Source organism: Zingiber officinale, chromosome 4A, assembly GCF_018446385.1.
Source record: "Zingiber officinale cultivar Zhangliang chromosome 4A, Zo_v1.1, whole genome shotgun sequence".
In the NCBI taxonomy this organism is placed as follows: domain Eukaryota; kingdom Viridiplantae; phylum Streptophyta; class Magnoliopsida; order Zingiberales; family Zingiberaceae; genus Zingiber; species Zingiber officinale.
The window spans coordinates 68074276-68218454 of NC_055992.1; the positions used below are offsets into that span (position 1 = coordinate 68074276).

Consider the following 144179-nt stretch of genomic DNA (forward strand, 5'->3'; position numbering starts at 1 on the left):
CGATGGGGAAACCTAGGTCGATATCATTCTCCAAATGCTGCCCAAGAGTATTGAGCAGTTTTGCCTGAACTACAACATGAATAAAAGGGTTTATTTGATGGCGGAACTTCTGACAGAACTCCAAGTGGCATAAGGGCTATTTCGTCAAAGTTCTCAAGTTCACATTACTGAAAACATTTCTGCCTCTAAGCCGAAAGGAGAAAAGAAGAAGAAGAAACAAGTTGGTTCGGCAAAGAAAGTGATTCGACCTTAAGGGACTGGGCCGTAGGCAGGTGTGAAGAAGCTGAAAGGCAAGTGCTTCACATGCAAGCAGTCTGGACATTGGAAGGTGGATTGTCCTCACAGAAAGGAAAATAATAAAGGTATATCCTATTCATTAATTGTTGAAACATGTTTAGTAGTGTTATCTACCGGTACCTGGTATGTAGATACGGGAGCCACTGATCATGTCTGCAATTCATTGCAGGGGTTCTAGGAAACCAGATGACTACATGAAGGGGAGATATTTATTTATCTTTTGATAGGAATGCTACGAGAGTGGCGGTTGTTGTAGTGGGAGATATTTATTTATCTTTTGATAGGAATAAAACTTTGATTTTGAAAAATTATCTTTACGTACCATGTTTTAGAAAGAACTTGATTTCAGTTTCTAAATTATTAATGGATGGATATTTTGTTTCTTTTGATGACAAAGTGGCTGTCAAGAAAAATAGGGTGGTTATCTGTTCTGGTGCGTTGGTTGACAATTTGTATACTCTTAATCCAAGAACTCCCACGATGCAACAAATAGAAATTAATAACATATCTTCTAATTCTAATAAGAGAAAGCAATCTTCGGAAATGAACCAAACATATCTTTGGCATCTAAGGTTGGGTCATATTAACTTGAGTAGGATTCAAAGGTTAATAGTCATGGACCTTTGGGTTCATTGGTAGTGGAAAACTTTCCGACCTGCGAGTCTTGCTTGGAAGGAAAAATGACCAAGATGCCTTTTAAGGTAAAGAGGTATAGAGCCAAAGAAGTGTTGGAATTGGTTCATTCTGATTTGTGTGGGCCTATGACTATCCAAGAAAGAGGTGGTTTTGAATTTTTGTCTCTTTTATAGATGACTATTCGAGGTATGGGTACATTTACTTGATGCCACAAGTCTGAGTGCTTTGATAAGTTCAAAGAGTACAAGGCTGATGTGGAGAAACGTCATGGTAAAAGTATCAAGACAGTATGGTTTGATCATGGTGGAGAGTACCTCTTAGGAGAGTTTAGGAGTTACTTATCAGAGGTCGAGATTCAATCCCAATTGTCTGCACCTAGTACACCCCAACAGAATGGTGTGGCGGAACGAAGGAATAGGACTCTTATGGAAATAGTTAGATCAATGATGAGTTATTCGGAATTACCAAATTCGTTTTAGGGATATGCTCTGGAAACAGCGGCGTACATTCTAAACTTGGTACCTTCTAAGTCAATACCCTCTACTCTCACAGAATTGTGGAATGGGTGTAAGCCTAGTTTGAAACACATTCAGATTTGGAGTAGTCCAGCACATGTGCTGAAGGGAGACGCTGATAAGTTGGAATCACGTACAGAAGTTCGCTTTTTCGTGGGATATTCTAGAGGAATGAAAGCTGATTTGTTTTATAGTTCTAAAGATCAAAAGGTCATTATTAGCACCAATGCCCAATTTTTTGAAGATAACTATATAATGAATCACAAGCCCATGAGTAAAATTATTCTTGAGGAAATAAGAGAGGACATTTCTACTTTAGTACCAACGGTACAAGATGAGATACCTACCACAAGTAACTGCAACACGTGTCACAAATGATGCACAAGTAGTGCCTCGTTATAGTGGTAGGGTTATTAGACAACCTGATAGATTCATGTTTTTGGGAGAGTCTTCGGACTTGATCCCTTGTGAACATGAAGCTGATCCCTGGACATATGAAGAAGCACTCCAAGATAAAGATGCAGCATCTTGGCAAAGTACAATGAACTCTGAAATAGAATCTATGCATTCTAATCAGGTCTGGGAGCTTGTAGAACCACCAAATGGTATAAAAACCATTGGATGTAAATGGGTCTACAAAAGGAAAAGATGAACAGACGCGAAGGTTTAAAACGAGACTTGTTGCGAAGGGGTATACTCAGAAAGAGAGAATCAATTATGAGGAAACTTTTTCGCTGCTAGCCATGCTTAAGTCTATCTGAATTCTTTTATCTATTACTGCTCATATGGATTATGAGGTTTGGTAAATGGATGTCAAGACAGCTTTCCTTAACGGGAGTCTTGAAAAAAACATCTATATAAAGCAACCAGAGGGATTCATTGCGAAGGGCAAAGAACATCTTGTACGTAAGCTCAATCGGTCCATTATGGACTGAAGCAAGCTACGAGATCTTGGAACATCCAGTTTGATGAAGTCATCTAGTCTCATGGATTCATTCAGTGTCCGGATGAGTCTTGTGTATACAAGAAAAGTGACAAAAACATGGTGGTATCTCTTGTACTATACGTAGATGACATTTTGCTCATTGGCAACAATATCAAAGTGTTATTGACGTAAGGGTATGGATGTCCAAGCAGTTTGATATAAAGGACTTGGGAGAATGTGGGCATATTCTTGGGATCAAAGTAATAAAGAATCACAAGAAAAGGATGTTGTGTTTATCCCAAGCTTCATACATCGATATTATCCTAGCTCGTTTTAGCATGCAAAACTCCAAGAAAGGTTTTCTACCTTTTCGGTATGGAGTACCTTTATCTAAAGAAATGTGTCCTAAGACACCAAAGGAGATAGAGGAGATGAAGGCAGTTCCTTATGCTTCGGTTGTAGGAAGCCTAATGTATGCGATGCTATGTACGAGACCAGATATCTGTTTTGCCATGGGCATGGTTAGCAGAAATCAAAGTAACCCAGGACCGGGACATTGGACTGCCTTAAAACATATATTAAAGTACCTGAAAAGGACTAGAGATTATATGCTGGTTTACCAGGCAGATGATTTGCTCCCTGTGGGTTACATAGATTTGAACTTCCAATCAGATAGAGACAGTAGTAAATCAACCTCGGGGTATGTGTTTACGTTGGGAGGTCGAGCCATAGCATGGAGGAGTATTAAGCATAAATGCGTTTTAGACTCCACCATGGAAGCTGAGTGTGTGGCAGCCTCTGAGGCAGCCAAAGAAGTTGTATGGCTCAAAAACTTCTTGATGGACTTAGATGTGATTCCTGGTTTGCCTAAAGTTATCACAATTTATTGTGATAATAGTGGTGCAGTAGCAAACTCGAAGGAACCACGAGCCCATAAGGCAAGTAAACACATTGAGTCCAAGTACCACCTGATACGAGACATTGTAAAACAAGGAGAGGTTGTTGTCGCCAAGATTACATCAGCAGATAACACGGCAGATCCTTTCACTAAGGTCTTTCTGGCGAGAGCTTTTGATTGGCATGTTGAGGGGATGGGAATCAGATGTATGGCAACATTTATGGTAGCATAGTCTTTTAGTATAAGTGGGAGATTATTGGGATGTATACTATAAGCCTAGCTTTTGTATGAACATCTATTTTGAAATATTTTGAAATAAGAATTACTTTGGTCAAATGTTTGCATTTTATATATATATATATGCTAATGCAGTTGTCCATTTAATTTATATTGAAGATAACATGATGTGTGGTGCCACACAAAAGATCATATTATCGGTTCCTTATAAATTATAAAAGCTCACAACCAAGATGGATTGGGACAAACCATTGCAACGGTTGTAGTGTAATTTGGTATTAGTCTGTCTTGACTATAAAATTACACTAGTACACTATGTGTGTATTGAGCAGGACCGTTTGAGGTTGTTTGATTTGTACTGACTACATAATAGAACAAAACCTCTATTATTATGGATGTGCGTCCTCTTAATCCCTATAAAATAACACGCACGTATACTTAGTATTTATTTCTTTAACTTATCAATGGGTGAGATTTATTCGTTAAATCAATAGGCCCGATGAGTTGGAAAATAGTACTGTTTATATGGTGTGTTGTTGATTATAGAAGAAATCTGTGTCCTAATTATTTAGGCTGATAATGTCCCCTTGAGGAGGTCATAAGGATTATTATGTAAACCCTATAGGTGGACTTAGTCCGGCATGATAATAAAGTTGAGTGGTACTACTCTTGGAATCATATGTTAATTAATTGAGTTGTTAGTAACTCATTTAATTAACAAACATATGATATCTTAAACACAGGAAGATTAACACACTCATTAAAAGAATGAGCTCATATTTTAATATGGGATTGGTGCGGTTGTTCAATAATAACCCTTTAGTGGTATGGGTTATTATTGATGGGCTTGAGTTGAGTGTTCGGGCCGAACACAGGAAGCCCAAGCCCATCAAAAGGCCTAAACCAATTCCTCCTCTAGGTCCCTATTGTAGCCTCTATATAAAGCCTCGTATCCACCCATCCACAACTTGGTTTTGGTTTTTTCTTACTTTCCTAGGGCTGGCGGCAAGGGTTATAAAAGGGAGTAGGTGGTGCCTCTTAAAACCTAATTTTCCACAATTCTCTTCTCCTCCTTGTAGCCTGCACCTCCTTCCTTGCAAGGGTCGGCGCTCCTCCTCCTTGCTAGGGCCGGCGCTCCTCGTCCTTACTAGGGTCGGCGCCCCTCCTTGCTAGGGTCGACCCCCCTCCTTGCTAGGATCTCTTGGTGGCCGACGGATTGGAGAAGAGGAAGAAGAAGAGAAGGAGCCCCATCCTAAAGCTTCACTTGGTGGCCGGTGGTTTGGATCCAAAGAGGGGAAGGGTGTTTGTTGTCTTGGTAGATCGTCGCCCACACGACGTCCAAGAAGAGGAGAGGAATACGGTAGAAGATCAAGAGGTCTTTGGGTACAAAAGAAAGGTACAACTAGTTCTTTGATTTCGCTGAGTAATTAGTTTAGTTTTTCTTTGTATCGATTTTGAATACCAACACAATAGGCCAGCGATCTTGTACTTCGATCAAGGTGTGCTTTGATCCGTCAAGAACTTGCTTGATTGATCAAACACATGTCTAATCGAACATGTGGATTGCTAGGAAAAGTTCTATACTTGTACAATTTTTTGTATAGGGAAATTGAAATAGAACAAAATTCTAGCACCTTCATATGGGCCATTAGTTAGAAAGTCTGGAGTTATCTCACTCCGGCAAGATTATAATTTAAGTGATCTAAATAAGGGGTAGAGTTAATGACCTTAAACAAGTGCTTCTTAGGAGGCAACCCAAGTTCTCTCTTATCTTCATTTATGTTTTAAGTTCTTTCTAGTTTCATTTCTTTCTTCCTAATAAACTCAAAACCTCTACTTAATTTTTCTTGTCTATCTTCGTTTATATGATTCAAAGATTAGGAGAAGTGTGACTACTAGATGGGGAAGTTAATGATGCACTATTTGATACGCATCATTTGGTAACTTCTCTTACTTTAAATCTCCTCCATATTATTCTAGTTTTCATTGGGACAATAAAAAGTTTGAGTATAGGGGAATGTGTTGGGTTTGGTTTAGTTTTTGCATATTTCTTTTTTATAATAAAATTTTTCTATTTGCATCTATATATATATATATATATATATATATATAAAGGGATAAAAAAATAATTATCATGAGTGGAAACTAGTAATTCACCCCTTGAGATCGAGTTAGGTTACACTAGGGAAATGAATATTATGTTTCTCTTGATACTAAGTATTCCTTTGAGAACTTGTGTAGATAGTGCATAGTATTTTTTTTTTTTTGTGCGGGGCGAACCTTGTGTGTGCCAAGTAAGTGTCTATCGTTGGAAATATGAGGAACATAGTTAAATGAAAAATTAACTAGGCTTAGAGATTGACACTTGAGAAAGTTAAGCCACTCATCACACTGAGCACAGAGAACTTCTACTTAGGTCACACGCAAATAATTTTTGTATCATGCTCATCAATGAAACTATATAGTAGGTTTATATTAATTCACTAGGTATTATTACATGCTATCTATGCACATAAATCTATATTGCAATTTTTCTTAAGGACAAGTAAAGGTTATGTCAGGAGGTTTGATGTGTATAGATTACATATGTCTTTAGGCATTGGTTGACACATATCTACTTGTATATCATACATATAATCTATATTTATTGCACGTTATTTTATTATAATGTCGTACTTCCATTTTATATTATTTAAAAATCTATACTTTGCATGTTTTAATTGACAGAATGTATATCGGAGCAAAAATAGAGTAAAAAGTCTTAAAACGTGAAGCCAAAGAAAGGAGCATGCTCACACAAAATATATATGAAGGAAAAGGCTTTCAAAAGACCTTAAAATTGGAGATATATGTGAAGGAATATGCTCTAGCTATGTTCCTTGACATGTATATGTTCCTACAGAAGAAAATCTATGTTTTAATTTATAGCTAGAGCATATTCCTTCAAGGGAACGCCTTTAAGGACACCACGCATCAAGGATAAGCATTCTCTTCTCTCAATCTATGTTTTATATTTATTATCTCTTGGTTATATCTCTCTTTCAATAGAGTAGATCTCTAGATCTAGGATGTAGGAAGTAGTTATGTTGTGATGTTGATGTATGAACTTGTATTTGGACATTTTCCTATGTAATGATATGCTTACCACTTGTTCTATGTGTTATGCCTTTTATGTGTTTGATGAAATGTGTGAATGGTATAAACATATAGAAGTGAGAGGTGTGTCTCTATGTTAAAGTTGCTACTAGACTGGATAACCGGGGGATTCTTAGTGATAAAGGATACCCATTCAACCAAATATATTATGCCCTTAGTGATAGAGGGCATCAATACTTACCCGGTTTCTAGAGTCAGAAAATCTTAACATAAGGACTAATATGTAAAGGGATGGTCACCATGTAGGGGAGGTGTCATGGATTGTAACATCATGGGACCTGGTGACAGGGGGTATCCCCTACTTTCCACGGTATTCCCTTGAAATGGGGATCGATCCTCTACTAGGTTTTTCAATTAGAGTTTAGGAGTTTTCCCCAAGTTAATATTAGGAAGTGGCTGTGCAATCTAGGAACGTATGACCAGGGGGTCCTAGTGATAGAGATTTCCTCTTTGTAACGCCCGCCCTCCCTGCTATCAACAAGGGACGGGGCTACGATACTCTACGTACGTATTATAGCGGAAGACTTAAAATTATTTTTCTTAACTTAATTAAAACCGAACTACACTAACATGGTTTCATAACATGATAACAAAATAAATAAAAACTTAACATCAAGTCACCCATATTGTATTACATTTCACAAAAATAAAGCATAGTTCATAAAGGTTTTAAAGCAGGTTCTTAATTAGTTGCCTAGCCACCGCCACACACATCTTCGTTGCCCCTCCTGCTGCTCCTTTAACTCATCCAGCTTTTTCCTTTATCTGTGGTACAAGGAAGGTAAGCTATGAGCACTCATGGCTCAGTAAGTTCCTTTCCTACTCACTAAAACCAACAATCAGCACATAATCAAATAATGTCTCAACTTAACATAATCTCTACTAGTCATGGCATAACATATCATACTCTTTAAGCATATCATGCAACATAACAAACATTATAACTAGTCATGGCATATCACCTCTTAAAGCATAGCATGAACATAACATAATCATATCATGGCATATCATCTCTTAAAACATAGCATGAAACATAACATAATCATATCATGGCATATCATCTCTTAAAACATAGCATGAAACATATCATGGCATATCTTAAATCATAGCCTCAACATAACATAATCATAGATTATATGCATCATGATTTTAAAAACATGTATCCGGAAAACATGTGTATGTCTCATGATCTTTTAAACCCATTTTCTTCTTACATATATATACTTGAACATAATATCAACATATTTAGGGCCCCGGCTTGTACCATACATACATAACATAGATGCGCGCGTCCTAAGTATATCCAAGGTAGCAAGTCCTGAATCATACTAGGAACTAGGTCAAGATCACAAAGCATGGCCTAGGGGCGTATTTGAAGAGTCCATCCCTTATTAGCCTAGATCACAAAGCAAGGCTTGGCCTAGATCACAAAGCAAGGCCTAGGGGTGTACTAAGGAGCCCATCCCTTATTAGCCTAGATCACAAAGCAAGGCTTAGCCTAGATCACAAAGCAAGGCTTAGGGACTGATTAGGAGTCCACCCTTGGTACAAGCCTTACAAAGTAAAATAGCATGTATAAAAATGCATCATTTAGTCACATAGCATAGCATAAAAGTATGCATCACTTAGGCATACATTATGTCATAAAAGTATGCATCACTTAGGCATACATCATATCATAAAAAGTATGCATCACTTAGGCATACATCATGTCATAAGAAAGTATGCATCACTTAGGCATACATCATATCATAAAAAGTATGCATCACTTAGGCATACATCATGTCATAAGAAAAAGTAGGCATATTTTAAACACATAGCACATCATAAAAACATGCATATTCTAAGTACATAGCATATCATTAAAGCATGCATATTTCTACTCACATAGCATGTCATAAAAGCATGCATATTCTAAGAACATAGCATATTATTAAAACATGCATATCCCTATCCACATATCATATCATAAAAAGGTATAAATCACAAGCATACATGGTTAAGCATAAGGGTATATCATGTGATTATACTATCATAAGAAACATGGTAACATAGTTAACTTGGGTTCTAAGCTTCCTAAACCCTTGGGTTCCTATCATGGCCGAACCCCCTTAGGTCTCAATTTAGGTAAAAACAACCTCCAAGCATGTGAACCCTAAATCATCATCACATAAATTTCATAGGAAGCATTATAAGCATGATTAACTTGGTTTCTAAGTTCTCCAAGTCCTTAAACTCATGTGGCCGAACCCTATCAGTATATAAACAAGGTCCCAAATGTCATGAAAGCATGGAAACCTTAAACCATATTTATAGCATTTTTTTCCAAATAGCATAGTAAGCATATTGAGCTAGTTCCTAAGTTCTTCAAGCCCTTAACGTATGTCTTGGTCAAACTTTTAACAAGTGTTCATTAGGGCTAAAAACAAACATACAAGCATGTGAACTTGAACTAACATCATGTATAAATTCATAACAAGACATCATAAAATAGGTATGGCCGAAACTTACCCTAGCCTCATTTGGGTCACTAAACAACATATAGTATGAGAACTTTGGTTTTCTACTTATCATATTTCATGTAGAGTGACATAAGCATATTTAATTTTTGTTCTAGGGTTTCTAGGGCATTTATCCCTTCATGGCCGAAACACGCAATGATCCATTTAGGTCATGGAAAAATTATACAAATATGTGACACAATCAACACCTTATCATATTTTCATAAGAAGCACTTTTAACACATATGGTTTCATTTCTAAGGCCTCTAGGTCTTTTAAACCCTACTTGGCCGAAACTCACAGAATATAAACTTGCTTCAAATAGCCTAAAAGCATGAGAAATTATACAAGTTTCATAGCATGTATAAAGACAAGCATATTAAACATACATGTGAATTGTGTCTTAGGCTTCCTAGGTTTCTTTCCCTTTTTATTTTATTTTTCCTTATGGCTGAAACCTACCAATCTCTAAACTAGGTTTTAAGTGGCCTAAATCATGGAAAACCTAAGTAAGTTTCATAGCAAAAATTACTAAGAACATCATATACAAAGTTGGTTCATAAACAAGCTAGGACCCTTGTGATCTTACATGTCATATATCATGTAACTAATTTTCTATACTCAATTTAAACATAAGAGCATTAAACAACTTTCATATCATAATATCACAGAGGTCTTGAGCATATTAGAATTTTGTTCAAGTTTTTCTAAACTATCCATCTTATCATGGCCGAAAATCTAAAATAAGAGTTCATGAATTTCTAGCAATGTACAACATGCAATTCTTTAAGATAACTCTATATTCTATCATACAAACATGGTTATTTAAATTAAAAGATCTTCCTAACCCTAAGCCCTTTTCTTGGCCAAACCATATAAATGGATTTCTTTGGTTCTAAGTAACTTTCAAGCAAGAAAACCAATAAAAAACCCTTAGTAGTTCTTGGGAGAAATTTTGTACTAGTTTAGTTAAACAATATTTTTCCCTAACCTCCTTAACATATTTTTGGCCGAAATTCTAGGGTTAGGTACTCCTCTGATCAAGCATCATTTAAGTATAAAAACATGGTGAAAATCCTTCCTACATAGCATAGAAAGAATATCATGAAATAAGGACTTGTTTAAACCATCCTAGATTTGAAAACCCTTTCTTTAGCCGAATTTTCTTAAATTCTTTTCTAGGTTTTCTAATCCTTATAGAATCCAAAAATCACATAAAAGCCTTGTACCACTGGTGAGGGGAAGCTTACATCCTTTTCGCTTGTGGATCAAAGGTATGGTGAAGAAGAAGTAGCCTCTTCTTCTAGTTCCTTTTCCTTTGATTCCTTTGCTAAGTCCTCCTTGTATCTTAGGCTTTCTTAGGGAAAAAACTTGGCTTTGGGGCTGAAGATGGAGGAGAGGGGACTGTGGTGTTCTCGGTGAGGGAGAGGATGAATGAGAGAAAATGAGAGAAAAATAGTTTTCTCTTTTCTTGCTCCCTTTTATGTTAAGGGGAAAGAAGTAGCAAAATTGATTTTTGCTTTCCTTCTCCCTTAACCCATTTTCTATTTTTCTTACATTTATTTTATTTTCTATTTATTCTCACCATTCATGATAAAATAAGGGGGAATGAATCCCCTTAATTCCTCTTTAAGTTTTCGGCAAAAATCAAAGAGGAAGAGGGAGAGAAAGGGAGGAAGGCAAGTTGCCTTTCTCTTGTTCTTTTCTTGCTTTCTCTTCTTAGATCTTTACTCCTATCTTTATCATGCATTCCCTTTCCTTGCTATCAATATCTTCTCTCTATCCCAATTGGTTTCTACTAGTTAATTCTATGAATTATCATATAAGAGGTTCAAGGTTCAATCCTTGACTTCCTCTTCTTTTTATTTCATTTTATTTCTTTTTGCTTCAACTCACTTCTTATTATTTTTCTAAGGCAAAAATCTCATATTCATATATTTATCTTACAATCTTAGTGGGTATTACACTCTTAACCAGACTTCCTAGGTTACCTCTCTATTTAACGGTGTTAGAACTAGGGTAGACTCTCCGGTGCAACCTATACAAGGGTTGTGCTAGGCTTTAGTTAGAATCCCTACACGAGTGTAAGCATGGACTTAGGTAAATGAACAATGCATAAGGATATTAACCAGCATTGTAACGAAACCAAAATCTTAGCATCTATCATCTATCCCCTTCCATGGCCAAACAACCTTTCCTTAATCTTATTCCTTCTCTCTCTCCTTCTCCTTAATCTTTCTCTCACTCTCTCTTTTCCAAACAACCTTTCGTTTGTCTAGGGAATTCATTATGTGAAGTCAACTAGTGCATAATCAATAGTTCATGTGGAATCGATATTTTTATTACTGACGATGTAGTAGTGCACATGCGACTTCGTAACAACTGGGTGCAAACTAGATAGAAGAAGTACAAGTGAAAGCTGCCAGCTTCTTGATGTGCGTAGATTATATACACTTTTATTCATATTTTGATGCATATTCACATACTTTACTCATACTTTATCTATGCATTTTATACCCCCTATCTTACATTTTACTCTTCTTTGTTCAAAGATCTGCTCTTTGGGTATTTTCTATTGACAGGAGTCAAATTCGAAGAGAAAATGACATTCATGGTTGATCCGGATAGCAAACGAAGGTAAACGACACTGGCCGTGTGACTCTACACGGTCGCGTCAAAGAAGTAAGGAGGAGGATGACTTTAGTCATGTGAAGCCACACGACCATGTGGCTTCACCAGAGAAGGAGCAAGTCATGGCTGTGTGAACCCACACGGCCATGTCACCCCACCAGCAACAACCAGGGCATGGCCGTGTGGATCCACACGGTCGTGCAACATTTCCAGAGAGCAAAAAGACTTCGACTAAGTGACCCACACGGCCGTGTGAATCCACACGGCCGTGTCACCCAGGCCGAGAGCAAGAAGAAGGAGGTCGTGTGGAGACCACATGACCATGCCACGGGTCGTGCGGTGCCCGTGCCCTACTCTATAAAAGGGGGTTTCTTCCCCTTTCTAAGGGAGGAAGGCACTCCCTTTGGGGAGATCCATCTTTGTGTTGATCCTCACCTTCTCTGACCTTCATCCGATGATCCGAGGCTATCTCCATCTCCGTATCGACTCCGGAAGCTCAGGATTGGATACCAAGATCACTCAATGCTATTGGATAAACATTCCTCTTCTCTTCAATTAGGGATTTGAATGCTGTGATCTTTATGTCTTTGGATCTCTATCTTAGTACCATGTAGTAGATCCTTTGTTCTAGGATTAAGGGAGTAGTTGTCGTGTGATTTAATATAAGAACACATAGATATGTCAATTTCCTATCTAAATGATGTTAGCATGTTTTGTATCTATTTGAGCGTATGTGAATTCATGTTATTAGACTCAATTATCATATTTGATTGAATGTTTATGTGTGCTTGTGGATCTTGTAGACGGATACCCTAGATCATATGGCCGAGGGATGCTAGTGAGAGGCAGATCCCACTAACAGACGTCTAGAGTGTCATCTTGAAAGGTGAAGCAAGTCTCTACAAGGAAATGAGATAGTTAAATGCAATTATCACCTTCATCTCTATGTACATTGAGTAGTGCATGTGTTTCTGTGTTGTATGACCAAGGGACGCTAGTGACAGGTATATCCCGCTAACGGACTTCATAGGAATCATACCTATTTGATTGCTCGTGATGTTGATCTAAGTCCCTTGTCGGTTGTCCTCTGTAGGGGAGAACCGGCTACTTCCTACAAATGCATGTGAATTGATTATGTGAATTGGTAAACCATGTTATATTGATGAATATCACAATGAAACCGAGCTCATAGAACACTCACAAAAACCAAGTTCCTCATTTACTTTTCTTATTCTAAGTCTTGTTTCTTTATTTAGTACCCTTCTTATCTTAGCCAATCGTTTTTCTAATTCTTCATGAGACATCATTAGTGCTTATAACCAGTCCCTGTGTATTTGATATCTTTTATTACTAATGATGAAACCGTGCACTTGCGGTATCGTAATAAGTTTTTAGCACCGTTACCGGGGGTTGCGCTTATAACATTAGCGATAATCATTTGAGTTCTAGTGTTGTTCAATCCTACCTGCATATCTAGCTTGGTCAAATAAATATGGTGCTATTTACTGTATTTTTTTTGTTACTTCTACATGTCTATCTTGTTCTGACTATAATCATTTAAATTGACATGTTTAAATTGAACACTAGATTGAAAGAGTTATTTCATAAGTTTGACTAAATTTCTGTGTTGAACTCTAATACTCTTTTCTATGAGATTTGTTGCGCAACTAGCCATATATATGATAATTGTCCAACATTATTTGACCATACATATAGAACGCATGTTGAAAGAAGGGGTGTTTTCTCTAACTTTAATTAAAGGTCAGAGCAAAATTTTTATAAATCTTACAAAGAAATAGGTCATTCAATTGAAAGTTGATACAAGCTACATAATTTGGGAACATCAATAGATGAACTCAATAGAAAATTAGACGAAATGGCCTTGTCAAATTCACACACATATGACTCCGACTCGAAAGACCCCCAATTTTCTTTTAGCTTCAATAAGAGGCAAGGCAACTATGTAGATGCTATGGAAGCTCAATCATTGTCTATAGTGGATAGAATTTTGAAAGGTTTAGAGGAGCTTCAAGCTCTTCAAGCTGAATCCCGCAAGGGCATCAAGAAAATGAATGATACGCTTGAGAGTATAGACTCAACAAATAATAGAACTTTAGCTAATCTCTTAGCTTGGCAAGAGTCTATAATGAGAAAATACTGTGATGAGCTTGAGGATCATGAATTTGAGACTTTGATAAAGGAATGCACCACTTTAATTCCATTACCTCCTAATATCAAAGATCCAGAAGAACCTTCCCTTCCTACATCTGAACTAATTTACAGTCACATTGTGGAGGGATGTGTAGGGATGACTCAAGAATCACTCCCCTTAGTTGCACAACCATTAGTCACTTTAGATGATGTAGGACATGAACTAGTTGATATTAAGAGTGTAGGGACTTGTGCAATAGAAGCAAAGTCTCAAGAATCACCTCTTTTAGTAAGACCACCACTTGAGCCAAAACCTTCCTTATCTAAATATCAAACCATGTTCAATGATTTACTTACATTAGTGATTGGTAAAAGTCAAATTTTAATTAATTTATCTACTCTTACTAATCAATTCTTTTTTGAGCATGGTGGTGGCAGGACATACGTTGCACAGGAATCACAAGGACAAGATAGTGTTGAACCTTTGAAGGAGGGGATATTTGCTGAAAAGCTGAGAGCCCTTGGTAAGAGGGTTCTAAAATATCTTACCCCTCCAAGAGCAAGATTTCGATAAATTTAATGAGGTGGTCGAGCTAATGACTTTAAACAAGCACTTCTTGGGAGACAACCCAAGTTCATTTTCCTTATTTTCATTTATGTCTTTAGCTCTTTCTAGTTTCATTTCTTTCTTTATAATAAACCTGTATCATCTACTTAATTTTTGTTGTATATTTTCTTTTATAGGACTCAAAGATTATAAAGAGTGCAACTACATGATGGAGAAGTTAATGACATGGGCATTTGGCATGCATCATTTGATAACTTCTCTTACTTTAAATCTCCTCCACATTGTTTCTAGTTTTCATTGGGACAATGAAAAGTTTAAGTCTAGGGGGTGTTTGCACAATCTGAATTTTATACTTCTCTTTTATATTTTTAGCACTTTACTTTTAGCATTTTCATTTGTTTGGTTTGTTCTACATTTTGTTTTGCTTTGCTTGCTTTCAGTTTCTGCTTATGCCTTTGTTTTGTTTGCTAGACTTGTTTTTGATCGTCACTTGATTGTCTTTTGAAATTTTTTGTGGTATATCGAGAACATCATTCCTTGCCACTACTGACTTGTCCAATAGCAAAATTGTTTGCACGTTCATTTCTTGATTCATGTTGTTGTGGACATAATGCTAGTATGTTTACTATACCTCTTTACTCTATCTCAAATAACATGAAATGAGCTAAGTCTTGTGCAGAAACAAATTTGAATTTTGACTTAATGTTAAGAATCTTATTTTCATTTTAGTTAAACTTGAATGGTTGAAATCATTGAAATAGTCATGATTCATCTTATTTGTTTAGTACTTTAGTTCCCATGGCGATTTCTCAAACTACATTTTGATTACTAGATGATGCTTGAATCATGTGCTCATTTGAAAAAAATCAAATATCCCAACATTTGTATGTATGTGCATTTGTGCTTTAAAGCATTGTACCTTGCAATCACCTAAAAAAATGATGAATAAATAAGAGATATAAAAAATAGTTGTTGTGAGTGGAGACTAGCAAATTACCCCTTTGAGACCAATTTAGCTACTGGGGAAATAACTGCTATGTTTCTCTTGATATCGAATATGCCTTTGAGACCTTGGGTGGATTGAGGAATATGAACCAAGAGTGTGGCAGGTAAGTGTCTATCACCGGGAACATTTGAAACTCGATTAGATGATAACTTAACTAAGAAAAAGATTGAAACTTGAAGAGTTTGGGTCACTCATTGCACTGTGCACAAGAAACTTATGCTTAGGCCATACTTGAGTTATCTCTGTGATCATGCTCACCAATGAAACTTGTGGGTAGAGTTAGGAAAGTGCACTAGGGATTATGATGTATTATAGAGCACATGAGTTTAGATTGTGGCATTTTACTTGAGGACAAGAAAAGGTGTAAGTCTGATGGTGTGATATGCGTAGATTATATAACTTTTATGCATATTTTGACGCACATTCACATACTTTACGCATGCTTTATCTATGCATTTTTATATCTCTTATCTTACTTTCAATATAATTACTCTTCTTTGTTCGGAAATCTTCTCTTTGTATATTTTTTGTTGACAGGAGTCAAATTCAAAGAGAAAATGACGTTCGTTGTCGATCTGGATAACAAACGAAGGGAAATGACAATAGTCATGTGACTCTACACGGCCGTGTCAAAGAAGCAAGAAGGAGGATGACTCTGGTCGTGTAAAGCCACACAGCCCATAAGACACGACTGTGTCACCCCACCAACAATAACCAGGGCATGGTCGTGTGGATCCACATGGTCGTACAACATTTCCAGAGAGCAAGAAGACTTCGGCTGTGTGACCCACATGGTCGTGTAGCCCATCCAGACCTAATGTAGAACACGGTCGTGTGAATCCACACGGTTGTGTCACCCTGGCTGAGAGCAAGAAGAAGGAGGTCATGTGGAGGCTACACGGTCGTGCCATGGGTCGTGCGGTGCATGTGCCCTACTCTATAAAAGGGGGGGTCTTCCCCTTTCTAAGGGAGGAAGGCACTCCCTTTAGGGAGATCCATCTTGGCGCCAATATTCACCTTCTCCAACCTTCATCTAACAATCTGAGGCCATCTCCATCTCTGCATCGACTCCGGAAGCTCAGGATTGGATCCCAAGATCACTCAACGTCATTGGATAAGCATTTCTTTTCTCTTCTATTCAATTAAGGATTTGAATGCTTGTGATCTTTATATCTTTGGATCTCTATCTTAGTTCCATGGAGTAGATCCTTTGTTCTATGATTAAGGGAGTACTTGTGGTATGATCTGATGTAAGAATTCATGAATATGCCAATTTCCTATCTAAATGATGTTAGCACATTTTGTATCTATTTGATCTTATGTGAATTCATTTGTTTGGACTCAATTATCATGTTTGATTGAATGTTTGTGTGTTCTTATAGATCCCATAAAGGGATTCCCTAGATCGTATGACCAAGGGACACTAGTGATAGGCAAATCCCGCTAACGAACGTCTAGGGTGTCATCTTGAAAGGTGAAGCAAGTCTTTATAATGAAGTGGGATGTTTAAATGCAATTATCACCTTCATCTCTATATACATTGAGTAGTGCATGTGTTTTTTTGTTGTATGACCGAGGGACGCTAGTGATAGGCATATCCCACTAATTGACTTCATAGGAATCATACCTATTTGATTGCTAGTGATGTTGATCTAAGTCCCTTGCCGGTTGTCCTCTGTAGAGGAGAACCAACTATTTCCTACAAATGCATGTGAATTAAGGATGTGAATTGGTGAACCATGTTACATTGATGAATATCACAATGAAACCGAGCTCCTAGAACACTCACAAAAACCAAGTTCCTCATTTACTTTTCTTATTCTAAGTCTTGTTTCTTTACTTAGTACCCTTCTTATTTTAGTCAATCATTTTACTAATTCTTTGTGAGACATCGTTAGTGCTTATAACCAATCCCTGTGAGTCTGATATCTTTTATTACTGATGATGAAACCGTGTACTTGCGGTATCGTAACACTTCTAGGTCAGTGTCTAGTAAGCTAGTTCAATAGAAAACAACACTGTGTCACTTTATCCACTACTAAAGCAGAGTACATATTGTTGGTCCCTTGCAGCCGGCAAGAGGGGGTGAATTGCCCTACAAAAAAAACAAAATATCTTTCTCAACTCGATCGAGCTTTAAAATAATTACACACTTAAAGAAATATTACAAATTAAAAGAGAAGTATAGGATAATCAATTTAATTGGTTGGCAATCAGATGATTGCTTTTCCAAGGTAAATGAGCTCACAATGAAGATCTCATTCTTGAACGAAACGCCGAAGGCGGAGAAGCCTCGTACACGTTAATCTCATAAACGAAAAATAGAAAGAAAATTGAAGTACAAAGTGTGTTGTTCTAAAAGGAGAAGACCAGGACTCTATTTATAGCTCATAGGTCAAAAATGACCGTTTGCTAATGTTGCATGGTCCAAGCACCCGGACCCTCTCAGGGTGCCCCTAGTGGCAAATCTTATCTCCTTACAAATGACTATGCAATGAGCAAAAGATAATATTTTATCTGGTCCAAATGCTTAGAACAACTCCGAGCGCCCGAACCGCCTTCGAACAAGGATGCCCTGATGAGGCACCCCCTCCTAAACCAAAGTAGTCTGGGCACCTAGAGTAGCCCCAGGTGCCCGGACTTGGGGCCTGGAGTAGCTCCAAGCGCTCGAACTCTTAGCGCCCGAACTCCAATCAACTCAGTGTTAACTTTCTATCCAAGAATTTCACTTTGGCTTCACTCGCTTGAGTGATCTTAACCATCCGGAAAAGGGCTCACCTGAACCTATTTTCTAGCTTTCTCGAGCAATCTTCCGCTCTGGCTTCTTATCTCTCGAAAACTCCACACGCTTTCTTCTTGTCTGCCAGCATACTCTTATGCAGCAACTCGTCCCTCGGATGCACAGAGCCCGTTGACTCCCTCCTGTGTCGTCCTTCTCGCTAGCTGCATCTTTTGGTTGACTTCCTATGCTCCTAAGTTCCTGCATACTTAGATACAAGGCATCAAAAGACAACAAGACCTAACTTGACTTGGTTAATTACATCAAAATTATCACGGGATACTTACACATAGCCATGGGGGAATGTGTATCTCAACTATTATAGATGATGTACACTTTAAAAGATTATCAATTAGAATACAAAAAAAACAAAAATTTTAATTGATAACATAAGTTCAATCAATTTAATCAAAAATTCAATACACCACTTAAGGACCAAATACATAGAGGTTAAGCATAAGGGATTATATAGCTAGGGGTGATATTGTATTTGCCTATATTGAGTCCTAATCAAACTAGCATATATTTTCACAAAGTCCTTACCTGAACTCGAGTTTAGTACACTTAGAAGGCAATTAGGTATGTTCTCAGTATAATAGATTCTAAACTTTTCAAAATCATTCTTTTTATTGTTTTGCCTTTTCAAAATCTTTGGTTATTTTTCAAAAACCTTATAAACTTAAAAAATAAATCAGCTTAGTTTCAAAATTCTAGGATAAATTATTTTATTTTCTTTAAAATTTTTAATTTTACTAGTACTTCCAAAGATTGGACTTAGCCTAGGTTTTTCTCCTAAAAAGTATGTACCCATAGGTTTCAGTTAGAGCATCTCACAAATACACTAGGAATGCTTTGCTTATGTATAAAAAATACTTAGAATGGTGTAAGATGCATAGGGTACTGCCTGGACTTTAGAATGCTTATATTTATGCATCAAATAAGTCTAGGCTATAAATACCAATTCAAATTGATCAAGAACTAGATCAATTACTTAACTTGACTAATCAAGTGAACGTTACTATCTTACGGTAAACAACTAGTAGCTAAAGATTAGATATTTATTCTAAAAAATGTGGATGTTTGTTTTTAGTTTTAAAAAAATTCTCTTTACTTTGATCCTTACATACTTGGACTCAAGGAAAAAATCATCGATTTTCCTCTCAAACTTATTGCACTTACTTAAAAAGTTTTTAAGACATTAATCAAGGAAAAGATTAAAAAGTTTTTTAATAAATAGTTTCTTTTCTCCACTTAGTAGTTTTTGATATGTCAAAGGGGGAGTAAACTAAGTTAAGTTAAATTATTTTTAAATATTAAAGTGTTAAGTTAAATATTTTTTTCAAAGTTAGAAGTTAATATTTTTAAATTTTTAAAGTTAAAGTATTTTTTAAATAGTATTTTTTATAATTTTCAAAGTTAAAGTATTTTTAAATTTTTAAAGTTAAAGTATTTTTTAAATTTTTAAAGCTAAATATTTTTTCAAAGTTTAAGTATTTTTCAAAATATTTTTTAAAGTTAAAGTATTTTTCAACTTTTTAAAGTTAAAGAATTTTTCAAAAAAAAAGTGAGTACTTTTCAAAAAGCAAGTTAAATTTTTGAAGTACTTTAAAGTTAAGTTTTTTTTGTTAAGTACTCTTCAAAAAGGGAAGTTAAGTATTCAAAAAGAACAAGTTCAACTATCCTTAAAAAAAAATAGAGTTTAAACAAAGTATTTTTAGCTAAGTATATTTAGCTAAGTGTTTACCTAAGGATTTTTAAAAGACAACTAAGTTTTTTGCTAAAAAAGTGCTATATTTCAAGGGGAGCTTATGAACTCTTAAGAATTCTTAGTTGTATTTCAAAACTTAAAAACTTAGTTTTTGGAAAGATTCTTTTTTCTTACTTATGAAAATACTTACTCATTCTTACTTGTTATCTATGTACTTAACATAACTATGAATTGTGTTGTCATAATAAAAAAAAGGGGAGATTATTGGGGTAGGGAGCACCAGACAATCGAACCTAAGTTTTGATAATGGCAAAGGGTTTTAAGTTAAGTGTTATTTTTTTCCTAACAAGTTAAACTAAATGTGTTGGAAAGTCCTAAGTGATCTTAGGCAAAGGGAAAGTCTTAGCTACGATTAGGTAACAAAGTCTTGGTCTAAGGTACTGGCAAAGTTTTGACAGGCCAAAGATGTTGGGCAAAATCCTAGAGTCAAGAATGCTAGGTGAAAGTCTTAGGGGTTGTGGACACTAAGCAGAAGACTAGACAGGTTGGGGATTAGACATCTAGCATAAAGTCCTAATGTATCGGATGTTGAGCAAAAGTCTAGACAATCTAGAGGACCAGTCTAACAAAAGGTAATCTCTCTTGAGAGGAGTAGCTAAGGACACATTCCCCAAAGAGAGAACAGTAGGCATCAGTCTGACCTAGAGTTTTAGTGAAACTCAAAGTCATGACCAAACAGTCTAGAGATTGTCAAATTTAAACTTTATATTATTTATTGCCTAGAACTAACTCTTTTTTCTAGAAAGTGAAGTGTTGGAAAAACACAATCTAAGCACTCAGAGGGGATCCTGGCACCTGGAGCCTGGTGGCTGGGCAAGTTTCGACGAAGAAGTAGCCCACGCGGGCGCTTGGCCAAGTACCTTGGTGTCCGGGCGTCCGGAGGTGCTCTAGGCGCCCGTACGGCCAAAATTTGATCAACATTCTGAGTTAGAGTGCGATGATTGGCTGACCCACGTTAGCAGTCCAGACACCCAAAGGGGATCCGAGCGCCCGAACATGGATAAACTTCAAGGATGAAGTTTCAAAGAGAGTTTGCCACATCAGCAGATATAAAAGGAGGCTTTGACCTGCAGCTTCAACACATCATTCCAATCATCTTCCACTCATGTGCACTTCTCAGAAAATGCTTCTATGATTCCCAAATGCTACTTCGATGACCGAAAGCTCGATTCTTCAAATATGTAGATTGTCGATATATTTAAATTATTTCAGTTCTTCAAAAGTTATAAATCTCTACTTCTACTATTTTGAACTGATAGTGATTACCCATTAAAAGCACTGAATGAGTACAGACCTTGGAGTAGGAGTCGTCACAGGCTCCGAAATAAGTAAATCTTGACCTTGTTAGCATTGCGTTTTCTTTTCTTTATTTTATTGTTGCTTATCTCTTGAAAGTTTTTAAATTAATGTAAAAGTCATGAGCGTTATTCATCCCCCCTAGTGTAACGATCCTTCAATGCCTTAGAGGCACGATCGGGGCGTGTTGCTCTTGGTGCTAGAATGGGGGTTGGACAAGGTTGTGCCCAAGAGGCATGGCCTGGGAGTGTCTAGCTCGGTTGTTGCATTAAGGCCAGACATTGTTGTGCCTGGGAGGTATGGCCCAGGCATGTCTAGCCAAATGATAGAGGCACGGCCGTGCTTAAGAGGCACGATCTTTCCTAAGAGGCATGGCCAGGCCATGTTCAGTTTTGTGATGAGTCTGGGCTAGATACGACCGTGCTTAGCAAGCATGGCCAAGGCGTGTCCATCTCGGTAGAAGGAGACAAGGCTGCTGGAGACTCCGGGTGAGGCATGGCCAGGGTGTGTTGAGCGCTAGAAGCTCCATTTCCGCTCCGTTCTTTGGTTATTTCATCCAGAGGAGCATGCCCGTATCATGGGACACAGTCAAAGTGTATTTATTGTTGTAACTTCTTGTTCTAAGGCCTAAATGACTCTATTTTTGCTCTAAAAATTCATCATTTCAATGAAAACAAGCAAAGAACAGTCTTTCGAACTAAAAGAGTAAAATAAACAAAAAGGAAGATACAAATATGTTAATGAAATACCACAAAGTGGATGTTAAACAATGTTAAAATGCACATAACAAACACACACGTCACCCTAAAAATAGGTATCATATTTGGATAGGTACGTCGGTATAATTCCAAAAGTTTATACTAGTTACTTCGGGACAGACCACCTACATGTACATAAATATTAAAGTAAGAGAGAGAATAGTATTTAGGGCTTCAGTAGTCATCATGGCAAAATCAAAATCCTAAAATTACTCCCCAAGATCTAATCTTCCAATACTTTTCAAGTTTTATCGATTTATTTCCTTTCTTTCTCAACTCTAGTGATTTTTGATTCTCTAGATAATCTATTTCATGATTCTAACTAGTACTTGGTTTTACAATCCTTGTGAGAACAATATCTTTTACTACTTGACGACAGTCTCGCACTTACGATTTTCTCCCATCATAATTGGAAATAGTAGAAAATGGAGTATGAGGGACTCAACTCAAGTCAATCCCTACGTAGGTTAGGTGTCAAAATGATGTCATGACCTCCAGCCTGTGAAGTATAAATCAAATCATATATCTTCACCAAGTTGTATGTTTACTACTTGATTGTAGTAAAGGAGGGTAGATAGACCATAGTGTTGGCACTACTCAGAATTCCATTCTGTTTCCCCTATACAAAAATTTGTACAAGCACAGAACTTTTCCTAGCAACCCATGTGCTTTTCAGAAATTAAACTTGGACTGTAAACGAAACTTAACATTATTATTCCAAGTTCAACCCATGTGTTCATCAGAAGTTAAACCATATTACAGAAGTTGATTAAATATCTATTTCAAGGATTGGCTTCCAGGTCGTTGGTGAGGCACTTGGCCTTCTTGGGTATGGGATCATCCACCACTTCCTAGTCAAAGCCTTTCAAAGAAATTGAATATTTAAACTCCTTACAGTAAACCCAAGGTTAAACTACAGAGACCTCAATAAAAGCACAAGATCACTAGCCTCTTGTGTTGGTACTTCAGGATTCATACAAAGGAAAAATAAACTAGTACATAGCAGAAACAATTAACTAGTTATACCTGTTGGTTGCTACTCGGAAAACCTAGAGGTTCCACTGTACAAAAATTTTGTACAAAGGTCTGAACCTTTCCCTAGCTACCATGTGTTCTTTTAAATTAAATTTTGGATCGCCTGCGGAACTTAACACGTTTGATCCAAAACTTAATCTATTTGTTCTTTAAGGTTTAGACTTGGATCTCCTGCGGAACTTAACACGTTTGATCCAAATCACCTAAGTTATTAATTCCATTAAATATTAATTTCCATAATTGGTTCCCAGTACTGACGTGGCGAGGCACATGGCCTTCTTGGATATGGGAACAACCATCACCGACTAGACAAAACCTTTTATGGAAAGCTAATATTTAATTTCCTAAAATAATTTTAGGCCAACCAAAAAGAACAATCAAATCACAAGGAAAAGAAAAATAAAAGAACGCAACTTCGAAAAACATATTCGAAATACTAGAATCGTAAGCCTCTTGTATTTGGTATTATTTCCATAAATAACTAGCATGATGCGGAAAGGAAAAATTACTAGTTATACCTTCTAAAAACACCTCTTGATCTTCTACCGTATTCCTCTTCTAACCTCGGACGTTGTGTGGGCAACGATCTTCCGAGATGAGAACCACCAAGCACCTTCTTCTTCCTTGCAAGTTTCGACCACCACAATTCTCCAAGAGAAGTAGAGGTCCGGCCACCACCACCAAGCTCCAAGGGATGCAAGAAACAAAATCACCTTTCTCTCCTTCTTCTCCTAGCTAGAACCGGCCACCATCAAGAGCTCCAAGAGAGGTTGCCGCCGGCCATAAGAAGAAGAGAAGAGGAAGAAGCTAGGGCCGGCCACCAAGGAGGAAAAGAGAGGAGAAGAATAATAGAGTTGATCACCCGTGAAGGCACCTCTACCCCCTCTTTTATAATCCTTGGTCTTGACAAATAAGGAAATTTTAATAAAAAATTCCTTAATTCTTTTGTCTTAAAAAATAAAAATTATTTTAATTAAAAAACAATTTTCTTCTTTTAATAATAATGGTCGGCCACTTCTAGTTCCCCAAAACAAGGAAAATTTAATTCACACAAGAATTAAAACTTCCTAATTTGTTTCTAGAAATTTATAAAAATTTCTCCAATAATTTTTATCCCTTCATGATTGGTTAATAAAAAGGAAATTTTATAAATTAAAATTATTCTTCTAAACATGTGGATAATTTCCAAAAGAAAAGTTATCTCTAAAAATTAAAATCTCTTTTCAATCTACAAATAAGGAAAGATATCAAATCTTTTCTTAATCTTTTGTAGAAACTAATAAAAGAGAATATTTAATTTTTAAACTTCTCTTTTAAATTATTATCATGGTCAAAAAGGAAAGTTTTTTTTAAAAAATAAAATCTCCTTTCAATCTACAAATAAGGAAAGATTTCAAATCTTTTCTTAATCTTTTAGAAAGCTTTAAAAGGAAAGATTTAATTTTAAACTCTCTTTAAAACTATGATATCCACATAAGAAATAATTTTAATAAAAATCCTTTTAATATGATGTGGCCACCTAAACTTGGGCTCCAAGCTATTGGCCACCTTAAGGCCAACCTTTAGGCTTGGCTGGCCCTAAGCTTGAGCTTCAAGCTTAGCTTGGCCCCTATTGGTTGGGTAAGAAGGTGGGTATGTGGTGGGTATAAATCTCTATATACAAGAGGCTATGATAGGGACCGAGAGGAGGAATTGGTTTGGTCACCCGATGAAATTAAGTTCGTCCCGAACACACAACTTAATTCCATCAATAATAATTCATTCCACTAAAGAACTATTATTGAACTACCGCACCAATCCCAAATTACATTTTGGGCTCCTTCTTATTATGAGTGTGTTAGTCTCCCTATGTTTAAGATGTCAAATGTCCACTAATTAAGCGAGTTACTGACAACTCATTTAATTAATATCTTAGTCCAAGAGTAGTACCACTCAACCTTATCGTCATGTCGGACTAAGTCCACCTGCAGGGTTTAACATGACAATCCTTATGAGCTCCTCTTGAGGACATTCTCAACTTAGATCACTAGGACACAGTTTCCTTCTATAATCAACAATGCACACTATAAGTGATATCATTTCCCAACTTATCGGGCTTATTGATTCATCGAACTAAATCTCACCCATTGATAAATTAAAGAAATAAATATCAAATATATGTGCTTGTTATTATATTAGGATTAAGAGCACACACTTCCATAATAACTGAGGTCTTTGTTCCTTCATGAAGTCAGTATAAAAGGAACGACCTCAAATGGTCCTACTCAATACACTCTAAGTGTACTAGTGTAATTATATAGTTAAGATAAACTAATACCTAATTACACTACGACCTTCCAATGGTTTGTTCCTTTCCATCTTGGTCGTGAGCTACTGTTTATAATTTATAAGGAACCAATAACATGATCTTCTGTGTGTGACACCACACACCATGTTATCTATAATATAAATTAATTAAGCAACTACATTTATCATAAATGTAGACATTTGACCAATGTGATTCTTATTTCTAGATAAATATTTATACCAAAAGCTAGGCTTTTAGTATACACTCTAACAATACCTTTCTTTGTAGCTTAAAGACCTCTTGATCTTCTGCTATATTCCTCTCTTCCTCTTGGATGTCATGTGGGCAACGATCTACCAAGATGCAAAAACCACCCAAGTCCTTCTTTCTTCCAAGACTTTCAGTCACCAAGGGATCAAAGCTAGGAACACCACCTCTTCTTCTTCTTTCTTCCTTGCAACCCGCCGGCCACAAGATGGTTCAAGCCTCTTGATGCCACCGGCCTTAGGTGAGAAAGCAAGGGGAGAATAAGAATATGAGGGGGTCGGGCACAAGGAGAATAGAAGAGGAATAGAAATAGTGTAGATGATTATTTCCTCTAAGGCACCATCTATCCTCTTTTATAATTCTTGGTAATGGCTAAAAAGGAAAGATTTTAACAACAATTAAAATCTCTCTTTTAAATTTTCTATTGTGGATGGCTACAAAAGGAAAGTTTTAAAATTAAAAAACCCCATTTTAAACATTGTAGATGGCTATAAAAAGGAAATTTTTTAAAATTAAAACTTTTCTTTAAATCATGGTTACAAAAAAGGAAAGTTTTATCAAAAATAAAATCTCTCTTTTAAACCATTGTAGATGGCTACAAAAGAAAAGATTTTTTAAATTTAAAACTCTCTTTTAAAACCATGTGGATGGCTTCAAAAAAGAAAAGTTTTTAAAATTTAAAATTTCTCTTTTAAAACATTGTAGATGACTACAAAAAGAAAGATTTAAAAAATTAAAAACTCACTTTTAAACTCATTTTTGGTCAGCCCCTTGCTTGGGCACCAAGCAAGGGGTGGTCGGCCCCTTGCTTTGGCACCAAGCAAGGATGTGGCCGGTTATAAGGATGACTTGGGTGGATGCAAGGCTTTATACATAGAGGCTACAACATAGACCTAGTGGAGGAATTGATTTTGGCCTTCTGATGAGCTTGAGCTTCCTGTATTTAACCCGAACACCCAACTCAAGTTCATCAATAATAACTCATACCACTAAAGAGTTATTATTGAACTATCGCACCAATCCCATATTACATTATGGGCTCATTTTTATCATGAGTGCGTTAATCTCCGTGTGTTTAAGATATTGAATATCCATTAATTAAATGAGTTATTGACAACTCACTTAATTAACATCTAGCTCCAGGAGTAGTACCACTCAACTTCATTATCATGTCGGAACTAAGTCCACCTACAAGGTTTACATGACAATCCTTATGAGCTCCTCAAGGGGCATCATCATCCTAATAAATAGGACACAGTTTCCTTCTATAATCAACAACATACCATATAAATAATATTATTTCCCAACTTATCAGGCCTATTAATTTAACGAATAAATCTCACCCTTTGATAAATTAAAGAAATAAATACTAAGTACATGTGCTTTTTATTATATCGGGATTAAGAGTACGCACATCCATAATAATAGAGGTTATGTTCTTTTATGCAGTCAGTATAAAAGGAACAACCTCAAATGGTCTTGCTCTATACACACATAGTGTACTAGTGTAATTTTATAGTCAAGATAAATTAGTACCAAATTACATTACAACCATTCCAACGGTTTGTCCCAATCAATCTTGGTTGTAAGCTTGTATTTATAATTTATAAGGAACTGATAACATGATCTTCTGTATGACACCACACACCACATTATCTACAATATAAATTAAATGGACAACTGCATTTAACTAAATGCAGACATTTGACCAATGTGATTCTCATTTCAAAATAAATGTTTATACAAAAAGGTAGGCTTTTAGTATACATTCTAACAATCTCCCACTTATACTAAAAGACTATGCTGCCATACATCTAATCCCTATCCCCTCAATATGTCCATCAAAAGCTCTCGCCGGAAGGGCCTTAGTGAAAGGATCTGCCAGGTTATCTTCTGATGCAATCTTGATGACAACAACTTCTCCTCGCTTTATGATGTCCTGTATCAGGTGGTACTTGCGCTCAATGTGTTTACTTGCCTTATGGGCTCATGGTTCTTTCGAGTTTGCTACTACACCACTATTATTACAATAAATTGTGATAATTTTGGGCAACCCAGGAATCACATCTAAGTCCATCAAGAAGTTTTTGAGCCATACAGCTTCTTTGGCTGTCTCAGGGGCTGCCACATACTAAGTTTTCATGGTGGAATCCGAAATGCATTTCTGCTTAACACTCCTCCATGCTATGGCTCCACCTCCTAAAGTAAACACATACCCTGAGGTCGACTTACTATTGTCCGTATCTGATTTGAAGTCCAAATCCGTATAACCCATAGGGAGCAAATCATATGCCTGGTAAACTAGTATATAATCTCTAGTCTTTTTCAGGTACTTCAATATATGCTTTACGACAGTCCAATTTCCTTATCCTAGGTTACTTTGATATCTGCTAACCATGCCCATGGTAAAATAAATATCCGGTCTCGTACATAGCATCGCATAAATTAGGCTTCCTACAGGCGAAGTATAAGGAACTGCCTTCATGTCCTCTATTTCCTTTGATGTTTTAGGAGGCATCTCTTTAGATAAAGGTACTCCATACCAAAAAGGTAGAAAACCTTTCATGGAGTTTTGCATGCTAAAACGAGCTAGAATAGTATCGATGTATGAAGCTTGGGATAAGCACAACATTTTTTTCTTGCGGTCCCTTATTACTTTGATCCCAAGAATATGTCCACATTCTCCCAAATCCTTCATATCAAATTGCTTGGGCAACCATACCCTTACGTCTGACAACACTTTGACATTGTTGCCAATGAGCAAAATTCATCTACGTACAAGAAATACCACCACGTTTCCGTCACTCTTCTTGTATACACAAGACTCATCCGGACACTGAATAAATCCATAAGACTGGATCACTTCATTAAATCGGATGTTCCAAGATCTCGAAGCTTGCTTCAGTCCATAGATGGACCGATTGAGCTTACATACAAGATGCTCTTTGCCCTTCGCAAGAATCCCTCTTGTTACTTCATATGGATATTTTTTTCAAGACTTCCATTAAGAAAAGCTGTCTTAACATCCATTTGCCAAATCTCATAATCCATATGAGCGGCAATAGATAAAAGAATCCGGATAGACTTAAGTATGACTACCGGCGAAAAGGTTTCCTCATAATTGATTCCCTCTTTCTGAGTATATCCTTTTGCAACAAGCCTTGCTTTGAAGGTTTCCACCTTCCCATCTGTCCCTCTTTTTCTTTTGTAGACCCATTTACATCCAATGGCTTTTACACCATTTGGTGGTTCTACAAGCTCCCAGACCTTATTAGAGTACATAAATTCTATTTCAGAGTTCATTGCACTTTGCCAAGATGTTGCATCTTTATCTTGGAGTGCTTCATCATATGTTCAGGGATCAGGTTCATGTTCACCAGGGATCAAGTATAAAGATTCTCCCAAAAACATGAATCATCAGGTTGCCTAACAACCCTCCCACTACGACAAAACACTACTTGTAACTGTGCATCATTTGTGACACGTGTTGCAGTTTCTTGTGGTATCTCATCTTGTACCGTTGGTACTAAAGTAGACGTGTCTTCTCTTATTGCCTCAAGAATAATTTTACTCATGAGCTTGTGGTTCATTACATAGTCCTCTTCTAAAAACCGAGCATTGGTACTAACAATGACCTTCTGATCTTTAGGACTATAAAATAAACCACCTTTCGTTCCTTTAGGATAACACACAAACAAGCGAACTTCTTGTTGGTCGCTACTCGGAAAACCTAGAGGTTCCACTGTACAAAAATTTTGTACAAAGGTCTGAACCTTTTCCTAGCTACCATGTGTTCTTTTAAATTAAATTTTGGATCGCCTGCGGAACTTAACACGTTTGATCCAAAACTTAATCTATTTGTTCTTTTAGGTTTTGACTTGGATCTCCTACGGAACTTAACACGTTCGACCCAAATCACCTTAAGTTATTAATTCCATTAAATATTAATTTCCATAATTGGTTCCCAGTACTGACGTGGCGAGGCACACGGCCTTCCTAGATATGGGAGCAACCACCACCGACTAGACAAAACCTTTTATAGAAAGCTAATATTTAATTTCCTAAAATAACTTTAGGTTAACCAAAAAGAACAATCAAATCACAAGGAAAAGAAAAAACAAAAACAAAAGAACACAACATTGAAAAACATATTCGAAATTCTAGAATCGTAAGCCTCTTGTATTTGGTATTATTTCCATAAATAACTAGTATGATGCGGAAAGAAAAATTACTAGTTATACCTTGTAGAAAAACCTCTTGATCTTCTACCGTATTCCTCTTCTAACCTCGGACGTTGTGTGGGCAACGATCTTCCGAGATGAGAACCACCTAGCACCTTCTTCTTCCTTACAAGTTTCGGCCATCAAAAATTCTCCTAGGATGAAGAGGTTCGGCCACCACCACCATGCTCCAAGGGATGCTAGAAACAAAGCTTTCTTTCTCTCCTTCTTCTTCTTCTTCTCTAAACTTGATCCGGCCACCATATGAGTCTCCACAAGAAGGATGAGGTTCGCCCATCAAAGAGAAGAAAGTAGGAGAGGATGCCCGTCCACACCAAGGAAGAAAAAGAGAGAGGAAAAATAATAGAGTTGTTAGTCATGAAGGCACCTCTACCCTCTCTTTTATAATCCTTGGCCTTTAAATAAAAATTTCCTTAATTCTTTTGCCATTGATAAGGAAAATTTATTTAATTAAAAATAATTTGTTCTCATCAACAATGTGGCCAGCCACTTTAAACCAAGCAAAGGAAATTTAATTCAATCAAGAATTAAAACTTTCCTAATTTATTTCCGGAAATTTTATAAAAAATTTCTCTAATAATTTTTCCCTTCATGATGGTCAATAAAAAGGAAATTTTATAAATTAAAATATTTCTTTTAAACATGTGGATAAAAAGAAAGTTATCTTTAAAAATTAAAATCTCTTCTAATCTACAAATAAGGAAAGATATCTAATCTTTTCTTAATCTTTGTAGAAGCTTTATAAAAGAGATATTTAATTTTTAAACTCTCTTTTAAATTATGAACATGATTAAAAGGAAAGTTTTTACCAAAATTAAAATCAACCTTTTAATCTACAAATAAGGAAAGAAATTTAACTCTTCTCTTAATCTTTTGTAGAATCTTATAAAAGGAAAGATTTAAATTTTTAAACTCTCTTTTAAATCATGTTATCTATATAAGAAAAATTTTAAAAATAAAATTCCTTTTTATTTTAATAGGGTCGGCCACCTAAGCTTGAGTTCAAGCTAGGGCCGGCCACATGAATTCACCCATGAACCAAAACATGGCCGACCCTAGCTTGGTCTCCAAGCTAGCTTGGCCGGCCCCCTATAGGATGGGTAAGAAGGTGGGTATAGGTGGGTATAGTACTCTATAATTAAGAGGCTACGATAGGGACCGAGAGAAGGAATTGGTTTTGGTCTCCCGATAAAATTAAGCATCCCGTGTTCGCCCCGAACACACAACTTAATTTTATCAATAATAATTCATTCCACTAGAGAATTATTATTGAACTACCGCACCAATCCCAAATTACATTTTTGGGCTCCTTCTTATTATGAGTGTGTTAGTCTCCCTGTGTTTAAGATAACAAATGTCCACTAATTAAGTAAGTTACTGACAACTCACTTAATTAATATCTAGCTCCAAGAGTAGTACCACTCAACTTCATCGTCATGTCGGACTAAGTCCACCTGCAGGGTTTAACATGACAATCCTTCTAAGCTCCTCTTGGGGGCATTCTCAACCTAGTATCTCTAGGACACAGTTTCCTTCTATAATCAACAACACACACTATAAGTGATACAATTTCCCAACTTATCGGGCTTATTGATTCATCGAACTAAATCTCACCCATTGATAAATTAAAGAAATAAATATCAAATATATGTGCTTGTTATTATATCAGGATTAAGAGCACACACTTCCATAATAATCGAGGTCTTTGTTTCTTTATAAAATCAGTATAAAAGAAACGACCTCAAATGGTCCTACTCAATACACTCTAAGTGTACTAGTGTAATTATACAGTCAAGATAAACTGATACCTAATTACACTACGACCTTCTAATGGTTTGTTCCTTTCCATTTTGGTCGTGAGCTATTGTTTATAATTTATAAGGTACTGATAACATCATCTTCTGCATGTGGCACCACATACTATGTTATCTACAGTATAAATTAATTGAACAACTACAACTAAATGTAGACAATTTGACCAAATGTAATTCTTTATTCATAATGAATGTTTACAAAGCTTAGACTTTCAGTATACACTCCAACAATCTCTCACTTATACTAAAAGACTAAGCTGCCATATCTGCTGCCATACATCTGATTCTCAACCCTTCAACATGCCCATCAAAAGCTCTTGCCTTAAGGACCTTAGTGAAAGGATCTATAGGTCATTACCTGATGCAATCTAGGCGGCAACAACTTCTCCTCGTTTATACAATTTCTCATATTGGGTGGTACTTGCGCTCTATTGTATTTACTTGCCTTATAGACTTATGGTTTCTTTGAGTTTGCTACTGCACCAACATTATTACAATAAATTGTAATAATCTTTGGACAAACCAGAAATCATATCTAAGTCTATCTTGAGGTTATTGAGTCATTCAGCTTTTATGGCTACCTCAGTGGCTTGCCATATACTAAGCTTCTATGGTGGATTCCAGAAAAACACCTATGCTTATCACTTTTCCATAGTTATGACTTTACCTCCTAAAGTAAACACAAAACCCCGAGGTTGACTTATTATTGTCCTTATCCGATTGGAAGTCAAAATCCGTGTAACCCACAGGGACCAAATTAACTGCCTTGTAAGCTAGCATATAATCTCTAGCCCCTCTAAGGTACTTTAATATATGCTTTACTGCAGTCCAATGTCCTTGTCTAGGGTACTGATCTCGTGCATAGCATACATTAGGTTGTCTAACTGCCGAAGCATAAAGAATTGCCTACATGTCCTCAATCTCCTTTGATGTCATCGGAGACATCTCTTTAGATAAAGACACTCCATGCTTAAAAAGTAAGAAACCTGTCGAGGAGTTTTGCATGCTTAAAACGAGCAAGGATTTTCCGATGTATCAAGCTTGGGATAAGTAAAATATATTTTTTCTTTCGATCCCTTATTACTTTGATCTCAAAAATATATACATGCTCCCAAGTCCTTTATATCGAATTATTTGGACAATCATACCCTAACTTCTGACAACATTTTGATATTGTTTCCAACTACCAAAAATGTTATCTACGTATGGTACAAGAAATACCACCACGTTTCCATCACACCTTTTGTATACACAAAACTTATCCGTTTACTCAATAAATCCATAGGTCTGGATTACTTTAATAAACTGGATGTTCCAAGACCTTGAAGCTTTGCCTCAGTCCATAGACTGATTGAGCCTGCACACAAGATGCTCTTAGCCCTTTGCAATGAACTCTTCTGGTTGCTTTATATGGATGCTTTCATCAAGACTTCCATTAAGGAATGCTGTCTTGACATCCACTTGCCAAATAGATAAAAGAATCTGGATAGACTTAAGCATGGCTACCAGTGAAAAAGTTTCCTTTTTCATCAAGCCTTGCTTTGAAAGTTACTACCTTCCTTTCTATCCCTCTTTTCCTATTATTGACCTTTTTACACCCAAAGGCTTTTACACCATTTGGTGGTTCTACAAGCTTCCAGATTTTATTAGAATACATATATTCTAATTCTATTATTCATTACTCTTTGCCAAGATGCTTGCATCTTTATCTTGGAGTACTTTATCATATGACCGGAGATCAGGTTCATGTCCTCCAGGGATCGAATCCAAAACCTCTCCCAAAACATGAACCTATTTAGGTTGCCTAACAACCCTCGCACTACGACAAGGCACTTTATGCAATTGTGTATCATTTGTGATACGTGTTGCAATTTTCTTGTGGTATCTCATCTTGTACAGTTGGTACTAGGTTAGACATGTCCTTTATTATTTCCTTAAGAACAAATTTACTTATGAGCACGTGGTTCATTATATAGTCCTTTTCTAAAAATCAGTCATTGATGCTAACAATGACCTTCTGATTTTTAAGACTATAAACCTACTTTTGTTTATCTAGGATAACTTACAAACAAGTGAACTCCTATCCAACTTATCATTGTCTCTCTATAACATATGTGCTGGATTTCCTGAATCCGAATATGCTTCAAAATAGGTTTTCACCTATTCAGCAATTCTATATGAGTAGAGAGTTCTAACTTGGAAGGTACTATGTTCACTTTCGTTTTCAGAGTTTATCCTTAAAACAAATTTGATAATTTTCTGAATAACTCATCATCTATCTAATTATTCCATAAGAGTCTTTTACCTTCTTTCTACTACACCATTCTGTTGGGGTGTACCAGATGCAGTTAGTTGGGATTGAAATCCAACTACTGATAAGTGACTCCTAAAATCTCTCAAGAGGTACTTGCCACTACGATCTTCCATAGTGACTTTTTACTTTAACATTTCTCCGCATCAACCTTGTACTCTTTGAACTAATCAAAGTACTTAGTCTTGCGGTACATTAAGTAAATTTATTTGTATCTTGAATAGTTGTCTATAAAATAGACAAAATATTCAATACTACCTCTTGTCTGGATAGTCATAGGATCACACAAATCAGAATGAACCGTTTTCAACATATCTTTGACTCCATACCCCTCGGACTTAAAAGCTTCTTGGTTATTTTCCTTCCAAGTAAGACTCGCAGGTTAGAAAGATTTTCACTACTAATGAACCCAAAAGTTCATCAGCTACCAATGAATCCTACTCAAGTATAACCTAGCTTTAGATGCCAAAGATATAATTGGTTCATTTCTAAAGGTTGCTTTCTCTTAAAATTAGAAGATGTGTTACTAATTTCCATTTGTTGCATCGTGGGAGTTATTGGATTATAAATTGTCAACCATCATACCAGAATAGATAACTTCCCTATTTTTCTTGATAACAACTTTGTTATCAAAATAGACACAATATCTATAATAGTTTAGAAACTGAAATCAGGTCCTTTCTAAACTTGGTACGTAAAGACAATTACTTAAAATCCATATTTTATTCTTATCAAAAGATAAACATCTCCCACAGCAACAGCTACCACTTTTATAGTAGTGCTCATGTGGACGGTGATTTACCTTTCATTTAGTTGTCGGGTTTCCTGGAACCCTGCAATGAATTGCAGACATGATTAATGGCATCTTGTATCTACACTCCAGGTTCTGGTAGATAACACCACTAGACATGTTTCAACTAATGAATTAAATACACCTAAATTGTTCTTAGTTCTAAGAAGACAGTCTACCTTAATGTCCAAGTCCTATTTCCAATCATTACAATTGGGACTACTAAGTCTTTTTCTATAGTATGACTACTAGGGATTGACAAACATCCTAAGAATCATAAAAATATTTGGTCAAGATCAACTCCTTAAAATCTCCATGAATTTTGTGTATACAAAATCGAAGAGAAGATTTTATTCATTAATTTTATTATCTCGTCAACTTTACTTTATGACGAATAAAATTAATAGTTGATCTGTCTTTGATCAAATATTTGGTCAAAACTCTTTGAATTTAAAATAACATTGATTCCTCAAACAATATTATTTAAATTCACCAACACCTCAAACACCGTGAATTTTGCATGCCACGTTAGTGTGGACGTATACAAATTCATCATTTGTAAGAGGAGGGTTTTACCCATTGACTATCTTGTCAATATAACTTTTTGACAAATAAAATTACCTCAACACCATGAATCTTGTATGCCACGTTAGTGTGGACGTATACAAATTCAAACATTTGTAAGAGGGGTTTATTAATTTTATTATATTGCCAATCTAGTTTTATGACAAATCAATAGTTGGTTTCCCTTTGGTCACACAAGTGATAGTAGTGACTCCGTTGGGGATGATACTATTAAATGTATCTAAGTGTATATCATTACTTGACACTAAGTCCATTAATAAGATTATGCCCCTTCCGTTGGGGAAGATCACACGCTCTTAATTAACTTCCTATAGTCATCCAAAATTGGAAGTCTGTTCTAGTGATCCACAAACAAGCTGATCCGTTATGGAGGAAGGCACTCAGAGCCAACGCGCAAGCTTGTTTGCATCACTTACAAACCAGTAATGGAGACCATGAGATTTACTTAAAAATCCCTCTCCCACTTAGTTATTTATAAATGAGGAATTTTAACTATGCTAGCCTACTAAATATATAAACCAACATGCACACACAGCACAATATAAAAGCAATAAATAGAAAAATCTAATTTTCAACTATTATGGCTTTTATCTCTAGTTGTCCTCCGTGTGTTGTCATCCCAAGCTGCTACCATATTTGGCCACCGCCACCGGGTCTAGCTGTCGCATCCATCATACTCCTAGTTTCGCTACGCCTCTGGTCCTTAGAAGGTTCCACGCTTTGCAAGATTCGATCCGCGACATAAATAGAATTTTACATTTTTGATCCTATATTCCATAAAAGGAATGTACATGTATCTAGATCAAAAATAAAATCCTAATAAAAATAAATACAGCTCCTGCTGTATTTTATAATACAATCATGCACACACATATAAATGCCCTTGACATATCCAAGAGTCCAATCACACACATAATAACTAAAAGCCATAATAGTTGGATCCTGCATCCACAAAGTTAGCACATCCTACTATTATACTGCCTAAATTATGTATGACATGTGCATAATTAAACTAATACGAAATACACAGAGGCAAAACCCTAGCTCTGATACCAATTGTTGGTTGCTACTCGGAAAACCTAGAGGTTCCACTGTATAAAAATTTTGTACAAAGGTCTGAACCTTTTCCTAGCTACCATGTGTTCTTTTAAATTAAATTTTGGATCGCCTGCGGAACTTAACACATTTGATCCAAAACTTAATCTATTTGTTCTTTTAGGTTTTGACTTGGATCTCCTGCGGAACTTAACACGTTCGACCCAAATCACCTTAAGTTATTAATTCCATTAAATATTAATTTCCATAATTGGTTCCCAGTACTGACGTGGCGAGGCACACGTTCTTCTTGGATATGGGAGCAACCACCACCGACTAGACAAAACCTTTTATAGAAAGCTAATATTTAATTTCCTAAAATAACTTTAGGTTAACCAAAAAGAACAATCAAATCACAAGGAAAAGAAAAAATAAAACCAAAAAACACAACATCGAAAAACATATTCGAAATTCTAGAATCGTAAGCCTCTTGTATTTGGTATTATTTCCATAAATAACTAGTATGATGCGGAAATAAAAATTACTAGTTATACCTTGTAGAAAAACCTCTTGATCTTCTACCGTATTCCTCTTCTAACCTCGGACGTTGTGTGGGCAACGATCTTCCGAGATGAGAACCACCTAGCACCTTCTTCTTCCTTACAAGTTTCGGTCATCAAAACTTCTCCTAAGATGAAGAGGTTCGGCCACCACCACCATGCTCCAAGGGATGCTAGAAACAAAGCTTTCTTTCTCTCCTTCTTCTTCTTCTTCTCTAAACTTGATCCGGCCACCATATGAGTCTCCACAAGAAGGATGAGGTTCGGCCATCAAAGAGAAGAAAGGAGGAGAGGATGGCCAGCCACACCAAGGAAGAAAAAGAGAGAGGAAAAATAATAGAGTTGTTGGCCATGAAGGCACCTCTACCCTCTCTTTTATAATCCTTGGCCTTTAAATAAAAATTTCCTTAATTCTTTTGCCATTGATAAGGAAAATTTATTTAATTAAAAATAATTTGTTCTCATCAACAATGTGGCCGGCCACTTTAAACCAAGCAAAGGAAATTTAATTCAATCAAGAATTAAAACTTTCCTAATTTGTTTCCGGAAATTTTATAAAAAATTTCTCTAATAATTTTTCCCTTCATGATGGTCAATAAAAAGGAAATTTTATAAATTAAAATATTTCTTTTAAACATGTGGATAAAAAGAAAGTTATCTTTAAAAATTAAAATCTCTTCCAATCAACAAATAAGGAAAGATATCTAATCTTTTCTTAATCTTTGTAGAAGCTTTATAAAAGAGATATTTAATTTTTAAACTCTCTTTTAAATTATGAACATGATTAAAAGAAAAGTTTTTACCAAAATTAAAATCAACCTTTTAATCTACAAATAAGGAAAGAAATTTAACTCTTATCTTAATCTTTTGTAGAATCTTATAAAAGGAAAGATTTAAAATTTTAAACTCTCTTTTAAATCATGTTATCCACATAAGAAAATTTTAAAAAATAAAATTCCTTTTTATTTTAATAGGGCCGGCCACCTAAGCTTGAGTTCAAGCTAGGGCCGGCCACATGAATTCACCCATGAACCAAAACATGGCCGGCCCTAGCTTGGTCTCCAAGCTAGCTTGGCCGGCCCCCTATAGGATGGGTAAGAAGGTGGGTATAGGTGGGTATAGTACTCTATAATTAAGAGGCTCCGATAGGGACCGAGAGGAGGAATTGGTTTTGGTCTCCCGATAAAATTAAGCATCCCGTGTTCGCCCCGAACACACAACTTAATTTTATCAATAATAATTCATTCCACTAGAGAATTATTATTGAACTACCGCACCAATCCCAAATTACATTTTTGGGCTCCTTCTTATTATGAGTGTGTTAGTCTCCCTGTGTTTAAGATAACAAATGTCCACTAATTAAGTAAGTTACTGACAACTCACTTAATTAATATCTAGCTCCAAGAGTAGTACCACTCAACTTCATCGTCATGTCGGACTAAGTCCACCTGCAGGGTTTAACATGACAATCCTTCTGAGCTCCTCTTGGGGGCATTCTCAACCTAGTATCTCTAGGACACAGTTTCCTTCTATAATCAACAACACACACTATAAATGATACCATTTCCCAACTTATTGGGCTTATTGATTCATCGAACTAAATCTCACCCATTGATAAATTAAAGAAATAAATATCAAATATATGTGCTTGTTATTATATCAGGATTAAGAGCACACACTTCCATTATAACCGAGGTCTTTGTTTCTTTATAAAATCAGTATAAAAGAAACGACCTCAAATGGTCCTACTCAATACACTCTAAGTGTACTAGTGTAATTATACAGTCAAGATAAACTGATACCTAATTACACTACGACCTTCTAATGGTTTGTTCCTTTCCATTTTGGTCGTGAGCTACTGTTTATAATTTATAAGGTACTGATAACATCATCTTCTGCATGTGGCACCACATACTATGTTATCTACAGTATAAATTAATTGAACAACTACAACTAAATGTAGACAATTTGACCAAATGTGATTCTTTATTCATAATGAATGTTTACAAAGCTTAGGCTTTCAGTATACACTCCAACACTTCTATACGTGATTCCAACTTATCAACATCTCCCTTCAGCACATGTGCTGGACTATTCCAAATTTGAATATGTTTCGGACTAGGCTTACGCCCATTCCACAATTCTGTGGGAGTAGAGGTTACTAACTTAGAAGGTACCAAGTTCAGAATGTACACTGTCGTTTCCAGAGTATATCCCCAAAATAAATTTGGTAATTCTGAATAACTCATCATTGATCTAACCATTTCCATAAGAGTCTTATTCCTTCGTTCTGTCACACCATTCTATTGGGGTGTAGCAGGTGCAGATAGTTGGGATTGAATCCTGGTCTTTGATAAGTAACTCCTAAACTCTCCTAAGAGGTACTCGCCACCACGATCAGATCGTAGTGTCTTGATACCTTTACCATGACGTTTCTCCACATCAGTCTTATATTCTTTAAACTTATCAAAGCACTCAGACTTGCGGCGCATCAAGTAAATGTACCCGTATCTCGAATAGTCGTCTATAAAAGAGATAAAATATTCGAAACCACCTCTTGACTGGATAGTCATAGGTCCACACAAATCAAAATGAACCAATTCCAACACATCTTTGGCTTTATACCCCTTGGCCTTAAAAGGTCTCTTGGTCATTTTTCCTTCCAAGCAAGATTCGCAGGTTATAAAATTTTCCACCACTAATGAACCCAAAGGTCCATCGACTATTAGCCTTTGAATCCTACTTAAGTTAATATGACCAAGCCTCAGATGCCAAAGATATGTTTGGTTTATTTCCGAATGTTGCTTTCTCTTATTAGAATTAGAAGATGTGTTATTAATTTCCATTTGTTGTATCATGGGAGTTATTAGATTTAGAGTATACAACTTGACAACCAACGTACCAGAACAGATAACTACCCTATTTTTCTTGACAACTACTTTGTCATCAAAAGAAACAGAATATCCATCCATAAATAGTTTAGACACTGAAATCAAGTTCTTTCTAAAACATGGTACATAAAGATAATTTCTCAAAATCAATGTTTTATTTCTATCAAAAGATAAATAAACATCTCCGACTGCAATAACCGCCACTTTTGTAGCATTGCCCATGTAGACGGTAATCTCCCCTTCATGTAGTCGTCTAGTTTCCTGGAGCCCCTGCAATGAATTGCAGACATGATCAGTGGCTCTCGTATCTACATACCATGTACCGATAGATAACACCACTAAACATGTTTCAACCACTAGAGAATAAGATATACCTTTATTGTTCTCCTTTCTGCGAGAACGGCCCACTTTCCAATGTCCAGACTATTTGCATCTGAAGCACTTGCCCTTCGGCTTCTTCACACCTGCATGTGACCTAGTCCCTAGAGATCGATTCACTTTCTTTGCTGAACCAACTTGTTTCTTTTTCTTCTTTCTGTCTTTTGGCTTAAAAGCAGAAACATTTTCAGCAATGTGAATTTGAGAACTTTGACGAAATATCCCTTCTGCTGCTTAAAGTTCTGTCAGAAGTTCCACCAACAAATAAACCCTTTTGTTCATATTGTAGTTCAGGCGGAACTGCTCAAAACTTTTAGGCAGCGTTTGGAGAGTGATATCGACCTCGGTTTCCCCATTGATTTATGCTCCAAGGACTTCCATCTCATTCAAAAGAGCCATCATTTTGAGGATATGATCCCTTACGGGTGTCCCCTCAATCATGGTGGTCGTCATCAAGTTTCTCATAGCCTCTTACCTAGCAGCCCGATTCTAGTGTCCGAAGAGTTCCTTGAGATTGTGCATCATGTCATAAGCGGTAGGCATGGCCTGATGTTGATGTTGCAGCACATTTGACATGGAAGCCAAAATGTAACACCATGCCATCTCATCTGCCCTAACCCATTTCTTATGATACTCAATCTCCTCTTCACTAGAATCGCTTTTAGGCAGGCTTGGACAAATCTCAAAAAGTACAAACTTGTAACCTTCAGCAGTTAAGACAATGTCCAAGTTTTGTTTCCAATCAATGTAATTGGGACCAGTAAGTTTGTTTTCTTTCAATATAACAGTAAGAGGATTGAAAGCCATTTGAAATCCTAAGAATCACAAAATATTTGATCAAAACTTTAGAATTTAAAATAATATTGATTCCTTAAATAATATAATTTAAATTCACCAACACCTCAAAACATCGTGAAGTTCGTATGTCACGATAGTGTAGACGTATACTAATTCAAACATTTGTAAGAGGAGGTTTTACCCATTAATTTTACTATCTTGTCAACCTAACTTTATAACAAATAAAATTAATAGTTGGTTCATCTTTGATCACACAAATAATAGCAGTGACTCCGATGGGGAATATACTATTAAATGTGCCTAAGTGTATATCATTACTTGATACTTAGTTCATTAAATAGGATTGTGCCCCTTTAGATGGAGAAGATCACACAAACCTAAATAATTTTCTATAATCATCCATAAAGGGAGTTTGATCTAGTGATTCGCAAACAAACTCATCCGATATAGAGGAAGGCACTCAAAGTCAACACGCAAGTTTGAATGCATCACTTACAAACCAGTAATAGAGACCGTAGAATTTAAATAATTCATCTCCCATTTAGTTATGTAAAACGAGGAATTTTAACTTGCACACACATAGCACATATAAACAGTATAAAAGGCAATAAATATGAAAAATAATTTTCCAACTATTATGGCTTCATCCATAGCTGCCCTCCGTGTGTCACTAATCCTATCCGCCGCCAACGAGTCATGTCGTCGCGTCTATCTTGCTTCCTTTTCCGCTGCGCCTCTGGTCCTCAAATAGCACCACGCCTCGCAAGGATACGATCCGTGGCAAAAATAAAATTTTACATTTATCAATCCTATATTCCACAAGGGAATGGGCATGTAATCTCGATCGAATAGAATGTAAAATCCTAAAACTAATACAACTCCTGCTGTATTTAATAATTACAATCATGCACGCACATAAAATGCCCTTGACATGCCCGAGCGTCCAAATCACACACAAACACAATAGGGCCATAATTGTTGGAACTAGGATGCCTACAACCACAGAATTAATCTATTTGCACATCATACTATTATCCTACCTAAATTTATGTATGAAAAGTGCATAATTTAACTGAATACCAAACACACACAGGCAGAAAACTAGCTCTGATACTAATTGTTGTGCTACTCGGAATTCCATTCTGTTTCCCCTATACAAAAATTTGTACAAGCACAGAATTTTTCCTAGCAATCCACGTGCTTTTCAGAAGTTAAACTTGGATTACAAACCAAACTTAACATTATTAATCCAAGTTCAACTCATGTGTTCATCAGAAGTTAAACCATATTACAGAAGTTGATTGAATATCTATTTCAAGGATTGACTTCCAGGTCGTTGGTGAGGCACTCGGCCTTCTTGGATATGAGATCATCCACCACTTCCTAGTCAAAGCCTTTCAAAGAAATTGAATATTTAAACTTCTTACAGTAAACCCTAGGTTAAACTACAGAGACCTCAATCAAAGCACAAGATCGCTAGCCTCTTGTGTTGGTACTTCAGGATCCATACAAAGGAAAAATAAACTAGTACACAGCAGAAACAATTAACTAGTTATACCTTTCTTTGTAGCTTAAAGACCTCTTGATCTTCTACTGTATTCCTCTCTTCCTCTTGGGCGTCGTGTGGGCGACGATCTACCAAAACGCAAAAACCACCCAAGTCCTTCTTTCTTCCAAGAGTTTCACCCACCAAGGGATCAAAGCTAGGAACACCACCTCTTGTTCTTCTTTCTTCCTTGCAACCCACCGGCCACAAGATGATTGAAGCCTCTTGATGCCGCCAGCCTTAGGTGAGAAAGCAAGGGGAGAATAAGAATATGAGGGGGTCGGCCACAAGGAGAAAAGAAGAGGAATAAAAATAGTCTAGATGATTATTTCCTCTAAGGCACCATCTATCCTCTTTTATAATCCTTGGTAATGGCTAAAAAGGAAAGATTTTAACAACAATTAAAATCTCTCTTTTAAATTTTCTATTGTGGATGACTACAAAAGGAAAGTTTTAAAATTAAAAATCCCCTTTTTAAACATTGTAGATGGCTACAAAAAGGAAAGATTTTTAAAATTAAAATCTTTCTTTTAAATCATGGCTATAAAAAAGGAAAGTTTTAACAAAAATAAAATTTCTCTTTTAAACCATTGTAGATGGCTACAAAAGGAAAGATTTTTTAAATTTAAAACTCTCTTTAAAACCCATATGGTGACTTCAAAAAAGAAAAGTTTTTAAAATTTAAAATCTCTCTTTTAAAACATTGTAGATGGCTACAGAAAGAAAGATTAAAAATATTAAAAACTCACTTTTAAACCCATCTTTGGTCGGCCCCTTGCTTGGGCACCAAGCAAGGGGTGGTCGACCCCTTGCTTGGGCACCAAGCAAGGATGTGGCCGGCCATAAGGATGACTTGGGTGGATGCGAGGTTTTATACATAGAGGCTACAACAGGGACCTAAAGGAGGAATTGGTCTTGGCCTCCTGGATAGCTTAAACTTCCTGTGTTCGACCCGAACACCCAACTCAAATTCATCAATAATAACTCATACCACTAAAGAGTTATTATTGAACTACCGCATCAATCCCATATTACATTATGGGCTCCTTCTTATCATGGTGCGCTAATCTCCTTGTGTTTAAAATATTAAATGTCATTAATTAAATGAGTTACTGACAACTCACTTAATTAACATCTAGCTCCATGAGTAACCACTCAATTTCATTGTCATGTCGGAACTAAGTCCACCTGCAAGGTTTATATGACAATTCTTATGAGCTCCTCAAGGGGGCATCATCATCCTAATAAATAGGACAGTTTCCTTTTACAATCAACAACACACCATATAAATAATATTATTTCCCAACTTATCGGGCATATTGATTTAACGAATAAATCTCATCCTTTGATAAATTAGAGAAATAAATACTAAGTACATGTGATTGTTATTATATCGGGATTAAGAGTACGCATATCCATAATAACAAAGGTTTTGTTCTTTTGTACAGTTAGTATAAAAGAAACAACCTCAAATGGCCTTGCTCTATTCAGACATAGTGTACTAGTATAATTTTATAGTCAAGATAAATTAGTACCAAATTACACTACAACCATTCCAATGGTTTGTCCCAATCCATCTTGGTTGTAAACTTCTATTTATAATTTATAAAGAACTGATAACATGATCTTCTGTGTAACATCACATACCATGTTATCTACAATATAAATTAAATGGATAACTGTATTTAACTAAATGCAGACATTTGACAATGTGATTATCATTTCAAAATAAATATTTATACAAAAAGTTAGAATTTTAATATACATTCTTTCACATAGTAGGTTATAATCTCAATGAAATTCATGCGATGATTAGGGAAAAATAATATTATCTAAATACCTAGTGGGCATAGGAATAAAGGTATATTGTGCATGCCTAATCTTAAGTGTCTCATAAGGAAACCTAGGGTCTAGACTCATTTGTTAGGAGGTGTCAGCCTCAGTGGCTTTACGCTTAGGTCTAAAAATATTTAAATGAATAACCAACAGTTAATACTAAAATGAAACCAATAACTTGAAATAGATCAAGTTAGAGTAGTTACCTAGGCATCGTATCCAAAAAGAGGCTAAGGACTCAAAACTTTTGGTCGGAAACGACTTAGTCACGACTCAAATCAATTTTAGAGGAGGTTTAGAGAGTGGAAGGCATGAAGGGTGACTGTAGCTTTGGTCGATCGCACAGAGCTAAGGTTGATTGGGAATGTCTAATCAAGATCACCCGTAACTGGTCAGTCAAGCAACCTTAGTCAACTACCAAGCAGCCGATAGCACAGTTTTCACTGTCGAATTAAAGATCATTAATTCTTGTACTGTTTGAACCTAAGCAATCGGACGTGGTCTGGTCGACCCCAGTTTGGTGTTTCACCTACCAAATCAAACGAGTTTGCCGTCTTTCAGGATCAGGATCTAAGCGCCTAAAATGTCTTTGGGCAAATGGAAGGTCAAGGGTTGACTGCATAACTTAAATCTAATTAAATAAAAATTATCCTAACTTAAGGTTTTAATCAATTAAGTTCAATCAGATTACGGAAACACTAAAAAAAAAGATATTTTTGAAATATTTTTATAGAGAAAATAAAGTTTGAAAATATTTTTTAAGGTTTAACTTTTTGTTTCCAGCTTGCCTATCATAAGATAGAAGCTTTCAAATAGTTGGTCAAATCTAGTAAGAATTTTCAACTGAATATTTATGAAATATTAGCAACCAACATTGGAACTTAACTTGATCCATTTAGAGTTTTTAGCCCCGATTCATCCAGATGCACTAACATAAGTATTTAAAATCAAGGCTTGGACCTAAGTATCTCATGTCGATATACGTGGAGTGTTTATGAGATGAGTTGGCTATCTAAATCTATAGGTGCATGCAGTATATAGAAAGAGCAAGGCTAAGTCCATGTTTGCATAAAAGGAAAGGAAAAAAAATTGACTTTAAGAAAATTAGTAACTAAACATAATTTTTAGCAAGGAAGTTAGTTTGATACAAATTTTCAACCTAGTCTTAATAAACATGCAATTGTTTTGAACTCCCACTAAGTGGGAGATTTATTTCGATCAACAATTGACTTTAATTTTCAGCATGCGTATAAACTAGAGTTAGAATAATGTAAGTTAACATAGTGAATGTCTTGTTTAGGAATCCAAAATGTGTTATTTTCTATTTGATTAATCAAACAAGATTTAAGAACCCATGATAACTTACGTTTAACATTCTTGTTTATATTCAACAAAGATGATAAGAAATGTTGCTATGACATGAGTTAAACCCAAGTCCAGTTTCATTGTATGCGGCTCGTTGAGATCTAAACATCATGTCTAAATACTTGGATCCATATGTGAATTTGCTCAACATTGATTTTAACTCAACAATGATTTTTTAAGTTAGAATTCACTTCCTCAAACTTTAACACTTGAGTTAAGGTTCCAGTTTGAAAAATCCTAATTGTTAAGTCAAAATTGGTCTTTTCCTAAGGTATTTAACCTACTTAAGTAAAGACTTGACTTGAGACTTGTACTTCGCTAAAGTCCCAGTTAAGTAAGAAATAGTAAAGTCTTTTCAGTGATTAGTTTTGTTGCCTCATCAGTTAACTCGTCTGAATTGTTGATTTGACTTAACTCAAAGACAGACTCAAACTCTGATTTGGATTTAAACTTGGACATTTCTTCTGTTGCCATCAAAGATAGTAGGTTGACTTGATCTAAATTTGAGTCAGATTTTAAAGAGGACTCATCCCAAGTCTTTTTAAGTGTCTTCTTCTTCTTGTTGTTGTCAGCTTCCTTTTCTTTATCCTTTAGAAGTGGACACTCTGATTTGAAGTCTCCTTTCTTATTGCATTTGAAACACCAGGAAGTGGCCTGATCTTTTCTTGAGAACTCCCTTTTTATGAACTTAGAGAACCTATTTCTTCGAATCATCCTCTTGACTAGATTGGCAACTTCTAAAGATAGATCATCTTCATAACCATATTCATTGGTTATGCTCCGAAATCAAATTCCGACTCTTTGAGATGTTTTTTTTATTTATTTATAAATTTGATAAAAATTATATTAATAAACATCATTCACAAGTTTTATTCTTGATCATTATTCATGAACATGATTTGTAAATAGTTCATAATTTTTGTTCGCAAATATTAACGAACTAAACATAAATACTTATGGTCATAATCCTCTTGAGGCGGTGCGGTAGTTGAGGCACGAGGTCTTGGGGTCGAAACTCGGCGCGTCCGAGCATACCCTCCCCCATGCCTTGGCCACTTACACTAATGATTAGTAGTCACCCATGATTTATCTCCTCCATGTTGACCTAGGAACGGATTAGCAGGGACACTAGAGACAAGCAAATCACCTTTATACCATATAAATACTTATGATCATTTATTTAATTTAATAAATTATTCAAACATATTCATTTAGTTACCAAATCAAATATTAAATTTGCTCATGAATTTTTAATTCATTAAAACGTTAGTCAGTACAATCTAAAGCTATTTTGAGTAGCAAAACTGGACCAATTAGATCAAACACAACGCAACTTAATTAGCCTATTTAAGTGATGTGTCGAATCATGTTTGATATGAACCATAATGATTCGTGTTAAGCACAACCTGTTACTTCACGGGTCTTCACCGACACAAGCACAAACTTTAGGATCTAAATTAAGTATGCAGCAGAATCACATGGACTCCCAGATAACCCTTTGAAGTTGAACATATTCGATGAAGGACCAAGAGATTGTGACGGCAAAAGTAGTACGTACCTTGTTCTCGCACGAACAAAGTTTAAGAAATATGACAATCATTCAAAGTTAAGTGTATTTGATCAAGGCCTATTAATAGAGGAAGAAGGCACAACTTCCTCAATCCATGCGCTCCATATTGAGACTAACAGGGGTTAAGCTTATGATCTAAAATAGACGTTTCTTGGGACGTAACCTATTTTGTATTTTAATTTTTCAATTTTTTATTGTTTTGAAATTTGATGTTTTGATTTAATTTTTTGGTATGTTCAAGACGCTCAAGAGTATAAGGCCTAATTTTTCGAAGGAACCGAGAACAACCACAATGTGTTTGTGGTAGCCACCACAACCGTCGTTCATATGAGAGTGAAAAGTTGGAAATTTTATGGAGACAACATCAAACACGGCCTATCCATGGCAGGCACCATGACCATAGCCCCTTTGTGCATTGAAGAGCGAACATTTATCTCTAGGTGATTTCTATCCACCTTCATAAGTCGAAGAGTTTGGTTAGCTTAGTATTTTGTTTACTTAGTTTTAGCTTTTCCTTAACATCATGTCATTTTTTTTATTTGTTTGTTTCTGATAGCACGACATTAACATGTTAAAATTTAATATCTTTGTGAACATATGTTCATATCTTTAGTGATTTATTTTTTTAGCATTATTGAGTATTTGGCAAAAATAGAATTGTGTATGTAATTTAGTAATTTTAAAACTTATCTATATGATTTGAATATTCAGCAACTTCAATAATTTACCGTAAAATCAATGTCTCCATATTTAAATGTCTATTTCCCAATTATATTGATGTGAAGATCGTATAGGGATGAGCCAATCAACTTTGCACTCATCAAAATTTAACAAACACCCTTCAAATTAGAATATCCCAAAAGTTCAACCAAATGGACTCACTTCTTATCATCCAAATTCAACCATTATCGTCTACGGTAAACTTCAGTCAATTGACTTGGTACACCCAAGTCAAAATTATTAAAATGCTCCTTTGATATATTTTTTTAAAACTTAATGTCAAAATGCTCTGAAATCAAGCTCCAAAGCCACCCATACATTCTAATTGTTCACGTCATGTTGGATTTTTTTTATATATAAGAAGCCCGAAGCAACCATGGCTCCGTGCGAGATAGCGAGAGGCACCCCAGGTTATGGCATACAATCTCTTAAATATGACTCAACAGTACACTGATACAATCTCTTAAATATGATTCGATTTTCAACTACACTACATTAACGGGATGACATATTTAAAATGTTGGATTGTTGAATCACACATTGCAAGTACTTTTAGATTTCTCGTGGTTGATCAGAAATTTTTATGAGACCCCGAACCAATCCAAATGACTAGATCCAACTAAAAAAAGCTAGAAGCGGAGAAAAAAAATAAGAAAAGCCTTAGCAACCTCCTGTCCAAGCCAACCGAAGCCTCCAATTTTCAATTAAAATTACATACGAAAGAGTTTCCATTAAAATCCCCATTCAACACCCTAAGAACCAATACGAGTTGCAAATTGGAGGACAAATTGAACCATTGACCAAGTTGCATGTTGGGCATTAAACATGAAAATAAACTAATCGAGTCTAGAGATGGGAAAATAAAGGTGATAGAAGTTGTTACTTTTTTCCCAGTAAAAGCGCCTCTACAATAACATCACTCATGCCATCCGCCAACGGAAACATGTGGCCTGCATCTGGAACTTCATGAAACTGAATCCACGATAGCTTTTGGCTGATATAACGTGAAAGGCTGAATGGCACAATGGTATCCTCTGTGCCATGCCACAGATGAACGGATCCTTCATTGTTGGGAAATGGGTTGTCAAGTTCTAACGGACTGAACTCCCAGTTACCGAACCCAATGATCATGTCACGATGAAGCGACAGGTATTCTCCTTGTTGCCTTACTTGTGCCTAAAATTCGCAGGCATAAAGTTAAATCAGAGAAGTATTGCCTCATTATGACTACTTGTTAGGTTTTTCAAAAAAAAAAAAAAAAAACTCCAAATTTCTATGGCACCATGGCAAATAAAAAAATTGGCATAGCATTGGTTTCTCTATGTAAAAATGATTTAATTGGTATTGAACGTATAGGTGACAAACACATCTTCATGTTGATTGCTTTCTCTACATAAAATAAAGAAACACATTAACAAAGACAGTTTAGTGAAACACAATCAGAAACAAGTATTCATTTTCAGCTGAAATTTGCTAATTTAATAGGGAAATGTAAATGATAACGACTTTGAGAAAAGATATTTGCAAGTACAAGAACTACTGTCAATATAAACAAATTCTCCCCCTCCAAACTATAGGATGCTGTTTTCTTTTATTTTCTAACATGTTGAATCAACCAGATTCACATTTGTGCACAATTATCTTTGATTTTGTAATATTCAGATTTAACGACTTGTGCAAAAGTGATAATTTTCTCAATAGAACTCAGATATAATATTCAAACGTAGTAATCAATACCAAAAGCTGAAACCAATAAATTAATATTTGCAATTTCACTAGCAATTCATAAATGAGAAGTAGCTAGTGCTAATAGCTATACAGGCAAAAGGACAGATGCAAGACTGTCTTACCGCATATTGCTCTCTGAGCGCAAGCTTTGGGAAGACCTTGAGGTCTGCAGATGAAAAACCATCAGCACGTTTATATATAACACTTCAACCAGGAAACAATTTCTGAGTTCCACCAGTATGTCAACCAAGGAGCATAATGAGCTACTCCAACTGCCCATTTATCTTGCAGGAACTGCAGATTATAAGCTTCCTTAGATAAATTAGAAGGAAAACCACGCCACCAATAATTGGAAACAGGGGCAACAATAGCAGCTCCAGCAAGCCTGTTCCAACCCAATATCAAATGACAATGTCAAAAGAAGTTAATGTCCCAATAAAAGTAAACAAAATATATTTGTTACCATCAGACAGACACCTCTCCACTGATAAAATTGCAATAGTTCTCACTGTAGGTAGAGTTCTTTTGACAACAACCATCAAGCTTTTATTCCAGTAAGTAGGGTTGGTTATATGGATCCTCCTATGCTATTAGGCTTCATCCCTTATAGTTATCACCATAGGTAGAGATTAACCCATGCATATAATTAAACCATGAAAATATTCCAAAATAGGTATTGATATTACTAGTATTTATAAATTAGAGTCATAATATTCAGCCTCAGGTTGATTCAAATATATTAGAGATATTCAGCTTGTTAACAACATCCCCAATATGGAAGTTCCTAAGAGTTTAGTCAAGAAGTTTCTTAGTTGATTATTGGGGCTAACAAATGAGGTGACAATTTCATTAGACCTCACTCTCTCCGATGAAGTAGCAATCAATCTTGATGATCTTTGTTCTCTCATTAAACACTAGGTTAGAGGTTGTGCAAAGAAGTTTAGTTGTTGTAGCTTAACTTCATTGGTTCTATAAGAGGATATCCCAACATAGTTATTGATACGGGTTGTAACGAGCGAACCCAAAAGATGACGTGGCGGTCAAGGCAAGGGGATGTGACAGTCAAAGTCAAGGTGACATGACAGTCAAAGCTAAGGGAAGAGAGCATTCCCCACCTAGCTTCGTTGTTCGCCTAACGTTAAGGCTCTTAGGTCTAGTCCGACAGGATTACAAGTCGGGCGGGAGAAAGCTGATCGGATTTTAAGCCGGTCGAACATAAGAGGTTTGGTGCTTTACTCTTGAACTGAAAAAATAACATGTCTAGTCATTCAATAGCCGACCAGGTTTAAAGACGGCTAGCATTATAGGTCGGCCGGAATGTCTAACCCACCTCACAATCGACCAATAATATGTATGGTCAGAATAAGTGTCATCCTCCCCGAGGTTCATAAATATCTTTGCATGCCCTGCCAGATAAAAGCCTGGCCGGGATTAAGGCACTTATTCTCACAAATCTCTTTATGCATACTCGGCCAGATAAAAGGCCGACCGAGCATAAGGCACTTAGTTTCATATTGATTCCCAAATGGATTTCCAGCACACACAATTCGTCATATGGTTTTTTGAATAGATTTCCAGTATGCCCAATGCATCATATTATTTTCCGAACGGATCGGTAATATTATGCAAAACATAACTGAGTAGCTTAATGCAAAGACAGGCATAAAGATGGCCGACCTTATGGGCCGGCCAAGATATACTCAGCACAATACATAACAAAGCAGCTCAATGCAAGGACAAGTATAACGACGATCGGCCTTATGGGCCGGCCAAGATATACTTAGCCGACAACAAGAGCAGCGAATCCTAACAACATGTTAGAATAACAACCACATGTCAAAGAATATTCTGCTAGAACCTTGTTCAAGGATTATTTATTTCTCATCAGCCGACCACTTATAACACCATATTCCTTCAATAGCCTTAACAATAGCATAAGTTATAAACAACAAAAGAGATATATATATGGGTAAATGAAAGATTCCTCGAAGAATTATTGCACATTGCCTAGGTTGTACACGTTTCATTACCCAACAACCTCTAACATTCTTAGCCACCTCATGATTACAGAGGTTATGAGAGGTGATACATAAGGGGTCCTCTCTGTTGGCAAGGTACATTCTCTGAACATCTAAAACTTACTCTCGTGCGTACGTTCTTTACTGTTCTTCATTCACTCGACCAGAATTGTACTAACTTGAACGTCGGAGGGCCTTCGCCAGGTACTCCCCCTTAGTTTTTGGATACTTATGTTTTGTTTGCTCGTCTGAGTGTGCGCAGGATCAAAAGGAAGCCTCTCAATGGAGTGAAAAGTCTTCTCTCAGTCAACAACCAAGCCACCGTGCCAAGCGTCATCTCTGTAGTTTTCAGACATGATTAAATTTGGAACCGTCTGTGGGAACTTTCGCCTGAATCTAAAGATCAAAGATGGAAGAAGTTGGACGACTCACCACCGTCACTTTAACGCAAGAAGAGCTAGAGATGCTTATCAACGGCCGAGCACAAAAACTAGCGTAGCAGCAACAATAAGCAACTACCAGTGGTAATTTGCCACCTAATCCTGTAGCATCGACAACAACCCATCAAAGGGAAAGAGGGGCTCGGGAGGAAGGCCCCGCCCATCTACCTACCTCTCGCGCCTCATTCACCTATCCCACGTCATCAAGCGCTCTTTCGTACGTCGCCCGAGTACATAGGCCAAGGACTACACCAAGAATCTTCTAGAGAAGCACCTGTCCGAGACGGGCGGAAAGGAAAAGCCCTCGCAACTTGCAGCTCTCCCGAGTAGATTAGTACCTCGTTCTCTCAGGAGTGCTAGAATGTTAGTATTAACCCTAGTACCAATTATGAGATGATTGATAAAGGCAATTTTGTATCATATTTCATTAATTAATAAAGGCAAAATTGGTTATTATATTTACTTTAGTTTAGTGCCGAATGAATAAGTATAATAATGTACTAAGATAGTAGGTTCTATTCTACAACATATTAATTGGTTGAATTAATTATGTGATATTGTAGATATATAGAACGCTACTCTAAACTATTACTAGTCAAGCATTAACATACAAGGACAATATTAATGTGTTGAGACTAACATGTAAGTCAACGGATGACTTAATCTCACAAGTCATGGATATGAGATATTAGGTTGACACATAGATATATATTAGAGATTATGTACTGAATAACCCGCCATAAAAATGTTTCATGGATCGTTATATGAGTGTCATAAGCATTCTCATAGTGACTATTAGTATGAATAGTCCTTAGACCTGAAGTCACTACAATTCCCTACATAAGGAGTTATATACTTTGTTATCGACAAACGTCACATGTAACAAAGTAGACTATAAAGGCGATCACTGGGTATACAATACGTTATGCGAAAGGATGTGAGTGATGTAGATGAGATCTATCCCTTCTATATGACGGAAACGATATGTGTGAGCCCCTTAATTAATAGGACAAAAATGCATGGTCATGCTCAAATGAGTCAATATGCGATATTGAGCTTATTTGATTGAGCGTGTCTACTTAGAGATGAAGAAACACGAAGATTGATAAGAGGATGACACAGTCTATGCCTCATTGATCAATCTAGATATCAAGGATAGAATGATTGAGTCATAAAAGACAATAGACACGAAAATGTTAGGTCAGATCTCGACATTTTCATCACTTGACTAGTAACGATGCATTGCTAGATGTCACTCATTGCTTATGTATCTAAAATAATTTTAGATACATTGCCAACGTTACGAGAGTCTATTGGGTCACATACAAAGAATATGTTTATTTGGAGATGGATTATAGGATTAAGTCTAATCCGAATTATACGCATTGAATTAGACTCGAATGAATTCGAATTAGACTGATTAAGTAATGGGTTAGATTCATTGGTTTATTAGGTTAATGGTTAATCCAATATACTAAATCCAACCCATTAAGATTAATGAATTTTAATAGAGGTTAATACATCATTAATCAAAAGGAAGATCAAGAGGCACACTTTTGGTATTCATTGGATGAGTATAAAAGTCATTTGTAAAAGTAACCTTTAGGTGAAGTAACATTTTTGGTGAAGTAACCTTTTTGGTAAAGTAACCTTTTGGTGAAGTAACTCTTTTAGTAAAGTAACCCTTTTGTGAACTAACCTTTTGGGTGATGGGATCTTCTTGGTTTTTACTCTTCTTCCTCTTCTTCTCTTGGCCAAAAATAACCTTGTGTAGTTACTAGCACAACAAAAATTATTTCTTCCCAAGTCATGAGTTTGTGAGACAGACAGAGAATGTGTTCGTGTGGATACTGTAGAGGCGCGGACGTGCTGATCACGCTAAGATCTGCATCCGAATCAAAGTTGTTGTCGGAAGTACCAATTCACGCAACAAAGGTAACTATTCTACCTGATAGAATAGGAAAACGTAGTATACAATATTCGTAAGGATCTCTGGACGGATCCTTTTTTTGTTGCGTTACGTGTTGTTTTATTTATAAGATCCCTACATAGAAGATAAGCTACCAAAACATTATCAGCTCCTGACGATAGGTGAATACTCAGGGTCAAGTGACCCTGAAGATCACCTCCTCAAATTTGAGAATGTCACCCTCCTGCATCAATATACGGACGGTGTAAAGTGTCGTGTGTTCCTTACCACACTCACTGACTCGGCACAAAAATGATTCAAGCGATTGTCGACAGACTCCATTCACTGTTTCAAGGATTTCCGTAAGATTTTCCTTTATCATTTCGCCATAAGTCAGCGCTACCAGAAGACCCTCTAGCCTTTTCTTTCTCAAACAGGGGTCATCAAGTGGCCATGGATGTCCCCACAGCCACCACTGAAATTCTGGTGTGCCTTCTCCCAAGGCCTTATATTTCGCTCCTTAATCAAAAGACCTCCAAGGAACTTCGACCACTTACTTGACCGTGCGACCGAGTTTATTAATATCAAGAAGGCGCAGACCGCCCAAAAGAAGGAAGTCACCACACCAAATGCAGTTCTAGCGCCTGAGCGCCAAGCATTACCCGCTCCGCCACATAGAGAACCACGAATGGGTCTTCACCTTCATCGTCAAGAACCATGACCACCCTAGGCTGTGCAACATGTTGAGGCCGAGCGAGAAAGGTATCTCGAGCCCCCTTGGGGAACCTCGCGGCGGTGATGCGCATATCACCGGTTAGCCACTCATGACACCCAAGATTGCTATAATCTGGCAAATAGTCAGACTAACAATCAAAGATTCCACCGACGCACTCCGTCACCTAACCATCGCCCTTATCACCGGCCGAGCGATTCACCCAGAAGAGACCAGCGAGAGGTCGAGCAGCGCCAAAGAACACCCCCACCACCACTATACTGGGCACCGACTCCGACTCGAGTTCAACAAGAGCCCCTGACAAGGCAAAAGAGAATCGCAATAATGCCACCTGGGACAATATCAGCATGATAGCCAAGGGACCCACCGATTGAGACTTCAACTAAACAAGAAAATCACATGCTTGCCGATTGAAAATCCACGCGATCGGCTATAGTACAGAGTAAGTAGCCGGGCCTGAAATCAACTTCGGGCCTAAAGATTTGGAGAGGTGGAAATACCCCATGATGATGTTTAATAATTAAAGTTGTTATAGACAATTATAACATTTACTATACTTTTGTTGACACCGGCAGCTCAGTCAAAATCATCTTCAAATAAGCATTTGAGTAGCTGGAAATAGACCCGAGCGAACTTCAACCCATGGTGACTCCTTTGTATAGGTTCATAGGCAATGAGGTCCAGTCGCTCGGCCAAATAAAGTTAGTCATATCCTTAGGGGAGAACCCCTAATGAGGATACGCTGATCGACCTTCATAGTCGTAGACGCACCAGCCTACAACGTCATTTTGGGCCAACCGACCCTAAATGAATTTCGGCCAATAGTCTCAGCCTTCTACCATAAAATAAAATTCTCCGTAGATGATAAAGTCGGGGAAGTCAAAGGAGATCAACCAGTGGCACGCAAGTGCCATGTTGATATAATGAAAACTGAAGCCAGTTCGCTCGGAAGATGCAATGGATGGAAGTTAACACCATCTGGGAAGCACCACCTGCCCTAGTCTATAAAAAGAAGGAAGAGGTATAAATTCAACCAAGCCGACCAGAAGCCACTAACCAAGTAGCTGTTGACCTACCTCTGGGACTTAAAGAAGAGCTTGTTGCATGTTTAACGCGTAACAATGATGTTTTCACTTGGGAACCCAAGGAGATCACAAGCGTCTCTCCCACGGTCATGGAGCATGTACTTCATGTCTTCCCTGAAGCCCGGTCGGTCAAGCAGAGAAAGAGAGATTTTGGGGCAGACCAGAATAAGATCATCCATACAGAAGTAGACAAGCTATTGGAGGTCGGCTACATCCGAGAAGTGCAGTTCCGGAGCTGGTTAGCCAACGTGGTCCTGGTGTCCAAGGCGGAAAACAAATGGAGGATCTGCATCGACTTTCGGGACCTCAACAAAGCATGCCCCAAGGATTACTACCCCTGGCTGAGAATTGACCAAATAGTAGATTCAACTTCTGGCTGTCAGTTAATTTGCATGTTGGACGCTTATCAGGGATACCATTAAGTACCGCTCACCAAGGACGACCAGGAGAAGGTTAGTTGTACAACCATTGAAGGCACTTACTGTTATAATGTTATGTCGTTCGGACTAAAGAATGCAGGTGCTACCTATCAACGACTTATGAACAAAGTGTTCCGAAAGTAGATTGGGCGAAATATGGAGGTTTATGTGGACGACATCCTTATCAAATCCCTTAGGGCGATTGATCCTGTCTGAGAAGCTGACCGTGAAGGAGATCCGGAAGAAGGAAACCCACCGTACTGATGAAGAATAATACCGGTAGAACCTCGACCCGAGAAACCCAAAGCGGATCGGAAGAAAACCAGAGTCACCGAAGGAAATCTGATAAGTAGGAAGAAATCCCCGTCCAGATAGGAGAAAGTCGAACTCCCAAGCTCCCGAGGCTCCCTGCGCACAAGAGACCAACCAACGCTATCGTCAGTGACCTAAGTCCGGGGTGGGAATCCCTGGCTAGGCCCTCCGACGCTCAAGTTAGTGATCTCTCTTGATGTCAAGGAAGGAAGAAGAAAGAAGATGAACTGTAGCCAGAAAATTAGGGTTGTGAAAGTACACAATGATGTGAACTTACCTAGCCAACGGAGAGGATTCCCCCTTTTATACCACTTCATATAACCTCCGCAGTCATGAAGTGGACCCCGGTTTGTTAGAGTTCGTTATGACATCAGCTGCGTACTTGGGGAAAATGATTTTTAAGGAATCTTTTTTGTACCCCAGATGTACCTTCGTTGTCGTTTAGCACCTACAAGACAATCTGAAAGCATATTTCCCGCCAAAATATATATTCTCTATCATGAATTATTTTATTCGATATATTCATGCATGACTCTTCTTCCTGCGACTTTTGTCTTGTCCAAAAAATAATATTTTATTCAACATGTTTCTAAGGTATTTATTGAAGGAACTGTGTGGGTTCTTTGCTCGAAAGAACCCTCTTGACCGATATTGGCCTATCTTTGCTCTGAAGGTATGTCCCGACCGATATTGGCTTACTTTCATACGGCAGGCATGTATCGACCGATATTGGCTTACCTTCATACGGCAGGCATGTATCGACCGATATTGGTCTATCTTTGCTCTGAAGGTATGTCCCGACCGATATTGGCTTACCTTCATACGGCAGGCATGTATCGACCGATATTGGTCTATCTTTGCTCCGAAGGTATGTCCCGACCGATATTGGCTTACCTTCGTACGGCCGGCATGTATCGACCGATATTGGCCCACCTTCATTCGGCAGACATGTATCGACCGATATTGGCTTACCTTCTTTGATTCTTTCTTCCTTTTCTTTCCTTATCTGGAAACCCATAAAACCTAACCCATATCACTAGCCTTCCCCTTAAGTCTAGTCGAAGGAGGTGTAGACGATTGACTAGACATAAGTATGGTCTTGTCTTTTCCTACCCGTGACTCTGCTCCAGATTTTGAAATGACCTCACAGATTTAATAAATTAAGTATAGCAATCCTGTGAGCCTTTTTCTTCTTTAAATAGGGCTACAACCTTCTCTTCACCCACAACCCCTCTCAGTTCCTTTTCTTCCTTGCCACTTTTTGTTGCTAAGGCCATGGTCGTGGATCCTCCTTTTTGGAGGCAACTTTTGTTGGACCAGGTGAGATCTATATATGAGTTTATTGGGATTTTTGCTCCGGCTACTCCAGGGGTTCAAGGGATCGTCTTAAGAGATGAAGCTTCACAGTCCAGATCTTTTATCCAAAGATGCAGGTGCTCTGAAGGACCCGAGAATCTTCAGAGAAATTTTTACTACTTATAGGGGGGCAGCCAAATGACCCATGGGTGTTGTGTGAAGGGCACAGCACATGTTACCTTTGGGCTAAACTTGATTGCTCCACTCGCTGAGCTCACACGGCTTGAGAGGGGAAGTGGTTTTTACATTTACTTTTCCATCATGGAATGAATCAATGTTCCCCTGTCTCGTTGCCCTTGAGCATTTTTGTTTTTTGTTGCTTTCTTCGTCCAGGGCAAAATATTGCCTCTTATGTGCCTTGGCAAGCTCGGACGAAGTGGGCTATTTCCATCTCCGCTCCATGGTAAGTTTGAATCCAGTGGTGATTGAAATTTTCTGAGTGCTATAAGAGTTTATGCTTGTAATATTTGTTTTCTATTTGAGGTTTGCTGTTCCTGAGGAAATGTGACGCTACGTATTTGATCAGATTCTAAGTGTAAAGACAAATTTTTGTATCTAATCAAAGGCTTTTACTGAATCCCTATATTATTTACAATGTGGTGTTGTGTTCATCATTTCTTCATGTATCCTATGTATCATTTATTCTATCTGAGGTTATCTTATAGTTTGATATTATAACCAATGTTATATCAACTGGTGTTATCTTATTGACTGACGTCAATATCATACTTATCTAATATAACCACCATTGCCCTCGTTAATATAAAAAATATTTTCAATAAATACTAAGTCATATTCTACAAGGACAGAGATTCCTAAGGAATATAGAATCATAATCCCAACACCGAATGATCGACCTCATCATCCTCCTGATAACTGCGTGACTTTTTTCAGGGATCAGTTGATAGGGGGTTTAAGGTTCCCTATCCCCTCTTTCTTGATTAAAATAAGTCAATATTTCGACATTCCCCTGCACCAATTTGCACCTAATGCTTTTCGTTATCTATGTGGCACTTACATGCTTTTCCATTTACGAGACATTCCTCCTACTCCTTAGAATTTCTTCATGTTTTCCTACCCCAAACTCTCTGAGCCTGGTGTTTTCTTGTTCCAGTCGCGAACTAAAATGGTTCTTTTTGGTGATATGCCATCGTCTCTCAAGGCCTGGAAATCCCGTTTTTTCTTCCTAAAGTTTCCCGGACCCATCCCTTGGTATCATGCTTGGAAATCCTTCTTACCTCCTCTGCCCGATGTTAGAGAGCTTCATCTGCTTTCCTCTTTTCCCGTTTATTGTGAGAAGCTACTAGGTCATCGGCTCTCTATTTCAAAATGGTTGAAAGTTGAACTTCTGTATCTATTTGGCTTAAGCCCCGTCAAACCTGATACCCCCATTTCCTTAGGTAACATCTTGCCCCTTCTTTACTGCTTTTAATTACCTAAACCGTTTCTTCTTTTCATACAGTGGAGAACTTCTATGATGCTTTGATCAATGACGAACTACGCGTGGAGGAGGACCTACTTCGTGCTAAGGAGGCTGAATTCCTAGCTGCTCTGGCCCCTCCCCCTGTAAGTGAAGGGCCAACTATTTTAGCCGAAGTGCCTAGCTCGTCGGGGCTTCATGAGGCTCCAGGAGGTTCTTCTAGGGATCTTGCTGCGCAGATCCTCCCTGATCCTGCTTCCACTATTCCGTCTCCCGCAGCTGTTGCTGTCTCCTCATCTGCCTCTATTCCTCTTATTGAGCTTACATCCCCTGGTAGCTCTGATAAACCCATAACTGAAATTTCTACGGGCAAACGTCCGGGACGCAAGCTAACCAGGGCTCCTCCTCCAAAAAGGAGGCTCATTCTTTCTGCCGATGAGCTAGCTTCAGAAGATTTTGTGTCAACTGGTCTTCTTTCCGATGAGCCCACATTAGCAGAACTTTATCCTTCCTTGAATTTTCCTACCTCTCCTTTTCCTAAAACTAGTACTTCTGGTGACGTTTCTTTTACTTTTCCTTTGTCTATTCCGACTTCAGGATCTTTACCCTCTTCGCCTTCTTCTTACTTGGTTTTTGCTCCACCATCTATCCCTACTTCTTCCTTCTCAGCTGGCTCTTCTACCATTCCTGTCCTCCCCATATTACTGGGGGGTTCTTTTGCTAATTCTTAGGATGAGATTCGTCCCCTTTTTGAGGGGCTTTCCATCCCTGAAGTGATTGACCGCTTTTCTCATAAAGAGAATAAGGTATGATTATATACTCCTGTTTTCTGTTTCTGAAATACTATCTCACAGTTTTGAATATGCTCCCAGCGGTGGCTAGAGAACATGGGTTTCTCCCGACTATTACACATCTTATACACTGAGAACGGAAAATTGAAATCGGAGAACAAAAGGCTGCAACAGCAAGTTACCGAACTGTCTTCTGCCGAATTTTCTGCTGCCGCCAAGAAGCAACTTGTAACTCAAATTGAGAGTCTTGAAGCCCAATTCAAATTAGTTACGGACCTCAATCAAGAGTTGACCTCAAAACTTGGCGAGTTAAAAGATAATTATGAAGCCGAGTTGAGTGAGAAGTTGAAGGTCTTGCAATTGAAAGAAAACGAGGTGGCATCTCTAAACAGTTCCCTTGATTTAACCAAAGCCGAGGTTGCTGCTAGGGAAAATGAATTGAAAACCTCTCAGATGGCGTTAGTGGTCTATAAGGAGCATGAAGATGTTTGTTACAAAGAACGAGCTACTGCCATGATTGAGTCTAATGAATTCAACCGACCGATTGTGAGATCCATCTTGTCTGCTTTTACTGCAGGGGCCAAAGGAGCAATTCGACAATTGGAAGAGGAGGGCTACTTAGCGCGCGTTCCTCCTCTCAATTTCCTGAACTGTCGCAGACTCATTGAAGAAAGGCCTCCTGATTTGTACCCAAAACTAACTCTAACTTAATTTCCGGTTATTGTAAAAAAGGGGGATCGAGACTTTGCCATGATCCTCCAACAAACTTATGTGGTTCTGAACGGTATCTCTGGATTGCTAATCTTACTTTATCTTTAGATAATTTGTCGGTTTCATGTAAATGTACCAAATGTCACTTGGCTTATCCATGCTCAATCTTTCCCTACGACTAATTCTCCAATAACCCGGCCGATATATAAGTACCGCCCGATATTTCGATGAGACTTCCGATATCGGTCGATTTATCTTAATCGACCGATTTACCTCCTTGTCAGGTATTATGGGTATTAACATTACACATCCTATGCGATGGCTTATACTGAGTCTTTAGTCAACGGATCTGGGTTACTTTTTGTCCCAGTCGATTTATCAGGATGGTTCGATTTAACCTAGTTTCATCTATTGATCAATATCCGATGCTCAACTTATATTATACTACACCCATGCTTTGAGCCTATGTTTATAATACTAATTTTGGCTTTGTCTTTATGAAGTCTCTTCAAAAATTACTTCTAAGGAAACTTTACATCTTTTCCGAGGAAGTTTATTTGACTTCATCTCTTTCCCTTGATTTTATTCTCTGATATTATTACCTATTTATGACGATTGACATTCTAAGCACCTTTTATTCTCCTTTTCCCTTTCGTCTCTTCTGTTTAGAGGTTTTAGCACAGGACTAGAAGAGGGACAAGGGTTTACGGAGTCTTCTTCTGCTTCCTTCTGTTCATCTTTTCACTTCTCAATTCCTTTTCTTTTAACCCCTTCTCTCTATGGCGGTTTCTTCTCCGGCGTGGTTCCTCTCGTGTTCTTCCAACCTCATAGATACAGAAAAGTGGACTTACAGGCAACTTATGGTTTTCCCTCTTACATTATCCATCCTGCTCCTCATGAGGGTCCTCACCTTCCTCCCTTAGGATGCATCTCCATCTTCAGGTACCAAGTCTTGCAAGGTTTCAGATTTCCCCTTCACCCTTTCTTTTGTGAGGTTAGCCGTTATTTTGCTATCCCGCTCAATCAGTTCGTCCCTCAATCCTTTTCCATTCTAATAGGCTTCGTTGGAGTATCCAAACTGTTAGATTTCCCGCTGTCTCCTCGTCTTTTCCATCACTTCTTCATCCCTCATCGGGTAGATGTTGGTGTTTTTAAGTTTCAGTCTCGTCCCAAGGCCATTCTATTTAATCGCATTCCCCCTCAAGGTGAATGGTATAAAAAAAATTTTTATATGCGTCTTCCCTCTCCTCCTCCATTTCCTATTCAATGGATACATGACCTACCCCCGCTTCCTGACACTCATGGTCTTCTCAATGATCCCTCTGTCGCGTCTGCTCTACCTAAACTGCGAGGGGCAAAGTTCAGTTTGCCGCATCTGATCGAAGAGGGTTTGATGTTTCCTTTCGGGATAGGCCACATTGACACTCCCTTGGACAGTTCCTTTGGTAGGTATAATTATTTTGTCTTGCCTATACTAATTAGCGTATCCTTTTTGATAATGGTGTTTGCTATCTATATTGCAGCTGATGCTCTTTTTCCAGCCTTCATGTATAAAAATTCTGCTATGACTAAGTCTTTTATCAATAGCCTTGGGGAAGAATGGTTACAAACCCGCCGATCCGATCCTAATCCCTCTACTCTGGGATTGCTTTCAGAGGAAGAACGACGGGCAGAGGCTGCCTCACTTGCCGAAGAGGAAGAAAAAGAGCCTTTTGTTACTTTAGTTCAGAAGCCAAATCTTACTAAGACTTCTCCTTTTAGCGACTTCTTTGGTACTTTTGTGCAAACTCCTCTTATCCCAGAACCCATCTCTCTTGAGAGTGGTAAGGCCCCGACAGCTCCCACTAATCTTATCTCTAATCCTGCTCTTAGGATGATGAGACCTGGCCTGCTTATCCCTTCTTCTTCTATTGTTTCAGTTTCCCCGATTTCTGCTCCTGAGAAGGATGATATTCCTCCTGCGTTTTCTGCTCCTTTGGCATTGGCCTTGCCCCCCTTGGCCTCTAAGTCTCGAGCTAAACGGACGACTTGTCGGAGATCTTCTCCAAATATTAGTCCTTCAGCTGTTGAATCCCCCTCCCCTGTCTTACCATCGATTCCATCTACTTCTTTTTCTGCTCCTCTTGTTTCTGCTTTTCCTCCTATTGCGTCTTCTTCTTCTTCTCTACCTCCTGTGTCCTCCATTCCCCGACCTTTGTTCAGACAAGCTTTGGGTCTTCCTTCTCAATTGGGACGACCCTCTGAACCGTCTAGCTATGGCTCGTTACAACTGTTAGTTAGAGCCCTAGAGCCAATCATTTGATGATTGTACGGACTCAATGTATCATATTCTTGTATATTAATAAAGGCATTTGTTTGGTTATTATACTTATTTGTATTAGTGCCAAATAGACTAAGTATAATAGCGTCCTTGAGTAGAAGGTTCATACCTATATCAATCGATTAGTTGAATCGATAGTGAGATGATATAGGGAACACTACTCTAAATCATTCCTAGTCGAGTATTAACATTCAGGACAATGTTAATGCAATAAGACTAACATGTAGGTCAGCTCGATGACTTGATCTCACAAATCATGGATATAGAGATATCAAGCTGACACATGGGTATACATTGGAGAATATATACTGAATGACCCGCCATGAGAAAGTATCATGGATCGTTATATGAGTGTCATATACTTTCTCATGTGGCTATTAGTATGACTATTAGTCCTTAGACCTGAAGTCACCATGGATCCCTACATAAGGAGTTTATGTACTTTGGTTTCGTCAAACGTCACCCGTAACTGGGTGGACTATAAAGGCGATTACTGGGTATATAACGAATTATGCAGAGGGATGTGAGTGATGTAGATGGGATCTATCCCTCCCATATGACGGGAGTGACATCGGTATTCTTGATAGAGTGAGACAACGAAATGCATGGCCAAGCCCAAATGAGTCAATATAGGATATTGAGCTCATTTGATTTAGTGTGTCTACTTGGAGTTCAAGATTTAGATTGATTAGAAGATGATACGGTCTATGCCTCATATTGATCAATCTAGATGTCTAGGATAGAAGGACACTTGTCATATATTGTGAGGAGTCACAATTAGTAGTCACAAGGTGATGTTGGATCTCGACATTCTTGTAACTTGGGTAGTGATGATGTGTTGCTAGATACCGCTCATTACTTATGCTCCTAAATGGGTTTAGGGCATTGCCAACGTTACAAGAACCTATAGGGTCACACACTTAGGACAATTAGATGGAGATTAGGTTTATATGATGAACCAAGAGGATTAGATTCATTTGATTAATCAAATTGGATTAAGAGTAATCCTAATTGGGCTAACTTGAGTTCGACTCAAGTTGATTCATGTGTTCAATGAGTCTAATTTAGATTTTGACTCATTGAATCAATTTAATTAAATGAATTAGATTCATTATATTAAGTTGGCTTGAATCAAATGGTTGGATTCGATCAACCATGGAAGAGATTTGGTCAAGTTTGACTTGACTTGAGAGGAAGATTAAAAGTCAAATTTGACTTGACTTTATGCCACCTCATTGGTGAGTTGGCATTGATGTGGACCAATGATGATGCACCACATCATCATGGTTGCCACCTCATGGGAGTTACTAGTGAGTGCCACCTCATGGAGGTTACATTCCCTCTTTGATGACAACTTAATGCATTAATGAGGGGGTTACATTTGGGAAATGTGGCCGGCCACTTTTGGTTTGAATGTGAATTCATTTTTCATTCAAGTGAGTATCTTCTTCCTCCATCCTCTCAAGCTCTCCCTCTCCCTCTCCTCCTTGCTTGGCCGAATCTTACCAAGGTGCTAGCACACCTTTGTGTGAGGTTTTCTCCACCTACGTGTCCGTGTGGATACTTCTAGAGGACCGACGCTTGACGGTCTAGAGATCCGGCAATTCCTTGGACAAGCGGGAACGCGAAAGGGCACGCTTCAAGGTATACTTCTTAACACATAGATCTAGGAGTAGATCTAGATATTTAAAAACTCGTACTCGTAATTTTCGTTCGGTTTTCCTTGCACGGATCTACGGCTTTGGGTGATTCGGGGTTTCCGCGACGCGAAAAGCGGTTTTCGCGGCCCGAAAAACCCAACAGTGGTATCAGAGCCACGTGCAAGGCTTGTACGAGTTTAATTTTTTGGTTTTATGAAAACTAAACCTTCTGTGATTTTCTGTAAAATTTAGTTTTTTTTATGTTTTTATGGGTAATTTTTCCGTAGAAGCGAAGCACAAGTATCTCGGCACTTGTAGGCTTCGGCTACCGGGAAGTTTTTCCTTAAACGGCTTCGTTTTGCCCCAAATCCGTTTGGGACAGCGGGCTTGGGTGCCATTAGATCGCAAAGGAGCAACTCACGATGGTTAGATCGTGGATAGGGGTACTGCCCCTAACCCCGCAAAGGGATTTGCTCCGCGATTGCACCCGAAATCGCTAAAAACGAACCTGCCGGGAAGATTTTTCCGAAACGGTAATGTCTCGACCCAAATCATTTTGGGACAGCGAGTTTAGGCGCTGTTGGATCGCAAAGGAACCCTCGCAATGGTTAGATCGCGGGTAGGGGCGCTGCCCCTGGCCCCGCAAGGGGATCCGTTCCGCGATTGCGCCCGAAACTGCTAAACGGGACCGCCGGGAAATTTTACTCGTAAAAAATTAATTTTAAAATTATAGAAAATTATGAAAATATATAATTTTGAATTATATATTAATTTTGTGATAGTCATGGCCCAAAAACCCAATATGATTGGATTGTGTTGTAATTCATAATACGGTCTGCGTGTCGTTATGTGTTTGCGCGTGTTGTATGTTTCTATTTTTCCGCGACCTGCGCGTCGTGCCTTTCTCATATATTCTGGTTGTAAATTAGATTTAGACTCGAATGTAACTCGAGTTTCAAATTGTAATGTACAAATTGAAGCGGTGGAGGGTCCACACGAGACGGAGTTCCGAGGCGGGCACGAGCAACACAAGGTGGTCCAAGGGAGGAGCTTGGAGAAGCTGTTGACCCTAGGTTGACCATTCGATCTTCTCATTGGCTTGAGAAGATCATAGTGGGGCCGTGACTAAAACACAAATAGATTAATTAGTTAATTGCTTATGTATATGATGCATGTTTAATAAGTAATTAATTAATTAGTGCCTTACGATTAGATTAGATCTAAGTCGTGCACATGATGCACCCTTGCGATTAGATTAGATCTAAGTCGTGCACAAGATGCATCCTTTTCGATTAGATTAGATCTCGATCGAACCAACTCTAAATGCCTAACCGTGCCGTGATACCTATCACTACCTCGATCACATGTATTGTTGAATCTGCCAAAGCAGAGCAATACATATTATCTTGGTAGGGTACGGAGGGACAATCTTGGTCCCGCCTATCAACGCATGGGTAAATACAAACTCAATTAGATTGAGTATTCCTAGTTGCTCGGTTAGATCGAGTCAACTATAGGCATTCTTCCAACGGTTGGAAAAGATAGGTCAAAATCACATCTATATTAACTCTCGGGCGTATTAGCCAAAGCTAACTCGAGTTTTAATATAAATGCGGATATTGATTTTATAAACAAGAGTTGCATAGAGATGTAATTGGTAATCGTTACCTACCGATCATACTAAGCCTTGGGCGTATTAGCCAAAGCTAACTCAAGGGTTAGTATGATATGGATCTTGTCCCACAAGAATTATAGAATTCAGTGGGAGCATCATTTAATTAAAGGCCTAATTAAATGATTTTAAAAGAATATGATATTTATTTCTGCAAATTTTACGTTGTAGATAACCATGACGTCGAATACGAACTTTTTCTCCATGCGTTACGTCCTTGAGAAGGACAAGCTCACAGAGCAAATTTCTGGGTGATGCAGGAACACGAGAATAGTTCTCACTCGGGGCGTGGCAAGCTGCGTTGGGCGGCCCATTCGGAGGCTCACCGCCCTTTGCCACGCGGTGGCCGGGATGCTTACAAGAAGCATCAAGATGGCGCATTAGATGTGTCTGTCTAATGCTCGCAACTATGAACTCCGAGCTGAAGCAACATGAGTTGATGTGTGCTTACGATATGGTTGAACATCTTCGTCAACTATATCAAGGACAAGCAGGGCACTGGAAGAGGAACTTCACAGGATACCTGGAAGATCTTAACAAGAAGAGAAATAAGATTTCTACTTCAGGTATAAATATTATAGAAGTCAACCTCTCTATTTCTTCGTCGTGGGTATTAGATACCGGATGTGCTTCGCACATTTGTACTAATGTACAAGCACTGAGAAATAGCAGAGCATTGACAAAGGGCGAGATAGACCTACGAGTAGGCAATGGAGCACGGATTGCTGCTGTTGCTGTAGGGACTTATTTTCTATCTCTGCCCTCTGGGCTTATACTAGAGTTAGACGATTGTTGTTATGTGCCTGCATTGACTAAGAACATTATATCAGTTTCTTGTTTGGACAAGAAAGGATTCTCGTTTATAATAAAGAACAAATGTTGTTCTGTCTATTTAAACGATATGTTCTATTGTAGTGCACCTCTGATGAACGGACTCTATATTCTAGACCTTGAGAGCTCTATCTATAACGTTAGTACCAAGAGGTTCAAATCGAACGATATGAACCACACCTATCTCTGGCACTGTCGCTTAGGTCATATAAATGACAAGCGTTTATCCCAGCTCTATAAGGGTGGTTTGCTGGACTCATTTGATTTAGAATCATATGAGATATACGAGTCATGCCTACGAGGCAAGATGACCAAGACTCCCTTTAGTGGGCACAGCGAGAGAGCGACTGATTTGTTAGGACTCATACATAGTGATGTATGTGGCCCTTTCAATATCGCTGCTAGAGGCGGTTATAGATACTTCATCACATTTACTGATGACTTCAGTAGATATGGTTATGTGTACTGACACATAAGTCCGAATCCTTTGAAAAGTTCAAAGAATTCAAGAATGAAGTATAGAACCAGCTTGGCAAGAGTATTAAGATACTTCGATCAGATCGAGGTGGAGAATACCTTAGCCATGAGTTTCGTGACTACCTAGCTGAGTGTGGGATTCTATCCCAACTCACTCCTCCTAGAACACCACAGTGGAATGGTGTATCCGAAAGGAGGAATCGTACCCTATTAGATATGGTACGATCTATGATGAGTCACACAGATCTTCCGACATATCTATGGGGATATGCTCTAGACACGGCAGCTTTCATTCTCAACCGAGTTCCATCCAAGGCCGTGATAAAGACACCATATAGGATATGGACTGGGAGAGATGCCCATGTGTCTTTCATGAGGATTTGGGGCTGTGAGGCTTACGTACGACATCAAGTCTCAGACAAATTAGGACCCAAATCCGACAAGTGTTATTTCATCGGATATCCCAAGAAAACTAAGGGATATTACTTCTACATTCCCAGTCAGCACAAGGTAGTTGTGGCAAAGACTGGGGTCTTTCTAGAAAAGGACTTTGTTTCTAGAAAGACTAGTCGGAGCGCGTTCGATTTTGAAGAAGTTCAAGATGCGAACAATAGCACTGATGCCTCGATGGAAATTGAACTGGAACCACAAAGTGTTGTGGATGATGTTGTTCCACAAGGAGTTGAGGAACAACAACCGGTTCAAGTAGACATACCTCTTCGCAGGTCTGATAGGGTACGTCGTCAGCCTGAGAGATACTCATTTCTCTTGTCTGACCATGATGACGTTATGCTCATAGAGGATGAGCCTACCACCTATCAGGAAGCTGTGATGAGACCAGATTCCGAGAAATGGCTAGAGGCCATGAGATCCGAAATGGAATCCATGTACACCAACCAAGTATGGACTTTGGTTGATCCACCTGAAGGGGTAAAACCCATTGGGTGTAAGTGGGTCTTTAAGAGAAAGACTGACATGGATGGACTTATCTATAAGGGTCGCTTGGTAGCTAAAGGTTTCAAGCAGATTCATGGTATTGACTATGATGAAACTTTTTCTCCAGTAGCGATATTTAAGTCCATTCGGATCATGCTTGCTATTGCAGCCTACCATGAATATGAGATATGGCAGATGGATGTCAAAACCGCGTTTCTGAATGGAAACCTGCTCGAGGATGTGTACATGACACAACCTGAGGGTTTTGTAGATCCACGACATACTATGTAAGCTGCATAGGTCCATTTATGAACTAAAGCAAGCTTCTCGGAGCTGGAATCTTCGATTCGATGATGCAATCAAACAGTTTGGTTTCATCAAGAACGAAGATGAGCCTTGTGTCTACAAGAAGGTTGTAGGGGATATAGTTGTCTTCCTCATATTGTATGTGGATGACATACTACTCATTGGGAAGGACATCCCTATGCTTCAGTCTATCAAGACACGGTTGGGAGTTGCTTCTCAATGAAGGACTTAGGTGAGGCATCCGCATTCTAGGGATACGGATCTATAGAGATAGATCTAAGAGATTGCTTGGCCTAAGTCAGTACATATATTGATAAGGTACTCCTTCGGTTTGCCATGGAGAACTCCAAGAAGGGATTTCATCGATGTCACATGGCGTGAGTCTTCGAAGACTCAAGGTCCCTCTTCTAGAGAGGAGAGACCGCATGGATCGGATCCCTTATGCCTCAGCCACGGGATCGATCATATACGCCATGCTATGTACTCGACCGATGTCTCGTATGCTTTGAGCATGACGAGCAGATACCAGATCGGTGAAAGTCACTGGATAGCGGTCAAAATATTCTTAAGTACTTAAGAAGGACTAAAGAATATTTCTTGATATATGGAGGCAATGATGAGCTAGGTGTAAAGGTTACGGTGATGCTAGCTTCCAGACCGACCGGGATGACTAAAGATCGCAATCGGGGTTCGTATTTTGCATTAATGGTGGTCTTTGCCCGGTGGAAGAGTTGAGCGGGATCGATGGTGATTCTACAAGTATATTCTTGCATTAGAGGCGAAGGAGGCGGTTTGGATCCATGAGTTCATCCTTGAACTTGGGGTGGTTCTAACATCGACCAGTTGAGCTCTATTGTGACAACAATGGAGCTATATGACGAAGGAACCTCGCTCACACCAGCGGACCAAGCACATACTACGGCGCTTCCATCTCATTCGAGAGATTATCGATAGAGGAGATGTGAAGATTTGCAGAGTACCTACAGAGGGTAACATCGCAGATCCCTTGACCAAGGCTTTGGCACAGAGAAAGCATGATGGTCACACTAGGTCATTAGGCTTTAGAGCCTATACTGATTGGCACTAGTGCTAGTGGGAGATTGTTAGTTAGAGCCCTGGAGCCAATCATTTGATGATTGTATGGACTCATTGTATCATATTCTTGTATATTAATAAAGGCATTTGTTTGGTTATTATACTTATTTATATTAGTGCCAAATAGACTAAGTATAATAGCGTCCTTGAGTAGAAGGTTCATACCTATATCAATCGATTAATTGAATCGATAGTGAGATGATATAGGGAACACTACACTAAATCATTCCTAGTCGAGTATTAACATTCAGGGACAATGTTAATGCAATAAGACTAGCATGTAGGTCAGCTCGATGACTTGATCTCACAAGTCATGGATATAGAGATATCAAGCTGACACATGAGTATACATTGGAGAATGTATACTGAATGACCCGCCATGAGAAAGTATCATGGATCGTTATATGAGTGTCATATACTTTCTCATATGGCTATTAGTATGACTATTAGTTCTTAGACCTGAAGTCACCATGGATCCCTACATAAGGAGTTTATGTACTTTGGTTTCGTCAAACGTCACCCGTAACTGGGTGGACTATAAAGGCGATTACTGGGTATATAACGAATTATGCAGAGGGATGTGAGTGATGTAGATGGGATCTATCCCTCCCATATGACGGGAGTGACATCGGTATTCTTGATAGAGTGAGACCACGAAGTGCCTGGTCATGCCCAAATGAGTCAATATAGGATATTGAGCTCATTTGATTTAGTGTGTCTACTTGGAGTTCAAGATTTAGATTGATTAGAGGATGGCACGGTCTATGCCTCATATTGATCAATCTAGATGTCTAGGATAGAAGGACACTTGTCATATATTGTGAGGAGTCACAATTAGTAGTCACAAGGTGATGTTGGATCTCGACATTTTTGTAACTTGGGTAGTGATGATGTGTTGCAAGATACCGCTCATTACTTATGCTCCTAAATGGGTTTAGGGCATTGCCAACGTTACAAGAACCTATAGGATCACACACTTAGGACAATTAGATGGAGATTATGTTCATATGATGAACCAAGAGGATTAGATTCATTTGATAAATCAAATTGAATTAAGAGTAATCCTAATTGGGCTAACTTGAGTTCGACTCAAGTTGATTCATGTGTTCAATGAGTCTAATTTAGATTTTGACTCATTGAATCAATTTAATTAAATGAATTAGATTCATTATATTAAGTTGGCTTGAATCAAATGGTTGGATTCGATCAACCATGGAAGAGATTTGGTCAAGTTTGACTTGACTTGAGAGGGAGATTAAAAGTCAAGTTTGACTTGACTTTATGCCACCTCATTGGTGAGTTGGCATTGATGTGGACCAATGATGATGCACCACATCATCATGGTTGCCACCTCATGGGAGTTACTAGTGAGTGCCACCTCATGGAGATTACATTCCCTCTTTGATGACAACTTAATGCATTAATGAGGGGGTTACATTTGGGAAATGTGGCCGGCCACTTTTGGTTTGAATGTGAATTCATTTTTCATTCAAGTGAGTATCTTCTTCCTCCTTCCTCTCAAGCTCTCCCTCTCCCTCTCCTCCTTGCTTGGCCGAATCATACCAAGGTGCTAGCACACCTTTGTGTGAGGTTTTCTCCACCTACGTGTCCGTGTGGATACTTCTAGAGGACCGACGCTTGACGGTCTAGAGATCCGGCAATTCCTTGGACGAGCGGGAACGCGAAAGGGCACGCTTCAAGGTATACTTCTTAACATATAGATCTAGGAGTAGATCTAGGAGTAGATCTAGATATTTAAAAACTCGTACTCGTAATTTTCGTTCGGTTTTCCTTGCACGGATCTACGGCTTTGGGTGATTCGGGGTTTCCGCGACGCGAAAAGCGATTTTCGCGGCCCGAAAAACCCAACAACTACAGGGCTTATTAGCTGAATCTTAGTCACAAGGTCAAGAGCAGCTAAGGGGCCTCAGTCTTCCTCATCGAGCTGATCGTCACAGTCGCCAGGCAATAGCGGTAAGCATTTCTGGTTACACGCTATCAATTTTGTCTACTGATTCCTAATTACCTTGCCTTTTTGTTTAGTTACTTGCCTCAAGTTTACAAATTGACCAGCTACTCGTAACTAAAGATCAGGAGAACCAGAAGTTAAAAACTCAATTGGAAACATTGAGGGTCGCGCCTCCTTCTTCTACTAGTGACCTGCCTTAATTACAAGAGAAGGTGGCCTTAGAGGATCAACAGTTGGGGATCCTAAAACAAGAGTTGGAAGAATGCCAGCAACTATTAAAAGACAAAGAGCTGGCTAGAAAAACCTTAGAATTACAGGTGGATCGACTGCATTCCGGTCCTCGATTGGAGATCGCTCTAAAAGAGAAAGCTCTCTTAGATGCTTCTCAGAAAAGTCTTATCTTAGAGAAAGTAGAGAAGCTTCATAATGCCTGTCTTTCTGACCAAGCTCAGGACCTGGATTCTCATGATTTCACTATTCTACAGGAACAAGAGCTGAGGAAAGCTCAAGATAACGAATTATCACTGCTCCAGAAGGAATTGGAACAGCTAAGATCGGAGAAGGATGTTTTAAAAGAACAAAACACAAAGCTGCAAGCTGATTTCCAGAATTATAAGGAGCAGGAAAAGAGTCGGTGGGAAGAATGGCGGCAAGCTTACTTACAGTCCCCAGCATTTGCCCGGGAATTTGTTCGCAGGATAGTGGATGCGCTAAATCATTCCGTATCGGGAGTTCTCCAACAGCTAAAAGAGGGTGGATATCTACCCAGGGAACCTCCCCTTTCTTTCATAAATCGCCGCAGGCTTAATGAAGAACTACCCTCAGATTTAAAAGACCCTTTTCCAAATGTTTAAGGAAATTATTCATAAAAACTTGTAAAGTAAGAACTGACAGTGGGAAAAAGTGCAGTTGATACTGAGTAATTAAGTACTTGCAAGGTGTAAGAAAACTTTAACACTTACTTGCTTCTCCTTTATGCTAGTTTAAGAATACCCCTTCCTGACATGCTTTTAATTGCTAAATATAAACTTTATTAGAAAATCCCTTGTTCATCTTTCAGAGATAAGCCTTGTCTTGATGGATTCTTCCTTAAGTAACATCCGGTATGCTTTATATCTCCCCGAGGATGAATGATCTTAGTTGAGACTGGATACGGAATTGTATAAAATTATTGATCTTCAGGCTGAGTATAATATCCCAGCCGGATTTTGAATAAAGACTTTCATATATCTGGGCTCCCGTATAGAATCCCTTCTCAATTCCTGCTTAATTAGGCTTCGAAGCCAGGAGATTCCCTGATTAATTATGCCTTGCGCTAGTTTGAAATCTCTGATTTCTTCTGTGAAAACCTGCCTGATGTATTTCATAGAATTTTCCGATCGGCTCTGGTTTATAGTCTCCGGTTCCTCCTATGAAGACCCGACCGAATTACTTCATAGAATTTCCCGATCGACTTTGGTTTATAGTCTCCGGTTCCTCCTATGAAGACCCGACCGAATTACTTCATAGAATTTCCCGATCGACTTTGCTCTGAAATAGTTTAGAGTCTCCGATTCCTCCTATGAAGACCCGACCGAATTACTTCATAAAATTTCCCGATCGACTTTTTCTCTGGAATAGTTTAGAGTCTCCGGTTCTTCCTATGAAGGCCTGTCCGGGTTACTTCATAGAATTTCCCGATCGACTTTGGTTTATACTGGTTTATAGTCTCCGGTTTCTCCTATGAAGTTCCGTCCGGGTTACTTCATAGAGTGTTCCCGATCAACTTTGCTCTGAAATAGTTTAGAGTCTCCAGTTCCTCCTATGAAGACCCGACCGGATTACTTCATAGAATTTCCCGATCGACTTTGCTCTGAAATAGTTTAGAGTCTCCGATTCCTCCTATGAAGACCCGACCGAATTACTTCATAGAATTTCCCGATCGATCGACTTTGGTCTGAAATAGTTTAGAGTCTCCGGTTCCTCCTATGAAGACCTGACCGAATTACTTCATAGAATTTCCCGATCGACTTTTGCTTCATCTTGGTTTATAGTCTCCGGTTTCTCCTATGAAGACCCGTCCGAGTTACTTCATAGGGGTTTTCCGATCGACTTTTTCTCTGGAATAGTTTAAAGTCTCCGGTTCTTCCTATGAAGACCCATCCGGGTTACTTCATAGAATTTCCCGATCGACTTTGGTTTATATGAAAGTATAATATTTGGGCTAACCTCATGTTGGCTCGTAATTCCTTGAGGGGAGTTGAATAGGCCTTTAGGATTTCCCCTTATTTTACTGCTTGAAAAATAGAAAGGAGGCTTCTCTTGATACTTATCAATTTGTATAAACCACATTTATTTCCTGTGTCAATATTTATCTTGCTTGGCTTTCATCAAAAGAAACAAAGTACATAAACTGCAAGTATCTCAATTCACCACTGTGAACATATTTAAAGCAATAGGATCAAATCAGGCTCGATAGGGTTGCAAATGATTAGCGCTCCAAGGGCGTTCCAACATTCTTCCTTCGGCATCTTGGAGATAGTATGAGCCTAACGCGAGCTTTTCTATCACTTTATAAGGCCCTCCCCATTGTGGTGCCAACTTACTGACATCTCCCACAGGCTTAACTCGTTTCCAAACCAAATCCCCTACTTGGAAGAATCTGGGGATGACTCTTTTGTTATAATTCTGTCTCATCCACTGTCGATAAGATATAAGAAGAGTAGCAGCTTTATCTCTTATTTCCTCGATCAGGTCCAGCTCCATAAGTCGTCGATCTCTATTATCCTCATCATACAATTGTCTTCTGTCAGACTCTACTCCTACCTCAATGGGGATTACTGCTTCTCCTCCATAGACTAACTGGAAAGGAGTGATTCCTGTAGCTTCATGAGGTGTAGTACGATATGCCCAGAGAACACTGGGTAACTCGTCTACCCAGCTACCTCCGACATGATCTAGCTTAGTTTTCAGTCCTCTAATAATCTCCCTATTAGTTACTTCTGCTTGACCATTGCTCTGCGGGTAAGCTATAGAGGTGAAGGCCTGGGTAATCCCATAACTTTGACACCAGTCTAGGATTCTATCGCCTTGAAACTGCCTTCCATTATCAGAGACCAACTTATGAGGAATGCCGAACCTGCAGATTATATTTTTCCATAAGAATTTAATGACCGCGTCTTCTGTAATCCTAGCAAGTGGTTCTGCCTCCACCCATTTAGAGAAATAATCCACAGCCACCGACAAGAACCTCCTCTGTGCAGCAGCCATAGGAAATGGATCCACTATGTCCATACCCCACTGATCAAAGGGACACGAGACTATAGAGGTTCTCAATAACTGGGTAGGGTGATGTAATATATTCTGATGCTTTTGACAAGAAATACAAGTTCTTACCAGTTTAGCGGCATCTTCATGTAGAGTAGGCTAGAAATATCCCGCTAAGAGGATTTTACGAGCCAAAGATCTTCCTCCTATATGACTACCACAAGAACCTTGATGCACCTCCTGTAAAACAAATTGTGTATCTTCTGTGCCCACACACTTGAGCAAGGGTCTGGAAAAAGCCCTTTTATATAATTGCTCCCACACCATAGTATATTGAGCAGCTCGTTTCTTGAATACCCTGGCTTGCTCTGTATCTTTCGGAAGAAGACCTTGCTGTAAATATAATATGATTTGAGTTCGCCAATCACCCTGAATTTCTATATCGGTTTGTCTCTCAATACAGGAAATTAACAGAGTCTATTCCACTGGTTGATCAAGACTCCATGGCACTACAGCAGAGGCTAGTTTAGCTAATTCATCTGCCACCTGATTCTCAGATCGAGGAATTTTTTGTATGTTTACGTCTTGGAATTGAGACTTCAACTTATCAAATGCTTCAGCATATAACTTAAGCCTGTCATTATTGATTTCAAAATTACCTGATAATTGTTGAGCTGCTAGCTGAGAATCAGAATATATAAGGACTCGAGCTGCCCCTACATGCCGAGCAGCTTGTAAGCCAGCTATTAAAGCTTCATATTCTGCCTCATTGTTGGTAGCTCTATAGTTCAACCTGATGGAAAGTTGGAGTCTATCTTCTTTCGGGGATATAAGGAGAATACTAATTCCACTGCCCTGTCTAGTTGCAGAGCCATCCACATAAACCTTCCAGGTATCTTCTTCTTCTGGGCCTTGAACCTCTATGATGAAATCTGCTAGAGCTTGCGCCTTGATGGCTGAGCGGGGTTGATATTGAATGTCATATTCTCCAAGCTCGGTTGTCCATTTAATTAAGCGTCCCGACGCCTCAGGGTTGAGTAATACCCGTCCAAGAGTGCTATTGGTTAAGACAATAATCTCATGTGCTAAGAAATATGGGCGCAACCTCCGAGCAGTCAATATTAGAGCATAAGCTAATTTTTCTAGTGTAGTGTATCTACACTCAGCTCCCTTTAATAAATGACTAGAAAAATATACAGGTTGTTGCTCTTTTCCTTCCTGCCTGACTAATACAAAACCCACGGCGTTTTCATTAGCTGACAAATACACCCACAGAGTTTCTCCTGCTATAGGCCAATACAGGGAGGGTAGCCAAATAATCTTTCAATTCTTGGAAAGCCTTATCACATTCTTCATTCCATTGAAACTTATTAGCCTTTCTGAGTATTTTAAAGAAATGGAAACTACAATCGGCTGATCTAGAAATAAATCTAGACAAGGCTGTGATTCGGCCTGTCAATCTTTGAGCTTCCCTCATGTTGCGAGGTGGCTCCATGTTCTGTAGTGCCTTGACTTTGCTCGGGTTAGCTTCTATCCCCTTCTCGGACACCATATATCCCAAGAATTTTCCTCCCTTCGCGCCGAACAAGTATTTGTTTGGATTTAATTTGAGCCCATACTGTCTTAATGTCTTGCAAGTTTCTTCCACATCCCTGCACAGATCAGTAGCTTGAAGAGACTTAATTAAGATATCATCAACATATACTTCCATATTCCTACCAATCTGCTTCTGAAAGACCTTATTCATAAGCCTCTGATAGGTTGCTCCTGCATTTTTTAGTCCAAAGGGCATAGCATTATAACAATAAGTACCTTCAGATGTTATAAAACTAACCTTTTCTTGATCTTCTTTGGCCAAGGGGACTTGATGATAACCTTGATGCGCGTCCAACATAGAGATATATTCGCATCCGGCAGTGGAGTCAACCAGTTGATCGATTCTGGGTAGTGGATAATAGTCCTTTGGGCAAGCTTTGTTGAGATCCCGAAAGTCAATGTACACTCGCCATTTATTCCCGGGTTTAGAGACTAATACCACATTGGCCAACCAGCTTGGGAATTGAACTTCCCTGATGTATTCGGCCTCCATAAGCTTGGTTATTTCTTCCTTGATAATCTGATTTTGTTCCGCACTAAAACTCCTCTTTCTTTGCATGACTGGGCGGGCATCCGGGAAGACATGCAAGGAATGTTCCATGACAGCAGGAGAAATGCCCGAAACTTCTTTGGGAGTCCAGGCAAACACATCATTGTTCTTCTTCAAACATTGCACCAACTCAGCTTTAAGATCAGGATCAAGGTCGGCTGCAATATAGGTGGTAGCCTCTGGCCGCTCGGTCTGGATTTGAACTTCTTCCTTTTCTTCATAAACCAGGACGGGCTGCTTTTCCCGAATGACATTAACTTCCATTCTTTGAATTTTCCGGGCGGTGTTAGCCTCAGTCCGAATGATTTCTACATAACATTTCCGGACTGTCTTTTGATCGCCCCGTACTTCTCCAACCTGATCCTCCACAGGAAACTTAATCTTCTGACAGAAAGTAGAAACGACCGCCCTGAACTCATTCAGGGCAGGCCGACCCAATATCACATTATAAGAAGATGGAGCATCTACCACCATAAAATAAGATCTCCTGGTTCTCATCAGGGGTTCCTCCCCCAGAGAAATGGCCAACTTTATTTGCCCCAGAGGTTGCACTTCATTGCCTGTGAATCCATACAGAGGAGTTGCAATCGGTTGAAGTTCCATTGGATCAATTTGCAGTTGATCAAAAGCCTTTTTGAATATAATGTTGACAGAGCTGCCCGTGTCTATGAAGGTACGAGCGATGGCGTAGTTAGCTATCACAGCTTTGATGATTAATGCGTCATCATGAGGTATCTCTACCCCCTCCAGATCTTTGGGCCCGAAGCTTATTTCAGGACCGGCCGCTCTTTCCATGCTGCACCCTACTGCATAAATCTCCAATCTTCGGGCATGTGCTTTTCTGGCTCTGTTATAATCCCCATCAGTGGGTCCGCCCGTAATCATGTTGATATTGCCCCTAGCAGCATTGTTTCTATTCTCTTCCTGACGGGTTATTGTGGTTTCAGAAGGTGCTTTCTCGGATACTTGGCTAGTACCCGCCGGGACCGGTATTGCTTCTTGATGGGTTCCATCCGGGCGATATTCCGGCTTGAGCAGACTCTGCTGCCTAGGGTACGGTTGCCGGTAATAGTTCTGTCTCTGATATCACTCTTTATTGACTCGTCTATTTCTCAAAACAAAACAGTCATCAGTGTGATGACTGCTAGTTTTATGATAAATGCACCATCTCCTTGGTGCCTCCGGCTGCATCTCTACATGCTGTACAGCTTGTGGACGATAATCTGGTTGTCGATGAGGTGGATGAGTTATTCTAGGCCCTCTTGGTGGGGGTACTGGGGTCGGAGCTTTCTCCTTAGCATGAGTAGGAGAAGAGGGAACACCTTCTTTCCTACGAGCAGCTTGGGCTTCTTCTACGTTAATGAACTCAGTAGCCCGCTCAATCAAGGAATCAAAATTAACAGGAGGATTTCTTACCAAATCTTTAAAGAAATCATTATCATTTAGACCCTGAGAGAAAGCACTTACTAATATTTCAGTAGTAGCATTAGGTACATCTATAGCTACCTGATTGAACCTTTTAATATATGCCCGGATGGATTCTTTAGATGTTTGCTTAATTGAGAATAGGCTCCACGGGGTCTTATGATACCTTTTGTTGCTGGAGAAATGATGTAGAAAGACTTTCTTGAAATCTTTAAATTTTCGAATAGACCTTTTAGGTAATCTTTTGAACCAGCGTTGTGCTGCTCCTCCAAGAGTAGTGAGGAACATCCGACACTTCACCCCATCAGAGAATTGTTGCAACAAGGCTACATTCTCAAATTTCAACAAGTGATCTTCCGGATCTGTGGTTCCGGTATATTCTCCAATTTGAAGATTCTGATATCGCTTAGGAAGTGGGTCATCTAATACACTTTGTGAAAATGGGGAGATGACTTTTTCTGGTGAACTATCACTAGTTATCATTTTGACTTTACCCTTCTCTCTGTCCGGTACCTCGCCAGAGGACTCTTGGAACACAGGCTTCTTACCCCCTGGATCTAAGGGAGTGCGAAGGAAGGCTCGTGGACGCCTGGTTGGAGAAACCGTAGCTGGAGGAAAATACAAATGTTCTTCTTCTTCTATCTCCTTTCCTTTCCGAGGTTCAGTAGTTGATATCGCCGGATGATAAGCCGTTGGCAAAGTGGCCCAGTATGAGCTTGCAGTTGTTGCTGCTGTTGTTGTAGGGCTTTCTGAACATGAGAATTAATGAGGAGATCCAAATCCTCGCGACTGATAGTAAGTAGGTTCGACTTCCCAGCTTCTTCCATCACGTAGTCTCAGATTCAGGTGAAGTTCCCACAGACGGTGCCAAATTTGATCCTGTCTGAGAAGCTGACCGTGAAGGAGATCCGGAAGAAGGAAACCCACCGTACTGATGAAGAATAATGCCGGTAGAACCTCGACCCGAGAAACCCAAAGCGGATCGGAAGAAAACCAGAGTCACCGAAGGAAATCTGATAAGTAGAAAGAAATCCCCGTCCAGATAGGAGAAAGTCGAACTCCCAAGCTCCCGAGACTCCCTGCGCACAAGAGACCAACCAACGCTATCGTCAGTGACCTAAGACCGGGGTGGGAATCCCTGGCTAGGCCCTCCGACGCTCAAGTTAGTGATCTCTCTTGATGTCAATGAAGGAAGAAGAAAGAAGATGAACTGTAGCCAGAAAATTAGGGTTGTGAAAGTACACAATGATGTGAACTTACCTAGCCAACGGAGAGGATTCCCCCTTTTATACCACTTCATATAACCTCCGCAGTCATGAAGTGGACCCCGGTTTGTTAGAGTTCGTTATGACATCAGCTGCGTACTTGGGGAAAATGATTTTTAAGGAATCTTTTTTGTACCCCAGATGTACCTTCGTTGTCGTTTAGCGCCTACAAGACAATCTGAAAGCATATTTCCCGCCAAAATATATATTCTCTATCATGAATTATTCTATTCGATATATTCATGCATGACTCTTCTTCCTGCGACTTTTGTCTTGTCCAAAAAATAATATTTTATTCAACATGTTTCTAAGGTATTTATTGAAGGAACTGTGTGGGTTCTTTACTCGAAGGAACCCTCTTGACCGATATTGGCCTATCTTTGCTCTGAAGGTATGTCCCGACCGATATTGGCTTACCTTCATACGGCAGGCATTGGCTTACCTTCATACGGCAGGCATGTATCGACCGATATTGGTCTGTCTTTGCTCCGAAGGTATGTCCCGACCGATATTGGCTTACCTTCATACGGCAGGCATGTATCGACCGATATTGGTCTATCTTTGCTCTGAAGGTGTGTCCCGACAGATATTGGCTTACCTTCATACGGCAGGCATGTATCGACCGATATTGGTCTGTCTTTGCTCTGAAGGTATGTCCCGACCGATATTGGCTTACCTTCATACGGCAGGCATGTATCGACCGATATTGGTCTATCTTTGCTCTGAAGGTATGTCCCGACTAATATTGGCTTACCTTCGTACGGCCGGCATGTATCGACCGATATTGGCCCACCTTCATTCGGCAGACATGTATCGACCAATATTGGCTTACCTTCTTTGATTCTTTCTTCCTTTTCTTTCCTTATCTGGAAACCCATAAAACCTAACCCATATCAGCGATCAACCTGTGCACCGATATGGAAGAAACCTGCCAGACTTTAAGGCAATACGAACTAAAGCTCAACCCCAATAAATGTTTGTTCGGAACAAAAAGCGGGTGGTTCCTGGATATATTGTGACCGAATGAGGGATAGAAGCTAACCCGAGCAAAGTGCAAGCCCTCCAAGACATGGCTCCCTCGCACAATCTGAAGGAGGCGCAATGACCAACCTGTCGGATCACAGCCTTGTCTCGCTTCATCTCCCAATCGGTCGATCGAAATTTGCCTTTTTTCAAGATTCTCCATCGAGCGACCAAATTTTAGTGGGATGATGACTGCGACAAAGCTTTTGAAGAGTTAAAAAATTATTTGTCTACCCTACCTATACTTAGCTAAACCAATAATGGAATATTTATAGATGTAAAGTTAGTGTTGGTGAGGCAAGAGGGAAAATATCAACAACCTATATACTTTTTGAGTCATTTATTGAAAGGAACAGAGTGTTGTTACACCGCACTCGAGAAATTAGTGTATGGACCGGTTTTAATTGTTCGGAAGTTACGACCTTATTTCATTTCTCACCCGATCATGGTACTTACTAATAGCACTCTGGGTCGAGTACTTGTCAACCCAAAAGCCTCCGGGAGGTTAATCAAGTGGGCTACGGAGCTCAGTGAATACGATATACAATATCAACCCGGAGCGACCATCAAGGTTCAAGCCTTAGCTGATTTCATAACAGAGGTGCAAAACCTTGAGCTTGAGGAAACTTGGCAAATATACATGGATGGATCATCCACTCGGCAGGGCAGCAGAATAGGTAGATATCACCTAGGGAAGATAGAATGCAACTATCCGTGCGGTTGAATTATCAGTCTACCAATAATGAAGCAGAATATGAGGCACTAATAGCCAGCCTACAAGCCGCAAAATATGTGGGAGCTGCTTAGGTCTTAATTTATTCAGACTCTTAGTTGGTCGTGCAGCAATTATCAGGAAATTTTGAAATTAATAATGAGTGGCTCAAGCTCTATGCAAAAGCATTCGAGAAGTTTAGAGTTGAGTTCCAAGAAGTAATCATACAAAAGGTTCCTCGTGCAGAAAATCAAACAACAGATGACTTGGTCAAATTAGCTTCCGCCATAGTTCCATGGACCAGGATAAGCCAGTAGAACAGACACTATTAGTGGCTTGCATTGAACAACAGGACAACCTTGAACTGCAGAGTGATTGGAGAACACTCATCATTTTATTTCTACAACAAGACATCTTACCAGCAGTGGGAGAGCAGGCACACATGATCAAGAAAAGAGATGGTCGATTCACTATGATTGGAGAGCATCTTTACAAACAAGTTTTCTCATGTCCTTTACTCAAATGTATCGGACTGAACGACGTGCAATGTATTTTACAGGAAGTATATCAAGGTTCTTGTGAAAGGCATGCAGGCAGCTGGTCTCTCGCTAGGAAAATATTACTGCCCGAGTATTTTTAGTCCACTTTGCAGGCTGATGCAGCTCAGTTAGTAAAAACTTGTTTATCCTGTGAAAAGCATCAGAACATCCAACACCACTCCACGAAGTTGCTGAAAACTTCCATTGTCTCCTGCCCATTCAATCAGTGGAGTATGGATATAGTGGGGCATTTTCCAGTCACACCTGCCCAGATAAGATTTTTGTTAGTCACAATGGATTATTTTTCAAAATGGGTGGAAGCAGAGCCATTGGCCAAGATTACCGAGAAGATGGATATCAAATTCTTATGGCAGTATATTATTTGCAAGTTCGGAATTCCACATAAACTAATATCAGATAATAGAAGGCAATTCCAAGCAGAAAAATCTGAGAGTGGTGTTCAACCTATGGTCTCACACAAGCCTTCACATATGTGGCTTACCCCAAGAATAACGGCCAAGCAGAAGTGACAGATAGAGAAATCATCAGAGGGTTTAAAACCAAATTAGACCATATCGGAGGAAGCTAGGTTGACGAATTACCCAACGTACTATGTGCATATCGTACAACCCCAAGAAGTGACAGGTAAAACTCCTTTTCATCTGGTTTATGGTGGTGAAGCAATGGTCCCGATCGAGATTGGTGTGGAATCCGATTGAAGGCAGCTGTACGATGAGGACAATGTCGACTGGCACCTTATGGAGCTTGATCTGATTAAAGAAGTCAGATACAAAGCGGCAGCTCAGATAATGGCATACCGTCGACGAATGAGGCAGAATTATAACAGAAGGGTCATCCCCAGGTTTTTTTCAGGTTGGTGATCTGGTCTGGAAGCGGATTAAACCAGTCGAAGACGTCAACAAACTTGAGCCACAGTGGAGAGGACCATATAAGGTGGTGCAAAAGCTCGCCTCGGGCTCCTACTACCTCGAAGACGTAGAAGGGAAAAGGTTAAAGCGACCCAAAAATGTAAATCATCTACAGCCTTATAGGGCTTGAACGCATGTAATTCGCTCGTGTATTATGTAAAAATTTTAAACCTAATGAGAATGCAGGCAAATTCATCTGAGAATTCCTTCAAGTGCCAGACTCCCGAACCAATGGTTGGGTTATCAGCGAGCATACTCTCGCGCCTTTATATTCCAAATTTCCGAGCCTCCGGTCGGGTTATAAGCAAGCATGCTCTCACGTCTTCAAGTTCCAGACTCCCGACTCTCCGGCCGGGTTTTAAGCGAGCATACTTTCGCGCCTTCAAGTTCCAAACTCTCGAGCCTCTGGCCGGGTTACAAGCAAGAATGCTCTCGTGCCTTTATATTCCAGACTCTCGAGCCTCCGGTCGGGTAATAAGCGAGCATACTCTTGCGCCTTTAAATTCTAGACTCCTAAATTCCCACACAGGTTCTAATTATAAGGGGTTCATTGTGTTAGCTAGTCTGGTTATTCCGCTCGGCATCGTTATTTCGTCCGGTTTATTATTCAGTTCGGTAATCAATTATAAAGATTTCATTCAGAGGTTCTCGCCAATATATTAAGAGGTTATACAAAGGTTCTTACCAATATATTAAGAGGTTATAATCGTCTGGTCAGATTATTCCGCTCGACATTAATATCTCGTCCAGCCTATTATTCAGCCCGGAGACCCCTTATGATACAATTCATTTATTCAGCTTGATCATTCAGATCGGTGTTATTATCACACTCAGTCTATTATGCGAATTAATAAAAATTTCATAAAGAACGCATACAGAAGCTATTTTACAAGAAGTACTGGTGGTTCTAAAGATATACAAGAAAACAGGTGTGATTTAACAATGTTTAATGCGCATCTTGACATTTAATTTCTGTTCTTTTCAATAATTATACACCATGAAAACATAACATGAAAAATATTAATCGAATTTGCTCAAAAAATCCTTCAAAATCTCTTTGAGAAGTCGATGGCGGTCTATGGATTGTCGAGGAGGTTCTATTAATAGATAGGCGTGCTCCCATAATTGTTGAACAATTCCTCCGACTGCATGGCAAAGTGTTCTCGAGATGCACTTGGCAAATTTCTTACTGAATTCGTGAGAATCAAGATGAGCCCTCCGTCTAGCCTCACAACCCTAGTCGGGCTGCTTGCGTGCCCAATTTCCTCTGTTGTTCCAGTATCACTAAGTCCTTGGAGGATAATTCGTCGGTTTGTTCAGAGGATTAGACATGTGAGAAAGTCTCAACTCCTCTAGCAGGGCAGTTTTCTGAGCCAAGTCTGAAACGACCTAGCCATCATAGCGCTTTCTGCTTAGAGCTGGGACTCCCTGGTTTGTAGCAAGATTTCCAATCTTTTCTTATCCATCCGTTGAGAATCCACCAATTGTTGAAATTCCTTCAAAGTTTGTCCTATATTTAGGAGAAGCCTGCCTTAGCTTTAATCTCTTCTTGTAAGTTAGTCATCTCGGTACTTGGAGCGGATGCGACAGCTTCTAACTCCTCTACTCGTTCTCAGGATTTTATTAGCCCGCTCCAAGTCCACAACCAGTTGGCTTAAATGGATCCTAGAAATGTAAAGCTGAAAGAGAATAACAATGAGATTTTAATTCAAAAGGTAGGCCAAGTTGGGCAAGTTGGGAGCTTACCGCAGTAGCATTTTGAGTGTGTTCATCCACGCACGCCGACACCGTGGACCCTTTTGACTATCCACGTGCTTGCACCCAAGATTCGGCTAACGGGTCATTTAGCTTCAGTACTCTGTAGGAGGATGAGGTAGTAGCCCCTAGCCCTTGTTGAGATGACAATACGTAGGATTGTTTGAAATACTAATGGGGTCAGTCGAAGTGTTGGGCCTTGAAGGAGGTGCGCCAGAAGCCCTTGGAGACACTGAATGAACGGCTAGAGAGGGTTTTGGTATTGTCCAGACCGGCACAGGATCTCGCAAGACTACGAGGTGTAGGACCGACCGGCTTTGTAACAAACATTTGCCTCGAACTCCCCAATGTGGTGGAAGGAACGCCTAAGGCTTACGGCGACGTCGGCCGAGCAGATAAAGATTCTGGCATTGTCTCGATCGGCCTGCGATCTTGGAAGACCGCACAAGGCACAAGTGTAATACTGGTCGGCTTCATAGCACGTCTAGATCGACGACGCTTTGGTGGCGGCTCTTTTCCTCGAGCGGAGAAAACCTCGATCATATCAATTGAAGCTCGTTCGTCCGGAGCTTGCTCATGTAAATCCAAGTTTCCAATCAAGGTCTTTTGCACTTGAGTATAAGGGGAGCATCTGAATCCGATGAATCAAAAGAAGAGGTTTCTATGGGAAAATCTATGGGAGGAAGGTAGCCGACAGAGATGAGGCTTGCTCGATTTTGTGCGCCTTTAGTAGGGCTTCACCTAGTTAATTCAGAGCGTCCTTCATTACCCGAATATTTTTAAAGAGAAATGCCGGGGTAATAGCCTTCGCTACAAAAATAAGTAAATACGATGAGAAAGACCTTCATAGATAATTGGGAGGGGATGATAAAAATTCCTTACCAAAAGTGGCACTTAGCCCAAGGTCAATCGGACTAAGCCCAAAAATGTATAGCAAGCCCTTTATAGTCAGCTCGGGTAGACTGAACTTCCATCCTCTCAGCTTCTCCAAGGCCTTGCATAAGGTCGTATCCATGCAGATATTGCCCAAATCTGGAATAGGGGGAAGGTGCTGCTGCTATGTCGTTGGGCGCTGCTATGTCGTTGGGCAAGACAAAGAATTCGGAAGTCGAATGAAGAAGTATTTACTTCTCCACTCACTCTAAGGTGGAATTCTATCAAATAAAGTCGCCTTAGGACATACACGAAAATAGAACAAGACATCTGTCACTTGTTGAGGGTAAAAGTAATGATAGAATAAGTGAGGAGACAAAGGGACGCCAAGTAGACAGAAAGCAACAGTGGCACCGCTTAGAATGTGAATGGTGTTTGGGACAAGTTGATGAAGTGGAATACGGAAGTATTGGCTAACAACGGCAAAGAAAGGGTGGATAGGGAAGCGAAACCCTGCTACAACCTGCTCCTTAAAAACAACGACACTTTCGCTAGGAGGAAGGTGGGGACGACTTGGCTATTGGGAATGACTACGTAGGTGGGGAGCCTATAGTTGAAACGAAGATCGTCGACATCCACGACGTAAAGATCTGAGGAACAAAGTGTGTACAGCACGCTATCCTCAGCCATTCTAAGGAAGAAGATGAAAAGAACGAAGAATATGGGAACAACGAAGAAGGAGAAGAAGTGAATGCGCTAAGGGTCTCAAAATTTTCTTATGAAATCCCTTAAAAAGTTACTTTTTGAGCATTTTTTAACAGAGCCATCGAATCGTAACAATAAAGAGGCGAGCTAAATTTCGAACCATAGGATGGTGAGATGAAATTATGGGTACATGGAAAAGTGTATATTGAAGATAGTGTAAGTACACACGCGTTACAATAGAAAGTGTGTTGGTAATTGATGTGACAAGTACTTAGCCAAAAATACCAGCGGATTTACCGAGGTGGACTTTGATTTTTGCACAACTCTTAAGGAAGCCTAATCAACCCAAATCCCAAGCGAGTTTTTAAAGACTTGCCCAAGAGGATAGTAGTATGTGGGACAATAATCGAAAGGCAGGCAAAATTTGTTCGGTACTAATTTTAACTCTGAACGGAATTAATATCGAACGGATCTAATCCCGCACAGCCCCAAATATTGTCACCCTTAACTAAATAAGCATTATTTGTCATAGTCTGTCCGACTTTAAAGTTTGGACGAACATGACTCCGAATGATTTCTAAAAAAGTATTGCGCCTTCCTAAGTAGTCCTCACCACATTATATCCCGTCCGGACTTTGGCCCGGACGAATGTATGTTGTCCTTAATTTATTACCCACACTCAGAAAAAGCAACAGTTATTAGCCCATCCGGACTTTGGCCCGGACGGATGAATGTTGTCCTTAATTTATTATACACACTCAGAAAAAGTAACAGCTATTAGACAATCAAACATTAAAGTGAAGACAGAAGATAAATTCAATAGGAACTTGACATATGGCGAATATAAATATTAAGTTCTAGTTCATTAACTAAGTAGAAAGGACAAAGCAAATCACAATAAATTTGGAAACAAGCTGAGCGGACGATTCTAGAGTAATTTCTTGAGGTCAAGGAAGTGAGCGGGAGGTTCAGAAGATAGATATCCGCCCTCCCTTAGTTACTCCACCGCACCATCCACCCTAAGAAGAAAAGCTTTGTTGATGGAGCTAGCGATGGGTGCGCTAAATTCGCGTGATTAAAGGAGAGCCTTTTTCCTTGTTTCAAACCTCTCGTTCTCCCTCGTATGGTAGGCTTCCAACTCTGCTCGAGCAACTATTAGTTCGGCCAAGAGACCCGCCAGCTCAGATTCTTGGGCGATCGCTAGGTCCGAGTGCAAGGCATCCCGCTCAGCATTTCGAGCCGCCAACTCAGATTCTTTGGTGGCTAGCTCAGTGTCATATGTAACTTTTAACTCCTTTAGTTAAGAAAAAAGGCGTTCAACCTCTGCAGTTTTCCTGTCCAGCTCCGCCTTCACTTTTGCTCGGAGAGTTGTGTCTGATCAGAGTTGGGCTTCAGAAGTCTCCAAGGTGGTCTTTAAGTTGGCTGCTTTCTCGAGCTCAGTTTTGCCAACCTTTAAGCTTCTTGAAGTCGAGTCTCTAGCTCGCTTAGTCAATCACAAGAGGGTACGGTAGCAGCCTCAGAGACGCGCTACCTCATGGATTCATTTTCCCGAGTCAGGACGAACAATTGTTATGCAAGGCTCATTCTAATCGCCCAACGCTATAAGACAAACAACGTTAGAAACATCCAATATGAGAAACGATAAATAAAATGATATTACCTTAGTCAGTTCATATGAATATTCATCAGCCAACTCCACAGGAGTAAGCTCGCTAAGCTGGTTTCCTGCATCCTCCCAGACATCTGTTAAATGACCCCTCAGTAGTATTTTGCCAGTAGGTGAAGAGGCAGTTGCTGAAGAAACTACAGCCAATGCAGACGGTAAATCGAAAATTGGTAAGGCCTCCACGCCGCAGCAAAAATGGAGATCGGAAAGGTCCTCCCACGAGGATCCACAAGGGGAGCAGGAGTCGGAGGGTTGCCTGGCGGAAAAGTGACCTCCTATGCTTGAGCGACTGCCGGCGTGAGACTAGTAAAAGGAAGGATAGACAAGGTCCGCTCGAAAGATTGCTCTGCCGCCTCCTCCTGGACGAGATTTTCCCGGGCTAGAGATGAATGTGTGGAACGCGCTTCAATGGAGGTACTTTAGTAGAGGGTGCTCGTCCATCAGCGACTTGGGCGTGGACAAGCCTTCGCCTTTTGCATCTCTTTTGTGGGTCGACATCCGTTTTCGTCGGGAAATCCTCAGACACCGAGAGAGGATCGGGAGATAACTCCCCAGAAGTAGCAGCCATGCCGGATTCGGCCGGCTGGCTACTAGAGGCCCCACTGGAAGAGACGGTCGGTTGAGCAACCCACTCAGCTAATAGTGCTCGCTCTTGAGCAAGGAGCTCCTCTTCTTCTAAGTTAATCTCCTCAACAACTAAGGCTTCAAAGATGGCTTCCACTACATAAAATAAAAAATACCTTAGCTAGTGATAATGCAATGACCAAGTTATCAAAACTTACCGAAAGAGCAGGGAAGCTTCTTTCGAATGTAACTCAAGACAAACAAATACAAAAGGTCTTCGCGCAGCCACTTGTGAATTTTAAAATGTTGGTCGCTCAGCTTAGTGGAATAAGAAATAAAGGTTGGATCCTGCTTAAACTTTCCAAGGTCAAGAAGAGGAGAAAAGGAAGATTGTCATTCAACCGACCAGCTAGCAGGTTCAGGCATCTCCATAAAAAAAAAGTGAAAACTGCCTTTGGACGAGACTAGAAAAGAAAAACCCCGAACTCTGATTTCTTGAGGTAAGAAAATATTTAGAGATTGCGAGGTGTAAGAAGGCATTCGGGGCAAACTGTTGTAAAGGGATATTAAAATATTGACTCACCTTCGGCATGAATGGAGGGACGGGGAAACGTAGAACGGCTACTAACGGGTCCTTAAAGAAGGTGATGTAGTTAGTAGAAGGATGATGAGGACGAGCATCCAAGGAAGAAATGACAATGCAATAACTGCCAAGGATTTCATACATAGAGCGAGCTCTATCAGAATCATCAAAGTCTGAGCAGGTAAGCGTATAACAAGAGGCGAAGGATTCTTGAGCCATGAGTGAACACAAAGCAAACAAAAAACGAACAACTTACTGGATCGCTTAAAGCGCAAAAGAGAAGAAGTTTGCAGAAGAGAGGTCGCCGGAGAGAAAATCGGGGAAGACAAAAGGCAAAGTGCTAAGAGTATGTGTCGTTTAGGGTTTTTATAAAATATAACTTAATTACAACCGTTTAATCAGAACGGCATACGCCCAGAGGAGAGATGTGTCGTTGAGTCGTACAAAGAGGTGTGCGTCAAAGGCCGTTTCAAAAACAAGGAGTGGTGCCACGTGGCAGTCACCCATAAATAGGCATTTATGATGGCGATGACAATCAAATTATTCCTTAGGGCTCTCAAACCTACATTCCCGTACTCTAAAGAACATATCAAAAGTTGAACATATTAAAGTGTACCAAATAAATAGGATTCTTGAGTCATGATAAAAGGAAAGGGGGAACAATTTTTTAGATCTCTTAAGAAGTATTCAAGGCGTAAAGGAAAACAGGAATTTTCCGAACGACTCTAGTAAGAAAAAATGTTACTAAGTGTCCAAGGCGGAAAGGAAAATAAGAATTTTTCAGACGACTCTAGTAAAAGGGGCGAACAGACGAAAAATTGAACTTAGATCTAATCAGTCGGCTACACCTCTTTCGACTAAACTTGAAGGGGAGACTAGTGATATGATTGTAACGAATAGACTCAGAAGATGACGTGGCGGTCAAGGTCAAGGGGATGTGGCGGTCAAAGTTAAGGTGACGTGGCAGTCAAAGCCAAGGGAAGAGAGCATTCCCCACCTGACTTCGTTGTTCGCCCAACGCTAAAGCTCTCAGGTCCAGTCCGACCAGATTACAAGCCGGGCAGGAGAGAGTCGACCGGCCCTTAAGTCGATTAAACATTAAGGGTTAGATACTTTATTCTTAGACTGAAAAGATAACATGTCTGGTCATTCAATAGCCGACCGAGTTTAAAGACGGCTAGCATTATAGGTCGGCCGAAATGTCCGACCCACCTCACAATCGACCAACCATATGTATGGTCAGAATAAGCTTCCCCGAGGCTCATAAATCCCTTTGCATGCCCGGCCAGATAAAAGGTTGGCCGGGATTAAGGCACTTATTCTCACAAAATCTCTCTATACATGCTCAGCCAGATAAAAGGTCGGCTAGGCCTAAGGCACTTGGCTTCATATTGATTCCCACATGGATTTCCAACACACAGTTCGTCATATAGTTTCTTGAACAGATTTCCAGCACGCCCAATGCATCATATTATTTTCCAAACGAATCACTCATATTATGCAGAACATAACTGAGTGGCTTAATGCAAGGACAAACATAAAGACGGCTGACCTTACATAATAAAGCAGCTCAATCCATTGACAGGCATAAAAACGATCGACCTTATGGGCCGGACGAGATATACTCAACCGACAACAAGAGCAGAGAATCCTAACAACATGTCAGAATAACCACATGACAGAATATTCTACTGGAACCTTCTTCAAAGATTATGTCTCTATCAGCCAACCACTTATAACAGCATATTCCTTTAATAGCATCAGCAACGACATAAGCTATAAACGATAAAAGTGATATACATATGGGTAAACGGAAAATTCTTGGGACAATTATTACACATTGCCTAGGTAGGTACATGTTTCATTACCCAACAACATCTGACATTTTTAACCACCTCATGATTGCGGAAGTTATGAGAAGTGGTATATAAAGGGAGTCCTCCGTTGGTAAGGTACCCATCTGAAACTTACTCTCATAGGCACGTTCTTACTGTTCTTTATTCACCCGGTCGGAATTATACTGACTTGAGCGTCAGAGGACCTTCGCCAGGGACTCCCCTAGTTTTTGGGTGTTGACGTTTTGTTTGCTCGTCTGAGTGTGCGCAGGATCGAATCTCCGTAGAGTGAAAAATCTTCTCTCAGTCAACAACCAAGCCACTATGCCCAGCGCACCATCTCTGCAATTTTCAAACAAGATCAGTTATAAAGTGTTTGACCTAGTAAAACTCATATTCGTTGGGTCATGATCTTATACCTCACCTCTGCACATCTAGATAAAATAGTTTTTTTCTTCATCTCCTAGGAAATCAGGTTACAAAGTCTAAGGTGACTCAAGTTCCAAGGATGAAACTTTCCATAAGGAGGGAGGAATGTGAAGACCGGTCAAATCCGAGGAGTTGTAACTCCCGAATAAAGGTAGTAATGGGGTTAGTGGGATCATGGGGATGTGGAGATAAGGGGGTTAGTGAGAGATCAAAACTTTACCCATATAAATAATCATACACCCATCGAAGGGAAATTTTCATGGTAAGAGAAGACAGATTCTGACAGAATTATTTTAGCAAGGAATGAGAAGTCACTATCGTATCAATTTCTAAGGAGAGTTGTAAGTGAGCTTATTATGCAAATTATGATTTCCGAAAGTGATAGTTTTATTTTTTAAAAAAATTATTTTGTTTCACTACTGATTACTAGATTATTACTGATTGTTGTCATTACTAGATTTTTGGACACTAAATTGATCATGAATTAAATAGTAGAGATACATATTCTGAACACCAATTACTACTGATTACCGACCTCTCCTCTAGGAGGGATAATTCTAAAGGGCTGATATCAGTTTAAGCATGAGGAACATGATTTAATTTCATTGCCTACATTAACATCTGTGTTGAGATTATTATTATTATTTTACTACTGAAAACTACTACTTTTCATGAACTACAATATTTGTATTTTATCCCCCGCTTGTTGAGTGACTTCCAAATCACTCACCTCTTATAATCTATTTCAGTTAGAGATGAAATTGGAACCGAGAATGAGGTCGAGGATGGAGAGCAAGTCGAGTTTTAGGAATGGTGAATCAACTTCAACTACTGACAGGAAGATTAGAATTATGCTGCAATCATGAATTTTTAATTTAAGTGAATGTAATTTAATTCATTCGAATGGTGTAAACAGTGTACTATTTATTTTGGGAATGAAAAGACTGATTTTCTTTGGTAATTACTATACTGCTGAGGCTAGTTATTTTCGAATTTTGGATTTGAAAGCAACACCAATGTCAGTCGTCGATTGCGGGGCATGACACACTTTCTCTCCCTTCCAAAACATACATAACTCCACCAATTCACCAAGTCACCCACAACCCATCTCCTTCCTCCTGAACCTCCCCCATCGCCCCCGTCGCCGGCAACTGCCACTAGCACACTAGGTTAGCTTTTATATATTTCTAGTAAGTTTTTGTTCATCTCGCTATTCACTATTCACTCGGCTTCTGGTCAATAAGAAGATTATGTAGGAGAGATGACCTAGTGCTTCAAGGCGTAGCATTGGAATTGCTATGTAGATTTTTGTTTACCAAGGGTTCGAATCCCTCTCTTTCCGTTTATTTTAATTCACCAACGTTACTGAATCAAATCAAATACCATCTCAACAAAAGGACCCTTATTTGATATAAATTCTCAATTCCTAATCACATTCCTGTGATTAGTTTTTTTCTTTTATTTAATTATTGAAGATTAATGACGGAAAATGAGAAACAACCGGAAGTGGAATTGAAGCGAAAGTCTAGTGATATTGTTAAGGATTATGGAGTGTTAAAGAAGAAAGAGATTAGATCACTTGCAAATTGTGTAAGAGGTTTATTAATGAAGGGGCTTACCGGATGAAGCACCGCTTGAGAACATAAAGAATGATGACAATTTATAATATTATGTATAAAAAATAGTTAAAAAAATTCAACCACCTATGAGATCGAGGCGGTAGGCAGTCACGGACCGCCCCACCACTGACTACAGCCATTTACAACATTGGACAAAATAAAAAAATGATATATTAAATAAAAATGTGATTAGTAAGTCATTTCTTACTGCCAAAAGTAAGAACATCATATCCTTTATAGTAAGCAAATTTGTTCTCAATATATAGGACTGGACCCTTCGATGTTGTTGATGAATTGGTCCATGCTTCAAATGTGTGTGTTGGACACACCCCCCAAAAAAAACAAACACACACACACACACAAAGAAACTAAATTTAGGCACAAATTTTTGTTTAAAGGGTAGGATGTTGTACCTCTAATAAAAAGTTATATAGGGACAAGACTCCCTAAAGTCAACATGACATAACCCCTACACCGTGATAACCATTCTCTCTTTCTCTCTAATCACATGTTGCATTGTTGCTACCACTGCCCCACTAGCACCCTTCGCTGCCTTCCTCAACTAACCACAAATTAAAGATTACACCACTAATGCCAATCAAATTCCACTAGCACCAAGTGAGGAAGAGAGGTCAATGGCTTCAAATTGATTGAGAAATTATGACTCAAAAGAGATCCACAATTGAGATATAGCAAGTGACATCATTGATGCATTGCAACAAAGGGTCGGTTGATGGTTAAGATGGGGGAAGTGACTAAGAGACGTAACCATGGTTTAAAGTGTCATGCCGAGACAATCGAAACGGGCGAAACATCTCGTTCCGCTCGGCGACCGGCACCAGCATAACCCCGACACCAAACCCACGATAGGTGCAACGTATTATGCGACCCCATGGTCATAGCGGAGGGTTCGCTCGACCATGCAACAACAGCAAAGAGGTCACATAACCCTTCTGCTGCCGCCGCGGAGGCATCGTGCGACCTTGTGGTCTGCAGAGGGGTCACACGGCTAACGCAGTCGTGCCAAAGGAGTCACGCAATCCCCGTGGCCATAGCTGGTCGCGCAACCCCTCGACAACGCCAAAGTCGTGCAGGCTCGCGAGTGGTGTCAGATTTCAGATTTTTTTTAATTAAACTTAGATTAATTATTTTAATCAACTCCTAGCTATGATAGAGATAATCTAAAGAAACTTTATTAAACCCTAATAAAATTATCTAATTAATTTTATATTTCATTTATTTTAATTTAAAAATTATAATAAAATTTTTATTTATTTATTTATCTATTTTCATATCTTTTCCTTTTTTAAAAGATTATTTTTTATATTATTTATTTTTTAAATATTTTAGTTTTTAATTAATATATTTTATATTTAAAAATTATCGAAACTATATTAGTATAGCACGATACGATACCGAAATCGTATCACTCCGGTCCAAGACCGAAACCTTGGCATAGGTCGAAATTTTAAACCTTGGACGTAAGAAGTCCTCTAACAATAGATGATTGGTACTCATGTCGAACCTCCCCTGTGTTGATCTCAATCTTAGCAAATAGATGACATCCTATATGCTTATGTGCTCATTCAAAAAGGAGGAAAGTAGAGGCATTTTGGTAGTCTTGTGGTAGTCCCCTCTACATAGGTGGACTCTATGCTTCTTGGCTCAATCACAATGAAAACCCTCGATTGAGATCACAAAGAGGAGGACCAAGATATGTTATGATTCAATGCTATTGGAGAATAATTTCCATTATTACTTAAGGTAGGCCTCTACATATGTATATTATTAATTAATATAAATATCACAATCACGGTCTGATGCTAGTATTTACATATTGGTCTATGATAGACTCATATCTTTATGTCTAAGAATCTGTTAAGATTTGGTCAAGGAATAACACTAGTTGGGAAAAAAAGTTGGTGAATTTATCAATCTAGCAAATTGAAACTCATATAATACAAACTCTTCTTAAAATATAACTAAGGACATAGTAAATAAATATCTGATTCAAAGATTGACCTTGGTCATGATGTTCTATCTATTAAACTTCTTGGACCATAATGCCCATAAGAACTTTTTGTATTGTGTAAGTCAAAGCTAAACCAAATTAGTGGAGTTCAAAGAAACTAAGTGGTCCGACAGTCAATTCCTAGATTGGAATTTACATCTTTCATAGGCCGCCTACAATAAGATGGCAAGTCCATCAGACCATAAGAGATTTGTCTAAAAGCTCTTCTTTGAATTTTCTGAGTTTGTTGGTGCTATTTTGTCAAAGCATGTTGCAGTAGAAATTTACATTTTCCATTCTTTATTGATATGAATATGCAGCTTATTATGAATTCAGTATTACAGGATATAAAGTAAGAGTAAATCTGAGAAGAGATGTTTCAAACTTTTATAGTTTGGAACTTTGGCTTTAAGAGTGCAACTTTCTCAATAACAAACATCACCATAGAGAAAATGTTTAAAACCAAATAATCAAGGAAAAGGTTCCTCTATTAGAAGGGGAAGTGATTTTATTGCTGAGGAAGACATCCCATGGTCAAAGTATGTAAGATGTTAGAATCCAATGAGAATTATATTCTAAACTAGTTAACTGACTGGACCATACCTGTGCGGAATGTACTTAAGAGTAGTCCAAGTAAACTCTCCTCCCATTGAAAACCCAATAACATAAAATTTAGGTCCAAGTTCCAATTGGTGAGCCAACTCTTCAATATCTAATGCAATACTTTTCTCGGTCATCTTTGGGTTAGGATCACTCTGTCCATATCCAGCTCTGTCAAATGACAGCATATAAATCCCTAGTTCTTCAATCAATGCCTGAAAATTCACATGGTCCATATACTTACCAGCTTACACTAATTGGGTCCAAGGATATTGGAACAGCTAGAAGACATAGAAAAGGTGATTATTACCGGGGATATTGGGAATACATCATATCTGCAACAGTCAAAACCATGGATGAACACTATCTTGTACTTGGCTTTTTCTTTCAGAACTCCATTCTCCAAGTAGGCCAAATGCCTTCCATCTTTGAGCTTAATTCTTGAAGCTGTTACAGGAGGACCATCTTTAGACCCACAAATCTTTGCAGGTGGAGGCTGAATTAGATGATATGACCAAGCTATTAGCCCCACAAATAGAATGATTGAAAAATTTAGCATCATCCCTGTATTGCAAATTCATAGTTTAGTTGATTAAAAAAATAAGAGAGATAATACTAGAGAATAGAAGCATGGAATAAATCAAATAATCTAAATAGGTCACGTCTAGCTCCTTTCTTCCACAGAAAATACGTCTACCTACAAGCAACAAATTAAAAAGAAGAATAGAAGAAGGGGTGAAAATTATAACTACGAAGAAAGGTTCTTGACAAAGAATATGGAAAGTAATTTTTTAACGAAATAGTTTGACTATAATTCTTGTTACAATTCCTAAGCATTTTTTTAATACACTTTCAGAGATTTCATTTCCACAAGCACAAATTAACTAAAAACAACTTAGGTAAGAAATCACTGTTAGAAAAGATTTGCATCTTTGTTTTAACATATGGTATATGGGATTACAACATGAACTAGTTATTAAAGTGAGGTGAGAAAGACAAATAACCTTCACATGATTATGATTTCATAATGATGAACAAATTGTTCGAACCAGTTAAATAGAAAGCTATACATATTGCATTAGTTGTCATGTGAATAATCTCTGGAGAAAATGCATAAGTAATAAGCACACCACGTATAAACAGCTAAAACTGCAAAGTGTGTATACACATGTAGAAAAAATGAAAAAAGTAAAAACACATGCATGCACCCACACTATCATAAAATCATACAATACAGAATAAAATTCTCATAGTCTATATAGCAATATCAAGCAAATGAAGCAATAATTCTCACTGGTACTGTAAGTCTTCCTGCTAATGAAAACATTATAACCAAAACAAAATATTCAAAATTGATGTTCCCTGGTATTGTAAATCTCTTTACTGCTAAAGAAAGGTATTTAAACAACAAATTATGCAAGATTGATGTTCATCAAGTAATTATCAATTTGTGAGTCTTCAGATCCAACAAGTTCACAAGTTTTGGGATTCAGATCAGCAGAACTGTTCATATGGCCAAGTCGTTGTGGCATCTGTACTTCAATATTACATGAGAGATCTAGCATCTCTGGACTTCATCTCTCTATGGATTAGCATTTTTCTTAGATTCAACGGGTGGCAGTAACTTAGTAGGAATTTATCGATTCGGTCAATTTTGTCAGTTTACATTAACTACCAGTCTTTGCTCACACAATTTCAATATCCTATTCCTAATATATCCATGTAATGATGTAAATTTAGCAAACATTAAAGCTGACTTATAGACACTGGATAGAGAGACCTTCAGATGATTACTTCAAACTGATTATACAAGGAATCAAAAAATGTTACACCAAAAGAATCTCATAGATCCCACTACCCTTCAACCAACGTACTGAAAAATAAGCATGATTGACGCAACAAAATCAACGTAGGAGTTCAGCAACACTTCTGCAACAGCCCTTTGGAGTTATTTAAGGTTCAACTTATGCATGCAATGAACGATGCTAAAAATAGCAAAATAAATAAATAGATAGAAATAACTGCGTCGACCTTGGAATCTAAACTAAGTCAAAAATTCACAACCTCGATTCATACAGAAGAAATAACAAGGAACGGATGCAAAGTGTTGTAACTTTTTACAATAGTGAGTTGCAAACAGGAAAAGATCGAAACTTGAAAAAGGAAAGAAGAAACAAATCATGTTTCCAAGCAAATGAAGGTGAAGAGACCTCCAGATAGGAAAGAGGAACCAGCGCGCGCATTCTTCCGAGTGTGAGCTCTGGCAGATGCAGCAGAGACCTTCCTCGAAGGGCCTGGCATGGCTTGTTTGCGTCTCCTTCCCTGCCTCTCCCTTCCTTCGACCGGAAGACAACTTCCCCTGTTGTGACGATGCAAGAGATCCACGAGATCCCTTTCTTCTACGATCTTCAATTCTAGCTCCTAATTTTAATTTTTAATTGAGCCCTTAATTTATTTTTTACTTACTAATTTACTACCTTGTTGATTTAAAAATTAATATTAATTTGATCTCAACTCTCTATGCATTTAGAGATTTTCACAAAACTTAAAAGCATAATGTTAGCACATGATGTGAGCAAAATCAAGATTAAACCATTGAATCTAAACAAATTTTCAATATAGTGATTTTGGATCAATTCTTTACACTTACAAACTAATTGAGAAAAATAAAATTTGAAGTTTTAAATTGAGAGTCGAAAGAAATATTAAGTTTAAGGGGGTAAATTGAGATGCATCGCAGTATAGAATTTTATAAAGAACAAATAAATAAGGTGCCTTTTTTACTTTGGTCATTATCTAAAGATTCTCATTTTGGGATAATTTAGATTAATCACGAAAAGATTAAAACTAAAAAGAAAATACTTAAAGTCATTTATACTTTTAATTTTTCAGATACGATAAATACATAAATTATATAAAATATTTGGATTCTTTTATCATTTCAAAATTTAAGCAAATTATAATTAAAAAAATAGAAAGTTAGGTGCCATTTTATAAGAAAGGCGAAAAAATAAAGAAAATAAAAATAGTAAAATCATTCCCATAAGACAAATATTATTTCTAAAGTTGCGTTTTTCCGTAAAAAGAAAGGAGCGGATGAAGTTTGGGCATTCTTACTCACCTTGGGACCCAAATTAAATGATGGGCAATTGATTAGTACGTAATTCAACATGAAACTCAAAAAGTCTAGTCACGTGGCCGGCATTAACATAAGTGCAAAAATTAAAATGGTATATTTAAAGAATATTGATTCACCAGTGTTTCCCGTACTGTTCAAATTGTTTAAATCGAAATTGAAATTTATTTAAACTAATTCAACTTATTAATTTTTCAAAAAAAAAATAAAACAAATAAACCGAACCAATACAGCATCTATTAATTTAATCAAAATCAAATTAATTGAAAACACCAGTACCTATGCTAACCAACTTGACCACGTAGTCAGCCTCAACTGGACCACCCCTTCATAATTCATATGCTTCTCAGGCACAACTCTTTCCCATGGACCAATGATCCAATCAAACTCATTCAACCCGAATGGAGAAAAATACTGCATGAATATGAGACTCGAAATCTCACATTTTTTCTTTTTACTGAATATGCAAGCGGGACTACTGGAACAGCTATATTGGCTTAGATTTGATAGCCTTATAGAGCAACACAGTCATATAGGACTAGTTTAGTTGGTTGAAGTCAACCCTATTCTCTATCACTGCCCAGGCACTTTGCTTCCCAACAAAACTAATTTGGACTTGAACTATCTCGCTTTGCACCTTCACATTCGTCTTCATTCGATTTAATCGAATTAAGAATTTTAAAACTGAAATCAAACTGAATTACTAATGGGTGAAAATCGTAAGTACATGACTATCATCAAATAATAAAAAAAATCTATCTAACAGGGACTATAAAACCACATACTAACCAAAATCATGAAGCAGATTATCTAGACAATCATAAATCACAAGAATCGAGAAAGAAAAAAAAAATCAAGCACGAGAAGTCGTAGGAGAAATTTGATTTTGAGAAGTGATTCTAAGATTTTGATTTCATTACAATGACTATTGACACCTCAAATATTATTTACTTTCTTATCTCAACATTTATAGACATACAGGTAGTCTATTCCGAGATACTAGTATAGACTTTTAGGATTATACTAGTGTATCTACTCAAACGTGACACCTATTTTTAAAGTAGCCTTACTAAAGTAATCACTTTCTCAAGGAGGTTACTGTCACGATACCCCCACGGTCTCTAGATGCTAGCCCTTATTTTGTAACGTTGAATAGGGTAAACCTATTAGGTTCTATGATAGTCAATGATGCCCTCGTAAGATTTTGGACTACTTTTGTGACTAACTTCTCACGCCTCGATCTTTATAGGTTAGATATTTGAGTTTATCTTTCAATCATTCCCCGCGTCCCGTGGGATATGAAAATACATGGTTAGTGTCATAATCATATACGCGCAATAAAGTCATATCATGGATAAATATATTATGTGATAAAGACAGATAAATAAATATAGAAAATGAAAGTCAACAATACATCAGACTACTTTCTCATCCTAGAATTTAAAGTACTACTCAATAGAAATGGAGTTAGAATTGAAAAGTAAGAGAAGACATCTTAGAACTCAAATCAAAGAAAAAAGAAAAAAGAAAGCTTAGTGGTGATGTTGTTGATGTCTTTGGAAGAATTTCCAAGATCTATGGTGGACAGAAACTTCGATGACTCCTTAGAATGACTCTTGTAGTGTTCCCTGCCTCTTTCAAACAAGAGCCTCCTAGGCTTTTTTTATAGCCATTGGGATCGACTAAAAAGAAGGTAAAATACCAAAAATAGTGAAATGCCACCATCGCACCATGGCCAAGTTGTGTCGCTCCACACAACTGAAGTCAAGGGGCGGGTCGAACACGACCGTGCTAGTGTGCACAACCAGATCATGTCCAACGCTGTGAAGAAGAACACAATCCTGACTTGGGGCACAACTTGGGTGTGTCAAGTGTTGGATCAAAATAGTGCGATAGATGGGGGGGGGGGGGGGGGGGGAATATCGTGCTTAAAACTTTTCTTATCATATTTTAAAAACAATCAGAATATGCAGCGGAATGTAAAATACTCAGTTTGGTTACTTGGTTCGAAGTCTAGATCGACTTCTACTCCAAGACACGCGATCCTTGATCGCACCGATGGACAATCCACTAAAACACTTCTTTTCGAAAATCTCGGAAAGAAGTAGTGCGTACAATATACAAGATAGTAACACCCTACTATCTTGTAAGAGTTTAAGTATAATGCAAGTTTAAATAAATGTACCAACAATAATAAAAGACGGAGCTTGGTCGGCACTTCTGAATGGAGCAGCTTGCGAGTTGTAGAGCAGTAGCACGATCAACAGAAGCTTGCACAGATATGAATTTCGAACCAAACAATGTTACTTAGCCTTGGACCTCGATCTATCTTTTATAAGAACCGTCGACATTCGGTCGACCGATCCCTGGGTTCGATCGACTAAACCAGCTCCCTTCCATCCTCGCTAAGATCTGATGCTGATTCGATCTTCGACATTAACTGATCATTAAGGGTTCGGTCGACCGATCATTCTTTTCGGTTGACCGAACAATATCCTTCCCTATTCATCGAGATTTGCCAAGATGTGCACTTAATGCCGCATTGATGAGATGATTGTTCGGTCGACCGATCCATGTGTTCGGTCGACCGATCATCATGCTTTCCTTCTGCTTCTGATCAATTTGAAATGTGCTGAGTCGTCAGGGTTCGGTCAACCGATCATCTAGTTCAGTTGACCGATCAAGCTTTGATCGAACTCTGTTTTAGTCTAAACTTGTACCTGCTCCGAGTTGGCCTTGTTAGGTCGACCGATCAGGCCGAACCAGCAAAACAGTGTTAGACAATAATCTTGCAAAATAGATGTTAGCACAATAATAATACATCTAATGCATGAGTAAAAATAGATAGTTCAACTATCTTGATCTCAACTTAGAAACCATCCCGGTTTCTTCAGTTAGATCAGCGACCTTAGGTTGTTCCCTTCAGGAACCCGATCTCACTGTCGCTCCTCCAGTTGTTTACCTCAACTTACCTGCCAAATATTGATCCTCCAGATATGTTTAGACTTTTCACTTAGCCTTGATCTGCTAGCCAGGACTTTCTCTCGATCTTCGGTCCTCCAGACCTCTCGGTCTCACTGCCAAGTGTCAGGTCCTCTCGACCCACTTGGTCTTTCCACCTGGGTTCCACGATCTGCTAAGACTTTTTCCTACCTAGCCTCCAACTAGGTCTTTCCCGGTTGAGTAAACAGCCTGCACACTTAGTTAGCTTGTTAGATTACAACAAGACTTAACCTGAACCTTTGACAACATCAAAACTAAGGTTTGATTCTGGCGGAACTTACACCAACAATCTTCCCCTTTTTGATGTTTGGGTAAATAGCCTGCACACTTAGTTAACTTGTTAGATCACAACAAGACTTAACTTGAACCTTTGACAACATCAAAACTCAGGTTTGATTCTGGTGCAACTTGCACCAACAATCTCCCCCTTTTTGATGTTTGGCAACCAAGGTTCAAAGTTAAGTTATAAAGTACAGAAATAAACAAGCATTTTTAATTTACACTCTCCCCCTGAGTTGAACAACTCTCCCTGAATTCACCATCTCTCCCCCTTTGACACACATCAAAAATAGGAGAAACTAATAAATAGTTTTAAAGAATTAAAGTAGAAGTTTGATAAAAATATTAGAGTGAAAGGCTCTTTAAAAATTTGTAAAGTTATAGATTAGGAAAATGTGAAAACAAGAATTTTGAACACTCTGTAAGATTTGAAAATTTTAAGTTAATGAATTGGAAAAGAGAAACTAAAAATAGAATTTTGAACACTCTGTAAGATTTGAAAATTTTAAGTTAATGAATTGGAAAAGAGAAACTAAAAATTTTGAAAAATATGTGGAAAGTAAAGGTGAAAATTTAACAAAGTTAGGAGCGTAAGATAAAATTTTCATAAAGTTTTGAAAAATTTCCAAAAAAAATATAGAATTTTTAGATAATTTAAGGAAAGACAAAATACAAAAATGAATAATTAGAATGTGTTATGAAAAATATTGAATAATTTGTAACAATATTTTATAAAAGAGTAAAAATTTAGATATAATCTCCCCCTAAAATTGAGAATTTCCTAAAAGTCTAAGCATGGTATTAAAAACTAAAATATTGAAGGCGTTGGAATTTCGTTCTGTTTCAATTTCCCCTGTACAAAAATTGTACAAGTACAGAACTTTTCCTAGCAACTCGCATTTTCGATCAGACATGTGTTTGATCAATCGAACAAGTACTTGACGGATCAAAGCATACCTTGATCAAAATATAAGATCGCTGGCCTCTTGTATTGGTATTCAGGATCGATACAAAGAAAACTAAACTAATTACACAACAGAATCAAAGAACTAGTTGTACCTTTCCTTTGTAGCCAAAGACATTTGATTAAAGTGATTCTCATTTCAAAATATTTCAAAATAGATGTCCATACAAAAGCTAGGCTTATAGTATACATTCCAACAATCTCCCACTTATAGTAAAGGACTATGCTGCCATAAATGCTGTCATACATCTTATTCTCATCCCCTCAACATGTCTATCAAAATCTTTCATCGAAAGAGCCTTAGTGAAAGGATCTGCCAGATTATTTGCTGATATAATCTTAGCGACAACAACCTCTCCTTGTTTTACGATGTCTCGTATCAGGTGGTACTTGCACTCAATGTGTTTACTTGCCTTATGGGCTCGTGGTTCCTTCGAGTTTGCTACTGCACCACTGTTATTACAATAAATTATGATAACTTTGGACAAACTATAAATCACATCTAAGTCTATCAAGAAGTTTCTGAGCCATACAGCTTCTTTGGCTGCCTCAGAGGCTACCACATACTCAGCTTCCATGGTGGAGTCTGAAACACATTTATGCTTAACACTCCTCCATGCTATGACTCCACCTCTCAAAGTAAACACATATCCCGAGGTTGATTTACTACTGTCCCTATTTGATTGGAAGTCCGAATCCGTGTAACCCACAGGGAGTAAATCATCTGCCTGGTAAACCAGCATATAATCTCTAGTCCTTTTTAGATACTTTAATATATGTTTTACGACAGTCCAATGTCTCGGTCCTGGGTTACTTTGATATCTGCTAACCATGCCCATGACAAAACAGATATCCGATCTCATACATAGCATCGCATACATTAGGCTTCCTACAACCGAAGCATAAGGAACTGCCTTCATCTCCATTATCTCCTTTGGTGTCTTAGGACACATTTCTTTAGATAAAGGTACTCCATGCCTAAAAGGTAAAAAAAACTTTTCGTGGAGTTTTGCATGGTAAAACGAGATAGGATAGTATCGATATATGAAACTTGGGATAAGCACAACATCCTTTTCTTGTGATTCCGTATTACTTTGATCCCAAGAATATGTCCACATTCTCCCAAGTCCTTCATATCAAACTGCTTGGACATCCATACCCTTATATCTGACAACACTTTGACATTATTGTCAATGAGCAAAATGTCATCTATGTATAGTACAAGAAATACCACCACGTTTCTATCAATTTTCTTGTATACACAAGACTCATCCAGACACTGAATGAATCCATGAGACTAGATCGCTTCATCAAATCGGATGTTCCAAGATCTTGAAGCTTGCTTTAGTCCATAAATGGACCGATTGAGCTTACATACAAGATGCTCTTTGCCCTTCGCAATGAATCCCTCTGGTTGCTTCTATAGATGTTTTCTTCAAGACTTCCGTTAAGGAAAACTATCTTGACATTCATTTGCCAAACCTCATAATCCATATGAGTAGCAATAGATAAAATAATCCGGATAGACTTAAGCATGACTACCGGTGAAAAAGTTTTCTCATAATCGATTCCCTCTTTCTGAGTATACCCCTTCGCAACAAGCCTCTCTTTAAAGGTTTCCACCTTCCCGTCTGTTCCACTTTTCCTTTTGTAGACCCATTTACATCCAATGGCTTTTACACCATTTGGTGGTTCTATAAGCTCCCAGACCTGATTAGAATGCATAAATTTTATTTCAGAGTTCATTACACTTTACCAAGATGTTGCATCTTTATCTTGGAGTGCTTCATCATATGTCCAGGGATCAACTTTATGTTCACCAAGGATCAAGTCCGAAGACTCTCCCAAAAATATAAATCTATCAGGTTCATCATACCTGTAATTGTGCATCATTTATGAAATGTGTTGCAGTTACTTGTGGTATCTCATCTTGTACCGTTGGTACTAAAGTAGAAGTGTCCTCTTTTATTTCTTCAAAAATAATTTTACTCATGGGTTTGTGATTCATTACATAGTTCTCTTCTAAAAATCAGACATTAGTGCGAACAATGACCTTCTGATCTTTTGGACTATAAAACAAACCACCTTTCGTTCCTCTAGGATATCCCACGAACAAGTGAACTTCTATACGTGATTTCAACTTATCAGCGTCTCCATTCAACACATGTGTTGGACTACCCCAAATCCAAATGTGTTTCAAACTAGGCTTACACACATTCCATAATTCTGTGGGAGTAGAGGGTACTGACTTAGAAGGTACTAGGTTGAGAATGTATGCCGCCGTTTCCAGAGCATATCCCCAAAACGAATTTGGTAATTCTGAATAACTCATCATTGATCTAACCATTTCCATAAGAGTCATATTCATTCGTTCTGCCACATCATTCTGTTGGAGTGTGCCAGGTGCAGACAATTGGGATTGAATCCCGACCTCTGATAAGTAAGTCTTAAACTCTCCTAAGAGGTACTCTCCACCACGATCAGACCGTAGTATCTTGATACTTTTACCGTGATGTTTCTCCACATCAGCCTTGTACTCTTTGAACTTATCAAAGCACTTAGACTTATGGTGCATCAAGTAAATATACTCATATCTCGAATAGTCGTCTATAAAAGAGACAAAATATTCGAAACCACCTCTTGCCTGGATAGTCATAGGGCCACACAAATCAGAATGAACCAATTCCAACACTTCTTTGGCTCTATACCCCTTTGCCTTAAAAGGCTTCTTGGTCATTTTTCCTTCCAAGCAAGACTCGTAGGTCGGAAAGTTTTCCACTACCAATGAACCCAAAGGTCCATCAGCTATTAACCTTTGAATCCTACTCAAGTTAATATGACCCAATCTTAGATGCCAAAGATATGTTTGGTTCATTTCTGAAGGTTGCTTTCTCTTATTAGAATTAGAAGATGTGTTATTAATTTCCATTTGTTGCCTTGTGGGAGTTATTGGATTGAGAGTATACAAATTGTCAACCAACGCACCAGAACAGATAACCACCATATTTTTCTTGACACCCACTTTGTCATCAAAAGAAATAGAATATCCATCCATAAATAATTTAGAAACTAAAATTAAGTTCTTTCTCCAACATGGTACGTAAAGACAATTTTTCAAAATCAAAGTTATATTCCTATCAAAAGATAAATAAGCATCTCCCACTACAACAACCGCCACTCTCGTAGCATTGCCCGTGTAGACGGTGATCTCCCCTTCATGTAGTCGTCTGGTTTCCTAGAACCCCTGCAATGAATTACAGACATGATCAGTGGCTCCCGTATCTATACACCAAGTATTGGTATATAACACCGCTAAACATGTTTCAATTGTTGGTGCAACATCCCTCAGGTCAAGGTTGACCTGGTTGACCAAGCTTGAGTCTTGGTTTGGGTTTCGATGTTTGACAATGCAAGGTTGATTGAAGAAGAGTCAAGTAGGTCAAGGATGACCGGATACTTGACTGGGAAGTCCTAACTGGGATGTTAGGCAGAAGGAAAGACCTAGTGAGTGAAGCTAGGTAGTGAGGAAAATCCTAGTAAGTGAAGCTAGGTGAAAGTCCTGGTGAGTGAAGCCAGGTGAAAATCCTAGTGAGTGAAGCTAGGTGAAAGACTTGGTGAGTGAAGTCAGGCAGAAGAGAAGTCCTAGTGAGTGAAGCTAGGAAGATTGGAAGTCCTGGTGAGTGAAGCCAGGCATGTGGAAATCCAGATGGGTCAAGATTGACCAAACATCTGGTGAAAGTCCAAGTAGGTCAAGGGAGTGACCGGATACTTGGCATGATGAAGGAAAGTCCAAGTAGGTCAAAGGATTTGACAGGATACTTGGCAAGAGGAGAAAAGTCCAAGTGGGTCAAAGGGATTGACCGGACACTTGGTGAGGGAATCCTAGCAGGTCAAGGGAGTGACCAGATGCTAGGCATGATGTACCAACAGGTCAAGGTTGACCGAATGTTGGTTTGAGAGGCTTGGGACTTGGTTTTGGGCAAAAACCAAGAGCTGGATCGATCAGTGGATCGATCCAGGCTTTTCCCCAGCGAACAGAAAGCCTCTGGATCGATCAGTGGATCGATCCAGGCCTTTCCCAGTAAACAGAGAGCCTCTGGATCGATCAGTGGATCGATCCAGAGGTCCCAATCGATCAGCTGATCGATTGGGACGCTGCTGGTTCGCGCGAAAAGCGTTGGATCGATCCGTGGATCGATCCAGGCGTTTTCCCAGAGCAAAGAGGCGCTCTGGATCGATCCGTGGATCGATCCAAAGCCTCCCCGATCGATTGGGAGCTTTCGAATCGATCGGGATCCGACCGTTGCATCGTATTTGAGCTGTAGGTGTGCGATGGCTGCAGTAGAACTTCACGATTTCATCTCAGATCAACACAGCGACTTCTCCACACTTCTCTCAAGCTCAGATCGCCAGTTCTTGAAGGTTCTTGGAGGTTTCCCAAGTCAAGAGGCAGATCAAAAGCAAGAAGAAGAAGTTAGGGTTAGGGTTTTTATTGCACATCTTGTAAGCGTTTGCTTATCTTGTATTTCCCTTTCTTCTTCTTGTATTGAGAGTGTTGTAGGGCTTCTCCGCCTTTGGTAGTTACCATAAAGGAGTGTTATTCATAGTGGAGGGTGCGTGAGTAGGTGTGGATCCTTGGACTAGTCACTTCTTGTGAGGTGGATATCAAGTAAATCATCCTTGTTAGCGTTGTATGTTTTTGTTTCTTATATTTCCGCTGCATATCTCTGAAGAAACAAGCAACGCCGACGACGAGCACGCGAAGAGCTATTCACCCCCCCCCCCTCTAGCTACTTTTCGGTCCCAATAAGTGGTATCAAAGCCAGGTTACTCTTCACCGGAATCATCACCGGAAGGGGCAAACAAAACAAGCAAAGCTAGAGGGTGAAGAAGTTGAAGCAAATTCATCAAAAGTCAAAGATTTCAAGAAGCTCAACTTCAAGATGCAATTCTAAGATGGACTTAGATTTGACACAAGGGTGGCTCCACCGTACACATCCACAAGCTTCTATTCTTGGAAATCAAGAATTGAAAATTTTCTTATGATAGAGATAGAGCAATGGTTTGCTCTAATGGAAGGCTTCAAAGCTCCAACAAACTCCAAGGGCAAGCTTCTCAAGAAAAGCAAATGGAGCTTGGAGCAAATTCAAAGGAGCGAGGCAAATGATAAAGTGACCAAGCTTTTCGTCAACTTATTGCCTAGCCACATTTTGGCTCAAATCGGAGAATTCAACGATGCTAAGGAGCTTTGGAGCAAATTGGCAACAATCCATGAAGAACCCTCCACTGTACCGAATCAAGAGGAATCCAAAGAGGGTGACTCATTGGAGCAAGATCAAGAGGAGGACTCCGAAGTTGAGAGATGCTCAACTTCCGAAGAAGAGGAAGTCCAAGAAGCTTCATCCTCAAATGAGTGCAATCAAAAGAGCAAGGAAGGAGCATATTCCTTGTTTCATGTACAAGAGGATGAAGAAGAAGGTGAAGCCTCCACCTCTAGGATTGAGGGGGAGCAATCTTCATTGACACCGGATCAAGAGCAAGAAGAATCCTCCACATTCGGGTCAAGAGAAGATGAGGATGAAGAAGCTTCCACCTCCACAAGTCAAGCAAAATCGAATGGAGGAATATCTTCGGAACAAGAGGAAGCTTCTACCTCCGGATCAAAAGGAGAAGATGCCACCCCTACAAGCAAAGGTATAAACATTTCAATTAATGATAAAAATCATATCATATGCTTTGAATGTAGGGAACATGGGCATTACAAAAGTAAATGCCCTAAATTGGCCAAGAATAAGGGCCAAGTGGCACAAAAGGGCAAGGTGAAGCCCAAGGAGACCATCCCCAATACAAAGAAGAGCAAGGAGCATATTATATGCTTCTCTTGCAATCAAAAGGGGCATTACCGAAGTCAATGCCCCAAGGGGAAGAAGATGGTCAAGGCTCAAGGAGGAAGCTCAATTCAAGGGGGAGCCTCTAAGGTAAAAAGAAAGGTAACTTTCATTGAGCCTATTCGCTTGCATAATAGTAAAAAGCATGCTAATTCAAGTTTATATCATTTTAATGCTATTTACCATAAAAATAGGAGGCATGATAAAATTAAAGAAAATCATGTAGCTTATCATGCTAAGACTACCACACCTAGGATTAGGAAGATAGATAAAAATCTAGGCAATCACACTAAGGACCATAGTTATAAGTCTAGAAACAAAAATGCTCATGGGTGTAATGAAAAATCAAAATCTAAAGATTTAATGATAGAAAATCAAGTCTTGAGGTCAAGACTTGACAAACTAGAAAAGACCCTAAAAAGGATGAAAAATATCCTTAAAGGGCAAAATGAGCAAAATCTAGGTTTAGGACAACAAGGGTCATCCAAGGGCCATAGAGGTTTGGGATACAAACCTAAAATCAAAAAGGATGTACCTACTTACTATAGAGTTCCATATAGCTATGGAACCAACCCTAAGTCTAGAAGTCAAGTCAAGGATACAAGGGAAGTCATCCCTAGAAGTATCTTTGCAACAACAAATGTGACTAAGACTTCTAAGAAGTCTAAGAAAGTCACTAACAAGGTCACAAGGGAGGCTATCCCTAGAGTTGACCTAGAAAAAGTGACCAAGGCTTCTAAGAAGCCAAACAAGGTCACTAGGAAGGTATCTAGGGAAGTTATCCCTAGTAAATACCTAGAGCATCCAAGGAGCACCAATAGATTTTGGGTTCCTAGGAGCATCTTATCTACCCCATAGAAGGGTTAGAGAGTGTCAACTCTAAGAAGAAGGGTAGTTAACCCAACTTTGAAGAAATTGACACTCAAGGAGTATTTTCAAGGTTATTATTAACCTTTGAAAATAAAATGGATTTATGTTTACTCTTGGGAAGAATAAAATGTGTCACAATTTGATAAATTGGATGATATTTTAAGTGACACAACTTGGGAGAATCATAGGAACTGCCAAGTTAGGATTTTGGTATGTTCTTAGGAAATTTAAGGTCAATCTAAGTCTTAATTTAAAGTGCTACCCTTGTGGAAAAATGAAATTTGCCAATATTTGAGGAATACACTTAATTTCAATTGGCAAAAATTAATCAAGAGAATTAGAAATGCCAATATAGGTTTTGGCATTTTCTTGAAGCACTTTTGGGCAATCTAAGTTTAATTTTTAAGTTAGCTAAGATTAAGGATACTTAGATAGGTAATCTAGGCAATTTTATTTATGCTAAACCTTGCCATGTTATGTTTGCCCATCACATGCCATAACACCATATTTAGTTTTATATTTTTCATTCATGACTTATTATGAAAAATATAAAAATACCATGTCATGTCATACATACATCATGTAATTATAGGAATCTTTCTTTTGAAAGCTATTTCATTTTGATGTATGCCATAACATTATCATGCATTATGTTTAATTTTTTAAAAGCAAGGACAAATGACATTTATCAACAAGTGTTTTCAACAAGTGTTGTCAACAAGTGGTATTAACAAGTAACATCCTAAGTGGATGTTCAATATCCACAAAATGCCTAGATAGATATGCATGATCCCTAGATTAGGGCAAAACCAAACTTTATATCTCACAAAGACCAATAAGATGACTTGTATGTGTTTTAGTGCACATTAGATACAAGTGAGATGTTAGGATGATGAACAAAACTCAAGATGTTGATTTAGTGCATTCTTTTGAGTTTTAAGTTCATCAAAACATATAGTTATGTGTTTTCCCATCATTGGGAAAGCTAATGTACAAGTAATGTGCATTAAGCCCAAGGAATATGATGAGATATTGGTTTTGAAAATATTTTTAAAATAATTTTGGAAAACCTTGGTGAAGGCTATCTTTTGATAGTAATCACCATTGAATAGTTAGACACAAACTTAAAGAAAACACTAAAGTTTTTGCAAGTTCTCAAGTTTGTGTCAATCTTTGGAAATATGATGTATTTTCATAGAAAACTATTTTTCCATGATAAATTATACCCTAAATAATGTCTACACAAATTTTTACGATTTTTGGAATTTTGTAGAATCTTCTAGGGGTTTCTGAAATTGGCTGAAATTGAATTTCAGCAATTTCAGGCTTTCAATCGATCCGTGGATCGATTGGAGTGCCTCAATCGATTAGCCGATCGATTGAGAAGGCATTTCTCGCGAGCAGAAGCTCGCTAGATCGATCAGCCGATCGATCTAAGAAGACTGAATCGATCAGTGGATCGATTCAGCAGGGTTCAATCGATTGGAACCCAACTCCATTCGATCGAAGATGCTGATTTTGGCTGGGAAGGTCTGATTTCAATATTTTTGAACCTATTTTAGTCTAGGTAACCATTCCAAACCCCTGAAAATATATTTGTATACATAAAAAGGGTGTTTTCGTGTGGAAAACAAGGATGGATTGGTTAAGGAAGGCTAAGTTGAAGTTTAGGTTGAGGTTTGTTTCAAATTTTGAATATTTGAACCTTAAAACTTCTAAAATTGGGTTTCCTAAAGTTTTAGGGATTCCAAGTCATTGTTGGTGCAATGACAGAAGTTACCACCATGTCTTTAGGGGGAGGGACTCTTTAAAGACATGAAAATTATTTTTCATGAACTTTGGAAGGTGATTAACCTTCCATTAAGAACATGCTCAAGGTTGAGCGTTTGAACTTTAATGGGGAGTGGATATCCTCATTGTTCAAGTGGTTTCAAGTGGATAATGCTCTAGGATGGGCATTTGCCTACATTGGGGGAGAATGTAGGGTTAAGGATAATGAAGGGTATGGGACTTTCATTATCGTGTTAATCACAACGAGTGAAGTTGTGAACAACGATGAGCAACTCTTCAGGGGGAGAGTTTTCAACAAGTGAATTTGTTGATGTGTGCCAACAATGGGGCATGGTTTGATGTGTGCCAATAGGGGGAGAATGAAAGGGAGTAAGTTAGGATTTCATTACCTAGAGGGAGTTTGCCCTCTTAGGGGGAGAATGAAGGGCTTAACTTATGTATGTATTCATTACCCAGTGGCATGAAGCAGGTTTAGGCTATGGGATTAGCCTAACTTACATGTGGTATTGTAAGTGATAGTGTTAGTATTGTCAAACATCAAAAAGGGGGAGATTGTTGGTGCAACATCCCTCAGGTCAAGGTTGACCTGGTTGACCAAGCTTGAGTCTTGGTTTGGGTTTCGATGTTTGACAATGCAAGGTTGATTGAAGAAGAGTCAAGTAGGTCAAGGATGACCGGATACTTGACTGGGAAGTCCTAACTGGGATGTTAGGCAGAAGGAAAGACCTAGTGAGTGAAGCTAGGTAGTGAGGAAAATCCTAGTAAGTGAAGCTAGGTGAAAGTCCTGGTGAGTGAAGCCAGGCAGAAAAAAATCCTGGTGAGTGAAGCCAGGTGAAAATCCTAGTGAGTGAAGCTAGGTGAAAGACTTGGTGAGTGAAGTCAGGCAGAAGAGAAGTCCTAGTGAGTGAAGCTAGGAAGATTGGAAGTCCTGGTGAGTGAAGCCAGGCATGTGGAAATCCAGATGGGTTAAGATTGACCAAACATCTGGTGAAAGTCCAAGTAGGTCAAGGGAGTGACCGGATACTTGGCATGATGAAGGAAAGTCCAAGTAGGACAAAGGATTTGACAGGATACTTGGCAAGAGGAGAAAAGTCCAAGTGGGTCAAAGGGATTGACCGGACACTTGGTGAGGGAGTCCTAGCAGGTCAAGAGAGTGACCAGATGCTAGGCATGATGTACCAACAGGTCAAGGTTGACCGAATGTTGGTTTGAGAGGCTTGGGACTTGGTTTTGGGCAAAAACCAAGAGCTGGATCGATCAGTGGATCGATCCAGGCTTTTCCCTAGCGAACAGAAAGCCTCTGGATCGATCTAGGCCTTTCCCAGTGAACAAAGAGCCTCTGGATCGATCAGTGGATCGATCCAGAGGTCCCAATCGATCAGTCGATCGATTGGGACGCTGCTGGTTCGCGCGATAAGCGCTGGATCGATCCGTGGATCGGTCCAGGCATTTTCCCAGAGCACAAAGGCGCTCTGGATCGATCCGTGGATCGATCCAAAGCCTCCCCGATCGATTGGGAGCTTTCAAATCAATCGGGATCCGACCGTTGCATCGTATTTGAGCTGCAGGCGTGCGATGGCTGCAGTAGAACTTCACGATTTCATCTCAGATCAACACAGCGACTTCTCCACACTTCTCTCAAGCTCAGATCGCCAGTTCTTGAAGGTTCTTGGAGGTTTCCCAAGTCAAGAGGCGGATCAAAAGCAAGAAGAAGAAGTTAGGGTTAGGGTTTTTATTGCACATCTTGTAAGCTTTTGCTTATCTTGTATTTTCCTTTCTTCTTCTTGTATTGAGAGTGTTGTAGGGCTTCTCCGCCTTTGGTAGTTACCATAAAGGAGTGTTATTCATAGTGGAGGGTGCGTGAGTAGGTGTGGATCCTTGGACTAGTCACCTCTTGTGAGGTGGATACCAAGTAAACCATCCTTGTTTGCGTTGTATGCTTTTGTTTCTTATATTTCCGCTGCATATCTCTGAAGAAACGAGCAACGCCGACGACGAGCACGCGAAGAGCTATTTACCCCCCCCCCCCCTCTAGCTACTTTTCGGTCCCAACATCAATAATTAATGAATAAGATATACCTTTATTATTTTCTTTTCTGCGAGGACATCCCACCTTCCAATGTCCAGACTGCTTGCATGTGAAGCACTTGCCTTTCAGCTTCTTCACACCTGCCTACGGCCCAGTCCCTTGATGTCGAATCACTTTCTTTGCTGAACCAGCTTGTTTCTTCTTCTTCTTCTTTCCACCTTTCGGCTTAGAGGCAGAAACATTTTTAGCAATGTGAACTTGAGAACTTTGACGAAATAGTCCTTCTGCCGCTTGGAGTTCTGTCAGAAGTTCCACCATCGAATAAACCCTTTTGTTCATGTTGTAGTTCAGGCGGAACTGCTCAAAACTCTTGGGTAGCGTTTGGAGAATGATATTGACCTGGGTTTCCCCATCGATTTCAGCTCTAAGGACTTCCATCTCATTCAAATGAGCCATCATCTTGAGGATATGATCCCTTACGGGTGCCCCCTCAATCATGGTGGTTGTCATTAAGTTTCTCATGGCCTCCTGCTTGGCAGCCCGATTCTGGTGTTTAAAGAGTTCCTTGAGATTGAGCATCATGTCATAGGCAGTGGGTATGGACTGATGCAGATGTTGCAATACATTTGACATAGAAGTCAAAATGTAACATCACACCATCTCATCTACCTTGGCCCATTTCCTATGTCTCTCTATCTCCTCTTCACTAGAATCCTTATCAGGCATGCTAGGACAGATCTCAAGAAGTACGAACTTGTATTCTTCATCAGTTAAGACAATGTCTAAGTTCCGTTTCCAATCAATATAATTTGGACCAGTAAGTTTATTTTCTTTTAAAATAATAACAAGAGGATTGAAAGCCATTTTGAAATCCTGAGAATTACAAAATAAAATATTTGGTCAAAACTTAAGAATTTAAAATAATATTGATTCCTCAAACAATATAATTTAAATTCACCAACACCTCAAAACACCGTGAATTTCGTATGTCACGATAGTGTGGACGTATACTAATTCAAACATTTATAAGAGGAGGTTTTACCCATTAATTTTATTATCTTGTCAACCTAACTTTATGACAAATAAAATTAATTATTGGTTCATCTTCGCTCACACAAATAATAGCAGTGACTCCGATGGGGAGGATACTATTAAATGCGCCTAAGTATATACCATTACTTGATACTTAGTCCATTAATTAGGATTGTGCCCCTTCAGATGAAGAAGATCACACATACCTAAATAATTTCCTAAAATCATCCATAGAGGAAGTTTGATCTAGTGATCCGCAAACAAATTCATCCGATATGGAGGAAGGCACTTAAAGCCAACGCACAAGTTTGAATACATCACTTACAAACCAGTAATGGAGACCGTGGAATTTATTTAAATAATCTCTCTCCTACTTAGTTATTTAAAATTAAGGAATTTTAACATGCACACACATCACAACACATAAAAACAGCATATAAAGGGAATAAATATGAAAATAAAATTTCTAACTATTATGGCATCATTCATCGCTGTCCTCCAATATGCCGCCAATGGATCAAGCGTCGCGTCTATCTTGCTTCCTTCTTTGTCGCGCCTCCGACTTTCAAAATAGCACCACGCATAGCAAGGATACAAGCCACAAAAAAAAAAATTTACATTTATCGATCCTATATTCCACAAATGAATTTACATGGAATCTAGATAGAACAGAATGTAAAAAATAATGCAGCAACCGACTATATTTAATTATTACAATCATGCACAATACAAAACAACCTCGACATGCCCGAGGGTTCAAATCATACATAAACACAAAAAGTCATAATAGTTGGACCTAGGATGCTTGCAACCATAGAGTTAATCTTTCTTGCACATCCTACTATTATCCTGCCTAAACTTATATATGAGCAGTGTATAATTTAATCTAAAACCAAACACATAGAGCCAGAAACCATGCTCTTATACCACTTGAAGGCACTGGAATTCTGTTCTATTTCAATTTCCCCTGTACAAAAATTGTATAAGTACAAAACTTTTCCTAACAACCCGCATTTTCGATCAGACATGTGTTTGATCAATCGAGCAAGTACTTGACGGATCAAAGCACACCTTGATCGAAATATAAGATCACTGGCCTCTTATATTGGTATTCAGGATCGATACAAAGAAAACTAAACTAATTACACAGCGGAATTAAAGAACTAGTTGTACCTTTCCTTTGTAGCCAAAGACCTCTTGATCTTCCGTTATATTCCTCTTCTCTTTTTGGAGGTCGTGTGGGCGACAATCTACCAAGACAACAAACACCCTCCCCTTCTTTTCTCCCAAACCACCGGCTACCAAGAGAGGCTATAGGATGGGGTGCCTTCTCCTCTTCTCCTCTTCTCCTCTTCTTCCTTCTTCTCTTCTTCCTTCTCTTCTTCCTTCTGCAAGTCGTCGCCCACCAAGGAATCTAAGCAAGAGACGCCTACCCCTAGCAAGGAAGGAGGAGGCGCCAGCCCTAGCAAGGAAGAGGAGGTGTCGACCCTAGCAAGGAGATGGAGGTGGCGTCGACTAGCAAGGAGATGGAGGTGGTGCCGACCCTAGCAAGGAGGAGAAGGTGGCGCTGGTCCTAGGAAGGAAGTGGTGAAAACCAAAAACTAACTTGGATGGGTGGATGCGAGACTTTATATAGAGGCTACAATAGGGACCTAGAGGAGGAATTGGTTTAGGCCTCCTGATGGGTTTGGGCTTCTTGTGATCGGCCCAAACACTCAACTCAAGTCCATCAATAATAACCCATACCACTAAAGGGTTATTATTGAACTACCGCACCAATCCCATATTACAATATGAGCTCCTTCTTTTCATGAGTGTGTTAATCTCCCTGTGTTTAAGATATCGTATGTCCGTTAATTAAATGAGTTACTGATAACTCAATTAATTAATATCTGATTCCAAGAGTAGTACCACTCAACTTTATTATCATGCCGGACTAAGTCCACCTGCTGGGTTTACATGATAATCCTTATGAGCTCCTCAAGGGGACATCATCAGCCTAAATAATTAGGACACAGATTCCTTCTATAATCAACAACACACCATATAAACAGTACTATTTTCTAACTCATCGGGCCTATTGATTTAACGAATACATCTCACCCATTGATAAGTTAAAGAAATAAATACTAAGTATACGTGCTTGTTATTATATAGGGATTAAGAGGACGCACATCCATAATAATAGAGGTTATGTTCTATTATGTAGTTAGTACAAATCTAACAACCTCAAACGGTCCTGCTCAATATACACATAGTGTACTAGTGTAATTTTATAGTCAAGACAGACTAATACCAAATTACACTACAACCATTCCAATGGTTTGTCCCAATCTGTCTTGGTTGTGAGCTATTATTTATAATTTATAAGGAACCGATAACATGATCTTCTGTGTGGCACCACACACCATGTTATCTACAATATAAATTAAATGGACAACTGCATTGACATATATATAAATATAAAATGTAAACATTTGACCAACGTGATTCTCATTTCAAAATATTTCAAAACAGATGTTCATACAAAAGCTAGGCTTATAGTATACTTCCCAACAAAAATATCCTTATGATGAAATGCCCAACCTTTGTACTAAGCTAAACTACCACAACAGAGTAGCTATTGCCTCAGGTTGGTCAATTTGAGCATTTAGAACTAACTAGGTTGTTACTAGCTAGTAAACTCAAATTGATCAATGTATATTATTTATAGCCCAGATTTATAACGATGCACTGACTTAAGCATCTGAAATTTTAGGCTATGTCCTAAGCATCCCACCCATTCTAGGTTGTACAGGCAAGGGATCCTACTATACTTGTGAGACGCTGGCTCCTAAAACTATAGGATCATGCAATTCTACGGGAAATACCTATGCTATTCCAAAAAGATAAAAGATTTGAAATAGGTTTTGAAAACAAAAATTTGAAAGGGGGATTTTTACAAAAATAATTTGAAAAACTACTAAGTAATATTTTCAAAAACCAGTTAAGAAACCTATTCTATAAACGACATGTAAAGAATAATCAAAAACAACTGAAGAGAGATTAGTACCCAAAAGACTACATAGTCATAATGCAAAGCATCCCATAAGTACAAGTCACAAATAATAGTTTCAGAGGTCACTCATCCTCATCCACATCATCAGCTCGAAAATAATCAAACATCCTCCGCTGCTCCCTCTCTAATGCATTAGTATGGTCTATCATCCTCCGCAGCTCGAAAGTCTACAATTTGTCCTTGGAGAGAGTTGTACTAATCATTCATCTTAGTTTCTAAGGAGTCAAACCGACTAAAAATGTCTTCTAGAAGACGACTAAAGAAATTACTACTCGGTGGGGGAGGTGCGTGGGAACTGCTCTGAGCCATATCAAAATAAGGCGTTAAGGCATATATTGGATCAATAATCGGTGGAATAGGTACTTTAACTGGAATTGGATCATCTTCAGCAATAGTTTCCTCGGCAGCCGGTGGAACGTAATGTGGATGGGTCCGTTTATACACAAGACCCTCGGCACTAGTCCTAATCCTAGTCAAAGACAACTACCTAATCCCAATAAAATCAAAGTCAGACAACTCAATTAGTTTACCACGGTGAACTCCTACCCCTAAAGAAGCAATGTACGCAGTGAGGACATGACACTAGATCATGTGGACTTTATTCGGGGTGCTGTACCCCGAATAGTAAATAATAGATCGGAAGACCTAGTACCCTAAGTCAACGTCAAGATGGTGTCTGTTCACAATGAATCAAAAAATTCAAGCAGATCTTGAAATCCAAAGTCTCTAGCAGGCTTCTCTCGCTCATGGCGTTCCTGAGGTGCACCCCGCCAATGATATGGCTTCTCGAAGGAAGACTCAAATTCATGATAAAAAATTTCATGATCATCGAGATCCTATGCTACTAGACCCTGGGTTAACTCTACAACTTGCCTTGGTAAATTCTCAATCGTCATGTCCTAGACATTACGACCATGTTGCTCGGTTTCCTCCATCAAAGCTTGCCTATTGTTGTGACCGCGACTACGACCACAATGACTCACCATTGGATTTGACGATGACCTTCTCATGGCTCTGATACCAACTGATATTAGGTAGGATATCAATTATCTTGTGAGTTATCGAGAAAGAAAGATTAAGGAGAAAACAAGAAGAGAATCCTTTTAAACAAAGAGTAATGCACTGTTCTCTAAGTTTTACCACAATAAAATTTTTTATTATGAATAAAGGATACTTTCTCAACATCTAAATATAACTCTTAACCTAAGCTCAAAATAAACGAAAGAAATTACAATTAACATATCTTAATTCTAATCTTATAAAGAAAGAAAATAGATTTTTTATCCGAAAAGAAAAATACATAATTGAACGATTTTAACACAAAACAGGACGCACATTAAGACAATTCCTCTCCTATAAATACCAAGAATACTAAAATTACCCTAAATACCCTAAAAACTAAAATTACAACTTAAAAGGGTTTAAACGGTGACATTTGGAAATAGATCTCGATGACAATGAAGTCCTCTGCTCACAATGAATCAAAAAATTCAAGCAGATCCTGAAATCCAAAGTCTCTAGCAGGCTTCTCTCGTTCATGGCGTTCCTGAGGTGTACCCCGCCAATGATATGGGTTCTTGAAGGAAGACTCAAATTCATGATAAAAAATCTCATGATCATCGAGATCCTGCGCTACTAGACCCTAGGTTAACTCTACAACTCGCCTTCGTAAATCCTCAATCGTCATGTCCTATACATTACGACCATGTTGCTCGGCTTCCTCCATCAAAGTTTGCCTATTGTTGTGACCGCGACTACGACCACAATGACTCGCCATTGGATTTGACGATGACCTTTTCATGGCTCTGATACTGATAACCATGATTTTACTGTATTATTTTGATTCATTTAAGCATGATTTGATATTATGTTCATAGATAAAACCTAAATTTACATCACATTTCATGCATTGTCTTTATTTTGGGCTTAATTACAAATTATCTTATTTTTGGTGTTATTTGATGCTAATATTTGATTCTTATTTTGTAGGCATCAAAGGATCGTGGGTGTGGATCTATTTGAACCGGAATTGGGCTCGGATCGGAGTTTAAACGAGAAGATCAAGCTTTGGAGCATTATGGGTCGTTCATCAAGAATAGGACAGATCTGAACCATCCAGTGAAGATCTGGCCCATCCAACCTAATGAGGAGGAGATCTCAGCCATAGATGAAGATCCAGAGGTTTTGATCCAGATCTGAGTTCATACAACCATTGATCCAGCCCGAATTAATCTGGATCGTTCATCGAAGATTGGGCAGATCTGAACCATCCAGTGAAGATCTGGTCGATCTAACCTAAGGGAGGGTAGATCCAGACCCTAGATCAAGATCAGTACCTTCAGATCAGATTTTGGATGACTTTTCACCGTTGATCAAGAGACAAATCAATCACAGCCATCCGTTCAGATCTGGAACAGATTCAAAACAGAAGCTACAGTAGCTTCCAGGTTTCGTCGACTCCTCCACAGCGCAGCTTCGTTCCGCGGCGTCTTCTCCGGAATTCAGCGCCTTTCCTTTCTCCTATCATTCTCTCATACTTCAACCTCGGTGGAGAGCTTCTCGGCAGCTTCATCCCGATCATCTAGAGCCATCGGCGGGTGTTCTCTCCGGCGGAATTCTCATCTCGGCATCTCTCTGTTCACCTCAGATTTGGAGGTGTTCCTCCAAATCTGAGCACCGATTCCCATCAGAAACGTTCGATGGTGGTCCTCCGGCGTTTCTGAGCTTCATCCAACCACAATCCGCAATCCACAGCCTCCATCCAGATTCCAAGACCAGATTTCCAGATTTTCAGCATTTATGGGTTCCGGGATGTTCTTAGCTTGCAGGGGGTGGTCCGTCGGTGTAGCTGAGCATACTTAGAGCTGATACGCCACTGAGATGCTACACTGAGGTCCAGAGTTGGGTGGTCTCGACTTTGGCACTCTTGTGTGACGGCAAGAGTGTGAAGCTTGTATATATTGGTTGTGAGTTGGATCGGTTAGGGTTTATTTCATTTTGTTATTATTTTTTACAGCTTAGAACATATTCCTTTATGTTTGTTATGGTTTATCAAGTAATCTAGCATTTCATTTCATAGTTGAAACTTAATTTGTGTTTATTTGATGTTTGGTTAATTGTTTAGTGTTTAAGTTTTAAGCTAGGGTTTAATTTCTGTTTAGATCAGATTTAAATGCTTCGTGTTATTTCATTCCCAATTTAATTCAATGCTTAGATTAGATTTTATTTAAGTCTTGCTATTTCATTTGTAGTTAATTGTGTTGAAGATGAATTCACTACGTAGTGTGACAATGCGTCTTGGATTGATCGTTGACACTTAGTAGATTTTCTTTATGCATTAGATTAATTTCTTATTTGCTGTGCTTGTCCTTTGTTAGAATTAGATTTAAAGCTTAAACCCCATTTTTATATCGAAAACCCCAAAAATAGGAATAAAATACGATCCTAAGATTACATCCTACCGTTTGTTCCTCAAGAGATCGATCCTGGGCTCGTTACTACAACGTTATTGTGAAATTAAGGAGTTCAATGGACATACATTTGTACAATTTGATTTACGAGTGTGACAGAAATCGTTATCAAATTTTGGCGCCGTTGCCGGGGATCATATGCAATGTTTGATAATTTTAGGATTGTTGTTTGACTGCTTTCATGATTATATATCCATGTGTTTGATTTTATTTGTTCCCGAGTCTTCTAATTTTATTTGCTAATTGTCAGTGTAAGAACAGGAAATTCTTTTTATCATGGATCTATATTATCCATATTTTGGAGGTGGGATGGAGAGTTATTATTATCAGCCTCAGACTGGGATTTATGCACCTAAATATCAGTATGAGGATGTACAAGAACAAATTGAAGAATCAATGTGGAAATTCAATGAGGTTATGCATCAAATGAGTGAGCATCAAGAGCAACAATTTGTAAGGATACAGAATATTCAGAGTCAGTTAGATCAGATTGCGTCATCCATTAATCAGTTACAAGCACAGAACTCCACATCTTGCCACCTCACAATGATGTGGCAAATGAGTAACCTCCACTCATTTAATGTGGCCAACCCACATTAAATGCAATGAAGGCTTGTAACCTCCATGAGGTGGCAAAACAAGATGATGTGGAACAACACTATTGGTCCACATCTTGCCACCTCACTCATGATGTGGCAAAGAGTCAAGTCAAACTTGACTCTTCCTCTTCCTCTCTAGTCAAGTCAAACTTGACTCAATCTCTCTCATGGTTGATCTAATCTAACCATTTGATTCAAGCCAACTTAATATAATGAATCTAATTCATTAAATTAAATTGATCTAATGAGTCATAATCTAAATTAGACTCATTAAATACATGAATCAACTTGAGTCTAACTCAATTAGCCCAATTTGGATTACTCTTAATCCAATTTGATTCATCAAATGAATCTAATCCTCTTGGTTCATCATATGAACCAAATCTCCATCTAAATGTCCTAAGTGTGTGACCCTATAGGTTCTTGTAACGTTGGCAATGCCCTAAACCCATTTAGGAGCATAAGTAATGAGCGGTATCTAGCAACACATCATTACTACCCAAGTTACAAGAAATGTCGAGATCCAACATCACCTTGTGACTACTAATTGTGACTCCTCACAATATGTGACAATGTCCTTCTATCCTAGACATCTAGATTGATCAATATGAGGCATAGACCGTGTCATCCTCTAATCAATCTAAATCTTGAACTCCAAGTAGACACACTAAATCAAATGAGCTCAATATCTCATATTGACTCATTTGGGCATGGCCATGCACTTCGTGGTCTCACTCTATCAAGAATACCGATGTCGCTCCCGTCATATGGGAGGGATAGATCCCATCTACATCACTCACATCCCTCTACATAATTTGTTATATACCCAGTAATCGCCTTTATAGTCCACCCAGTTACGGGTGACGTTTGACGAAACCAAAGTACATAACTCCTTATGTAGGGATCCATGGTGACTTCAGGTCTAAGGACTAATAGTCATACTAATAGCCACATGAGAAAGTATATGATACTCATATAACGATCCATGATACTTTCTCATGGCGGGTCATTCAGTATACATTCTCCAATGTATACCCATGTGTCAGCTTGATATCTCTATATCCATGACTTGTGAGATCAAGTCATCGAGCTGACCTACATGCTAGTCTTATTGCATTAACATTGTCCCTGAATGTTAATACTCGACTAGCAATGATTTAGAGTAGTGTTCCCTATATCATCTCACTATTGATTCAACTAATCGATTGATATAGGTATGAACCTTCTACTCAAGGACGCTATTATACTTAGTCTATTTGGCACTAATACAAATAAGTATAATAACCAAACAAATGCCTTTATTAATATACAAGAATATGATACAATGAGTCCATACAATCATCAAATGATTGGCTCTAGGGCTCTAACTAACATTTAAGATATCGTATGCCCATTAATTATATGAGTTCCTGACAACTCAATTAATTAACATCTGATTCCAAGAGTAAGACCACTCAACTTTATTATCATGCCGGACAAAGTCTACTTGCAGGGTTTAATGATAATCCTTATGAGCTCCTCAAGGGAACATCATCAGCCTAAATAATTAGGACACAGATTTCTTCTATAATCAACAACACACCATATAAATAATACTATTTCCCAACTCATCGGGCCTATTGATTTAACGAATAAATCTCACCCATTGATAAGTTAAAGAAATAAATATTAAGTATACATGCTTGTTATTATATAGGAATTAAGAGGGCGCACATCCATAATAATAGAGGTTCTGTTCTTTTATATAGTCAGTACAAATCGAACAACCTCAAATAGTCCTTCTCAATACACACATAATGTACTAGTGTAATTTTATAGTCAAGACAGATTAATACCAAATTACACTACAATCGTTCCAATGATTTGTCCCAATCCATCTTGGTTGTGAGCTACTATTTATAATTTATAAGAAACCGATAACATGATCTTCTGTGTGACACTACACACCATGTTATTTACAATATAAATTAAATGGACAACTGCATTGACATATATAAATAAATATAAATTATAAACATTTGACCAAAGTGATTCTCATTTCAAAATATTTCAAAATAGATGTTTATATAAATGCTAGGCTTATTGTATACATCTCAACAATCTCCCACTTATACTAAAAGACTATGCTGCCATAAATGCTGCCATACATATGATTCTCATGCCCTCAACATGCCTATTAAAAGCACTCGCTGAAAGGGCCTTAGTGAAAGGATCTGCTAGGTTATTTGCTGATGTAATATTGGTGACAACAACCTCTCCTCGTTTTACAATATCTCGTATCAGGTGGTACTTGCGCTCAATGTGTTTACTTGCCTTTTGGGCTCGTGGTTCCTTCAAGTTTGCTACTGCACCAGTGTTGTCACAATAAATTGTGATAACTTTGGGCAAACCAGGAATCACATCTAAGTCCATCAAGAAATATCTGAGCCATGAAACTTCTTTGGCTGCCTCAGAGGCTACCATATACTCAACTTCCATGGTGGAGTCTGAAACGAATTTCTTCTTAACACTCCTCCATGCTATGGCTCCACCTCCCAAAGTAAACACATACCCCGAGGTTGATTTACTATTGTCCCTATCTGATTGGAAGTCCAAATCTGTATAACCCACAGGGAGCAAATCATCTACCTAGTAAACCAGCATATAATCTCTAGTCATTTTTAGGTACTTTAATATATGCTTTACAGCAGTCCAATATTCCTGTCCTAGGTTACTTTGATGTCTGCTAACCATGCCCATGGCAAAATAGATATCCGGTCTCGTACATAGCATCACATACATTAGGCTTCCTACAACCGAAGCATAAGGAATTGCCTTATCTCCTCTATCTCCTTTGGTGTCTTAGGACACATCTTTTTAGATAAAGGCACTCTATGTCAAAAAGGTAGAAAATCTTTTTTGCAGTTTTGCATGCTAAAACGAGCTAGGATAATATCGATGTATGAAGCTTAGGATAAGTACAACATCATTTTCTTGCGATTCCTTATTACTTTAATCCCAAGAATATGTCCACATTCTCCCAAGTCATTCATATCAAACTGCTTAAACATATATACCCTTACGTCTGACAATACTTTGATATTGTTGCCAATGAGCAAAATGTCACCTACGTATAATACAAGAAATACCATCACGTTTCCATCACTTTTCTTATATACACAAGACTCATCCGAACACTGAATGAATCCATAAGACTGGATCACTTCATCAAATTGGATGTTCCAAGATCTTGAAGCTTGCTTCAGTCCATAAATGGACTAATTGAGCTTACATACAAGATGCTCTTTGTCCGTCACAATGAATCCCTTTTGTTGCTTCATATAGATGTTTTCTTCAAGACTTTAGTTAAGGAAAGCTGTCTTGACATCCATTTGCCAAACCTCATAATCCATATGAGCAGTAATAAATAAAAGAATCTGGATAGACTTAAGCATGGCTACATGCGAAAAAGTTTCCTCATAATCGATTCCCTCTTTCTGAGTATACCCCTTCACAACAAGTCTTTCTTTAAAGGTTTCCACCTTCCCGTCTATTCCTCTTTTCCTTTTGTAGACCTATTTACATCCAATGGCTTTTATAACATTTAGTAATTCTACAAGCTCCCAGACCTGATTAGAATACATAGATTCTATTTTAGAGTTCATTGCACTTTGCCAAGATGTTGCATCTTTATCTTGGAGTGCTTCATCATATGTCTAGGGATCAGCTTCATGTTCACCAGGGACCAAGTCTGAAGACTCTCCCAAAAATATGAATCTATCAGGTTGTCTAATAACTCTCCCACTACGACGAGGCACTACCTATAATTGTGCATCATTTGTGACATGTGTTGCAGTTACTTGTGGTATTTCATCTTGTACCATTGGTACTAAAGTAGAAGTGTCCTCTCTTATTTCCTCAAGAACAATTTTACTCATGGGCTTGTGGTTCATTACATAGTCCTCTTATAAAAATTGATTATTGGTGCTAACAATGACCTTCTGATCTTTAGGACTATAAAACAAACCACCTTTCGTTCCTCTAGGATATCCCACGAACAAGCGAACTTCTATACGTGATTCTAACTTATCAGTGTCTCCCTTCAACACATGTGTTAGACTACCCCAAATCAAAATGTGTTTCAAACTAGGCTTACGCCCATTCCGTAGTTTTGTGGGAGTAGAGGGTACTGACTTAGAAGGTACCAAGTTCAGAATACACGCTGTTGTTTCCAAAGCATATCCCCAAAATGAATTTGGTAATTCTGAATAACTCATCATTGATCTAACCATTTCCATAAGAGTCATATTCCTTCGTTTCACCACACCATTCTGTTGGGGTGTACCAGGTGCAGACAATTGAGATTGAATCCCGGCCTCTGATAAGTAACCCCTAAACTATTCTAAGAGGTACTCTCCACCACGATCAGACCGTAGTGTCTTGATACTTTTACCATGACATTTCTCCATATCAGCCTTGTACTCTTTGAACTTATCAAAGCACTCAGATTTACGGCACATCAAGTAAATACACCCATATCTCAAATAGTCATCTATAAAAGAGACAAAATATTTGAAACCACCTCTTTCCTGGATAGTCATAGGCCCACACAAATCAGAATGAACCAATTCCAACACTTCTTTCGCTCTATACCCCTTTGCCTTAAAAGGCCTCTTGGTCATTTTTTCCTTCCAAGCAAGACTCACAAGTCAAAAAGTTTTTCACTACCAATAAACCCAAAGGTTCATCGACTATTAACCTTTGAATCCTACTCAAGTTAATATGACCCAACCTTAGATGCCAGAGATATATTTGGTTCATTTCCGAAGGTTGCTTTCTCTTATTAGAGTTAGACACTATTAATTTCCATTTGTTGCATCGTGTGAGTTATTGGATTAAGAGTATACAAATTGCCAACCAACACACCAGAACAGATAACCACACTATTTTTCTTTACAACCACTTTGTCATCAAAAGAAATAGAATATCCATCCATAAATAATTTAAAAACTGAAATCGAGTTCTTTCTAAAACATGGTACGTAAAGATAATTTTTCAAAACCAAAGTTTTATTCCTATCAAAAGATAAATAAACACCTCCCACTGCAACAACCACCACTCTCGTAGCATTGCCCATGTAGATGGTGATCTCCCCTTCATATAGTCATCTGGTTTCCTGGAATCCCTACAACGAATTGCAGACATGATCAGTGGCTCCCATATCTACACACCATGTACTAGTAGATAACACCGCTAAACATGTTTCAACAACTAATGAATAAGATATACCTTTATTGTTCTCCTTTCTGTGAGGACAGTCCACCTTCCATTGTCCAGACTGCTTACATGTGAAGCACTTGCCCTTCAGCTTCTTCACATCTGCCTGTGGCCCAGTCCCTTGAGGTCGAATCACTTTCTTTGCCGAACCAACTTGTTTCTTCTTCTTCTTTTCGCCTTTCGTCTTAAAGGCAGAAACGTTTTCAGCAATGTGAACTTGAGAACTTTGACGAAATAGCCCTTCTGCCGCTTGAAGTTCTGTCAGAAGTTCCGCCAACGAATAAACCCTTTTGTTCATGTTGTAGTTCAGGTGGAACTGCTCAAAACTCTTGGGCAGCGTTTGCAGAATGATATCGACATGGGTTTCCCCATCGATTTCAGCTCCAAGGACTTCCATCTCATTTAATGAGCCATCATCTTGAGGATATGATGCCTCACGGTTGTCCCCTCAGTCATGGTGGTCATCATTAAGTTTCTCATGGCCTCCTGCCTAGCAGCTCGATTCTGGTGTCCAAAGAGTTCCTTGAGATTGAACATCATGTCATAGGCAGTGGGTAGGGCTTGATGTTGATGTTGCAGCACATTTGATATAGAAGTCAAAATGTAACACCACACCATCTCTTCTGCCTTGACTCATTTCCTATATCTCTCTATCTCATCTTCACTAGAATCCTTATCAGGCACGCTAGGACAGACCTCAAAAAGTATGAACTTGTATTCTTCAGCAGTTAAGACAATGCCCAAGTTCCGTTTCCAATCTATATAATTTGGACTAGTAAGTTTATTTTCTTTTAAAATAACAGCAAGAGGATTGAAAGCCATTTTGAAATCTTAAGAATCACAAAATAAAATATTTGGTCAAAACTTTAGAATTTAAAATAATAGTGATTCCTCAAACAATATAATTTAAATTCACCAATACCTCAAAACACCATGAATTTCGTATGCCATGATAGTGTGGACGTATACTAATTCAAACATTTGCAAGAGGAGGTTTTACCCATTAATTTTATTATTTTGTCAACCTAACTTTATGACAAATAAAATTAATAGTTAGTTCATTTTTGGTCACACAAATAATAGCAGTGACTCCGATGGGGAGGATACTATTAAATGTGCTTAAGTATATACCATTACTTAATACTTAGTCCATTAATTAGGATTGTGCCACTTCAGATGGAGAAGATCACACATACCTAACTAATTTCCTATAATCATCCATAGAGGAAGTTTGATCTAGTGATCCACAAACAAACTCATCTGATATGGAAGAAAGCACTTAAAGTCAATGCGCAAGTTTGAATGCATCACTTACAAATCAGTAATGAAGACCGTGGAATTTATTTAAATAATCTCTCTCCTACTTAGTTATTTAAATTGAGGAATTTTAACATGCACACACATCACAACACATAGAAACAGCATTACAACACATAAAAACAGCATATAAAGGCAATAAATATGAAAATAAAATTTCCAACTATTATGGCCTCATCTATCGTTGTCCTCCAATATGCCGCTAATAGATCAAGCCGTCGCGTCTATCTTGCTTCCTTCTTCGTCGCGCCTCCGGTCCTCAAAATAGCACCACACATAGCAAGGATACAAGCTGCAACAAAAAGAAATAAAAATTTATATTTATCGATCCTATATTCCATAAAAGAATTTACATGTAATCTAGATCAAACAGAATGAAAAATAATAATAATACAGCAACCGGCTGTATTTAATTATTACAATCATGCACAACACACAACAACCTCGACATACCCGAGGGTTCTAATCATACATAAACACACAAAGTCATAATAGTTGGACCTAGGATGCCTGCAACCATAGAGTTAATCTTTCTTGCACATCCTACTATTATCCTGGCTAAACTTATATATGAGCAGTGCATAATTTAACCGAAAACCAATCACACAAAGCCAGAAAACTTGCTCTGATACCACTTGAAGGCGCTAGAATTCCGTTCTATTTTAATTTCCTTGTACAAGTACAGAACTTTTCCTAGCAACCCTCATGTTCGATTAGACATGTGTTTGATCAATCAAGAAAGTTCTTGATGGATCAAAGCACACCTTGATCAAAGTACAAGATCACTGGCTTCTTGTGTTGGTATTCAAAATCGATACAAAGAAAACTAAACTAATTACGTAGCGGAATCAAAGAACTAGTTGTACCTTTCATTTGTAGCTAAAGATCTCTTGATCTTCTACTGTATTCCTCTCCTCTTCTTGGACGTCGTGTGAGCGACGATCTACCAAGATAACAAACACCCTTCCTTTCATTGTTTCCAAACCGCCAACCACCAAGAAAATAGCTAGGATGAGGCACCTTCTTCTCTTCTTCTTCTTTTCCAAGCCGCCATCCACAAAGGATGTAAGAGGAGGCGTCGGCCCTAGCAAGGAGGAGGTGTCGGCCCTAGCAAGGAGGAGGCACTGGCCCCTAGCAAGGAGGAGGTGGCATCGGCCCTAGGTAGAGAAGGTGGCATCGGCCCTATGTGGAGAAGGTGGTGTTGACCCTATGTGGAGAAGGTGGCGCTGGCACTAGGAAAGCAAGATTAACCAAAATCTTAACCTGGATGGGTGGATACGAGGCTTTATATAGAGGCTACAACAGGAACCTAGAGGAGGAATTGGTTTAGGCCTCCTGATGGGCTTGGACTTCCTATGTTCGGCCCCAACACCCAACTCAAGTCCATCAATAATAACTCATACCAGTAAAGGGCTATTATTGAACTACCGCACTAATCCCATATTACAATATAGGCTTCTTCTTATCATGAGTGCATTAATCTCCCTATGTTTAAGATATTGTATGTCCGTTAATTAAATGAGTTACTTTAACATCTTATTCCAAGAGTAGTACCACTCAACTTTATTATCATGCCGAACTAAGTCCACCTGCAGGGTTTACATAATAATCCTTATGAGCTCCTCAAGGGGACATCATCAGCCTAAATAATTAGGACACAGATTTCTTCTATAATCAACAACACACCATATAAACAGTATTATTTCCCAACTCATTGGGCCTATTGATTTAACGAATAAATCTCACCCATTGATAAGTTAAATAAATAAATACTAAGTATACGTGCTTGTTATTATATAGGGATTAAGAGGACGCACATCCATAATAACAGAGGTTCTGTTCTTTTATGTAGTCAGTACAAATTGAACAACCTCAAACGGTCCTGCTCAATACACACATAATGTACTAGTGTAATTTTATAGTCAAGACAAACTAATACCAAATTACACTACAACTGTTCCAATGGTTTATCCCAATCCATCTTGGTTGTGAGCTACTATTTATAATTTATAAGGAACCGATAACATTGATCTTCTGTGTGGCACCACACATCATGTTATCTACAATATAAATTAAATGGACAACTGCATTGACATATATATAAATATAAAATGTAAACATTTGACCAAAGTGGTTCTCATTTCAAAATATTTTAAAACAAATGTTCATATAAAAGTTAGGCTTATAGTATACATCCGAAAAAGGTTATCTTCTTCTCTGCTTCATGGCAAGGCCATGTGGAATCACACGCCCGGGGTTGTCTCCTCCTCTGGTAAGTGACACGGTAGTGTGGTTTCACATGACCTAAGCTTGATTTTCACAAGTTACTCCAATTTGCCTTTTTGCTCCATTTCACTCCCAATTATGCTCTATCAATGAAAATAAGTAAAAAGTAGATATCCGAATAAAAGGAGTGGAAATATAACATTATAATAAAATAGGGTGCAATAAGTATAGATTATGCTCATGAAATACAAGTAGATGTGCATTAAAGTATGCATAAAAGTATATATAATCTATGCAGATCACACTCCTAGACTTTAACATTTGCTTGTCCTCAAGCTAAAATTGCATCTAAACTCATGTGGTTAAATAGTACATCATAATATCTAGCAAGTCAATCTAATCCTATGAAATGATTTCATTGGTGAGCAAGATACAAAAGTTGTTTGAGTATGACCTAAGTAATAGTTCTCCGTGCTCAGTGTAATAGTAGGTTAAGTTTTTCAAGTTTCAATCTCTAAGCCTAGTAAAGTCGTCATAAAACTGTGTTCCTTATGCTTCTAATAATAGGCAATTACCTGCCACACGCATGGTTCACATCTCTAAAACTACACAAGGTCTCAAAGGACTACTCGGAATCAAGAGAAATATTATATTTATTTTTCCAATAACCTACTCGATCTCAAAGGAGTAAATTATTAGTTTCTACTTACGACAACTATTTTCTATCCCTTATTCATATGATTTTTTTTTTGTGCTTTAAAAGTGTAGCACTAACACAAATACAAATATATATAAATGCAAATGTAGAGATTTTGATTTTTTTCAAGTGAGTTCCCATGATCCGAGATCATCCAGTAACTAAAATATAATTAAGAGGTCACCTTAGAAACAAAAATAATAGTCCAGTTCTATAAATCATGACTATTTTTAGAGTTATATACCATCAAAATTAGGCATTAGTGTATAGAGATCCTAAAACAAGACCAACACTCAAACTTCTATAGTAAAACCATTGCTCACTTTATGCTATCATAGATAGAAAAATATAGATCACTAAACATATGATCATCATAAGTAACCAATAAGCTATATGAAATCTAGAACAAGTGTGCTAGTATTTTACATTAAGGAACAAGCAATCATGACGTGATGCATGATGCAACTAGAAAAATTTTATTATAAAAAAAATGTAAAAATTAAACTAAACCCAACATATCCCCCCAGACTTAAACTTTTTATTGCCCCAATGAAAACTAGAAATGAAATATGGAGGAGATTTTTGAAGTTAGAGAATTTACCAAGTGATGAGCTCTAAATGGTTAACATTCATGTGCTAAAAATACTCGTCTATCAGATATTCACATTCCTCCAAAACTTTAAATCCTACAAAAAGATGATAGATAAGAAAAATTAAGTAGAGGATATGAGTTATTATGAATAAAAAAAAGGAACTAGAAGGAAACTAAAACTAAAATGAAAACTAGATTGAACTTGGGTTATCTCCCGTGAAGTACTTGTTTAAGGTTATTAGCTCAATTACTTATTCGGTTTACTTAAATTGCGATCTTGCCAGAGTGAGAACTTCTAGACTTTTTTTTTCCAATGGTCCATATTATTATGAAGAGAGCTATCATCTTAAGAGCAATATAGTGTATCACCACTCTCTTCATCTTCGTCTCCTTAAGAGTATTTTTCGATGGTTGGAGACGGTTTGGTGTGAGCTTCCAAATTTTGGTCTCTTGAAAACATGCACACCCATAGGAAAAACATACCTCCCACATACATGTTAAATAAGTAAGAACTAGAACTATATCAAGTTTAGTTAAGCATTTATCAGAAATGGAATCACATCTAGAAAAATGAATCATAGGTACCCCAATGAAGTTTTCTAAAACATCACAATAATTACTAAGCTTGCATTGTTGAGATGTACCTAAAAGTTTGAAACAAGTGGATGTGACTACTTCTAGATCTTGTAGTGGCTCTAGCTCTAGCTCAAGTGGCGGTGCCTCTGAAAGTGGTGATTCTTGGGGCTTTACTTTCATTGCACAAGTCCCTCCATATTTATCATCAACTAATTCCATTCTTACAAATTCCATAGTATCAATTGGTTTTGTGATCAAAAGAGGTGATTCTTGAGACTTTACTTCCATGGCAAAATTCCCTACACTTTCATGCACAACATCAATAGCTTTAGAAGTGGTGAAGAGTGCACTAATATCAATATCATTAATAGAAGGACCAACAACATTATTAGAAATTTGTTGTAATATATGTAGAACTAGAATCCCCCGTTGTACCATTACCACTTCAAAATCTTGTGTTGTGGTCTTCATCTGACTGGGAGTAAGATTTTCTAAGTCTTGGGAATCTTCCCAAGAAGTTGGCTCAATGTGTTGAGATTGATGTAGTTTATCTAGTGTTAAATCATCCTAAAATTCTGATAGACTTTGAGATGCTTAAAAAGATTGATCAACACCTTGCATGCTTCTATAATTAGAATTTTGATGATCCATCTAATTTTGATTGTAGTAGTGAGGTGGGGCAGGGATATGCTACTATGTTTATTACTGCTCTCTCTGCTCTGGAATTAGCTAGGGTTGAAGATTCTAAATTTGATTATCTCCCCAGTCATAGTCATAAGTATCAAGAACTTTCTCATAGGTATCTTGATGTAGAAGTTGAAACAAACACTGAAGTTCTGGAGTATTTGTAGCTTTTTGGAAAAAGTGACAAATAGCAGATGGATGAGACATACTACCACACACTCTACAAAGGTACTCAAATTGATCATCATCTAAATTATAATTTTTATCAATGGGAGATCTTGCTCTTGTGCTCATGTGTGTAAAAAATTCTCTTGAAGGTCTGCTTGACACGGTCAAGGGTCGTCGGTCGACGACATGAGAGGTCACCAAATGGGCCGACGACATAAGGGCCGACGGTCGACGACCCAAGGGTCGCCAAATGGGCCAAGAGGGCCGGGTCGTTACAATAAAAAGGTGCCTTTTTATTGTAACGACCCGGCCCTTTGGCCTCTTGGGCGGCCCTTGTTGTGCAAAGAGAGGGCAATACCTCTCAACCTTTCTGAACCGCGGAAGAAGAGGAAGAGAGAAAAGAGATCGTGCGGAACAACAAGACAAAGACGCACAAAAGAGAGCAAACACCAGGAAGGAGAAGAAGAAGAGAAAGAAAAAGAGTTACCGTGGTTCGGCGACTTGCCTACTCCACAAAACGGCCGAAGCTTTATTAGAATTCTCTTCTACACAAGAGAATCACATCTAATGATTCTTGTGTTGTCTGATCTACAATGGGTTTACAATGATCCCTATAAATACTGCTAAACCCCCAGACCCGGTAAAAACGTAACAGAATTTGTTATGAAAAACATAACAAAATTCTGTTATATAAAATCTTAACAGAATTTTATTACGAAAAATCTTAACAGATTTTTCTTCCATGACATCCCTTCATCCAAATATGAGCCACTCGTCAACAATCTCCACCTTGGCGAATATTTACCCTTCGAAGAATACGAATATCTGGACAAAACTCCATCTGGATCTCTGGGTCTGGGCTTCCTTCCTCTAGCATCTAGAGATATGGATCAAGTTCAAGCAATGCTTAAACTTCTCTGTGGTCACTGGCTTTGTCAGCATATCTGCAGCATTGTCTGCAGTGTGAACCTTCTCAAGTTGAATTTCCCCGGAAGCAATCAACTCTCTGATCTTGTGAAACCTCACATCAATGTGTTTGGTTCTCGCATGATACACCTGATTCTTCGCCAAATAGATAGCACTCTGACTATCGCATAACAACTTGACTCCACCTTGCTGAACACCCAGTTCTCGACCAACCCCGTAAGCCATAAAGTTTCCTTCACCGCTTCAGCTGCTGCCATGTACTCGGATTCCGTAGTAGACAATGCAACAATAGATTGTATCATAGATTTCCAACAAATAGGTCCTCCTGCCACAGTGAATACGTATCCTGTAGTAGACCTCCTGTTATCTAAATCTCCTGCATAGTCTGCATCTACGTACCCAGCAACCAAAGGATCTTCCGGTTGTCTACTGAACATGATGCCATAATTAGTTGTATTTCTCAAGTATCTGAAAATCCATTTCACTGCATCCCAATGTGGTCGACCAGGATTTGAGAGAAACTTGCTTACCATACTAACTGCTTGCGCCAAATCTGGTCTCGTGCAAACCATGGCATACATCAGACAACCAACTGCACTGGCATAAGGAACCTTTGACATCTCTTGGATCTCGTCATCCGTCTTTGGACACTGTGTACTGGATAACTTGAAGTGATGCGCCAGGGGTGTGCTCACCGACTTTGCATTCTTCATGTTGAACCTATCCAACACCTTCTCCACATAGCTACGTTGAGACAACCATAATCTCCCTGCAACTCTATTCCTGTGAATCTCCATCCCAAGAATCTTCTTGGCCTCTCCCAAATCTTTCATGTCAAATTCCTTGCTCAGTAGCCTCTTCAATTTGTCAACCTCTCTCATCTTCTTCGCAACAATGAGCATGTCATCTATGTATAGTAGTAAGAAAATCGGTGATTCATCTTCAAGGCCCTTCACATATATGCAGCAGTCATACTCAGATCTCCTATATCCGTTTTGAATCATGTATGAATCAAAACGTTTGTACCATTGCCTAGGAGATTGTTTCAGTCCATAGAGCGATTTCTTCAACTTACAAACTAACTGCTCTTGTCCGGACTGACTAAATCCCTCAGGTTGTGACATAAAAATCTGCTCCTCCAAATTTCCATGAAGAAATGCCGTCTTCACATCCATTTGCTCCAAATACAAATCGTGATGTGCCACCAAAGCCAATACCGCTCTAATTGACGTATGTCTTACCACTGGAGAGAAAATTTCTTCATAGTCAATCCCCTTTCTTTGTGAATACCCCTTTGCTACCAACCGAGCCTTAAACTTCACTTCTTCTCCCTCTGACATTGCTTCTTTCTTCTTGAATATCCACTTGCACCCTATAGCTTTCTCTCCTTCAGGAAGTTCCACTAGATCCCACATTTGGTTCTTATGCAATGACTCAATCTCCTCTGCCATAGCACCCGTCCACCTGTCCTTCTCAGAGCTATGTATTGCCTCCTGGAAAAATGTAGGGTCTTCGCTACTAGTGGTAAGTGCATAAGATACCAAGTCTTCGAATCCGTATCTAGTGGGTGGTTTTACGACTCGTCTCGTTCTACCACTAGCTATAGTGCGATGCTCCATGTGCTCTGAGCTAGAATCATCGAAGTCATGAGTCTCTAGCTCCACCTGCACAATATCTTTCTCTTTGTTGCTTTGTGGTGTTTCCTTTCCTTCTTCCTGAGTACGTTGTAACATAGCTTTCTCGTCAAACACCACATCTCTGCTGATCACCACCTTGTTTGCCTTAGGATCCCAAAGCTTGAAGCCTTTAACTCCTTTCTGATAGCCCAGAAAAGTGCATTGCTTTGACTTTGCATCCAGCTTTGATCTTTCCTCACTAGATATGTGCATATAGGCTGGACATCCAAAAACTCGAAGATGAGAGTATTCTACTTGATTCCCTGTCCATACTTCCTCTGATACTTTGCCTTCTAGTGCTGCCCTTGGTGATCTATTAATGAGATAACATGCCATGTTAACTGCTTCCGCCCAGAAATTCTTTGCAAGCCCTGCATTCAGCCTGAGACATCTTGCCTTCTCAATGATTGTCCTGTTCAACCTTTCCGCTACCCCATTCTGCTGAGGTGTCCTGCGAACCGAGAAGTGCCTCATTATCCCATGCTGCTCACAGAATTCCTGAAACTTTGAATCTGTGTACTCAGTCCCATTATCTGACCTAAGGCATTTGATCTTCCTTCCGGTCTGGTTCTCTACTTCAGTTTTCCACAATTTAAACTTTGCAAAAGTTTCTGACTTGTGACGCATAAAGTATACCCATACCTTTCGTGAGAAATCATCAGTAAAACTCACAAAATACAAGTGCCCTCCACGTGATGCTACACTGGCCAGTCCCCAGAGATCCGTATATACGTAGTCCAGAATCCCCTCCGTCTTGTTTGTTGTCGTCTTAAATTGCACTTTGCTCTGTTTCCCAAGAACACAGAATTTGTAGAATTCAAGCTTGCACATTTTGACACCCTTCAACAAATCTCTCTTGTGAAGTTCTAGCATCCCACGTTCACCCATATGCCCTAGCCGCATATGTCACAAGACAGTACTATCTGATTCAGACTCCACCGAGGCGACTCCACCTACAACTGTAGTCCCTATCAACTTGTAGATGTTTCCTGCTACCTTTTGTCCTTTCATTACCGTCAGAGCTCCCTTGCTGACTTTCATCACCCCGCTCACTGATTTGTAATTACAACCAATACCATCAAGTGTGCCTAGTGAGATCAAGTTCTTCCTTAGCTCTGGTATATATCTGACATCACATAAAGTTCTGATCACACCATCAAACATCTTGATTCTGACATTCCCTATGCAGATAACCTTGCATGATGCATCGTTTCCCATCAACACTGAACCAGAATCCACTGCCCTATAGGTGTCAAACCAATCCTTGTTTGGAGTCATGTGATATGAACATGCAGAGTCTAAAATCCATGCATCCGTCAGCTGCTCCGAACTTGACATAACTGATAGCATATCTCCATCACCGCTTTCTGAATTTTCTTCTTCAACTATGTTTGCAGACTTTGCCGAACTACTTTTGTTCTCTGCAACATATTTCTTTATCTCTGGACAATTTCTCTTGATATGACCTTTACCTCCACATTTGTAGCACGTGATCACCTTCTTCCTTCTCGACTTAGAACGAGTCTTGTTGTTGTTGTCATATCCATGTCGAGATTTGCTCCTACCACGCTCTTGGTTGCTATTTACCACAAGTCCTTCTCCTTGAGAAATTTCATCGCTTGTTTTCTTCCTTTGGTGAAAACCTAGCAACGCACTTGTGATCTCCTCCAATTTGAGAGTTTCCTTACCCCACATCAAAGTAGTAACCAAATTCTCGTACGTAGGAGATGAAGGTAGAGAATTCAACAACATCAGCGCCTTGTCTTCGTCTTCGATCTTCACATCAATCCGCTTCAGATCACTTACAATCTGGTTGAATACGTTGATGTGCTGGCTCAGATCGGTTCCTTCTGTCATCTTCAGCCCGAATAATTTCTGCTTGAGATACAGCTTGTTTGTCAATGATTTTGACATGTACCGGCTTTCCAGCTTTTGCCAAACTGTCACCGGTGACTCCTCGTCCATGACATGGTACATCACGTCATCCGTAAGACAAAGCCTGATTGTTGCTACTGCCTTCGCCTGAAGTTCTTCCCAATCTGATTTCTCCATGCTTTCCGGTTTTCTTTCTCCTAGCGCCTTCACCATGCCTTGTTGCACCAACAAGTCCTTGACCCTTCTCTGCCATAATCCAAAGTTTCCGGTTCCGTCAAACTTCACCATATCAAACTTCGTAGAAGTCGTCCCCGACATGTTGAAGAAATCTGCCAAAAACCTGGAGCTCTGATACCAATTGTTGTGCAAAGAGAGGGCAATACCTCTCAACCTTTCTGAACCGCGGAAGAAGAGGAAGAGAGAAAAGAGATCGTGCGGAACAACAAGACAAAGACGCACAAAAGAGAGCAAACACCAGGAAGGAGAAGAAGAAGAGAAAGAAAAAGAGTTACCGTGGTTCGGTGACTTGCCTACTCCACAAAACGGCCGAAGCTTTATTAGAATTCTCTTCTACACAAGAGAATCACATCTAATGATTCTTGTGTTGTCTGATCTACAATGGGTTTACAATGATCCCTATAAATACTGTTAAACCCCCAGACCCGGTAAAAACGTAACAGAATTTGTTATGAAAAACATAACAAAATTCTGTTATATAAAATCTTAACAGAATTTTATTACGAAAAATCTTAACAAATTTTTCTTCCATGACATCCCTTCATCCAAATATGAGCCACTCGTCAACAGCCCTTGTGGCGGCCCAACTAGCGGCCCTTATGTCGTCGGCCTATTTGGCGACCTCTCATGTCGTCGACCGACGACCCTTGACCGTGTCGTTACTCACTAGGACTTTCCGCCCCTGGTCAGTGGATTTTTGCCTCCCCCAGGATTCGAACTCTAAACCTCCCGGCTTAAGTACTAGAGTTTATGAATCCTGGTAACCAAGTGAGATCACTGTAGCACCCACGAAATTATAAGATAGGTATATGAATATTATTTTCTTTGGAGCATAGAAATGAAAAGAATAAGAGAAAAAGGAAAATGAAAAACAAAAGAAAATCTAGAACAAGAAAAGGTGAGGTCAAGGATTGAACCTTGAACCTCCCACAATTGATGGAGAGATAAATTGATGAATGATAACCATTAGGATAAGGAGAAATGATTGGATAGAAAGGAATGAAAAATTTAGTTAAAGGAGAAAAGAAAACTAAGGAAAAAGAACAAGAGAAAACCAAGTTGCTTACCTTCTTTTCCCTCTTGGTTAAGAAAAGGGAGCAAGCAAAAGAGGGATTGTCTACTCCCCTCCCTCTCTCTATTTTCATGGGAATTAAAGGAGTGAGGGAAAAGAGGAGTTGAGGGAATGAATGGGGGCATGTTTCATTTGGCAAAGGGATAAAAAGGGTTAGAGAAGAAAAACAAAGGATTTAATTCATTTTCTTCTTCCTCCTTCTCCCTTCTTCATTCTCACCGAACCAAGGAACCCCTTTCCTCTCCTCATACCAATTTACAAATTAAGTTCTTCTCCAAGAAAGTTAATTTCCGAGAAGAAAACTTCACGTTCTAGCCCTTACAAGCAAAGGAAACAAAAGGAGGTACAAGAAGAAGAAGCTTCCACCTTCCTTATCACCTAGAACACTTTTCTCTCTAAGGAAAACCACAAGCGAAAGGATGTAAGTTCCCCTCACTAGTGGTACAATAGCTCTTATTTTTCTATGAAGATTCGGTCACATGAAAAAGTTAAGAAAACATCAAGAAGAAATTCTAAACAAGATAAGACCAAAGGAAGGACCTAGAGAATGAAAGGATCTAAAATTAATATGCTTGATATTTCTCTTGTAGCATGTATTTTATGGTAAGGATTTATTTATGTTAAAATGTTTGGTAGAACTTAGATTCATGAGTATTCGGCCATGGTAGAACTAAGGGCCTAGGAGGGCTTTAATTTAAAACTAAGTATGCCAAGATCTCCTTAAGATAAGACATGAAACTATTATGATATGCCCATGATTATATGTTAAGTTAAACTCTATTTCATATCCATGAAGTTTCGGTTAGGTTTGGATTTTTTTTAAAGACTAGGAGAATTTAAAGCAAATCTAAGATGCTCATGATCTCCTTGATGAAATGTTATGTAGCTAATCCAATGTGCTTATGTTTATTGATGTATGGAAATTAAATTCATGCTCTATATCATTCGGTCACTTCATGATTTAGGGCTTAGGGAACTTAGAACCTAACTCAATCATGCTCATGTTATTCCTTGATATTTTTGCTATGAAAGTGTTTAAGGTTCTCATGATTTTAGGGCACTTAAACCCTAATTTTAAGCCCTACAAGTTTCGGCCATTTCATGATTTAGGGCTTAGGAAACTTAGAACCTAACTCAACTATGCTCATGTTATTCCTTGATATTTTTGCTATGAAAGTTGTTTAAGGTTCTCATGCTTTTAGGACACTTAAACCCTAATTTTAAGCCCTACAAGTTTCGGCCACTTCATGATTTAGGGCTTAGGAAACTTAGAACCTAACTCAACTATGCTCATGTTATTCCTTGATATTTTTGCTATGAAAGTTGTTTAAGGTTCTCATGCTTTTAGGACACTTGAACCTAAATTTTAAGTCCTATAACATTCGGCCATTACATGATGAAGGACTTAGGAAACTTAGAACCTAATTCAACCATGCTCATGTTATTCCTTGATATATTGGCTATGAAAGTTGTTTAAGGTTCTCATGCTTTTAGGGCACTTAAACCCTAATTTTAAGCCCTACAAGTTTCGGCCACTTCATGATTTAGGGCTTAGGAAACTTAGAACCTAACTCAACTATTCTCATGTTATTCCTTGATATTTTTGCTATGAAAGTTGTTTTGGGTTCACAAGCTTGAATGATAGTTTTTAACCCAATGTATGCTTGATAAGTTTCGGCCATGATAAGTTGTAAGTTTAAGTAAACTAGAACTCTACCTAAACTTTCTCATGATAGTTCTTATGGTATAAGAAATGGTGCTTACTTAGGGTTCACATGTTGGGATGAAGTTTTACCAAAAACCCAACCTATATGATTCGGCCACTAAAAGACATTAGGGTTAGAGATCGAATTATGTGTTCCATGTATCTTATATGCCATGATTTTGAGATTTCTATACTTCTATGTTTAATTATGCACACTTATGATCTAAACATGATGGAAACCCTTATGCTATGGTGTGTATTATTTATGATGAAGCTATGTGCAAATTTATCCATGATATATGTGATGAGCTGTGTGCCCAATTTATGCATAAAATATATGATGTGCTGTGTGCCAAATTTTATGCATAAAATATATGATGTGCTGTGTGCCCAAATCTTTACATACCATCATGATGAGCTGTGTGCCCAAAAGTCTATATGGTACGATATGGTAAGTGACACGATGTACAAGAAAAGATAAGAACCATGATATGTAAAAACATGCTATTTTACTTTATGTATGGCTTGCACCAAGGGTGGGCTCCATAAGTACCACGGGGTCGATGGACTAAGAAACGAGCCTCGTTAGGGATGTGCTCCTAAGTGCCCCTAGGTCGATGGACTAAGAAACGGGCCTAGTATATAAGCCTTGTAGAGTTCAAGACTTGCTACCTTGGACCTACATAGGACGCGCGTATTTATGTATGTTGTACAAGACGGGGCCCTAATCATGTTAAGATTATGTTTAAGTATGTATATTATAAGTTTTCAAAGGACATATTGCATATGTTTTCATGATACATGTTTATGAATTCACCTTGCATGTACCTTATGATTATGCCATGATATTTATGATGATGTTATGATATTTCAAGGTGCAATTGATGATTATGTTATGTTATGCCATGATACCTTACGCTTATGTTATGATATGCCATGATATGCTGCATGATATAATGAATTTCCTCCATGTGTTATGTTTTGTGATTTTTGATATGTTATACGGTTTTGTGAGTAGGAAAGGAACTTACTGAGCCATGAGTGCTCACAGCTTACTTTCTTGTACCACAGATAAAGGCAAGGAATGGATGAACTAGGGGAGTAGCAGGAGGGGCTAGAAGGATGTGTGTGTGGTAGTGCCTTGGCTAAAGGAGAAAGACCTGCTTTTGTTTAATAAGAACTATGCCTAGTTATGTTACTGCTTTATGACTCCATGACATTTAAATTTTGTGTTTGGGCATTTTGAATTAAAAATTCATATTAAGTATACTATGTGGTGTTATATGTCCAGGTGATTAGTCATGTTGATTTTAAAGAAAAGAAAAGTAGTTTTTAACTTCTATAAATAAGACTTCTGCTGTAATAAGTATGTATAAGTATGTGTAAGTAACCCCTGTCGCCTTAGCAGGAGGGGCGGGGCGTTACAGTTTGGTATCAGAGCCAGGTTTAGCCAATTCACTACACACATGTCAAGCCTCCATTCTGCCGCTCCAAGTAAGAATCTATGTGCTTAATTTAATTTATTGCTGTTTGGATTATGATCCTTTATATTATGCATGTTTATTTATGTTCATTATTTAGTTTAGGTATGCATGATGGTAGGATAGGAATAGTACTAACCTTTTTGCAACCGAGTAGGAGTAACGATAATTTATTGTTATTTAATGAAGATAAGCATGGCTAGGGGACGTACTACCCGAGCAGACGAGACACCGACTCCACCAGATCTGACCCAGGTAGTCACCGATCTCCAGCGTCAGATCACGGAGCAACAACAGCTGATCACTACGCTAATGGGTCAACAATGAACTCCTACTACCCCGCCAGTAAATCAGAATGCGGTGCCCGTCGTGCCAATAGTTGCACCAGTACCACCGGTTGTCCCTGCCCCAGTGGCTCGACAGGAAACCTACTTGATACAGTGGCTGAGGCTGAAGCCGGAAAACTTCTCGGGTACTTGCGAGCCATGGGATGCCCAGACCTGGTTCAAGACAGTAGAAAGCATAGTAGAACTACTGGACTGGCCCGAATCGGAGAAAATCAAGTGTGTATCTTTCTGTTTTTCCGGAGACGCGAGAATGTAGTGGGAAAGAGTGAAAGCAAAGAGACAGATTAATCTGATGAACTGGACGGACTTCGAGACAGAGTTTTTTGAGGAGTTCTTCCATATGCAAGTGACGAACCGACACTATGATGAGTTCACCGAGTTTCGGCAAGGTGACCTATCAGTAAACGAAGCAATAAAACGTTTCAACCGTTTGGCACGCCTATGTCCAGAATTGGTTCGCACAGAAAGAGAAAGGGTCAGACTGATGTTGAAGATGCTTCGACCCGAAATAGCACTGAACGTGGCCGGCGGAATTAATAGACCTCAGACTACAGAGGAATTGGTCAGCTGTGCCCTCATCACAAAACATTATCAGAATGTAATGAACGGAAATAAGAATCAGGTCCGAACAGAAGGACAGAAATCCTCAAGTAATAAGACAAGATGGAAAGGGAGCTCCATTGGAAAAAGGAAACAATGGGACAATTCAAAAGGTGGTTCAGTGAATAAGCAACCGAAGTACCCCCAGTGCACTATTTGCGGGAAAGCTGCATTCCGGAGTATGTCATAAGGGTACCAGAAGGTGCTATAGTTGCGGAGGAGAAGGACATCTTGCCAGAGACTGCACCAACCAGTTCCAGGCACCACCCCAGTAGAACAACCAAAACAGGAATACCCCCTCACAACTACATCAGATGCAAACTACTATTGAAGGAACACTGATCAGCCAAGGGAGATTGGAAGCTCCACCAACTACAACG

The 144179-nt window shown here is 38.7% G+C and overlaps 1 pseudogene; it reads right to left on the reverse strand.

Moving 5' to 3' along the window:
- Positions 1 to 48876: 48876 nt before the first annotated feature.
- LOC121969973 lies at positions 48877 to 98642 on the reverse strand (annotated as a pseudogene).
- Positions 98643 to 144179: the final 45537 nt, after the last annotated feature.